General features: G+C 41.7%; 1 protein-coding gene across 2 annotated transcripts; it reads left to right on the plus strand.

Annotated features, from left to right (window-relative positions):
- The first annotated feature begins 23,318 nt into the window (after positions 1-23,318).
- On the plus strand, positions 23,319-119,289 carry daam2 (dishevelled associated activator of morphogenesis 2). 2 transcript variants are annotated; one of them, XM_062396660.1, is made up of 26 exons: positions 23,319-23,460; positions 59,241-59,526; positions 69,061-69,150; positions 79,555-79,629; positions 83,301-83,395; positions 91,245-91,578; positions 92,131-92,241; positions 92,653-92,756; positions 93,489-93,555; positions 93,715-93,832; positions 93,951-94,089; positions 96,994-97,052; positions 97,231-97,415; positions 97,983-98,282; positions 98,490-98,597; positions 100,631-100,660; positions 102,231-102,337; positions 103,791-103,875; positions 104,404-104,510; positions 105,629-105,717; positions 107,089-107,257; positions 107,567-107,674; positions 107,852-107,912; positions 108,180-108,311; positions 114,399-114,569; positions 114,685-119,289. In XM_062396660.1, exons 2-26 carry the CDS (start codon positions 59,359-59,361, stop codon positions 114,895-114,897), a joined length of 3,225 nt encoding a protein of 1,074 aa, XP_062252644.1. In that variant the 5' UTR covers positions 23,319-23,460; positions 59,241-59,358; the 3' UTR covers positions 114,898-119,289. The 2 variants fall into 2 exon arrangements, with proteins under 2 accessions (XP_062252644.1, XP_062252645.1); XM_062396661.1 differs by lacking the exon at positions 100,631-100,660.
- Positions 119,290-119,560: the final 271 nt, after the last annotated feature.

The raw sequence follows: 119,560 nt of genomic DNA on the forward strand, positions 1-119,560 counted from the left end.
CCCTGTGCAGCGAGCCACCAATCATTGGGTTCAAGACGCCGTCAGGCAGGTACGCATGGCTGAGCGTAAGCTGCAGAACCCCTGCAGGATTTAGAGAACTTCAAAGAGGAAGCGTTTTTTTTTCTTTTACGTAGGTTTCAGGTGGTGTAACCTGCTCTCCAGCAGCCATATTGGAGGGTCGCAGCTCGTGGGCATTAAAATGATATAAACTATAGGCTGTCTCAACAGAATTCAGGTCAGCTTTGTTGCAAAAAAAAAAGAAAAGCAGTTTTGTGCATCACCTTGAGCACCAGTTGTTACTATATGTTGCATGTTAAGACAAATACACTGTAGGTCATTTGACTCAATTAGTCCAGACAATAGAAGAAGAGCAGTTAAAGCTGTTCGGTCATGTTGCCTGTGACTTATCAAGCTGCAACTGGCAGCACTTGGAAGCCAAGAGCAAAGGTTGTACAGAAACCAACATCTTTCTGAGCTACATATTTAGAATGAGGAAATGCTTTTCAGTTGTATTTCCTACCTAGATCATACACACATTAGCCAGTCATGACCTGACATTTATCCAATATCTACTCCTCTTTTCTGTTAATGATATTTTGATTCTGTTATGGGTTTATTATTTCTAAATGCAAGAAAGTGCATAGCAACTAGAAATGCTATCATTATATACTGACCAGAGGGTTTATATAGTTCTGTGGTTTGTTTGGTTGTCTAGATCTAACAGTAAGAACACACGCACTCTATCGAGGACCCTGGAGCTGGCAACAGTATGACAAATGGAATATTTCACGTGGGTTTACAGTAACAGAAAACTATATTCATGATATCACATCCATTTCTTCTCTCAAAGGCAGGGACATTATCCAAATGTAATCTTTCTTTCTTTTTTTTTGTTTCATTTCATGGTATATGACACATAACATTCATTGAAACTGAAATCCTGTTTGCCACTTCTGTTTCCCCCTCTCAAACTTTACAATGGAAATGCAGAGGATCTTTTTCCCTTGAAGGCAATAACAACCATTAATCTGTGAGGCGGAAACACATGCTTTCTGAAGACTGCTGCATGTGGCAATCTTTCACATTGTGATCTATTAGGGAAGCTGCCACGTCTTCTTTCAAACAAAACAGTTATACGGTGCAGGTGAAACAGTTTCCTTGACAGAAAAGTATTTTCAGTAAACATAAACCAACGGATTGACTGCATGGGCTTGTTTGGGAGCTGTTAACTCTTTTTCTTTTTTGAAAGCACTGTTTTGGTCCATGTGTTGTCTTTAGCTCTAACTGACATAGCTGTGGTTTCAACCCGTAGGAAGCAAACGACTGTACTGCAGGAGTCCGACACATGGAAATGGACTTAAGATCTGCATGCAAGACATTTAAACTCTCAACAGTAAAGTCACAAACACTCTTTTTTTCCTTTTCTCTCTTTATTCAACAGTTTGCATTCATGCAAATCTCATCGCATTCCTCCTTTTTAGCAAAATGATGCTTTTAAAAGTGGTTCTTCAGGCTCCTGTCAATGAGTTTCCCACAATTCTGTCACCACTGTCCTCCTTCATCTTGGATGGGTTCATGAGATGAGGTATAAATGAAAATAAAAGTGTCACAGTGGAATTGTCATTTGCCATGGTTGATGATGACACTTGCTGACATGTGCGTGCAGGCGCACACTCACACACACACTCACACACACACACACACATGCTTCATCAACTCTGAAAGCAGTGAGGTACAGTAAAGTCCTGCTGTTTTGATACAGATCATTTTGCTGCAACCAAGCACATTTCAAAACATGTAGAGTCAAAAAGGCAAACACAGATAGTGCTCCAGCGGCAAAGTAAAGAAACCTGTTTTTTCGGTAGTCTTTGCCAGCATTTTACACCTTTGTCTCTAAGCGCCGGCCTGGCAGTTAATCAAAAAGGTGTGCTCTGTGTCAGAGGAGTTCAGCCTGGATGCGGGTGGGTGCAGCCTTCTCCCTTGCGAACCTTTTTGGCTGGTGTATTTAGTTTGAATGGTTGCAAGATGGACCCGTACCCACTTCAATGCATGTCTTATTAGGACAGAATAAACGTGGTGCAATGTCCCAAAGTGTGTCATGTAGCAAAACGGAAAAGTAAACAGAGGGAGAAGTTATTCCAGATAATGCTTAAGAAATTATAATGTAGCTTATGCATTGAAATAATAAATAAATATGCACCTCCTCAACGCGGATCACTGGTCCTGGACCAGGCTGACTAACTGCATTTCCTTTAATAAGATAATCTCCAACATGCAGCTTCTCACCTTGAAAAACCTGAACTACAGCACATTAAAACGTCATTAAGACATCATGATGTAAGAATATTATGATGATTTAAAGTTGTGTCTAGCGACAGAGTCCTTGTAAAGAAGTCCAGTCCTATCAGATGCATGTAGAGAGATGGATGAGGCATCAACAGTATTTACCATTGCAAAAGAAAGCCTGGCAATCAAGCTCAAGTAGAGCACAGTGTGTGGGCTTATATTTGCTTTCCTGCACCTCTGTGTGCCATCATTTATTTGTATGCATGGGTATGGACTGTGTATGTGAGCATTATTTGTGAGAGCACACCCCCAGCTCATGCACTGGGGCTGTGAACATTGTGCCCTCCACAGCTCCTGGCTAATCATTCCCATACGATGGCATCTTGGCATTCGTTTCAAACAGAGTGGTTTCGACTCTGCCAGTCCCTTATTACAGACTAGAGGGAAGATGATGCTTCACTTAAGTAGCTGCTACTCAGTGGGTTAGTGTTTGGGGGAAGATAGATTCCATAGGATGATGTGTTTTCCTGTGACCGTGTGCGTTTGTGTGTGTGTTTGTGGGTTGGCGGTAACAAGCCGAGATGCTCCTTAAACCGAAGCGACAATTAGAGACAAGCTGCAGCTGCTGTGGTGCCTTGCTTTAACGGTAGGTCGCTGAATATCATCCCACATACATGAAAGCAGAGCAAACATGTTTACATACACTGAGAACATGGTGATCATGTTTATTATGAGGAAAACTAACAAACACAAAGATGGCATCAAAAAGATCTATGCATAAGGCCATATTCAGAGTTATTACTTTGAAACGAAATCAAATAAGTAATAATTAATACAGTTATATTCAGGGCCTGAGTAACATCAGTATTTATTTGTGGTTTGGTGTCTGGAGTCTGATATATTCATTCTCACTGTCTCACTCTTCTTTTAGCTCTGATTTGGTCTCAACTCACTCCTGAGGGAAAGGTCTATCTCTTCTGCAGCCAGCTATACTCACCAGGTAGTTACTAACTGTGTCTGTTTGCTGTCTGTTGAAGGGCTGGCACTGCAAAGTGGGCACACTGGAAACAGCTGCCTGCTGCAGCTTGAAACTTTTATGGCACTAAGTGCAGCACCTACCCACGCCAAGGCCCAACAGTCCCCTTAAATTGAATCAAGCTGCACCCAAATTGTCCAAACTCATAGATATCCATCCCTTAAATATGCCTGATTCTTTATTTTTAAGATCCACGCAGTATCTCATGAGAATTTCACAAAAAATATCCAAACACACAATGTTACAGAAAGTGGTAAAAAAAGAAGTAATCCTGAATCTTTTGAATCTGCTTTTATTTTTGCAGGATCCTGCTAATAGAGACAAATAGTAATAGAAGCCGAGGTTGTGTTACCTTTTGTGTAGTAATGAGGTAGATGAGTGTGGTGGGAGTGGACCAAAGCAGGATAGCCACCAAACCAAAACAATACACAATGTACAGCAGTGTCAGGTGATCACACTGTCACTGTATGTGTCCTCTTCACATGGTACATGGTCATTTAATTCATTGTCTTTGCAAAAATATTGACCAGTGCAGCTTTAATCTAAAAAAATGTAGGCAAGTCTACTTTGAAATCATCCTACTACATAGAGACATCCCATAAAGAGACTGTGTGAGTGAGTTATGCTAAAAATAATAATACACATTCCAGAATCTTTCACATCTCTTTCATTATGAGGATGTTTTCTATATGTATATTTCAGTCTATGGTCAGGAGTAGCACAAAGGAGAGTGCTGAGTGTCAAACTAATTGTGTCACCAGCAGCGAAGCCATCCTATTTCAGTCTGGGCTTTCAGCAGCTCCCCTGTCTTCCCCTCCGCTGCACAGTTTTCTGGTCAGTAGCTTTGTCCAAGGGAATTCTTTAGGACTTTGGTTATGTGTTATTCTCTGAGGCTTTTGCCCTCTGTTATGCTTGCTAGGCCCAAGCATATCAGGCTTCAGTCTGCGTTCCTGAAATACTGTATACAGATCTCTAAGACTCAAAGACCAGCAATAGTGTTGGGGTGAATTTGGGGATGAGCAACAAGTCAGGGATAGGATGACATTTCGTTTTTTTATAGTTCCTCCAGCATGTTTGTTTCTCTGTCAGAATGAGGACCAGCCGAGCAAATATAACACAGAGGAGTATGTGCTTCTGATTGATTTGTTTAGGAATGTTTTGCTGAGTTCGGTTTCTCTGCAGGCAGAATATTGTGTACTTTTTCCATGAGGCAATCTGTATGTAGAAATGCAATCCAGAGTAGGGAGAGACAGGTTTATTTAATATTTGAGAACATCGCATGTCATTAAAATGCATCTGCCAAACTATTTTTTCGTCCTACTTTGGTTATTCAAAGAAATATGAAATATAAGTGCAGCTCTTAAAGAATTATATTTATTGGATATGTATATTTAAATCTCTCAATATGACCAAAATTCTATTAGAGGAGGTTTTAACATTGTATTCTGTTCAGTATTTGTGTCTTGCAATAGATGAGCCAGTCTGTTCTTCCCTCACAAGCATTTGCTCCCGTTCATAATATTTTGTTATCTCACAACTCACATGGCACTGTCACACATATTTGAAGCAGGAGAATGCCGTGGGTCAGAGTTGAACTCCAGAGAAAGCCACGCTGCAGATTAACTTCACCACAGGAAGCAAATGTTTCAATTGCTCGATTGGAAGTGGATGGGAGGCAAAGGCTCACCACTGATGTGTCACTGTGCCCTTTAAGTGTGTAAAAGAGATTTTTTCAATGCAAAGACATGAATAGACGCAAAATGTGTGTCACTCGGACCGGGTAATGCTAATGATGCACCATGATAGAGTAGAAGACCCAGAAATTCATGCCATTTGCTTCATCCGCTCGAGTTGAAATATTCCTACTCAAATAATCACACTAGCCACAGGTGAGCCTCAGGAGGTTAATTTGTTGCAATGGGTCATGTTGACTCATGATAAAGGCGAATAAAGGCACATTCATAAATTTGTTTCCTGTGGCAAAGCTAATCTCTGACATTGCTTCCCGAGGTCTTTGGGGGTCAAAGTTCTTGAAATCCTGTGGCAAGACCTTGGTGTGAATGCAGCATTATTGATGGCCTCCTGGTAAAAGCTTGATAAATACTCTTTGCAGCAGTTTTTGAACTAATCCTGGCATGTGTAATAAATTGTTTTTCCTGGCATTTCTGATGCATTCCCTTTATTTCTAGCCCTTGTTTGTAATATTGGACTTTGTGTCAAGAGCTTTCATTGATTGGGGCCCAAAAAAATCTCTCTCGTCTCTTACCCTAGAGCCTTTGAATCCGTCTGGAGCCATCTGTGTAAATAGCGACTGAACACTCGTTATTTTCTCAACTGCTCCGACATTTGTGTACATATTTCTAGAAATATCCCTCTGAGAGGATGTTTCTCAACTTAATCTCATGGAAAAGGCTGTGATTCACCCCCAGGTACACGCCAGGTTTTGCTGTTTGTCCTACAGTTTTTCATCAGTTCAAACAGTGCATGCTTGTCTGGTGACTCTCCCCTGCCCTCTCCTCCCTCCTTGCCCATTCATTCCGTCCGCTCCATCACTCCAGCCCAGCTGCATGTGGTCGGGAGTTTGGACAGTGGGCAGGGATGGGGCTGGGCGGTCGGTTGGTCGGTCGGTCGGTCGGTCGGTGCTGGCCTGGCGGTACTCGACGGTGGGGAATGAAGGTGGATTAGGCCCTCCCTCCTTCCAAGGCAGAGCTAACCGCCCGTAGCTGCACTGTATAAATAGAAACAACTTTGGTTTCCAGAGGGCCCACAGATTCACTTCTCAACTGTCGAGCTGATAGGAGAAGGCAAGAGCATGGAGAGGACAGGGAAGAAACAGGGACACTGTGTGTGTGTTTAACAAAGACGTAAAGGTACAGAGGAGTGGAATTTCCTCGTCAACTTCTGTAAGTAGCAGGAAAAAAAAGACGGAGAGTGCAGAAATGGAGAGAAAAATAAAAGGATATGAAACGGGAGACAGGGTTAAAAGAGTACGAGAGGAATATCTGTAGCTGGAATGACAAATGTATCTGCTAACAGAACTGTAAGGCATTGGAACTATTGGCTGAATTTCGACTGTAAATCAATTTTCTCCACCTTTTTTTTTTCCAAGCAAGGACCAGCCACAGCCAGAAACTTTCTGTCCAATTCCCCACTTCCAAACACCGGCCAAGTGCAGGTGATGGTTCAGCACACATACAGTGTTATGTAAGAATTGCGGGGACGCTTTCCGGCCAACTGTAATGAGCTGAGGGGGAATTCGGCGAGAGAGTCCCTGCAGGTTCGCCGGATTCCTGCTGCCACAGAGGATTCTAGCATCCAAATTCCTCCCCTCCGCAGTGTGGTAGAGTTACAATGAAATACCTTGCGGTGCTGAACTCAACTCTCTTTGAAGTCCTATTCACGGCTGCGCATCGGCGCTACCGCCATCGCATGCCATTCCTCACACAATAAGCCGTGTTATGTCACTGTTACCCCTGGCCAACCCCATGATGTGTCACACCAGACAAGGCCAATCCAGTTTAGAAAAAAGGAAAGTGCTGGAAAGTCAGATTGGATGCATGCGGCGAAAACCCACAAAGTGGTCATGAATGCTTTACCATGCAGATAATGTGTTTTGGTGGAAATATTATTGCAATGCATTATTGACCACTTGGTTACACAATGGTTTGTGACTCCAGCAGACATCATGTCTCACTGTGTCATTTAGAGTCAGTTGGGCAAATAGGAACAGCGACAGATATTGCTGTGGCAACAATGGGTTTGTGTATTGATTACTTGGAATGTGTTACAGTCTAGTAGGCCATGCCAGTGAGATCAGTGTACCCATTGTTTTATTTCTTCAGAACCTTTTCCAGCATCTAGACTGACCTTGTGAGGAACAGTTCACCTCCAGCCACCAAAGCCTGGTCCTAATGAAACAAAAGGTCATTTCTGAGCTGCTGGTTAAGGTTAGGGGTAAGATGTAAATAGTGGTTGGTTGAGGTTTGTGTTAGTCAATAATTGGTCATGGTTAAGGTTAGGGATAAGGTTTTGGTTAGGCTGTCCACAATTAATCGGGGTCAATGTTAAGTCCTAATAAGGATAGCTATGCAAATCTGTGTTTGTTATGTTGTATATTTCACCCAGAGGGCCTATTCAAATCCAATTATTTTCCGCTAGCTGTTAGGAATCAATATGTCTGCCAACATATAATGGCTTTGCTCACACACACAGACAAGTGCACACACACAAGCTTACGCACACACCTACACACACACACAAAGTCTATTGGACCGTAAATAGATCCGCTGCTGTGCCACAAAGAAAAATGTAAAGAGATGGCAGCAGGAAATGAAAGGGAACGTAACACCACGTGTGATAGAAATAGAACAGAATAGAACAGAGTGCTGTCTCATTGATCGTCAGATTTTGTACCATAGTCATCAGAATGCATAGAGGGCAGAGAGGAAGGGGCCAGAGGGCGAGGACGACCACATTCAAATGAGTTTGCATCCTTTCAATGTGAACGCTAATGTGCAAGTTTTTCTCTTTTAATGGGTATAACTGAGCTGCCCTTTCTCCTTCAGTGTTTCAGCCTCCATCTGAGTTACAGACAGACACTTCACTATGTGTATGGGTGTGTGTGTGTGTGTCAGTGGAAAGCACACAAAAAGAAGCAGAGCATGCAGTTTAGTGGACAATAGAGGGTGTTTGTGTTGTGTTTGACAGTACAACCAGGTCAACTGCTCTGAACAGGTCAGGTTAGGAGGAACAGGAAGCTTTCTCCACGTTAGGATCACAGTGAATTCCCGAATATTCAGTAATTGAGGTTGTTCTTCTGCATTTTCTGTACTCAATCATATCATATCACCAGCAGTACCTTGCAAAGGTCTGTCATTTTATATCTATATATGTATATTCTATGTAAAACAACTCTTTCCGGATAAGTTATAGTGTACTTCATTGATTATACGATATATCTGTTGATTGTTTGTTATTTAAACCAACTCCATATAAGGACATAGTGGATAGGGATGCTGCCATTATTACAAAATCAATATCAGTTATATATACACTTCTGAATCATGTAAAACCCCAGCCACTATCATACATTTCAGATTGAAAGAAGGGAATGTGAATTTGAATGCATTAAAGGAGAAAATGCAATGAGCGGGGCACTCAAAACCGGTCAATCTGAGGAGGGCTGTATAAATGATATTGGTATTTTGACCAAAATATGTTACAAACATTTCATTAAGACCCCAAGGAACCATATCAACTGTGGTAAAATGGGCATAATATGTCCCCTTTAAATTCTCTTTCAGTAATTTTCTACATTATATTAGAATATATTGAGTCCTTTATTCATCCAGGGAAGTTACAGCTAGAACCAATCAATAATCTGCTGGGACACCTTGCTCAATTGAAACAGCTGCAGCCATTCACTCCTGCCTGGTGCCTGGTACAATCCCAGTCTGATCGGTGGGCCACTGAGCAGCTACTCAGTTAGGGTTGCTTGCAGTTACATGCATCGGCAGTGGTAATTATAAGGGAGGGGCTGGGACTCTTTCACTTTCCCCTGCCTAAATTGGTGTCATTAAAAAGCCACCAATAAGTGGTGATCTTTAATGTGGATGTGGACAAACTACTTTGGAGTCGAGGGGTTGCATCTACACATGTAGTCTCAGCCACAGCAATACCACATGGGGGCCACAAGGACTATAACTGACAAGCATCTGTAAACGTGAAAACTCCAAAATCCAAGGGTAAAAGTGAACTACAGGTTTTGTTATTGGTTGTTTGTTGTTTGTCTGTTTGTTTTAGGATTTTAAAGAAATTAGTAGACATTCTTTAAATAATATGTTTTTTCCTCAATATTATATACACTTTGATGTTTGTTGCAGTTTAAGAAGCACCATGTAAAAAACTTTTTCCGCCGGAGCGACTTGAATTGCTTTTTGTTTTTGAAAACAACACAAACTAATCCGAACTGATGAGCATTCAGAAGTGACTCATTCCCTACAATACATACAGTAAAATAATTACAGTAAATGAAGGTTGTGACTGGCTCTTATATCTGTTGGCCAACATCATAACACAATTCATCCTTTGTTCTGAGGTGATCTACCGCATATCTCTTTGTCAAACAACTGTGATAAACACATTCTATGAAATCCTGCTCCATACACATATTTGTCATTTGGATTGCATGAAGTCAGATACTATCAACATCTGTACTATGTTGCAACTTTGATATTAAACTTAAATGGCTCTCAGGGAAGTTCATACCTCTGCCAAGGCTTAAGAGTCACCTTATGACTTAATTTATCGAGATGTGCACCAAGTTTCATAAATATCAGTCCTATGCCTATTTTTTGGGTCACAATCAACGAATAATTCTCCAAACTATAGCCACATGCCTTATCTCGCAATATTAAAGCATGTAAAAATAAGTCCTGGGTCTGCATCAACATTTTATGGATTCTAATCTGACACCTACTGTATTCATAAGAATATAAATCCTTTGGCGGAGATAAGCCTTTAAGTGAAATCTTAGATCGTGACCCTGTAGTTTACAAAAATAAGTGGTCCCATGTTTAGAAAAGTCTACTCCACCTTTCGAATATTGCACTTTAATTAGGTTAAGGCACTCGACAGTTAAAGTAAAAAATAAAAAGAAATAACAGTTTGGATTGAAACCGGCCTGAGATATTCTGATCACATATCCCTACACGTCACTGCTCCATGTGCATCTGTTCTGTGTGTATGTGCACACTAAGTGGACATGTGTGAATTCAGTTAGCACCACTTCTTTTCTCCCAGACACCCCTGAGATCCTGAGGTGTTGACTGGACCTTTTCACATCCGCAGCTCCGTCAAATCAAGCCTGTCTACCAACAACCCGGCTCCTGTGTGAGGCTGCGAGAGCCCTCCTGTAACCGGATCTGTTACTGTTGGCCCGGACTTGAGCCAGGATATAAAGGCAGGTATATGGTGTCAATTTATTTAAATGGTTTAAGGTGTGCTTGATTTGTCTGCCTGGACATGAGAGCAGCATGTCCCAGAAGCCTTTCCCTTTACAAGATCTCAAAATCCAAGAATTAAAATGAATTCCAAATAGTCTCTCTGAAGAACCGGAGCAACTAACTCTGAGCCATGGATAGACATCCGCACTCACTGGTTTCACTGGAAAAATACTTTGTGGTAGCATCAAACACTGTTCACTGTGACATGGTGTCCTAGATATGTGATGTTACTGTAGGATTTTGGACCCCAGCCAATATGTCTATTTGTCCCCCAACAACAGAAGGGTTAAGATAAGTGATCCAGGTAATACTCGTGTTATGAGGACTGAAATCTGTTTACACAGTCACTTTATGGGGACATGTCTTCCTCATGGGGACAAAAGCGAGTCCCTATAAAGGAAATCATTAAGGTTAAAGTTTACACGTTTTAAGGTAATATTAGGTTAAAGTTAAGGTTAGGGTTAGGGTTAGATTAGGTTGAGGTGTAGGTTAGTTTTAGATTAATTAAGTAGTAACTATTGTTAAGGCTAGAGCAAATGTTCAAGAAATTGTTGTAAATTGGAGTCATAGAAATCCAACTTGTGTGCGTGTGTATGTGTTTGTGTGTGTAACAGTGTGAGTGTGTGTGTGTTTGTCTATACGCTGACTGTGTGTTTTTGTGGTCAGGCTAAAAGTCTCAGGTTAAAGTTACTGACTGAGGATCATTATCTGACATATATCTACCTCCCCTATGATATAGTATCAGCTGTGGATTATAGATTTGACCTCCCGTCAGTTTTGCCAAATTGTGAAGATTAATAGAGGCCTGCATCTTGGTTTTCTCCCATGGGCTGAATCACTGGCTTCCACTGGATAATATCATCCCGGCTTTGACAGGGCGAGCCGCCATCAATCCCAACATCTCAACTCTGTCTGAACTGCTTTAATGTGTGCTCATGATGTGTAGCTTATATCTTAATGTGTGACCATGCTGTTTATTTTATATTTTAGTGATTAACTTGTATTTGCTTCCTGTTTTTTACACTATGCAAAGTGTCTTTAGGTATTGCTAGACACGCACACACACACACACACACACACACACACTAACAAACACACAATCTACTCCTGAAGAATCCTGAAATGACAACTAAGTCACAATACAATCGGTTTCAGATTATCCATGATGACTTGCAGGTCAATGGAATCCTCACCTCACTGTTCTGTATGACAGTGTTAAACGTGTCAGTTTAAAAACTGTGGAAATGCTGTTGGACCAACAGGTTAAAGGAATTTAAGGAATGTCAAACCCTGCAGGTACAGCAGCAATGTGTCTGCTTTTATTTTGTCACCCCATAAATGCAACATTGCTACAGGCTCTTGTTAACATCTAAAATCAGTGACCACACATTTGTATTCAATTAAAACTTTAATGACTATATTAACAAAAAGTCTACGATGTTTCATAATAAAAGATGTAAAAAAAGAGTGATGACCTCTCAGGGCGTTTTCTACCGTTATTCATGAAACAAGCTCCAAGAATTCTGGACCTTTCAGAGCCACAGATGTTATAAACTGTTTTCACAGGCTGTGTAGCGAAGGGAAGTGTGCTTGAATGGCTTCTGTTTCCAGTTTAGGCTGTTGTTGCTTGTTGTTAAAGTAAATTATGAAGTCATAATTTTCTTCTGTTGACAGGAAACATTGCTACGTTTATGCCTTGGTGGCCTGCCATGCTCTAAACATTATTATTTTGTGACGTTAACACGTTTAACGGGCAGACATCTGTCTTACAATCTGTGGCCCCATTCCATTGACGGCAAAAGTCTCCTGGGTGGGAATGATTCTGCACCTTCTCGGTTCGAGTAACAGATTGGGACAGGTTCAGTTCAGGCCATCAAATTCTCTCCTTCAACACTCAACGTCCTGTTTACTGACCTTCGGCAAAGCAATTTCTAGCTGAGGAATTATCTCGCACACTCATGCCCCACACATCACAGCAGGGCTTGTTTAACTCTCAAACACATGTGATTAGCATTGATGTCCGTGTTTGAGCCCAGGTCAAAGTGGATGCCCAGAATTCACAATTAATGAAGGATTATGGGCTGCGGAGAGATCAAAACACAGCCAGTCATACTGTTTCTTCATATTTCAGAGGATTAAATGCTAAGCAGCTGGGCCTTCCAGACCTTCACTTTATGTTTGAGAAAACTTTATTGGAACCTATTTCAGAGGCAAACATGAAACCGGCAGTTCATTTAACCTTTTAAAAACTAAATTAAACTAAAAGTAAACACTAAATACACCAACTCAATTTATGGCTGGATTTGTGGCCATTATTTGAGCTTTTATAGATAGATAGATAGATAGACAGACAGACAGACAGACAGACAGACAGACAGACAGACAGACAGACAGACAGACAGACAGACAGACAGACAGACAGACAGACAGACAGACAGACAGACAGACAGACAGACAGACAGACAGATAGATAGATAGATAGATAGATAGATAGATAGATAAATAGATAGATAGAAAGTTGGACATATGGACAGATAGACAGAGAGAGGGATAATCAATCAATCAAATTTTATTTTTATAGCCCATATTCACAAATAACAATTCTTCTCATTGGTCTTTAACAGGGTGTGACATCCTCTGTCCTTAACCCTCACCAAGAGTAAGGAAAAACTACTTAAAACCCTTTTAACAGGGTAAAACTATGTAGAAACCTAAGAGAGGGTGGACAGATGTGCAATAGATGCCACATGACGATAGTTGGAAAGATAGATCGATAGATAGATAGTTGGAAAGATAGATAGTTGGAAAGATAGATAGATAGTTGGAAAGACAGTTGGAAAGATAGATAGATATTTGGGAAGATAGTTGGAAAGATAGATAGATAGTTGGAAAGATAGTTGGAAAGAGAAAGATAGTTTGAAAGATAGATAGTTGGAAAGAGAGATAGATTGAAAGATAGTTGGAAAGATAGTTGGAAAGATAGTTGGAAAGATGGAAAGATAGATAGTTGGAAAGATGGAAACATAGATAGTTGGAAAGATTGAAAGATAGATAGTTGGAAAGACAGTTGGAAAGATGGAAAGATTGAAAGGTAGATAGTTGGAAAGATAGTTGGAAAGATAGATAGATAGTTGGAAAGACAGATAGTTGGAAAGATACATAGATAGAAAGATAGTTGGAAAGACAGTTGGAAAGATGGAGAGATAGATAGATGAAAAGAGAGATTGTTGAAAAGATCGAAAGATAGAAAGATAATTGGAAAGATAGATAGTTGGAAAGATAGATAGATGGAAAGATAGTTGGAAAGATGGAAAGTTAGATAGATGGAAAGATAGATAGATGGAAAGATAGTTGGAAAGATGGAAAGATAGATAGATGGAAAGATAGTTGGAAAAATGGAAAGAGAGTTGGAAAGAGAGTTGGAAAGATAGTTGGAAAGATAGTTGGAAAGATAGAGAGATGGAAAGATGGATAGATATAAAGATAGTTGGAAAGATAGACAGTTGGAAAGTTAGATAGATAGAAAGATAGTTGGAAAGAGAGATAGTTGGAAAGATAGATAGTTGGAAAGATGAAAAGTAAATAGATGGAAAGATAGTTAGAAAGATGGAAAGATAGATAGATGGAAAGATAGTTGGAAAGATCGAAAGATAGATAGTTGGAAAGATAGTTGGAAAGATAGAGAGTTGGAAAGATGGAAAGATAGATAGCTGGAAAGATAGTTGGAAAGATGGAGAGATAGATAGTTGGAAAGATGGAAAGATGGATAGTTGGAAAGATGGAAAGATCGAAAGATAGATAGTTGGAAAGATAGTTGGAAAGATAGATGGAAAGATTGAAAGATAGATAGATGGAAAGATAGTTGGAAAGATGGAAAGATAGATAGTTGGAAAGATGGAAAGATAGAAAGTTGGAAGGATAGATAGAAACATAGTCGGAAAGATAGATAGTTGGAAAGATAGATAGATAGAAAGATAAATAGTTGGAAAGATAGTTGAAAAGATAGTTGGAAAGATAGTTGGAAAGATAGATAGATAGATAGTTGGAAAGATACATAGATAGAAAGATGCTTGGAAAGACAGTTGGAAAGATGGAGAGATAGATAGATTGAAAGATAGATAGTTGAAAAGATCAATAGATAGAAAGATAGTTGGAAAGATAGATAGTTGGAAAGATAGATAGATGGAAAGATAGTTGGAAAGATGGAAGAATAGATAGATGGAAAGATAGTTGGAAAGATAGTTGGAAAGACAGTTGAAAAGATAGTTGGAAAGATAGTTGGAAAGATAGTTGGAACGATGGAAAGATACATAGTTGGAAAGATGGAAACATAGATAGTTGGAAAGATTGAAAGATAGATAGTTGGAAAGATAGTTGGAAAGATGAATAGATAGTTGGAAAGATAGATAGTTGGAAAGATACTTAGATAGAAAGATAGTTGGAAAGACAGTTGGAAAGATGGAGAGATAGATAGATGTATAGATAGATAGTTGAAAAGATCGATAGATAGAAAGATAGTTGGAAAGAGAGAAGTTGGAAAGAGAGATAGTTGGAAAGATGGAAAGTTAGATAGATGGAAAGATAGATAGATGGAAAGATAGTTGGAAAAATGGAAAGAGAGATAGTTGGAAAGATAGTTGGAAAGATGGAAAGATAGATAGTTAGAAGGATAGATAGAAAGAGAGTTAGAAAGATTGAGAGATGGAAAGACAGTTTGAAAGATAGTTGGAAAGATAGCTGGAAAGAAAGATGGAAAGATGGAAAGATAGATAGATGGAAAGATAGTTGGAAAGATAGTTGGAAAGATAGTTGGAAAGATAGAGAGATGGAAAGATGGATAGATATAAAGATAGTTGGAAAGATAGACAGTTGGAAAGTTAGATAGATAGATAGATAGTTGGAAAGATCAAAAGTAAATAGATGGAAAGATAGTTAGAAAGATGGAAAGATAGTTGAAAAGATAGATGGAAAGATAGTTGGAAAGATAGTTGGAAAGATGGAAAGATAGATAGATTGAAAGAGAGTTGGAAAGATGGAAAGATAGATAGCTGGAAAGATAGTTGGAAAGATGGAGAGATAGATAGTTGGAAAGATGGAAAGATGGATAGTTGGAAAGATAGGTGGAAAGATGGAAAGATAGAGAGTTGGAAAGATGGAAAGATGGAAAGATAGATAGTTGGAAAGATAGTTGGAAAGATAGATGGAAAGATGGAAAGATAGATAGATTGAAAGATAGTTGGAAAGATAGAAAAAAAGATAGATAGTTGGAAAGATGGAAAGATAGAAAGTTGGAAAGATGGAAAGATAGAAAGTTGGAAGGATAGATAGAAACATAATCGGAAAGATAGATAGTTGGAAAGATAGATAGATAGAAAGATAAATCGTTGGAAAGATAGTTGAAAAGATAGTTGGAAAGATAGATAGATAGATAGATAGTTGGAAAGATACATAGATAGAAAGATATTTGGAAAGACAGTTAGAAAGATAGAGAGATAGATAGATTGAAAGATAGATAGTTGAAAAGATCAATAGATAGAAAGATAGTTGGAAAGATAGCTGGAAAGAAAGATGGAAAGATGGAAAGATAGATAGATGGAAAGATAGTTGGAAAGATAGTTGGAAAGATAGTTGGAAAGATAGTTGGAAAGATAGTTGGAAAGATAGAGAGATGGAAAGATGGATAGATATAAAGATAGTTGGAAAGATAGACAGTTGGAAAGTTAGATAGATAGATAGATAGTTGGAAAGATCAAAAGTAAATAGATGGAAAGATAGTTAGAAAGATGGATAGATAGTTAGAAAGATGGAAAGATAGTTGGAAAGATAGTTGAAAAGATAGATGGAAAGATAGTTGGAAAGATAGTTGGAAAGATGGAAAGATAGATGGAAAGATAGATAGATTGAAAGAGAGTTGGAAAGATGGAAAGATAGATAGCTGGAAAGATAGTTGGAAAGATGGAAAGATAGATAGTTGGAAAGATGGAAACATAGATAGTTGGAAAGATTGAAAGATAGATAGTTGGAAAGATAGTTGGAAAGATAGATAGTTAGAAAGATACTTAGATAGAAAGATAGTTGGAAAGACAGTTGGAAAGATGGAGAGATAGATAGATGTATAGATAGATAGTTGAAAAGATCGATAGATAGAAAGATAATTGGAAAGATAGATAGATAGAAAGATAGTTGGAAAGAGAGATAGTTGGAAAGATGGAAAGTTAGATAGATGGAAAGATAGATAGATGGAAAGATAGTTGGAAAGATGGAAAGATAGATAGTTGGAAAGATGGAAACATAGATAGTTGGAAAGATTGAAAGATAGATAGTTGGAAAGATAGTTGGAAAGATAGATAGTTAGAAAGATACTTAGATAGAAAGATAGTTGGAAAGACAGTTGGAAAGATGGAGAGATAGATAGATGTATAGATAGATAGTTGAAAAGATCGATAGATAGAAAGATAATTGGAAAGATAGATAGATAGAAAGATAGTTGGAAAGAGAGATAGTTGGAAAGATGGAAAGTTAGATAGATGGAAAGATAGATAGATGGAAAGATAGTTGGAAAGATAGTTGGAAAGATAGTTGGAAAGATGGAAGGATAGATAGATGGAAAGATAGTTGGAAAGATAGTTGGAAAGACAGTTGAAAAGTTAGATAGATAGATAGATAGTTGGAAAGATCAAAAGTAAATAGATGGAAAGATAGTTAGAAAGATGGATAGATAGTTAGAAAGATGGAAAGATAGTTGGAAAGATAGTTGAAAAGATAGTTGGAAAGATAGTTGGAAAGATAGATAGATAGATAGTTGGAAAGATACATAGATAGAAAGATATTTGGAAAGACAGTTGGAAAGATGGAGAGATAGATAGATTGAAAGATAGATAGTTGAAAAGATCAATAGATAGAAAGAGAGTTGGAAAGATAGATAGTTGGAAAGATAGATAGATGGAAAGATAGTTGGAAAGATGGAAGGATAGATAGATGGAAAGATAGTTGGAAAGATAGTTGGAAAGACAGTTGAAAAGATAGTTGGAAAGATAGTTGGAAAGATAGTTGGAAAGATGGAAAGATAGATAGTTGGAAAGATGGAAACATAGATAGTTGGAAAGATTGAAAGATAGATAGTTGGAAAGATAGTTGGAAAGATAGATAGTTAGAAAGATACTTAGATAGAAAGATAGTTGGAAAGATAGTTGGAAAGATGGAGAGATAGATAGATGTATAGATAGATAGTTGAAAAGATCGATAGATAGAAAGATAATTGGAAAGATAGATAGATAGAAAGATAGTTGGAAAGAGAGATAGTTGGAAAGATGGAAAGTTAGATAGATGGAAAGATAGATAGATGGAAAGATAGTTGGAAAGATGGAAAGATAGATAGTTGGAAAGATGGAAACATAGATAGTTGGAAAGATTGAAAGATAGATAGTTGGAAAGATAGTTGGAAAGATAGATAGTTAGAAAGATACTTAGATAGAAAGATAGTTGGAAAGACAGTTGGAAAGATGGAGAGATAGATGGATGTATAGATAGATAGTTGAAAAGATCGATAGATAGAAAGATAATTGGAAAGATAGATAGATAGAAAGATAGTTGGAAAGAGAGATAGTTGGAAAGATGGAAAGTTAGATAGATGGAAAGATAGATAGATGGAAAGATAGTTGGAAAGATGGAAAGATAGATAGTTGGAAAGATGGAAACATAGATAGTTGGAAAGATTGAAAGATAGATAGTTGGAAAGATAGTTGGAAAGATAGATAGTTAGAAAGATACTTAGATAGAAAGATAGTTGGAAAGACAGTTGGAAAGATGGAGAGATAGATAGATGTATAGAGAGATAGTTGAAAAGATCGATAGATAGAAAGATAATTGGAAAGATAGATAGATAGAAAGATAGTTGGAAAGAGAGATAGTTGGAAAGATGGAAAGTTAGATAGATGGAAAGATAGATAGATGGAAAGATAGTTGGAAAGATGGAAAGATAGATAGTTGGAAAGATGGAAACATAGATAGTTGGAAAGATGGAAAGATAGATAGTTGTAAAGATAGTTGGAAAGACAGATAGTTGGAAAGATACATAGATAGAAAGATAGTTGGAAAGAAAGTTGGAAAGATGGAGAGATAGATAGATGGAAAGATGGATAGTTGAAAAGATCGATAGATAGAAAGATAGTTGGAAAGATAGATAGTTGGAAAGATCGTTATAAAGATAGATAGACGGAAAGATAGATAGATGGAAAGATAGTTGGAAAGATGGAAAGATAGATAGATGGAAGGATAGTTGGAAAGATGGAAAGATAGATAGATGGAAAGATAGTTGGAAAGATGGAAAGATAGATAGTTGGAAAGATAGTTGGAAAGATGGAAAGATAGACAGATGGAAAGATAGTTGGAAAGATGGAAAGATAGACAGTTGGAAAGATGGAAAGATAGATAGTTGGAAAGATGGAAAGATGGAAAGATATATAGTTGGAAAGATAGTTGGAAAGATAAATAGATGGAAAGATAGTTGGAAAGAGGGAAAGATAGATAATTGGAAAGATAGTTGGAAAGATGGAAAGATAGATTGTTGGAAAGATGGAAAGATTGAAAGATAGATAGTTGGAAGGCCAGATAGAAAGATAGTTGGAAAGATAGAGAGATAGAAAGATAGATAGTTGGAAAGATCGATAGATAGAAAGATAGTTGGAAAGATAGATAGTTGGAAAGATAGTTATAAAGATAGATAGACGGAAAGATAGATAGATGGAAAGATAGTTGGAAAGATGGAAAGATAGATAGATGGAAGGATAATTGGAAAGATGGAAAGATAGATAGATGGAAAGATAGTTGGAAATATGGAAAGATAGATAGTTGGAAAGATAGTTGGAAAGATGGAAAGATAGACAGATGGAAAGATAGTTGGAAAGATGGAAAGATAGACAGTTGGAAAGATGGAAAGATAGATAGTTGGAAAGATGGAAAGATGGAAAGATATATAGTTGGAAAGATAGTTGGAAAGATAAATAGATGGAAAGATAGTTGGAAAGAGGGAAAGATAGATAGTTGGAAAGATAGTTGGAAAGATGGAAAGATAGATTGTTGGAAAGATGGAAAGATTGAAAGATAGATAGTTGGAAGGCCAGATAGAAAGATAGTTGGAAAGATAGATAGATAGAAAGATAGATAGTTGGAAAGACAGATAGTTGGAAAGATACATAGATAGAAAGATAGTTGGAAAGAAAGTTGGAAAGATGGAGAGATAGATAGATGGAAAGATGGATAGTTGAAAAGATCGATAGATAGAAGGATAGTTGGAAAGATAGATAGTTGGAAAGATAGTTATAAAGATAGATAGACGGAAAGAGAGATAGATGGAAAGATAGTTGGAAAGATGGAAAGATAGATAGATGGAAGGATAGTTCGAAAGATGGAAAGATAGATAGATGGAAAGATAGTTGGAAAGATGGAAAGATAGATAGTTGGAAAGATAGTTGGAAAGATGGAAAGATAGACAGATGGAAAGATAGTTGGAAAGATGGAAAGATAGACAGTTGGAAAGATGGAAATATAGATAGTTGGAAAGATGGAAAGATGGAAAGATATATAGTTGGAAAGATAGTTGGAAAGATAAATAGATGGAAAGATAGTTGGAAAGAGGGAAAGATAGATAATTGGAAAGATAGTTAGAAAGATGGAAAGATTGAAAGATAGATAGTTGGAAGGCCAGATAGAAAGATAGTTGGAAAGATAGATAGATAGAAAGATAGATAGTTGGAAAGATAGATAGTTGGAAAGACAGATAGTTGGAAAGATAGATAGATAGAAAGAAAGATAGTTGGAAAGACAGATAGTTGGAAAGATAGATAGAGAGAAAGATTGTTGGAAAGATAGATAGTTGGAAGGATAGATAGAAAGAGAGTTGGAAAAATATATAGTTGGAAAGATAGATAGATGGAAAGATAGTTTAAAAGATAGTTGGAAAGACAGATAGTTGGAAAGATACATAGATAGAAAGATAGTTGGAAAGAAAGTTGGAAAGATGGAGAGATAGATAGATGGAAAGATGGATAGTTGAAAAGATCGATAGATAGAAAGATAGTTGGAAAGATAGATAGTTGGAAAGATAGTTATAAAGATAGATAGACGGAAAGATAGATAGATGGAAAGATAGTTGGAAAGATGGAAAGATAGATAGATGGAAGGATAGTTGGAAAGATGGAAAGATAGATAGATGGAAAGATAGTTGGAAATATGGAAAGATAGATAGTTGGAAATATAGTTGGAAAGATGGAAAGATAGACAGATGGAAAGATAGTTGGAAAGATGGAAAGATAGACAGTTGGAAAGATGGAAAGATAGATAGTTGGAAAGATATATAGTTGGAAAGATAGTTGGAAAGATAAATAGATGGAAAGATAGTTGGAAAGAGGGAAAGATAGATAATTGGAAAGATAGTTGGAAAGATGGAAAGATAGATTGTTGGAAAGATGGAAAGATTGAAAGATAGATAGTTGGAAGGCCAGATAGAAAGATAGTTGGAAAGATAGATAGATAGAAAGATAGATAGTTGGAAAGACAGATAGTTGGAAAGATCGATAGATAGAAAGATAGTTGGAAAGATAGATAGTTGGAAAGATAGTTATAAAGATAGATAGACGGAAAGATAGATAGATGGAAAGATAGTTGGAAAGATGGAAAGATAGATAGATGGAAGGATAGTTGGAAAGATGGAAAGATAGATAGATGGAAAGATAGTTGGAAATATGGAAAGATAGATAGTTGGAAAGATAGTTGGAAAGATGGAAAGATAGACAGATGGAAAGATAGTTGGAAAGATGGAAAGATAGACAGTTGGAAAGATGGAAAGATAGATAGTTGGAAAGATGGAAAGATGGAAAGATATATAGTTGGAAAGATAGTTGGAAAGATAAATAGATGGAAAGATAGTTGGAAAGAGGGAAAGATAGATAATTGGAAAGATAGTTGGAAAGATGGAAAGATAGATTGTTGGAAAGATGGAAAGATTGAAAGATAGATAGTTGGAAGGCCAGATAGAAAGATAGTTGGAAAGATAGATAGATAGAAAGATAGATAGTTGGAAAGACAGATAGTTGGAAAGATACATAGATAGAAATATAGTTGGAAAGAAAGTTGGAAAGATGGAGAGATAGATAGATGGAAAGATGGATAGTTGAAAAGATCGATAGATAGAAGGATAGTTGGAAAGATAGATAGTTGGAAAGATAGTTATAAAGATAGATAGACGGAAAGAGAGATAGATGGAAAGATAGTTGGAAAGATGGAAAGATAGATAGATGGAAGGATAGTTGGTAAGATGGAAAGATAGATAGATGGAAAGATAGTTGGAAAGATGGAAAGATAGATAGTTGGAAAGATAGTTGGAAAGATGGAAAGATAGACAGATGGAAAGATAGTTGGAAAGATGGAAAGATAGACAGTTGGAAAGATGGAAATATAGATAGTTGGAAAGATGGAAAGATGGAAATATATATAGTTGGAAAGATAGTTGGAAAGATAAATAGATGGAAAGATAGTTGGAAAGAGGGAAAGATAGATAATTGGAAAGATAGTTAGAAAGATGGAAAGATTGAAAGATAGATAGTTGGAAGGCCAGATAGAAAGATAGTTGGAAAGATAGATAGATAGAAAGATAGATAGTTGGAAAGATAGATAGTTGGAAAGACAGATAGTTGGAAAGATAGATAGATAGAAAGAAAGATAGTTGGAAAGACAGATAGTTGGAAAGATAGATAGAGAGAAAGATTGTTGGAAAGATAGATAGTTGGAAGGATAGATAGAAAGAGAGTTGGAAAAATATATAGTTGGAAAGATAGATAGATGGAAAGATAGTTTAAAAGATAGTTGGAAAGTTAGACAGTTGGAAAGATAGAAAGTTTGAAAGATAGAAAGATAAAAAGATAAAAAGATAGAAAGATAGAAAGATAGAAAGATAGAAAGATAGAAAGATAGATAAAAAGATAGATACAAATATAGTAGGAAATATAGTTGGAAATATAGATAGTTGGAAAAATAGATAGATGGAAAGATAGTTTGAAAGATAGTTGGAAAGATAGATGGAAAGGAAGTTGGAAAGATGGAAAGATAGATAGATGGAAAGATAGTTGGAAAGATGGAAAGATAGTTAAATGGAAAGATAGTTGGAAAGATGGAAAGATAGAGAGTTGGAAAGATAGTTGGAAAGATGGAAAGATAGAGTTAGAAAGATGGAAAAAAGGGAAGATAGATAGTTGGAAAGATAGTTGGAAAGATAGATAGATGGAAAGATAGTAAGAAAGATGGAAAGATAGATAGTTTGAATGATGGAAAGATGGAAAGATAGAAAGTTGGAAAGATAGAAAGTTGGAAAGATAGTTGGAAAGATAGATAGTTGGAAAGATAGAAAGATAGAAAGATAGTTGGAAAGATAGATAGTTGGATGGATAGATAGATAGATAGATAGATAGATAGATAGATAGATAGATAGATAGATAGATAGATAGATAGATAGATAGATAGATAGATAGATAGATAGATAGATAGATAGATAGTTGGATGGATAGATAGATAGATAGAAAGATAGAAAGATAGTTGCAAAGATAGATAGTTGGAAAGATAGATAGATAAAAAGCTGGAAAGATAGATAGTTGGAAAGCTAGATAGATGGAAAGATAGATAGATAGATAGATAGATAGATAGATAGATAGATAGATAGATAGATAGATAGATAGATAGATAGATAGATAGATAAATATACTTCACCAGGCAGGCAGACACACACACACATAAACACACACACACACACACACACACACACACACACACACACACACACACACACACACACACACACACACACACACACACACACACACACACACACACCTTGTAGGCGAGTGCGGCAGCTTTAAGAGGGGAGGCGTGGTGCTGCTGTTGTGACCGACTTGTCAGTTCCTCCTCTCTCCACCATCACTCAGCTGAATGAACAGCCTCGCACAGCCACCGAGGGCCATCGGCTCTGTTTATCCAGCGACTCCGTCAACGCTCGCCCGGTGACAGCGACAAGGGATTATTACTGTTATCACCGCAGCCGTCCCCGCCGCACGCCGAGCTGTTTCTCTGTGACGAAGCCGGGAGGTGAGTGCACCGTGTGTGTGTCCGCAGCAGATCCGATCAGCAGCGAGCGGTGGCGTGTGATGGTGCTCACTTTCTCCCTCAGCAGCCGTGGATGCGGAGGGAGACACCGACTGGATGTTATATCACTGAAATCAGTCGAAATTAATGTAAGGGCTGTTGGTGTCGGCTGCCTTTGATGATGGTCACTTTAAAGATAACACAGAACCTGTGATGAGTGTGGCTGCTGTTTTTTTTTTTACCTCTTAGCCAGCCAATTAACAGCGAGCACCTGAGATGAAGCCTGACAGTGCTTCGAACCTGTTCACATTAAAGGAGGAAATGACCAGGGACTCAGTATGATCCAATATGACGTATTATTCAGCGACATTTGATCCATATGACGTGATTTAAACGCGGCTTTGCTGTGTGCCTCCGTCTGTTCTGTGGATTCGACGCTTGATGACAAGAGAACTCTAGGTTTCTTCTAGCATTTTACTTTAACCCTAACCCGTATTTTTCGGATGTTGACGGACCGTGTTCAGCCTTCACATGGTGCGCAATGCATTTAACCTCGTTGTCGGGCTGAAGGAAAAGACAGTAGTTCCTGCAGTTGTCCAAAGAGGGCGCTGCGTCACTTCCGCAGCCCTGTCTTCATTGGCTGTTTCACGCACGCTGCAAAAAAACGAGAGAAGGAAAAAAAACTCTGTAGTCTTACAATTTAAGTATTTTTCAAATCAAGTCCAAGTTTTTTCAGTTGCATTGAGCTGCTGTATAAATAGTTTATCCTGTTTCCATGTTTTTTTTAGTTGAAGTTACAACAATAGATTTATTGCAGAATCAGGAGGAATTGGATATGTGAAATTGTATGATCTCTTTGTATATATGTTCATGTTTACACAATATTAAAATAAAAGGTACACATGTTCAGTTTATAAAGATTGGGCAGCTGTGGCTCAGGAGTTAGATTGGGTTGTCCAGAATCCATTAAGTTGGTGTGTTCTCAGTCCAATTTCACTTGCTGAAATGTCCTTGGGCCAAACCCCAAAGTGCCCCTGACGGCGGTGTGTGATAGAGAAAGTGCTGCGCATTGATGCCCTGTGTGATTGATTGAATGGCAAAAGCTGTGCTGTTAAGTGCTTGAAATGGTCATGAAGACTAGAAAAGCGCTATACAAACAGACTTTTTCCGTATTAGCACAATATGAGAATAAACTACTCATGATGGTTGATACTTCTTGCAGTGGGCAGATATTCCCATTCTCTTGTGCTAAATCTAGCTGCAAACAAATGTTCATGTCGTGCTTTACATCCAGCCATCAACGTGTCAAAAGTCTTTTCTCTGTGTAACAGGAGAGTACGTCTCTTCTCAACTCGGCTGTCTAAACACCAGAGAAAAATGTGGACAGTGCTGCCTGGTGAAGGCTGAGCTCTCGCGTCAGTTTCCCAGATTGTTCTGTTCCACATAAAACATGATATTCCGCATTTCTAATCAGGAGAATTGAGGTAAATGCTTGTAGTCTTCAGGGCATCCATAGCTCTTAAAACCCATGCTGCTGGGAAGGCATCAAGAGCTATTTAGCTCAACATCTGGCAGGGATGCGGTATTGGGTCCTCTTGGCCAGTTGTTGAGGCTTTACAAGCACAGCACCATGCTAAGCACAAAATCATCCCCGCCTCCTCACCCACACAGCTTTGCCCAAAGGAGGACTCTGCATCTGCTACATTCCTCCTACTGGATCAAGACTGTGCTGCTTTTGAGCATCAAGTAGTGCCACAGTGATCCTGGGCTATTTGGCCATGGTTCAGAGAAATAAGAAAAAATAAAAGCGACGATTATGGGTGAAAGGATTGGAATGGAATAGAAATTACACTTTAATCATGCTAATCCATTGGGAGTAAGTGGCTTGCAGGATTTGTCCATGTAAGGCCGCCAGGGGAATTTTGAACAATGTGTAATGCACATACTTTACATGCTGCCCACTGAACCCCAGACTGGTGTTAATGGATGTCAGCGTTGGATGGATTTATTGAAAAGCCCCCCCACTAGAGTCAGCTGTATGTCTCTAAGCAGAGCTGCACTCCCCTGAGCTTTTAATACGCTTTAAGCTCTTTCACAGACTCAGTTTCTAGCATGTAAAATCATAAATATAAAACAGTGTTATTTGTCTGTTGACTCTCAAGTCTGACCAGAGCAGCTGCTCCAGCAATTTGGCTGGAGTATTTTTAGGCCCCCTGTTTTGACTATAGTGCATAATCCTTGTCCGGCTACCTGTGTGTTTTCAGAGGGGAGGGGGGATAAAAAAAATAAGTCTGGTATCCAAGAGCAACAAGGCCAGTGGGTTGAGGTGTTCGGCTCCTGGCCGTGGCCCTGCTGACTGGGCGGAAGGTGAAGAACCGCTGGTTGTGTGCCCGTGGGCGGAAGGATGACTGGAAACCCTGCTCAGCTCAGTGTGGGTGTGTGTGTGAGACCAGGTAACTGAGTGGCCACACATGGTTTTGGTCTGTGCCCAGTCAAAGGTTTAAGAGGGGTTGCCAGCAGGGGGAAAGACAGGAGCCATTGTTCTTGACCAGTCACCGAGGTAGAGGTTTACTGACTTCCAGCAAGTTCAGATGTTTTGGTTGGCGAGGCCTCTGTCTGCTGGGGCCACAAGGTGAGAATGCTGTGGGCAGTACTGGGCAGGAACTGAGGCGGGCCGGAGGCATGTGTTTGTTGCAGGGACGACATGCTGCTCAGTTTTTTCTTTTTTGCAGCCTTTAATGTTAATGCATATCTGCAGCCAAGACACAGATTCTGTGCATGATTTGCCAGAGGCTCTTTGGACATTGTATGTGGTGTGCAGCACTTGCACCCTTGCAGTTCACCTAATAACGTTCCAAGTCAATGGCTTTGTCCCAGTCTCAACTAATAAAACGTTCTTAGTTTGCCAGTCGCTGGCTCTTCTGTTTCTTCTTCCTTCTTCTCTGAAGTCATCACTGACACGCAGAGTGGCCACAGCACAGGCACACCGCCTCCTGCCTGTCTCCGCTGCAGCCCACACTTCCCTTCGTGCGGTGGATAGGCAGGCAGCGTGCTGACTTACTGTATCTGTGCAGGCCTTCTGGCACAGAGCGAAGGGCGTCTGGGAGTAATTAGCTGTGTCAGGGTATAATCCTATACTAGACGCAGTGTTGCATCTGTTAAAAGTACCTCTCCTCCTCCTTGCATCCCCGTCCTCAGTCACAAGTGTTCACGCAGCACTTTAATAGCACTTTCATTTATGAGTACAGGATGTCAAAAGAAGTGAAACCAGTGTGTGGTGCATATTTGTTTTTGCAGCAGGAGGCAACTGTATATTTGAGCCATGAATTGCACTTATGCCGCGTGCATATGCAGAGCCATATCTCAGAAAAGAAAGGTTTAAAATGGAACATAAACAGTGTGTTTACTGCTGCCTGTCCATCTCTGGAACTATAAACTGTACATGTGCACAGAAGCACCCTTAAAACTGCAAAGATAGTTAGGGGGTCATCCAATGCCCGAAAAGAGTCACTGTGAAACAACTTAAACTTGATTTATATATTTGAATAACTGGCTTTTCTAGAAGAATGGAAAGGTTTTAAAGTTTGGACGCTAAAGTTGGAAAAAACACAAAGATCTCAATACTGCACCGCATGTTCTCCTCTGTAACATTCCTGGAGAGTATGATATGTTGTATGTATACTTTGAGTATAATGTCAACTGTTGCTTGGCCTGGGTCGACCCCTGGACAGATGAATAGAAGCATAAAATGTCATGGGACGAACGACCCCTAGTGGTAGCACGCTATTTTACTGTGGCGATTGTACAGTAAACTTTGCATTCATCCACCATCCCTCCTTCTTTCCCCTCTTCAATATGTCCCTGTTATCGAATTTCTTCTCACCACGCACGCACTATTTAAAAAAAAAAAAAAAAAAAAAAAAAAAAAAAAAAAAAAACAAACACACAGTCATTCAGTAAATTAACATCTCATCGACCTCAGATACTTAATCATAGAAAAGACACCTCAAGTTCAGTTCTGTACACTATATCATTGTTAAGTGGGCTTTGACAATGGCTCCATGCCATTGTAGAGTTTTTGGAAACAGTAGCTCAGTGCCTTCCTGATTAGGCTTGCGTGTTTCCACCACTGGTATGAATTAGAAAGTAATTTCACCATGAGTTGTTCTCATTCTACTGTATTAGGGAAGCTGGTGGTGTTGATAGACTGGTTGATAGGTTCTTCAGTCATATCAGGGAGAAACACGCAAAGAGCAGATGCATGATAACCTCTTTAATGTCTTGAGGAATTATTTCCCCATCACTGCAAGAGATTATTGCACAGGGGTGGTGAATGGAGGTAGAGAGTATCATAATGTGTCTTCATCTCCTGAGAGCTCGCTCCCCCGTACATCAGCCTGCTTTTCCCCCAATCTTGTCCCTTTTACCCTCATCCCTCCTCTAACCTCCAGACATCTAACTCAATGCAATGGTTGTTTAAGGGCCACGTTTCCATGAAGTCACAGGCAATTAGCTCCTGTCAAAATAGGCTGCAGGATGGAGGGTTGGGACTCGGGCATCCAAACCCCTTACTCTTGCCCCCTACACTTGGCCAGTATTACCCTGAGCTACAGAAAAAAGGCCAGATAGGTTTTTGTTAATAGATGGAAGGGAAAGGGAAAGAGGGGGTGCACTTGGGATTTGGGAGTGTGCTACCTTGCTGAGCACAAAGCGGCTCTATTACTTGGGATGTAGAGCGCATATGGAATCGTTTAGCAAATCTCCAGTGCGTCAGTCCCCTGTGTTCTCTCTGCTGCAGGTTTCCCCCTCACCTCCGCATCTCAGATTCACTTTGCGTCTAACTTAATGTTGGAAAGCTGAACCTGGAGATGTTCCTCCGTCAGTCCTCGCTCAAACCATAAATAAACCTTGAGGTCTACTCATTTAAGCACCCTTGAAAATGTCTGTCAATTTCTTAGATGTTATGTTTGGACCTTGTGGCCTGTCTACACCATTCCAGGGGACATGACTGACCACTGTGACTGAACCTCAACTTACCAGCTAGACACGTCTATGTAGGTAGCTCATTCCCTGGATATAACTGTAGTCACAGTGGGCCAGTTGAGTTTGCTATGGATTCACTGACACTCTCACCATGGGACAGTTGGCATTCATTGCATTTAGTGCTTTGAAGGTTATGTGACCTTTATTGAAAAGCTGTATTTACTAGAGTCTGCTTGCCATTCACTGAATGAATTACAGAAATTATAGGAAAAACTATTTTAACAGTAAAGCAATGCCAGCATGACATCATCTCCAAGGATTGGCCCCTGAACTGCACAGCTGGGTGCAGATAAAGGAGCAGCTCGGATGTTTATTTTTTTCCCCTTCTGCATTCCAGCTTCTTATTTATAATGGCTATGATATCCAGCTTAGAGGGGGTTACTTCTATAAAAGGAAGTTTGAAGACTTTTGCCGACCCACTCGAAATGAGGCTCGCATGCCACATTTTCTCAAGATATAACCTTTAGATTTCCAGTGGAGGGACATCAATCACACAGCAAAACACTGAGCAATTTTGGCTCGGGTTTAAGACAGTGAAATGTGTGATTGAACACTTGACTGCAGACATGGCACAATCCAAACGGGAAGCCATCAGATCCCTGTGCGGGATTCTGCTTTTGGATCAACCGGGTGTGTTAAAGATTTGAGGGTCCCAGTATATTACATTTTGGGTTTTGTGCTCTGAATTGCCAAAACTCCAACAACGAATTGTGAAAAGAAGCTGTGTAAAATGCAAAGCCATTTTCAAACATGAATCTGTGCGTAAAATCGAGTCCAGATATTGCCTTTCACTTATGGGGGGGGGGGGGGGGGGGCAGAGATTTACTTAGAAATTATGCTGCAGAAAGCTGTTAAGATTAGACTCCACATGTTGTTAACTGTGGTGACCGGTAACCTTTGACCTGCGACCATAATCAACTGCCCCACTGACCCTCACGGAAATAGATTTTGTTTACAGAGAGCTGGTCATTATGCTTTAGATTGAATTATCTTGACATGTTGGGTTGGGCAGCTAGTGGTTTTCAATAGCTATGTCTGGAGTCATGGGGCTTTGTTTTGACAAATTTCCCCCATCTTCTCTTTAACCGGAGAACCTCTCTTGCTTGCAAACTGAGTTGAATTTGTCCCCATTGCCAAAGTGACGACAAGTCTCTTGTATATTTTACTTGTAAGTCTTTATCTTGAATTTTTTGTCTCCAAAAGGATCAATTCCTCGGTAAATTATGCTAACCTCTTCAACACTAACTGTCCAAATGTCCTCAGCAGCCTGACACACTGTTTAACGCCTAGCAGATGATATTTGTTGTGGTGGATTGTGCTGAAAATAGATTACCTTAATGTGGTCATTTACCATTGAACTATGTTGGTCTGGTCAAATTATTTGGTGGAGCTCTACAACAGCCTCCTGGGTTCCTAACAATTTGCTTTGGGGTATTTAAAGGGTAAACAGGGAAGAATGTTGAGCCCCAACCGGCACCACTTTAAGGAGCAGTGTTTGTCAATAGAGTGCATTCACCATAAGGGGCATCCTCACTAGAGATATGGCAACATTTACTTCTTTGGCTGTGTTATTGTAACTATCAGATCTTCCTCCTCTTTCCCTCCCTCCCTCCCTCTGTCTCTGTGGTGGACAGGGGTCCCTTTTGCTGCCCTGTGTGACTCTGTTTGTGTGTTTAATTGTGGGAAAGTTTCTCGACTGTCCGTGAGAGTCCCCCGCTCTCTGGAATGGCTTTTCCCTGGGGGTCCTCCAGGCTCATGGAGGCTGAGCCCCACCACTGCACTGGACCCACCTCTCATGCCAGCAACCCCTAGTGGTAGCAGGATTTCCCTGCCGTGTCTTTGACTCCCAAAACAACTTGTCTACGCCATTTGTGTCCCTTCTTTTATAGTCTCAATAATGCAGTTGGCCTTTTCAGAGGAGATAGATCCTCAGGGTTTTCTGTACACCGATGATGTCACCTCAGACGGGATGAGATTGAGATCTTGATGTATTTTGAAATGGGGTGTGTGTTTACCTTAGCTACTGCAGAAAAATGTTTGATGCCAAAGCTGGATATTGAACCTACATACCTAAAGTTTATTGTTCTGCTAATGAGACTTGTTCTGGTTCAGTACTGTGTCCTTCCGCAGAGGAAATTACTTCATTACAATAAGCTTGTGGCTTTGTATATTAGTGGGTGGTTTCCAGTTTTACCTTTTTAATGCACTTAGGTGCCACTGCATTGATTTGTCACCATTTCCAGATTTGGATACCAGCAGATACTGTTTCACATTTGTTTCATGGAATTCCCCTGAAATACAGGTTTTGTGTCATTCCCACAGCACCGTCAACAGTTCAGTATGTGATCCACTTTGTTTTATAACTGTTCTTTTTGTAATCCTGTACTAAATATACAGTATGACAGATTTTCCGATAACTAAGCCTCCCAGCACCAAGCAACTGTAATTCATTTGAGTGGTATGACAAATGTGTGTGGTTTACTATTTTGGTGCACATTATTATGCTGTAAACTTAATTGACATTGATAATCTCTGATTTGCTGTGGCATTCCTCTTAGCTCTTGTAATTGCAGTCCATGTGTAAAAAATGTTATTTAATGGATGTCCTTTGAAAAGGTGAACCTCTGTGAGAAACATAGTTGCGAGGCAAAGATCAGGGTAAAGGTATAAAACCATTTCTAAATCTTTAAATTTTCTCTGGAGCACAGTGGCCTCAATCATTTTGTCATGGGAGAAGTTTGGAACAACCAGGTCCCTCTGTCTCACGGTCTGTTCCAACAGTCCTCTGCAGAAATGGGTAAACTTGCCAAAAGGACGACCATCTGAGCAGCACTGCATCAATCAGGCCTTTATGGTAGATTGACACTTTGAGTGAAAGACATATGACGGGTTGCTTGGTGGTTTCCAATTGGCATTTAAAGGAATCTTGAGATCATGAAGCGAAGAAGGATCCCCTGGTCGGATGACAAAAACTGAACTATTTTTAGGGAGCTTCTCATCAGAGTCTGATCCGAATTGACGGAAGGATGAGTGTACTCAAATACAGTGAGGTCCTTGAATAAAACCTGTTCCAGCTTGCATGCAACCTGAGACAGTATGACAGTGACTCAAAGGTCAGAGCCAAGACAACAGCAGACAGCAGTTCACAAACTCTTCCCATCCAATCTGATCACATTTAAGTAGATCTGCCAGGAAGAATGGAATAAAGTGCTCGAATCCAGGTGTGCTAAGCTTGCAGAGACTTTACCAGAGAAGAATCGCAGGTGTGCCAAAATATATATATTCTATTCTATAAACTTCCGTTTTTGACTTTCAATAAATTTGCAAACATTTCAGAAAATACATTTTCACATGTCGGTATTTACCATTTAGTGTTAATTGATAGTCAAAATGGCAATTTATCTATTTACCTGAATATTCTTAAATATGATTCACCTTGTGTTCACCAGTAATCCATCATTAAGTTATTCTATCCTCACCTGCAGGGTTTGGAAACCATTCGACCATAAATTGTTTGGCCTGAAGAATAAAAAATGTTTTAAAACACACAGGGTCGTACAAAACCTCCCTAGTGATCGTGCTTTGTTTAAAACCAATGGCCCTTACTAAACAGTAAAACATTCTGTAAGATAAACACCATCATAACTCTTGACCAGACATTGGGATTACAAAGTTTGGCATCTGTAGCTTCTCTCGCATTTCTTTGCAATCATGTCATGACATTATGGAGCTCATAAGTAGATCAGAAAGCTTTGACAGGCACTTTAACGGTACTCTGCAGGGCTCTAATGCATCTTCTGAGCTAACAGCCATCTCACTCTGTTTGAGCTCTGAGATGGATGAGTGAGCTGCAGTTAAGGATCCAGGAATGATGCTGAACAGTTTTGTCTCTTTGCTATACAGGTGGCTAAACAGACGAACACCATCCGTACAGTGGAGTCGAGCCATAATTCCTTCATCCCTTGCAACTTCTTTTCACAAACTCCCTTTTCACGGAGTGACAGACCGCATGTTGGCAACAACCAAAGCATTCAGTGGTCCCATGAATAGGGGTCTGTCCCTGGAGAGGCTTGTTGAAATGGGGCCTTTTGCTTTTATCCCTCCGGAGCGGCAGATTGATCTTGCGCAGGTTTGCACTGGCAGTGAACTTCAAATAGACTGTTGAAAGGCAAGGCGTTTATTTGTGCTACATTATAAACTGTGTCCTCTTTTCCAGATTTAGCCTCTGTTAATGCTCTCCATCATAAGCAAGCTTGAACCACCCCCCCCCTTCTCCTCTCTACGTCTGTTATTCTTACATTCAACTTCAATGGTAGCCCCAACTTTCCCTCTTGACCTGCTCTAAGGTGTTTTCCTGTGTGATCAATACTGATTTGAAACACAGGTACTCGTGTACAGTCAAGCTTTCCTTTGGAGAGGGGGTGGGGAGGAAGCCTGCTAAAATAGTCGTCATCCTCTTCCGACACGCGCTCCATCACTCCCTCGTGGCGTATATCACATGTGGACATCAGGTGACTCCCTTTGTGCTGTTCCCTTGGTTACCAAAATAAGGCCCGGATCCTCCTCCTCCTCTTCATCCTCCTTCGCATCGTACGGTAGCCTCTTGGAGCACTGTGCTGTTTTCCTTCTCCTTCAGCTTGTATAAACCAGAAGACTATCTGCCATCAGCATTCAGGAAGTGTGGGGGTAAAAAAAATTACAGTAGCCAGCAGGAGAAACTCAGATGACCCGAGCATTTCCTAGCAACCATGGAGAGAAGTTTATTTTTGGATAGTGTCTGTGTATGTCTGGATTGTGTTTATGAGGATTACTTATGTTTGTGTGTTAGAGAAGACCTGCTTGTGCAAAATGTGAGATTGCATTGTTTGGAAAAATCAAGCAAGGCCTCATCTTTCTTTTGATTTTAAACACCACATTATCACTAACTCGACTCCAATTGTGCTTTTGACTAGTCATTAAGATAGATGTAGCACCAATGTGCTGGGGTTTGTATGGTCCTGAAGTGGTTAGCAGTGTCTCCTCAAAGCAAGGTTTCTGGTTCAAAGCCCAGTTTGGCAAGTGTCTTTCCCTGTTTGCATGTTCTCCCAATGGAAATTTCTCTGGGACCTCCAGCTTCCTTGGGGTTACGTTAATTGACAATAAGTGTGAGCATGAATGGTTTTGTTTCTGTATTTTGGCCTCGACCAGGTGTATCCCGCCTCTTGCCTAATGTTAGCTGGAATATACTCCAGCTACCCTCTAAGGATTAGTGGTTTAGATAATTGAGAGATGAACTAATGGGCTTTTTGCACCGGTTTCTGTGACCTGAATTTACATTACTGTTGATCAGTAAAAAGTTAAGGGTGAATTTTCCTTTTTAAGACAGTTCTCAAGAGGAAATGCCAGAAATACAGAAACAAGAACCTCTGCACAATATCCGTTTGCACGTGTGTTGGTGGGTCCTCAGCTTGTCAGCACTGGAGTGATGGAGAGAGAAACTAAAGGCCATTGACCTGTGCACCAAATCATCTGACTCTTTCAGGCACACACTGAATGCAGGGAACTACATCCTCATTGTCTTCAAAAGCCCCTTTTCATGCCGTATCGGAGCCCTCAGGCAGTGATCCATCTCAGAAATGGCTTCTTAATGTCCCGTCTACCTCCATCAACACAGTTCAGCACCCTCTTTTTCTACCCCCTACTGTCCCATTGTTCAGCAGCCAGAGGAATTAGCTCTGCCATGCAGGAGACCGATCATCAGGGGAAGGGGAACAACAACACACTGGCAGAGTGTAAACATGCTCTTGACCACATCTACACAAGCAGCAGGGGGTGGATTAGAGGTATTAGACAGAGACTGGACCCTCGGTGCAGACATTAATGCTGCTATATCAACTGATGCACACTTCACCGTCCACCCACCCCCACACACAAAATCCCTGAAATGCACAATTAACTGCTTGAGTGATCCGGGCTATTACACTCGCATGAGATCAGCTTTATTATGGACAGTATGGATGTAATTTAATTATTTGTTTTTTTATAGTGGTTCTGGAATATCAGGAGGCAGAGGAAGTGACAGAAGTTAATTTGTTTATATCAACTTGAAGGCCTTGGTGAAATATTAGGGGAATAATGACTCAAATCCAATTAGTCAATGAGAATTAAATGAGATTTTCCATAAGACTCCTGTTAAGTCAATTAAAGGACAAGGCTTGGACTTAAGCAGCACAGTATCACCATGATTGAGAGCAAACACAGGGAAATAATGATGCAGCTCCAAATACAAAGATGAAAACATACACCATGTCTGTTTCTAAAACTGCCTCAGCTCCTCTCTCTGTCTCTCTCACTCTCTCTCTCTCTCTTGGATCTCCACCACTCTTGCACTGCGCCCGATTGCCAGGTTACCTTGGCGAAAGGCTGCAGTATATAAACCGGGCGATGCTCGGGGAGAGCTGTGCCGCGAGGCAGGAAATCTAGTGCATTCTTTATCTCTCACCCTTCGGATGGCGCTCCCGCAGTTCCTCAGTAGGGCACAGGAGCCACATAAGCAAGAGGGAGCCCAGTCCATTTTTCCACCTTTTGCTCCAGGGATAAACACAACCGTTGAGGTCTGTGAGCAACCCACACAAGTGCTTTGAATCGAAAAATGGAAAGAGGAAAGAAGTCAAATCTGGAATATGGAGCAGTAATGCTACGTAAACACTGAGATCCAATGAATTTCAAGGAATTTTCTCAACATTGGCTGAATCATCTGCAGGAATCAGACATCTTACCTTTTTCTAGGACAATAATTAATTGTTACATGAACACACGTCCTCCACTTCCTCGAGTCTGACAGTGGTTTCCCGCTGGTGTCAGACTTTTGAACCTCAGTATGAATGGATACACTCGTGTATAGAACACATGAATGAAAATGATCACACACACACACGTACACACACACACACACACTACCCGTCATTACCTTGCCTTCCTGACATTCCATCCAGGATCCTGAGGAAGAGGAAAATCGCTGTTCTGATCAGAGGCCCGGCCCGGGAAAGAACGGAGGAAGCAAAGGAACCCCCGCTGTGATTCATTTGTGTCTTGCATAGATTTGAACTCACACGTACATCGCAAACTCACTTGGAGCACAGTTGACAAAGTATTAAAACAGATGCCGGTCATAAATCTGTCTCGTGCTTTTGGCCACTGGTCAGCAATGTGCGGTACATTTCCCAGACTTATCTTCGCCCTCCTTTTTCTCATTAGATTTCACTTCTACTTAAAATCTTCAAAAGTAATGGCGTATCAACTGTCAGAGCTCCTACTGTAGTGTATTTTTAGCTGCAGTGTTTGGATGAACAGTTGCTGACACCTCTCCAGCTCGGCTTTGCTTTCCTTTTCTTCACAGTTGCCTCAGATGAAAGTAGAACGCTAGGCCGAGGCTGAGTAAGCCGGTTTGTCTCCCCTGAAGAACAGTGCCACTCAAAGGAGAGGCTGCTGACAGCAGAAGACCATTGAGTTGCTTTTGAGCCCTTTTTCCTGTTCTTCATCGATCCGCTCCCTCCTTCCTTCCAATCAATGTGCATTGCTATTGAAACGGCTGCTTTGAGCGATCTATAAAAGGAAGACATGGGGGTTATGAAGCGAGGTCAGTGAGTTCCAGACTTCATATCAACACCATACATCTTGGAGGGCGGGTGCGTTAACTGACTGCCTGCACCACAGTGACCATTGTGGTCATAATAATGCCAGCTCTCACTACAGCTCTTTCGGTCTCGGGAGGTAAAAAGAAAAAATGTCAGACTCATTGTTCTACGAAGGAAATTAAGATGCAGGGAGAGGAAAAGCAACAGAGGAGAAACAAATTTGCTGACCCACATTTTTGTTGCAGCATGCAATGGGACAACAATTTAGAGGCCCAACCTGACCATTTAACTTAAATAGCATGTAATCGAAACAATGTGCGTCGCCAGAGCAGATGTGATTAAGCCAGATTTGTACTACGGAGGTCAAGGCTTTCAATTTTTGTATTTTTCCGGGCAGGTTTTCATCCTGTTTAGGATTTACAAACAGGACAGCTGCTCATAGTGTGACAGCGTTTCTTCGCCCTTAACCTACACTCGTCTTTCTGCACCGCTCTGCATTTTTGAAGCATGGGTGAAGAAACATCTGCACTGCATTTAAATTAATACAGTATATAGTGACTACATGATGTCTATAGGATTGGCCTGGACGATGCTGGATGCTACACATGAATGCAGTTAAAACGTCCCTGAGGATACAGTGCTCACGGAGGTCAGCAGAGGTTGTACTACGAGTACTCCTGATCCAATACAAATATGTGTGTGTTTGTGTTGTAGTTGTGAAGACCAGATTAACGGAGAGCTAAAACCGAAGACGTGTTGTTACTCCTTAAGGGCCTTTTAGACTGGGGTATGTTGCGTAAAGTGTGGTCTGACCACGTCTGAAGGAAAAGTGTAAAGAGGCGTCCCGTCCTAATTCCCAACAGCACATATTTATGCATTTGGCAAGTCGCAAATTTGTTGATGCCAACTGCATCAGTGAAACGTTCAGAGTACTTACTTTCTGCCAAAATACCCGATCTTCGAATACATTATCCACATGTAGTTGCTGCCGCAGTATTTAAGTTTTTAATCTTCATGTTTAGGCTCTCACAGCACGTGGTTAATGTTTGGGAAAGGCTGTGGTCTGGTTTGATACAGAAAAAGTTCTTAATGTCTTCATGCTCATGTTTATTCACAATCCTTACATGACCTCGACCAGACTGCTTTTGTTCCCCTACAACCACAGAAGAACAGTAACGCAGCAAAGGTGGATGCCTTGTGTAATGTACTGGTACGACACGCATGAAAGTGTTGAATCATGATCCATAAAGTCCAGTCCCAGATTAATTTGATGAAAGGATTATCAGATGCCACAACACTGGGCAAGGTATTGCATCTCTCACTGAAAGGATTTTAATCACACGCTGAGCTACTGGTCTGTCTGAAAGCAGCTTTACTTTGTCAAGAGACAAAAGGATCGGCCTCTGGTTTACAGGAATAATATTAGTCAGTGGAAAGTATGTAGTGTAGCGAGTATGTGTTATGAGAGGTAAGAGTTTAGTGAATGAGCATTAGCAAAACCTCACTGAAGAGAGACGTGTTTGTGAGCCTGGCTCCACAAGCTTTATAGCTGTGTGTTTATCAGCAGAAAATGCTGAGAGAATGAATGCAGGAGCGGCCTGTCAGCGTGTGTCATCGAGAGGCCAGATGCATTTCAGCGGCATGTGTGCCTGCCGCTCCAGGAGCCTGCCCTGGGCTCAGCTGGATTTAATCAACACCATCATTTACCCCTCTTGTGGGTAATCAGCGCACAATGGCCGCCCTCAGCAGTGCTCCCCTCCACCTCTGCCAGCCCCGCACGCCTCCACGCAGCATGGAGCTACATGTATTCACACTGTCACTCAGAGCAGACACGGGTGATGATGATACATGTGTGCTCCCACAGTCACATCGTTCATTCGCTCACTCACTGACGCATAAACACAAACCTCACAGCATGTTGAAGTCCAACTGCAAATTACATGTTAATACAAAGTTTATTACAGCTCATGTTAATTTTCATAGTTTGCCTATTAACTATCGGTCATAATGACAATATCCTTGCAAAAATATTAGCTTAATCATTTGGAGGTAAAAGTAAAGGTGTATTTAAGGAAGGAGCAATAATTTTGGCAAGGATGATTAGAACTACCTAAATTGACAGAAACTATATTTGACAAAAAAACTATTTTGTGTGTTCTTTGACTTTTTGGTTTGGACCATATCTCATCCACTAACATGGAATCATCCACTTTTGTGGAGCAGTCATGTCGTCCATCTAATAGTAGTATCCAGTATCTAATAGTACTAGTTGTTCTTCTAATGTTTTATCTACCTACGGTTTAGACGGTTAAACAGTGCAGAACAGGAGCAGATGTGAAGGACAGGTTGTTCTACAGATGTGATATCTCTTTGTGCACTCTGAGATAGATGAGAAAGAATGAATGGAAAAATTAAGATCGGGTTCTTATCAATTACTGGGCATAATCTCCCCTCACAAAGTGTGTCTACATATGTTCTTACAGCTTCCTGCAAACAGAGCGGAGTGTTGCTTATCAGCATCTCAAGGACCCTTCAGTTCCTCTCAAGCTACTGAGGGGTCATGTTGACCCAGCGGACAGCGGCATGGTCCATGGAACTGTCTACTGTAGCATTACTTTTTAGGGAGCCCCCCCCCCCCCTTTTAGCTGGGGAACAGGATGTGGCCAAGAGCTACTTAACTTGGAGTGATGGTAAATCAGTGTAACAGCATGTCTGTATCTTCCCACCAAATAAGAGGCAGCTGGACACACAAACAAACTCGCTGTGTGGTTGGACGGGGCACGAGGCATGTGTGCTTAGCGAGGCTGTCGGGTCAAAGGTCGACTGTTACCTCGGTGTTGCTTAAATTAGCAGTATGTCCCTGTTGCTGTCAGAATTGGAGCATGCTCCTTACAACGTTTAAGTCTTGATAACCACTGGATTTCGTGCTTTGGAATGAGCAGCGGATCTGGACAGACTGTTCCGACCCACTGTTGAGATAAACAGGAAGCGTTTGTTATTATTTTGTCATCTCTGGAGAGCTCATAAGACAGTTTCGGTGCAGTTCAGTGCAACACCCAGCGAGGTCATCATTCCAAGCATTTCATGTACCAAGAAAGAGAAACAGAGGGATTAAGTTTGATATATATTTTCAGCAGCGGAGCTCGGAGTAAAGTGTGGCTTTAGCTGGGGCGGTTGCACCCATTATGGTCGAGCTGGAGCACAGCATCTGTGAGCAAAATTGGTGGTCTATTTTTAGAAAATCCACTTCATCTGGTTTGTGATAAAAATCTTTCGAAAGAGGACAGAATCGTTTTTTTTTTTGTTATCCTGGTTTCAAAGCTTAGCTTACCTTTTGCTGGCACTGCCTGATAAATAAATAATTACAACTCTGCTTTGTTTATTTCTGCACGTCAGGACATCAGCTAATCCTCGTAGCTCCACGGCCACGGCCTATCATTACCTGATTAAAAAATCAGAGCACATGTTTGTTTGAAGCTGTAATTAGGGACCAGCGAATACACCCCCAGATGACCGCCGCCACCAGTCTAAGGTTACATGACCTTGGTTGTTCAGACAGAACCGTCTGTGTCCAATGGAGCCACTGGGTTCAAAGAGTTCCCCAACCATAGCAAGAGGTCAAGGGTCACGTCAAAGGGCCATAGGGCCATGGATGCAGACACGCACCTGTTCAAAGGGGGGCCTCCTGTAGCACGACAGATTACTCCCAGATGTTTTCATAGAGACACCAAGACCGCCATGACCATGTGTCTGTGTGTGTGATACAAGTTGCAGGAGGTACAAGTTGTACCCCCTGCAACTGCACTGTTTAGAATGGGACTTAACCTTTCAATCACACTTCCCTGACACACTCCACCATACATGGGCATGTGCAATGCTTCCGAGGGACGTAAACATTTGATTTACATTGTTATGAATGGACTTTAAGAAGGTACATTCTTATACCTGGAGAAAGCTCAGCTGGAGAACTCGGCCTGGGGTCGAGTCTGTGTTCGCCAAAGACGGATCTCGCTGTGAAAAGTCAGTCCAGGTGCTTTTGAGCAGTTTCTTTTGAATGGCAGGATAGAAGTGGAGATAAATCTTACCGTCAGCTGTACAGCTGAAGTTGCACTCTGTGGAGAGCAGTCCCCATGTCGTCAGTGTAATAACAACTGGAATATATAGACCTCGCTTTTGAATGGGAGCGTTTGGCAAAAGAGCAATGCCCTTCCATTTCAGTTTTCTTTTTTTTCCCAGGAGTATTCTCTGTCAGTCTCTGTTCTCCCTTTTACAGTTTATACACCTGGACTCACTGTAGCCTAAAAACAGAGCTGAGAAATGACGTGTTGTACTGAAAGCATGGTTTTAATCTAGGCCCTTTTCTTTACTTTGGATTTCATATTTCCAAAAACTGAAGGTGTCTGTTCTCAGGGCAAAGCTGAGTTTTTAACAAATTTATTCTGGCATTATTCAAAGACCAAATAGTAACAGCGTTAATGCCCAAAGATCAAGACCATTGCATCATTGGTCAACATGATGAAGCTGTCGTGAGTCAGTCAGCAGAAAGTTGGACCATTGTCCAAGTATGACAGCATTTAGATGGCACATATCCAGGCAGACAGCAGAGGTACTGTGGGAGCAGGCTGGTAGGTGACCTCTGACCCTGCCCAGTCTGTCTTGAGGACAAAAGAACCATTGAGATACCCAGGACTTTTGCAGCACACCCCAAAAAACCTTCCCACTCAGCACAAATTACTGGTTGAAGCACTTGTTTCTGAAAACACTGTCGGGTTGATGCATATTTGTAATAGAAGAGAGGAAAGATGAATAGTTATTGAAGTAATAGTGGATCCTAGAAGTAGAAAGTTAAAATTATAAGGCAAGTGAGTAGATCGGACACTGGAAGGAATGTCCAGATAAGAACTAGATTTATGGTTCATTGCTTTACTGTCATTGGGTCATTTTTCTGCTGCACGCCTCTGAAAAATGGATGGTATACCCCACTATCATGCTATGTAGCTAACATACAATTAGAGCGTGTATAAAAAAGATTTGCCCCGTGTTTATGCTGTCAAGAGTTCAGGCTTTGTATGGTGGCGGTGTTTTTCTCAGTGGCAATTTATCTCTGTGCGGGCGTGAAAGCAATGCTTGTGTGCAAAGTGCTGTCACAAGGAATTCCTCGCGAAAACAAAACAAACTTAAATAAGAGCTGCCTGGTCAAAACAAACCCCTAAATAATACAGTATGGAACAACATGTCGTAAAACATGACTGTTTGCCATGTTAGCTCTGGCAGCTGCCGGTTCCGAGGAGGACTTCTCTTCAGTCACAACACTGGAAAGACAGATTCAGATGCCAATATCTGGAGTTCTAAACGCTTCTTTACGGCCTCTCCTCCAGCTGTTTGTCTGTCTGTTATCACCTCCGCTGTATATGAGAGGTCTGGAGGAGAAAGTGTTCTTCATGAACCTGAAGGAGACCACCTTGGGTGTCCCACTTCTTCTGGTCCAGTATTCCATTCACCTTTTGTCCAACTCCGCACCAAGTGCCAAGTTCCTTTCTGCTGCTCCCCCTTGACTAAACTTAGCCCTTGTTATCCACTAAGTTGTTGTTCCTGTACTTTTTCCTGTCGAGTTGAATTTTTTTGCGGTTTTGAATGATCACTGCAAGGAGATTCTTTAATCTGCTTCCTCTGTGGATAAAGGAGGGTTTTGGAGAGCAGCTCAGTGAGCTTCACCAAGCTGACTGACAAGTGTCTGGGAGGTAGTCTGAATCCTCATGTCTATCGTGCACAGCTCTGTGAGGAAATGGAATGCACACTAAGTGTCAACCTCACTTAACATACTCTGCAGCTGGTTTATCAGACATGACATCTGCCATCCAGTGTGATTCACTGTGGGTAAATACCAGCCTCACTGTTATAAAGGAATAACCCGAGGGCAGTGGGAGTTCACCGAAACAAGTCTGTGAAGGCCCTGACCCGTGGTCCTCTCCTTGGCATACTGAGTGATAATGTGGAGTTGCAAATGAGTGTCTAACCTCTTACTTGCTTTCTCTCGGTAAAAATGCATGTTGTCCAAGACAAGTGAAAACAAACATACCCTCTGAATCCCCCCCCCCCCTTTTTTGAAAAGGAGGCATGATGTTTATCCCAAGCACGCCTAGCCCACTCAATTTGCGTCAGTTAGCCGTAATTACCAGGCTGTGATGGAAGATACAGGGGTAGCTGAAGATCACTTTGCTCCACTGGAGCATGAGCTCAGTCTATTCCTCAGGAATCCTTCCTTTTGTTTTAGAGATGAAGACATCACACCAGAGAAGAAGAGAGAGGTAATGCAAAACTTTACTGTGATGCTGCACAGAAAGAGAAAGAAAAAGACTGTAAGGAGATAAGGTGGTTTCGGGCTAAATGTATTTGTCCCGAGGGCTCGCTCAGGAATGCACCGGGGAAATTACCGCCAGCGACTTGGTGTCATCTGTCTTCAGTCCCTAGAGAAAAATGACAAATGTTATTATGACTCCTCCTTTCTCCTCTCTTTGTCATGTCAGTGGCTGCAGTTCTTTGTGTGTGAGTTGAAATGCCTGAGAATGGATGATGGTTTGGGTCCTCGTTTATGGGCTATGTTTTTATGAATGTGTTATTTTTATGGACCTGAATCATACAACCATATATACAACCATTTTTTGAGTGTGTAAGGTAAAATCTCAGATGGTTGCATGCATGTGAGTGCGTTAAGATCATTATGTTGTTTTGATGCCCTTTTCGGTATGGTTACTTGGCTCCTCAATGTGGTTGACATTGCTCAGTCGGTCTCTCCACACTTGCACTTTTCTTGTGCACATGATGCTCATGAAACAATCTGTTTAGCTTCTACCATCTTCCAAAGCTGCCTTTACCCAATTATTTAAAAATAAATGGGGAGAAAGAACAGGATACTGGCGGAAGGGGAAAGCCACTGAGATCTCCATACTCGCATACAACTGATGACCTACTGACTTGAGTCGGTGGAGAAGGAACAATATCTTTTACTATTTGTTACCATTAGCTAACACAGCACCTGTAGTTGCAGTGCAAAGATGCAACACTACAGTTCCCAACTCTTTTCTGTGTTTAGATGAGAGTAATCGCTTAATGGAAGATAATACAAATATATGGGTTCAATAGGATTTCCACCTTTGCCAACGGAAGTTGCAGTTTAAGGGAGTGATATAAGGCCGCCTCCGGGTAAAGATTGGTGATAAAATTACCTTTGCCCACTACCAATTTTTTTTGATAGATGGTGCCACCAATGTATCCATCAACAAATGTGAGGTGGTCGATTCCTGGCCATAAACAAGTGCATGCAGAAGATAAGGTGTTTTCGTTTGATTGCTTTCTGTGTAATATAATGTGTTATTTCAGTTTTACAGCAGCTATATTATTACAAAAGTGTTGGTATAACAACAGAGGATGTTGCCCCAGCTCTGCCGGCGGAAAAGTGAGTCTGAGGCATTGGTTTGGTTGGAGTCTTTGGACATTATGCATTGTGGAAAGTATGCATTAAATATGCCTTATGACATAATTTTGAACCACCATCATTACATATTTATAAAAACACAACTTTTGTTGTTTGTCACAGAAATACTCAGTCATTAGTGAGAGGAAAAGTGAACCAAATACACGCACTGATTAATTGAGTGCTTTTTGTGAGTGATCATACTGATTTATTTTTCTCTCACAACCATCTGACAGTGTAACAGCATTTGGCTTTTTTCCAAAGTCTTTGTTTGAGTTGGTCGTCTGTCAACGCTCACTCTCCCGGTGGCTGAATCTCTGTACTGAGCCGATCAATCTGTCATTCACATTCCTAATTATTTTCCACGACAGTCAACAGTCTTGACACTTCAGTGTTTTTGAGCTCATTATCTGTGACGGTCATCATTCTTGGCTGTCTGACAAATTTCCTGTGAAGTGTCTGAATCATCGAGAGAAGCTAAATACTTGTTTTCACTCGTCATTCATTTATTTCCTCAGAAGCAGCACATACTGCAGAACTTCAGAAACTCCTGCAGGTTAAACTGGACTAACCAAACACTTTAAAGGCTGATTAAATTTGAAAGGCTCTCTTGAGACAGACTACTAAACACCTGCAAACATATTGAAAAAACAAAACAAAACACAACACACTTTCTTCTTGCAACCAGGGCTGTTGCCCTCTGCTGGTCATTTTTAGAGAATACAGGTTTCAGCCAATTCTGTATTGGCTTCACGTTCCGAACTTAATTATAAAAGCAATATCTGTCATAATCAATAAACATATTATTGTTTAATTCGGAAATACATGACCACCCCCAATTGTATTGTCTTATTCAAGAGTCCTATCTTAGCATAGTAAATGTCCATTAATTTTTGTTTTATGTGCTAATCAGAAATGTTTAGACACTGTGCCTACGTCTTATAATGATGAGGGGAACTCTGCAGACAACGGAGAGGTAATTATAACTTTATTGTGATACACTGATATTGTCCTTCAGGTTAAATTCCGTAGCTGAAATATGGTCTGGAGCTCCTTGCCTACAGCCAATGCACATTTTACAAGCAAAGCAGGAATCAATAGTTTAGCATGAGGTCACCACTAGATGAGCCGTCACCCTTGATCCCTCTTTGAAATCAATTCACATTTGACCCTTGTCTTCAAAGTGTTGGGCAGTAAAGGGAAAAGTAAAACGTCATGGAATTTGCATTGATTCATCAGGTTTGGGTCCAGAGTTTGCCGGTGATGTCTTAAGGTCCCTGTGTTTGACGTGTAGACTTTTATCCACACACAGTGATTTAAGTTAAAAAAGGTGCAGGTATTTAAATTCCTCAATAACCTTTGGGTAGTGCAGTGCTCGGAAATGTTGCACATCCGTTTTTCTTCACGTCGTCTTGTTTTTCATTTCACTGTGTTGATTTTCTCATCTTTTTGGAGCTGTGTGGGGTCAGAGGTCATATCTGTGTCCAGGTCAGTGCAGCAGCACTCTTGACATTTTGATGCTAATGTTTGCGCTTGAAGACCCCTCATTATTTCATGGTAACATACTTGAATTCCACTTCACAGATCCTGTGGTGTGGCCTTTTCAGCTGACCACCCCCCCACCCGCAACACACCCACACACCCACACAAACACACACAGCTCATGGTGTGAAGTTGACAAGGCCATCAGAACTTTATACAATCGAGTATCCCGTCTCAACCTCTTCTGAATGAAAACTGATTGGACTTCAGGGAAATCCTTTTCCTGTGTGGGTCACAGGGTAATTCCTAGCGCAGGAACCCATATTTGGTTTGTGTGTGCTTTCATGGGCGTGTGTGCTTTTATGGATGTTGGTGATGAAAAGGCATGACAGGAAAAGGGGTTTCCTTTTTGGGCGTTGTGTCTGATATCCACCTCATGAACAGTCTGCCCAGTGAGGGAATGCATTGGGTGGAGTATGGATTGCAGACAGGGGTGTGAGGCACAGGTTGCTGTGGGTCACTTCCTTTCATCTTGCCCTCTTCCGTGGCCCTGACGCAGCAGGCAGACACACATATGTACTGTACACATGCGTGTATTTCCACATAAAATCCATCGCTCTCTCTTTGTAATCCAGAACGGGAGGGTGGGCAGGCAAGTGATCTAAAGACAGAACATGAGAGAGGGAGAGTGAGCACGAGAGGGACGGGGTAAGAGAGAGCGGGGGAGAGCGAGAGAGAGAGCTGTGACAGTGTCAACAGCTCAGCTCAGAGCACAGTCAGCTGGAATCCTGAGCACAGCTCAGAAGCTCAGAGAGGGGAAGCAGAAAAAATGCAGCAGCTTTAGCCGGGAAACATCAGACTTGCGTTTTTTAAATGGCTAAATGAGAGGTTACATTTCGGAGGATGTAGGAACGCTTTAAAACCCTTTTTCTAAACCTGCTTTACTGAGAAAATCCTTATTTTTCCATCGCTGGTGACGTTTCTCGGGGACAATCCATTTCTCAGGGCAGCCCGTATGAAGTGGGTAAGTAGAGAGATATTTGATCTTGATACTGATACAGCACTGCACTGTTCACCTTGCAGGAGCTCACTCCACACGGCAGGCTACAGATGTTTATGTCTGAATGCAGTTTGCCTATGAGCCGCGTCCTCCTGCTCTGCTCAGCCAGGAAAACACAAACTACTGCAGCCAATAAAATAAACATTAGTCAGTAGACTCTGTAGAAAGCTGTGCAAGAGAGGAGCTGGTGGGCAACAGGGGAAACTAATCCCACTAAAATGATAAAGTTTCCACATTTTTCTGCGGTTGTAATTGGTGTGAACGTCTGTATTTTTTTGTCTGTTTTTTTTTTTTTACTACGGTGGCTTTATAGGTCATAAACAGAATGTGTGCAGTCTTTATATTTGGGCTGTTGCTCTGGCGGTACTGACAGCTTGCCTTGCTTTACCCCTGAGTGTGCTGGTGCATTATATGAGCAGAGCTTTTTTGCATATTGGTGCTAGTCTTGGATACGGTTTCAGTTGAGGCTGTTCAGAGGTTCATTTTCTTTGGAGGAGATTGGGATTTCATGATCCATCCATGAGTTCAAGGATGGATCAGGGTTTGGCACTGCCGGAGGAGGGAGTTAGAGGCGAGTGAAATCCACATTTGGCTTACCCCCGAAAAAACTTGTGATGTCTTGGACCAAACCTTGAGGAAATGCATGGCATGTTAGGAATTGAAGGCGTCAAGCCTATTTAGTTTCGTCGTCATGGGCCAATCATACATGTTCATCAATCACACAGAAGGCCCACTGGTCTAAGCTGTGGTCCGGCAGCCAGACATTCCATATATGCTGTACATTTCCTCCCAGCAAAAACTCAACCCTATAAGGAACTGGGGGAAGCAGACTTAAACTTACCCCTAAATACAGTCTGCTTCTGCTCGGGATGCTGGCAGCACTTTTTTTAAAATAGACCTTCCACATTTTCCTCATGGGAAGCCAATACTCAGCGGCAGCTCAGACCAACATAAACACCCTGCTCTTATCTCCTTGGCTTCCTCATTTGAAGAAATCATGAAGCCCTCCTTTCCTGTGTGGAAGCATTGCCTATATCCTGATTGAGAGTCTGTCATCCAAACTGTAAATCCTTTGCGTGTGTTGCAAAACACACGCAAAGCAACCATGGTGCAAAAAGTTCAAGCGCCACCCCTCCAAATTTCCACCTGTGAAATTGGTTTTGGGTGCCTCCTTAAAGGTTTGCCTGATGGTTTATGGGTGGAAAATGATCCAAAGGGATGCCTCATCTATTGTGAAAATGTTCCTACAGTCATGGTGCCGTGTAGTTTCTTTTGATCTCTTTTTGTGATGTGAATAAGATAGTATCCTTTTCCGCCACATTAAAGGCTTACCCTCCGGTCTGCTGGAAATCCTCAAACATTCACGTGCACTAGGGGTCAAGCAGAGTGACATTGCAACAATATTTGGTGTGCTGAGAAAGGCATTAACAAAAGTTGTGGACTCACACACACAAACTGTGTGTGAGTCCGCTCCCACCCATCCTCTGCTGCCGTCAGCGCTCTCAGGGCTTTTCATATTTTATCAACCATTACGGATGCATGAACTGCTCTCTCAGGATTAGAGGGAGTGTTGGTGAGCGACGGTCGGCCTTTTATCGCTTCAGCCCTGCTGCTGACTGGCAGCTCAAATGCTTCCTCATTAGAATAGGGACAGAGAGGGGGAAGAAGGAGATGAGGTCTGTAAAGCTGCTTAAATTCAACTATCTGACCATTTTGATGGGATTATCATCATGTAGTATTTTGCAGTAGAATAATTACAGTGTCTGACAGACACAAGTCGGGGAGACTGTGGGAGAGAAGCTGCTGTTCCTCCCCTTTACTTGAAGTCCACACACTGAGCGTGTGTCAAATGGCACCATTGTACTTGTGCCAGTGACACACTTTCTGGTATGATGTGTAAGAATCTTTTTTTTTTTTTTTTTACAGTGCCTCAGTTCAATGCTGTATTACTGGAGGCTATTTAGAAAAAATGTTGGTCACGTCACAGGGCTGTCCCTATCTGAGTTGCTATAACTGTCCCAGAGTAGCATTCCAGACATTACCCAGAAGCCCTCTGTCCTCTCTGCTGCAGCTGTTGACCTCTCACCCAGGCAAGATTAATAGCTTAACAATGCACAATATGGAGCACCCCGGTCGGCTTGCTGACATTGATGGACATATTCAATCCTTGGTGCAAAGCATGAGAAGCCACACAATAGCGAGCTGACAAACACATCTCCTGCTGAACTGCTGAGCTAACCAGTGAGTTTTGTTGTGAGCACCAGTGCGTATGGAAGTGGAGCTGTGAGTCAGTGTTTTTGTTTTTAATGTGCAGAAGTTGCCACTTTCACCACTCAGAAAAGCTAGATTATCCAGCATCACTGTTAGTGTACTGCACTAATGGAGACGGTCTTTCCCCCCCATAGGACATCTTTCAAAGGTGTTATAAAGAATGTGGAGTCTCTGGGAAGTCCAGCATCCCTTCCCTCTCGAGAGTCTTTATATTAAACTCTGAGGTTGTACTTGTGCCAAATGTTTTTTTTCCACACATATAATAACATGTCTTTCGTTAGACTAAGAGCTTGCGACTCTGGCACGACCCTCCCATATGAAATGAGAACAAGATTTGACACGGCAGGGTAGCGTTTTGGGGTTTGAGCAAAAGGGATGCCAAGTATTGGATTTCGTTCCGAAGCCTCGTTAATATGTGGGAATTTTGGGGCCTGTGGAATGTGGCATGGCCGACTTTCTTCTTATTCCCAGTATTAATAGCGTAGTTATCCCAGTGATCCGGTCTGTTTGATGAGCCTAGATGTGACTCGCGGAGATGCGCCTCTTGGCCAGTGGGAAAGTGGGTCAGCAGTGGGTCTGTGCTTCTGATGTTATGGTCTCTCTACTTGATACAACCTTCTTTCCTGAGCCAACATTAACGTCTTATTGTTCAGGTCCCGCACAGCAGCATGTGGGTGACCTATACTGAGTACTACTGAAAAAAAAGAAATGAAATGCACTCTCTCAAAAACAACACAGAAGAGTCTCACAAACAGCTTTTTACCGCACCAAGCCTCCCAAATGGTTCCCGGCAAACTTTTGCTAATCCCTCCACCCAAGTCGTCTGCTTCTGCTCAGGTTCTTATTTCAACCATTGTTCATGCAACTCGTGTCTGTGGTCCGTGGCTTGTATGAAGGGGTTTAACATGTTTATAATAGTTTGCTTCAAACTGCAGCTGTGCATGGATGGCTACTTGGGGCTTTCGCTGCAGTAGGGAACTGCTGCATCTGTTTGATCACGGCAAAACAACACTCAGTCTAAAAGTAGAGTTGTAACAACCCCTGGGTTCCTCATATGGACTGTGCCATTATGAATGTTCCTCGCATCAGGAAGTGGCTTATTGTAATGAATCAAACTAAATGAAATGGCTATTAATGACATCCCCAGAGGATTGGATACACCACCCCCCCTCCTCTTTTTCCAGTGGTTTAGTCGAGGCATTCCCCCCTTTATGGATGAGGTGGGTTTCTATGCCTCATGGTCCCATTAAAACCAATAGTGCTTATATGTTTGCTTTGAATGAAGCTATAAGCCTATACGATTTCTGAGATTTCTCAAATGTTGGCTTTGAGAGAGTTGACAGTTTAAAAGGTTTTAATGTGATATTGAGAGACTGACATTTATAGCTGGTAGAGAACTGGCTGCTCTGTGTTATTTAAACAAAAATTGATTTGTAAGAAAATACACAATGTGGACATCTTAGACAGTTTGAAGGATTGTCTAGAATTACCGATGTATAGCAAGTGAGTCCCCAGTGGTGGAATAACAACAGACGCTAGACGGATATGAACAACCTGAGCCCTTTTTGTTCTGAAGAGAATATCTGTGTTCTTGCTGTGCCAGATCATTAACCATGGTGCAAACCCCAGGCGACGTGATCGTCTTTGCATTTACTTATCTATTTGTAAACAAAAGAAAATGAAAAATACTTCTTTGTCCAAATGTGATTGCTTTTGCCTCGGTGACAGTCTGGAAATATTTAAGCAAGAGTATTAACCATGACCTATTAAAGTAATTAATTGTAATTATTGCTGTGGTCATTTTAATTGAGGTAGTCTTGATTTACTCATTTCTTTCTTATGATATGCACAGTGCTGGATCTCTATTATATGGTAACCAAAGGGAACCAACTCAGCAACACATCTTTCACATTGTTTAGTTAAAGATTGTTATAAACAGCGACAAGAAATGTGAGTTTATTTTTTAAACATTTACTTAAAAGTAATTCTCATGTTTTAAAAGTATAATTTCCCTTATTTCCTATCTTATATTTCACCGACTTAGCAAGAGTCTGAGTGTACATATAGATTGTCTGTCCCATAGCAACCTTGGTTAATATGTGGAAGTAGACCTTTGTCATCATTAGGGGTCTCCCCTGTTATTCGAAATGTTATCATTCCAAAGTGTATGTTGGTGTAATGACTTGTTTGAATTCAAATTATACAGTCTACAAGCATATCCGACTGTCTGAAGTAGTTTGCAGTTTAATCCAGCAGAGGATGCTTATTATGAGTTTGACCGATTGCATACCCTCTTGACCTATCAGTAAAGACATTCTGTAACGTGTCATTGTCTTGCTCCAAAAAGGTGGCTGTCAAATATATTCAAACTAAGTCAGTGTCAAATTCATTCAAACTAGATTTTTTTTTTAAAGGGAAGAAGCCCTGGTTTTTATGATAACAATGGTTAACCAATTGTTAGGCTTGGAACAAGGAACTGAAGACGCCTCTTGGATGAGGTGCAACGTCTTGTTTCTACAACCAAGTCCAGTTGCCTGTGATTCAGCTTGAGCAGGATGCCTGAGAATCTTCACAGACAGTAAAACAAGTTATTCCTAATGGTTAGAGGACCAGGTTGGCATGGTTACAGTTATTAACACACACTTAAGGTTATGGAGCAGTCAAAGAAACTGTTGGCTTCAGACAGGAAACAGTGTGGTCTCTCTTGTGATCGTCTTGTGCTTTATGGAACCATCCTTCCACCTCCTCTGAATGAGGACTTTGATGCTTGCTATACTATGCCACTTTATTTCTTTCTTTGATAACATCAAAATGATTAGAGCCTCTAGAAGTCACCTAAAAGTAAATGTAGATATGGTCGTAATGAGCTGTTTGACAGTCTTGCTTCTGAGTACACCAACTGAAGGCATGCTCTTGGAGTACCAGTTGAAATCTTTTTGGCTGTTTCCTCTTCATAGCTTCCCCTATCTGATTTCAGGACAGCAAGAAAGGGATCAAGGGTTAACACAAGCAAAGGAATGAGGGAGGACTGGCTGAAGGGAAGGGTGGGTTTCCGATGTTCTGATTTTGGGCTCTTTTGATTCATTTCCTGGATGATGCATGTAGGCATACGAGCACAGACGACTTCTTTATCTTTGTTACTCACCCATCACTTGTGAGTCGAATATCGATATTGTAGAAATGGCACACAACGAAAATAATTCTTTCTTTGTCTCTGAAATAATTATATTTCTGCTCCTGTGACAATCAAATAAGCCATGAATATTTTGAAGTGACCATGCTGTCATAGCTATAAATAACTGTCCTCTTGAAGATCAGATGCACATGGGGTCCAGTGCTGGGGGATGGGCTAAAGCATTGCTGAGACTGAAAGGACTATCCTAGCCTGCATTGGCCAACCCTCTCAGGCCATAGCAGAATTGTCCAAGCCAAATCCTCTGGCCCATTGTCCAGGTCTGCACAGGAAAGCCAGTAGGCCATGTTGGGAAGACAGACAGACAGATTCTCATGAAATCTCCCGACCGGAGTGTGTGTGCTTTAGAAGGAGAGCAGGAATGCATCACATGCAAATGTGGCGTGAAATTATATCAGCCCTGTTCATTTGTCAGTTAAGGTTGTAACTCACTGTTAACCACGGAGAAATGTGCTGGAATAGATGGGTGATGTCATCGGTTAGGATTCCATGTGAGTGTGTGTGGTGCACTCTACCGTGTGTTTGTATTGCACAGTGCGTTTATCGTGTTTATATCAATATGATTGTGGATGTAATTTGTTATGTCTGTTGTTACACACCAATCATATATTGTTATTTATTTACCTCAATCTCGTAACATGACCGCCCATGGTGCTAGCCCTGGTGACTGAGGAAGTAATGCATGAATACAATCATCTAATTAGTGTGAGACAAACAATTATGTGTGTGTTTGTACCACTGTGTGTGTGTCGGAGTAACTGATTAGCTCTCCAGTGTGGCCTCTGACCCTAACAGGGTATGATGTATGATGTGTACATGCCCTCCCCAAGGAAGAAGCATTATTGTGGGTGGGCCAAGGATCGTATGGGATGCATGAGAGAATGATTTTTTTTTTCAGGTTCCCAGGTGATTGGCCCAAAGCCAGTGGTTTTGCAGGGAGGAAAAAGAATTGAAGAGAAGGTCCATTATTCATTGGACTGACAGGCAGTCAGTAGAAAGGGAGGGCATGTTGGAGAGGGCATGTCTGGGGCAACACTATTCAAAGGCTGGCATGTCTCCAGTGTGTCCAATGGCTGGGTTGAATAGCAACTTTATGTCAAATTAATGAGTTCGAGTAGTTCACTTCCCAGTCAAAGGACACATGAGAACTTTACATTCCAGTAGACAACCATGGCTACCTAAAATATGGGCCAAAACAAGACAGTTGAGATCTTTTTCGCGCAAGTTTATCATGAATGTTGGCATCTCCAGAGGACTTTTGTCTTCAGTTCCCAGAAATCCTGTACAGGGACTCATGTTCGCCAGTAAAGGAGGTTTTTGGTCCAAAAGACAGTCAGGGTATTACTATTATATTGAGTTTTTCATCCAGTGTTACCTGTTCTGATTTGAAGAAATGCGGATTGAGGATCCTACTCACGACTGGCCTTAATGGAGAGTTTATTGGAGGATGCACACAATAAACAGAATTGCAATTTGCTCTTCGTTCTTACAGATAAGCTCCTTATGCAGTGTTTTCTAATTCCCCTCAATGACACTGGTAACGCTATAATTAAAACGCACCTGCTGTTGCAATGTATTCATAGGAGTTACCATATCAACAAAGCCTGATATCTTAAGGATTTTTGTGGTCTGGTACTTGTTTTGACATTCGACACTGGTATTGGCTCAACCAGTTGTGAGCCCACCCTCACCATTCGCATACCAAGATGTCATTACAATGTCAATCCCCAAATCTCAGTCTGGCACTGGCTCTGGTCAGTGTAGCACTGCTGCCCCATCTCCGTTGCCGGGTGGTTATGTTGGCCTGCCTGTGCCCTCCTCCATGATCCAGCTGTATTGAGGAATGGTTCCCACTTATGAGACCCTGAAACAAGAAATAATTGTCCTGAAGGATCAAATTTTTTATCCGGTGCCTCTTGTCTGTGTTTTCTACTTTTTTTAGAATTGCTTCCTATTTTTCTTGACTTCCCTTCTTTCCGTGTCTGAATCCAGCTGGCAGCATTTGGTCAAAAAAGAGCCAGGATGCATCCATCCATCCGTGTATTATTTAAAGATGAGAAAAATAGTTTTAATGGTGGAGGTAAAGTAGGGAGGAGGGATTGAAAGGTGAGCTAGAGTAGAAAGGAAGCGAGCTGTAGTTTGAGGAGAAACAAAGAGGATAGTGCGCTGGATAGAAAAGTAGTGGAGAGATGGTGAATGGATGATGTCGGGTTTATCTCTATCCCACGTGTGTCTACTGTGTTTTAAGTGTAGTGCATGTATTCAGGAGGGATTGGGGAAACACAGGCGCTCAATTTCTATCAGATTCTGTATTTGGTTCTGAAAGCATTGCGTTCTTTTGGCAGATGTTTGGGAGAGTATTAGATTAACACAGGCACATATGTTTCAGAGACTGATCTGCACATTGCTGTATTATTCCTTTATTCTATTCTGGTGTCTTTTTGCCTGTAAAAACTCACATACACACATCAGCAGCAGCAGCAGCCTTTCCCTCCTCACTGCCGCCCCCACCTCCTCCTCCTCCTCCTCCTCCTCCTCCAATGACCTACTTCCCGGCGCTGGGGATGAGGCGATGAGGTAGTGGGCTGAATGAGAAGTGGCAGCAGTATCTCCTTTTATCCCTGCCTCCCTCCCCTGCCTCCTTCTCATTTCCCTGTCTCTCTTTCTGTGCTCGGCTGCTATGCACACCCTTTAAACACAGAGCAGTCAGCAGGCTCCTCTCACTGCTTCAGGGCTCTTGAGTAAGTGTGAGTCTGACAACACTAGTGTGTGCAAGTGCTCACATCTGACTGTGGGTGTGTCAGAATCTTGAAACCTGTGAGCATGCGACTGTGTGGCTATGCGCACACAATACAGTGTGTTTGTGGCATTTAAGCAGGGACTAATCTGAACGTGTGCGTTCAGAGTGATTCTCGAAGCTAGAAGCAGTTAGCAGTGACAAATGTCTGCCCACTTCCTCCTGCATCTCCCAGTGTGATACACACAAGGATGGTTTTAATAAGCGTTAGCCTATAGAAGTCTGTTGAATTCTCACTCCTCCAGTGTTGGTCCCTTTTCCTGCGGCTGATAACGACATCATAAGTACATCTGTTACCCAGTGATGAGCAGGGGATAATAAGTCTGTGTGTGTCTGTGAGTGCACATGTGTTCAGCAAATCATGTGTGTTGACTAAAAACATGCTTAACCAGAACCTTTTGATGCAGTCCTCTTTACAGAATGTATCGTAATTGATAGCCCAAGTATGGCCGTGCAATTACGTCTAGAATGCCATGACGTCGGATGTTTTACGATACAATTTTTTCCTTCTAATATTGCAAAAGCTACAACTCCTTTTGAATTTTCCATCCTGTTTCCACCCATGTGTCACCGCATTTATCCAAATAGGGCACAAGATAATTTACATGTCTTAATGGCGTATTCCTAGTATTACCTGGTTTAAATGAAGGAAATCTGAAAATACTGTTTACCTGGCAGTATCTTATTCAAACCATGCCTCAATTGGGTAAATATCCCAGTATTGCACTCCATGTAACCATAGTCATTGTATGGGGAGGCTATATGTTGTAGCAGTTTCTTGACCTTATTCATTCTCCCAGTATTTAAGTGTAAAGTAATGCTACTTTAGTGATAGGGCTGTTGTGGACAGGTTTTGGGTTTGTTCTCTTTTATTGCAAGATTGCTCTTAACATGGCACCGACTGTGATGAGAAGAAGTAGGCTGTGCTGAGTCACTAGGCCAGGCCATTGCCAGCTAAGAAATGGTTTGCCATCCTATTTATTACATTATATTTGTGTTTATTTAAAGTTAAGTTTAGATTTAATTTTTTTAATCACTTCTTTCCATTAATGAATATGACAGAATGGAAGTACAATATCTTGACCAGGAAAACCATGAGTGCCCTTAGGGAAGGGAGAGAAGAATTAGAAAATTGGGAATGAAGACGATGGGGGGATGTGGTAAGGAGAATGACAGATGTTACCATCAGAGGGGGGTTGATGGAGAAAAGAAAGAGGAATAATGAGGGATGACAGTTAATCGGAGAGAGAGGGGGATGACAGGAAGACAGATAAGAGCGGCCACATATTGCAGGGGACATGGTAATTTGGGGTTGTGTTTGGGTAGTGACCCCACCACAAAGAGAATGATAAAGGTTACACACGCACAAACTTAATTTACACTGTATTACTACATTTCAGTGTTTATACTTCTCAGTTCATTGGCCTACTTTCCATTGGCATTGACTGGACGCAGGCCACCAGAGGTTGTGTTGAGTGAGGACTGGCCGCATGTGGGGCTCTGTGGGAGAGTGAAGACAGAAGCTCACACACACACACACACTCAGGCGTATATACACACACTGAACAGGAGGTTTAGGTTGTATATTCTGCTGAATAGCTTTAAAACCCCTGCAGAGCGGCCTTTTTTTCCATTAGGCTGCACCAGCTGTCCACAAAGAAATCACCAGCATAAAGATTTGGCACCAGCTCATACTTTATCTTACAGCAATACAGATGATGAAACACTGCCACTGTTAATGGCACGAGTACAGAACTTTTTTCAAGTGTTAATGTATGGGCGGGGGACATATCCATAATTTACCTCCCTATGGAGTAAGCTTCATCTATTCTGTCATCTCGTTGTTTTACAGTGCTTTACTGTTTCTTCTCTCCCACTGACCCACCACAGTCAGTTCTCATCCGTGCCAGGCTCGGGTACATCTGGTTTTATATATAAGTTAATGCAGAATCTCTACAACTTGTTGACACAACACCCCATATACACCCCAGGAGAGCCATATTTCATTGTTAGCACTATATGCCTTTGTAAGGGAACAAACTGGATAGGCTACTGAAAATCTGAATATTGTTGCCAAATCTTAAGACTGTGACTTTGCTTCAATTTCAATATTGCTGTAGGAAAAGATGAGAGGATAAGGACACTGTCGGTGGTTGATTGCCTTTTGATTAATTCAGATTTAGATAAGATTGATGGATTTATCCATTTCAGTACCTTTTGCAATTATTTATTTAAAAGTGACCAGCTCCTACATATTTCTTTTGGTACTCCACTAGAGAAGCTCTGGATGATTCACAGCCCACAATATTACCTGTTCTTTGACTGAACATTTGGGAGTCTGCCATGTGCACCCTGCACCTTGACCAGAATCTGGATCCAGAAGCAAACTGTAAATCTGGGAAGAAGGTAACTGTATTATTTATAAATCCATGACAAGGAATTTTGGAATCTTAGGTCTTGCTTGGACTATTTACTACATTCGTTCAACCTTTTAATATAAATATCTGATTGTGGCACATATATATGACAGAAAATATAGAAAGCATGATATAGGTCTTCATGCATGGCAGACGTCCTTCCTGTGGAAACAGTGTTACAGCCATGCACTGGTGACTGATATGAAATAAAGAAATGAAACAATTTCGCAATTTGGAAGAATGACATTATCCACAGTATTCATTGAAAGAGTGTTCAAAGCTGACTGTTGTCCAACCACGTAACACTAGGTGAAACATAATTGTACCACAAACAAGTCAATGAGAAACAAGTGCAAACTTGTTGGGTAAGATAACCGCACAACCAATATAACGCACCACATTTCTGCAGACTAGTCTTAAATCCCCCCTTACACATGTTCATATAACAGCAGATAGTGTACTAGATTTACAATCCTCATTTTTAACAAAAATACATTCCTATGTTCTCTCAAAACTTGTATGAGGTCCATTGCAGCCAATTGGAGACCCAGACTTTTCACTTGAAATGAGAGCGCACAGCTCTTTTTTTCATCCCGGGGGGGTTGGCTTCATTCAGGGATTGTCACCTCGGCTATTGAGAAACACGCTGGTGCAGTATTGAATAACCGCCACACACATATACAAGATACCTCACAAGCTATTAGTGACATTCAGCACACTGACGCAACGCCTATGAAACAGTCCCCATGTTTAAAGTTGATTATACAGAATAATTTAAATTAGAATACAAAATAAGTTCACTGGTAGTTGCACAAGAATTTCCCTTATTCCCAAAAAAACCCAAAGAAAACTGTGGTTGCTTTTCATTTAACATAGCCTCCAGTTGGTTTGTAGCTGTGCAACGCTCTGAGTCTATACCGCCTTAAGTGGGATGGCAGATTCAAGGAAGCGGAAAAAAGCAAATGAGCAAGAGAAGAGAGGGCAAAATGGAAATGTGGTGTTTTCTCTCTTCACCCCCCCACCTTCCCCCTTTAAGCTGCTGCTGAGGGCCCGGCTCGTTCATAAAGAATTTAACATCCCCCTATTTTTAGACGGCGTAGTGAGAACTCCTACGCTGAACAAGCGTGTGACAGAGCGATGGCGGAGTGCGCAGTCAAGATGTAGTAGATTGTGGCTTCATGTGGAAACTGAAGTCGTGAACCTTTGCAGTCTCATTAAGCTGACGAGTGCAAAGTTCCAGCCATTACTTAATGCTAGTTTGATTATGTCCACATATCAAAGGAGGCATAATATTTTGCATTTGCTGTTTTCAAAATCTATATGTTTTTTTATTCTATGATTGTATCAAACATAAATGGATCAAAAAATCATTTCTTGGTGAAATATTGCTGCTTGATGTTCCACGTCCATGGAATTAGCATAACAGGCTTGAAGTCCATTCATTCACAAATGCGGAAATCTGTTGCATAAAGAAGAGCTTTGGCATCTGTGCCAGCCATTGTGGGTGTACGGTCTCATTCTGTAAGTGGGTGTATGCCTGATAGGATGTAATCTAGTGTAGAGTATTGTTCATACAGTGAAGACCACCCATATCCCTTCGGTAGCACCGAGGAAATCCTCCTGGGTGTCTTGGCCCATTCAGCTGTTGCAGTGGGTGTCATTCATTACACAAACACATATACAGCTTCTGCACCATTGAAGGAGTGAGGACACTGCTGGGGCAGCTCTCACAACGTTTCTGCATAAACAACACACACAGACACACACACTGCAGGGGCACCATTGTACCTCACGGACAAGAGGTTTCTTTGTCGAGGCACAAGAGCGACCGACGTCAAGACAAGGATATGATGCCAGCCCCTGCCGCCTCTGTGCTCTCTGGCCTCACAGCAAGAACCTCTCTACACTGGCACATAAATATGGACACAATATAAGGGGACAAAGGACCAGAAACGACCAGGTGTTGACAGTCTTGCACTTGTGACTTCCTTCCTGTAGAGTTTAGTGTCTTCTGTATTGGTAGGCCCTCAGGTCAAAGGATATTTGCTGTGCACTTTCCATTTCCAGTGCTGTAACGTCTTGCTGCTTGTTATTTTCTGTTGATGAAGATTCTTGAGGGAGCAGTTTTCCTTTGTTTGGCCTTGTTGGCTGTTGCTGCTCATGTTCCTGTATTTCTTCCAAACAAACTCTGGGTGCTGGAAACATAAATTGCTTTGCTTCCTGTGCACTACAAATAATTCATTCCAAGGAATCATCAACCTGACTTTGAATCTCTGTTGTGCTGCACATGGAAGTGTACTGCATTCTGACATTAAACATTCATGTCTAAATCATTGCAAGTAATTCTTAATAATACTCGGCAAATCAATCATAGGTCCGATTGCATTTCCTCTGTGTAACATGTTTCGCTCTTTCTCCTCTCTCTTCCAGATCATGCCCTCTAGATAGCAGCCTCGTCCTCCTCTCCACTCCCCATCCCTGCCCTTGGCCCCTTCCTTTACCATCCTGGTCCAGCGCCACCACTGCCACGTGTGTCACCACAGCCATCATGCCCCCCAGGAAGAGGACGCGGCCGGGCCTGGGCTTCCTGTGCTGCTTCGCCAGCAGCGAGCCCCCAGAGATCAACTTGAAGGACACTGTTCCCTTGCAGCTTCTGGAGTTCAGCGCCCCCATGCCACTCGCTGAGGAGCTGCATGCACGTTTCTCGGAATTGGTGGTGAGTAGACACGACATATTCTAAATGCATAGCTTAATCCGCTAGGCCTGGACTTCAATCATCTTTAAAGGGATAGTTCACCCAGAAATTAAATTTCCATCCTTATCTACTCACCCTTGTGCCAATGCAGGGGCAGGTTAAGTGTTTTTTTCAACAAAACTTGTCATTTTTTTACAACTGAAGATGGTTTACTTATCTCTTCAATTGAATTGGATTTGGATGTAGCACTGTTAACCCCTGAATCTCCAGCAGTGTTTTGTGCACTCAATCACTGACCCAATCGGCATAGGGGTGAGAAGATAAAGAGTGAATTTTCCTCTCTGAGTTAACTATCCCTTTAAAACAAACACATTCTGGGATTTGATTTGTAATGACGCAGTGTCTTATTGGTTTAAATCTTTGGATCCATAAACCCTTCAGTTATTTCAGTAATGGATCAGAATCAAATCAAACCAACGCATCACTTTTCAAATAACTAGGCACCCTCTTCATGTATTGGAAACCAGAGAGCGATTCACTCTGCCAAAGCTAACACCCTATCTCGCAATCCACATCAAAAGTTAATGGGTTCTTCCTTGGCCTATAATCGACCCTTCACCAAGTTTGAAGAAGATAGGTTCAATGATTTCTGCATAATCGTGCAAACAGTCTAACTTCAATGTAAACGGATAACCAGATAAAGTTCTTTGTTTGTATTATGTCTAGATATACTGCACCTGTCGCCATCGACATTTAAATTAACCTGTTATTTAACAATCTAATTTAGGTGACTCATTTCATAAAAAGGGAAAACAAGAGGAAAAATATATGAAGTTTTTCTACACTAATGCAGAGTAGCCCAACTATTTTCCTTTGCGTGTCACTCATTGTCCCGACGAAACAGGATTAGCGACAGGAATTGGAAGGGATTGGGTAAGACGGCGTCTTGATGGTTGGGTGAGGCCAAACCCGACCACTAACACTCTATAAACTAATTCAGGAGATCATCTATCGCCCTACAAGCAGCTCACCCTTTTCATACGGTTCCCATCTCGTGCACAGAACACACTTGTTAGGAAAGGTTGTTGGTCTGTTGCGGTGCCAAACTGGCTTGTCTGTGTTGGCATGTGTCCATGGTGTGCTGAGGGATCAGGGCACAGCTGTCAGAACGGAGAAGTCCTCTGTGAGTTTCAGCTGCCATGCAAGCTGGTTGTGGGTTTGCGTGAGGAACAGGGCTTTGCTGTTTCTGTCTCTGTTTTTTCAGTGTCTGTCTCTTGGTGTTTTTCAGACCTGTCCGTCGGTATCACAGTGTTCCTGTTGGTCTCCCTCAATCTCAGCTTTCCGGCTTCTTTCTGTCTCCGTCTCTCTCAACATTATTTTCAGCAGCACTCTAACAGGACAGCCTCTGACGCAATTGAGTTTAAGTCTCTGTGGATGTTGAACCTCACTGCCTGCAGGATACATCACTCTTAAAACTGTCAAAATCAACTCAAGAGATTAAGTGAAATTCTATTTATAATAAGAAATTATTTATTCTTATCAATGCAGATTTTTCCCTGATGAGCATTTCCCCCTTTTCCATCTAAATAACCCAATTTAACCCTAAATTAGCTGTTTGCATTTATTTTATACTCACTGCTAACACACAAGCCATTAAGCATAGGAAGTTCCAGCATATTTATAGGCTTGATTAGAGAACATTAAATGGTAGTATTGTAGCAATCAAACATTGATTGCCTTAATCAGTACCCTTCGACTGGAATGACATAATGCTCATACAGCTGTTCGAAAGCGTAGTTCTGAAGGACCTGCAGGTTGCTTTTTGACCTACTTGATGCCCTTATGTGTCTGTGCAGAGATGAACCTACGTGAATTGGGTTTTGGCATGGAGAGAACTTTCAGAAAGCTCACAGAGTCAGTGTATTGTTGAAATAAACAGAAACATGTTTTTCATATGGAAGCGCTTACACAAATTACGGCAGTCCTCACGGTTGAGAGGACCAAATGACCCAAAGTTTATTCTGAGGTAAATATCGGAGCATGCGATGGAGTTTACACAGATGCATGAGCTAAGGAAGAACCAGAGCAGAAAGGATTCGTCCCTGATTTCAAAACGTCTTGACTTGCAGCTTTTCGGCCCTGGAGAGAAAGAGGATTTGGCATTTTCCTGCTGGATCTGGGCCCTTGCACATGTTGTGAATAGATTATTCTGAAGATGGCTGTTGGACGACTGCATCTGACAGCGTCGCTCTCAAGCTTAGAGAGTTTGTCTTTGGAGCAATGTCGTGGTTGGGCTCTGCTTCATCTTGTGTTTGCTCAACTGTGTAATTTTCTGCATTAAAAAACTTAAATTTTAAAGTTAAAATCAGAGCCTGACCATTGTACTGTTGGCCAGTGTTATTGGCAGATAGTTGTCGATCATTGAATCGTTGTATATGATATATTTTTAGAGAACACAATGCAGAAAAAGATTCATCCATCCATTATCTATAATAGGCTGGGGTCCCTTTTGAAATGGTTAAAAAGTCATTACATCAAATCCTATTCTCTTCCACTTCAAATGGACCAACAACCTATATAGAAGAATAAATTAGACTTTTATTAAGACCTTAAATCAGTTTCACCATCGGCCCCAAAAATCCAGTATTGGTCAGGCTCTAGTTAAAATCTCCTGCTAGAAAGTTGGAAAAATAAATTGTGATGTTCCAGTGAGATGATCACTCAACCTGTGACAGTTTGATTCATGCTGCTTTGATTGGACGACCGAACAACTTCTACCTAACGATGGTCATCTGGCCAAGCCATTGGTTCTCCACATCTGTTTTATTGATCCTGCGGCCGACATGCTGACATATTTGACCATGTGTCCAAGTATCTGTTCATGCAGACCTCGCGCAGTCACTCAGTCTGGACATACTGCTTGTAATGCAAGCAGAGTCGATGAAGGGAGGCAAGGACCTGCACCACAGGGGAGGAAATTAAGAAAAAAATAGGAAACAACATAACATGGTGTGTTTCCATGGCAATGTCGGATGGGGATTATTGTTATGAAAGCCTTTCCTGAGGAGGAGAATGAGACTCAATGGAGCCTCTGTTGTGGGAGCGACAGATCTGGGCCAGACGGAGTAGTAAACCACCTCCACGTGTCTTCAGGTCCATAATGGGGTCTTCCACTGTGTCTAGAGACTCCACGGAGCGCACTCATCTTACACTGTTTGTGGAGGAAAAGACTTGTCTCAGGAATATTATATGTAAAATTGTGAGCCAGAAAATCCTTAGCTGTAACTTGCCTCCCTGCTCTTTGCTGTTGCTTGGAATAGTAAATGGAACATGTGATTTGATGCGTCTCTCCCTTGCGCTTGTTTGGTGGATAACCTACTTTGGATAAAATAGAGGTGAACATAACACAGGCATATTGCCATGGCAATGAATATATAAGCATTATATAACGAATGTAATAATGCAAAAGAGATTGCTTGTTGTCCTTGGTCTTTAACTTGCATATATAACCTAATATTCCAGAATAAGCCTCTCATCCTAGAGAACGTATGAGGAATAAACACGCTTCCAAGTCTGTCATAAACCATATGAAAGCCTTCTGCCTGGTAATGAACTCCACAAACTCATGGAAATGAACCTGGAAGCAATCGCCCCTGATTTGGACACAATGAAGAATCACCACATCAGAGGGGCTAATGGATCGTATCAATTAAACTAAACATTTGCTATCAGGAAATTCTGCAGTCAGATGCAAATGTGCCGCAGTTCGGGAGTCTGTTCCTTAGATCTGGGTGCTGCAGTTTCTTTCCACCCGTGTTTCAAGGCTTGCACGCACAGACGATATTTATATATACACCATGTGTGAAGTTTGGCCGTGCTTCAAGAATAATGACAGCTTTATCTTGTTAGTCGATGCAATTCCCTGCTAATAACATTTCATCATCAGATGTGGACTCTCTCTCATATGTTGGTAATTAAAAAATGGGTTCTGCTCAGTTACTTGGCAACGTTTTGCACTGGTGGCAGCTTGGTAAACCAAATGCAGTATTTGTTTCTCAAAGAGAAACCAAAGATTGAGGTTGTTTGCGGACAACTAGATGAGCATTTACTAGTTTCAACTCATGGCAATAAACAAGCTTCCATGGAAAGATCGACATACCGTCGAATACACAAATATCTGTGCCAACCACTGTATGTAAACGACAAGCTCCCCAAAAGTGAAAACAAAGCGTCCTTTTGGTTTGCTGCGGGTGAGGTCATAAACCCAATTTCCACCTTGTCTGCAGATGGGACATGGACCAAACTAAAGAGAGAAAGCACAAGTCAAATGTTATTGTTTGTGTGTGATTATTTCTATAAGTTTATTTATTTGATGCTTAGTAAAGAGTGAAGGATGTAATGATTGACAGCTGAGACTCATGATTGGTCAGCACTTTCAAACCACTGATCCCTCCCCTGATCACTACTCCACAGACTCTGGCTCCAAATGCGCAGGATGGCGGCTTTCGTATCCAGGACATTTGGCTTATTTTCTGGAAGTAGAGAGGCATTGTTCATCTTTATGTACAGTCTGTGTTGTCAACACATTTGACACAGGGTTCTGAACTCAACTAAACAGTGCTGCTGAAGAAAAGTAAATGCATAAAAAGACAAAATGCAACAGATAAAGAAGCTTAGTTGCTCAGTTTAGATTGTAGTTGTAAATGGAAATATGCTGAGCCTGACTCAGCATCTGAATGGCATTATTTGTTTGAATGCAGTAAAATGCAACAAATGCATCTATGTGTTTCACTTATTAGTAAAAGGGAAGACCCGATCTTTTACCCTCTGCACCAAGTTGAAAGGAGAGAAGTTATAATGTACAGCATATGAAGCCAAATTGGCAAAACTGAGTCCGGTCTACTGTGCCAACATTAGGCAAGTAAAGTACTGGCAGATATCATATATATGTGTATTGCTCTGCCCTCTTTTTCTATCTGCTTTATCTATTTCTCTATGTGGGACCCTCGTTCTTCTTTTTCTCTGTCTCGTTATTTGGGACAGTTTTAATCCAACCACTCTGGGCCGTGGTCCAGCTGTCCAGTGTCAGGCACTGCATCTGTGCGCCACAACCTCTCATAGCTTCCACTCCATATAACTCCCCGTCGCTGTTTTTAGAAGCATGTAAATTACGATCTCAAAGCTGCGAAGGTAAAATTATCCTTTCTCATTTGAAACCTCCCTTTGTGTTTCCAGGAAAACTGGACTCTTTAAAACATAAATCTCATACTAATGTTCCCTTCAGTGTGACTCTCAAGCCGGACGCAAATCAATGTGTTGCATAAGGAGAGGGAATGGAAATGTTCTCCACCCTCTGCCTCATTGGGAGTGGGTTTCCTCCAGTGTACACCCTGGGGTGCACCCTCTCTTTTTTGTTCCCAACTCCCTCTTTTCCATTTGTAATATTCTTGTCTGAACTATGTGTAGACGCCAGCTCTCACTGTCCTCAATGAAACTTAAAGTGAAACCTTATTTGAAGGGACGAAGAGGCATTAGGTTAGCAGCGGCTAATGGCTGACTCATCAAAGAGAGGATACTCTGACTCATCCGAACGCTACAAAGTGGTTTGAGAGCAGCCACCGTGCGTTTGTTTGTGATTTGTCGGGTGATGTTAAGTAGCTAAATATGTTCTCACCATATTGTCAGAATATATATATATAGTGTGTATATATATATATATATGTGTGTGTGTGTGTATATGTATGTATGTATATATATATATATATAGTATGTGCCACACTGACCCTCTCAGCTAGGGCTGTGACACTTCTCGAGATTCATATCCTGTGTGGAAACGCCACATCATAGTTGCACATGAATGCTAAAGGCTGTCATTCATGGACCACACACTTCACATTCAGTGATGGTGATGCTCAGCAATAACACCTTTAGTCTTTCGGTGACACCCCGTTTATCTAGTGCATATTTTTGTCAGCCTCCAAAGTAAAATTGTCCTTCCTGAAAAAATGACCCCATAGGTTTGAATGTAAGCATCTGGTTACGCCCAATAGTGGTTAAAACACACGACTTTCATATGATCAGGATTTGTTTTACCCATGACTGGTCCACAACCTTAACTGCGTGTTATTCGTGTAACCATGACAACAAAGGTCCTTTAAACTTGAAGTACCATCCACCCAAACAGATCTGGAGTAGATCTATAGTCTGAACAGCAGGGACAGGTATTGCACTCCCATGGTTCATTGCAACTCAACACTTTTTACCATAACAATCTCTGCATATGGTGTAGATTCACATGTTTAATTCACCCACTGAGATGTTTTAGTCATCGACTCCTGTTATGTCAAGTGAAACTATTTAGCCATATGATTCATAGCATAATCTGATAGGGGTGATACACTTCATTATGTTCATGCATTTTTTGAATATGCTAACTTTCACCTGTGAGATCTCAGGTCAAAGATAAATGTTGGCATGTGGAGGTTTAAAATATCACTTTCACCAATACACATATTTTCGGTGATTCCAAGAGCAACTAAAGAAGATGGATCAGTCTCTTCTTTGTGCATGAATTACAGATGTAGTGTAGTGTTTTCAGGAATTCATATGGAAAGAACTCAAGTGGGCCCAAATTCAGAATGTGGGCTTTGCTTGGAATCTAGGAATCTATTTAATAAACAGAGATGACGCCAAAGAGGAGAGACTGGGGGAAATGAATGATTGGTTAAGTTGTTTTTTCGATTATTCAGTTACAGTTCATGCATGAGCAGTTAAAGTGCCATATTAATGCTAAGTACACAAATATTCCAGTGAGCAAGAGGTAAATGGGAATAAATATATAAAAAATTACAATTTCTAATAAACACAGTTACAATATGTACCAATCAATGGAGAGAATGACAATAAATTACAATTCAGTGTCTTTTACATTGTGTTTATTCATTAAATCTTCTCACACAAAATTAAACTAGAGACTAAATCTATATATATTGCTTTCCGAGCTCCATCTCTCTCGACCACATCTTTTCTATTATCCCAGCTCAGCTGATGTTGCCTGCCCGTCTTCAGAAACAGGAAATGGAGTGACAGAGAAGATCAGTCAGTCTGGAGCGGACGTGACAGTCAAAGACTCACAGCCACGACACCCTTTTTAATTTGTAATATAATTCAATAGGCAGTGCTTTACGAAATATGAAAGAAAGGGTTCAGGAGCCTCTGTGTTTTTTCCCCCTCTAGAGCAGCAGGTGTAACAATATTAGCTTTGGTTTATGTGAATTCCCAACTGGAGCGTGCTGCTGCAGGACAACGGGGGCACATCAAGGGAAGGATTTTACGCATCAAAGTGGTTATGTTTTGTTTTGGAAAACGGAGAGGGAGCGGGTGTTTTTTAGTAGTCATGAGGACAGGCCATGTGACGCGGATGTGGTATTGGAGCAAGGTTTCAATGGCGGGGGGGGGGCAGGGATAGAAGGTGGAAGATGTTGCATAACTGCAAAAGTGAAAAGTCCTCTGGCTGGCATGACAGGAACGTTCCTCCACCCAACCAATGTCCTCATCCCGACTTCATTCGGCCATAGTCCACCCTAGCACTCCTTTCCTTTTTTCTCCTCTTTGCTCTTGTTCTTGATTGTGACAACATTCTATTAATACAACTTATGTAATTATTTATCCATTTCTTAATGGAATTCCTTCATAAAAAACATCCTAAATCCTCATTTCATTGCTGACGTATATAGCCTCCTAACAGAACTCCCCCACCATATAAGACCTTAAATTGAAAGGCTTGAGGGGTTGTTGGGGGGGGGGGGGGGGGGTTGGACAGAGAGAACGTGAAGCGTGGAGATCAGCTACCGGGCTCAGCTCCCATCTGGTTCAAATCCAGAGGGTCTCAATCTCACTGATTTCCCCACCAGCTCTCAGTATCAGCTCCTCCAAACAGCAGCAGCTTATATGGGAGGATTTTGACCCAGCGAGCAGGCCACAGGCCAGAGACGAGCTCGCTTCGAGTCCACTGTTTTCAAGCTGGAGGATGTGGAGAAAGGATTGAGATCCAAGCCAAAGCTGAAATCTGTAATGATAGTAGTGCAGAGAGTGATGATGTTCAGTTGGCACATGGCGACTGGTTTCCTTCTTGACAGTCAAGAACATATATAGACTGTTTATATAAAGATGGATGACGTTTCTCCCCTGCCTCCCAGTATCCAGAAATGAAGACAAAATATCCCCCAACGAATGTGGCCGTCTTTCTCATTTGGAGCCAGACTTTGCAGTAGCAATTGGGGGATAGAGTAGAGAGTGCCCGCCCGTACACACACACATAACCAATCATGTGTCAGTCTTAGCTGTCTATCATGAGGTTTCATCTCATTTTTACTGCATCCAATAGTTAACACCAAACTTCCAGAAAAAACATTGTGATAAAAGCCTAAAAATCTAAAACATACACTAGACACCATCTGTGAGAACAATTCATTTTATTTGTGCTTTTGGTCCTTGTTGAATCCACTAGCATGTAAAAGGTGGTATTCTTAAGCTATTCTGCAGACAGCCCCTAGAGGGTGGCCAAGACACCTTGGCTTCACTTTGGGAGGGTAGACATGTCCATCTTTATGTGCAGTCAATGCTCAAGACCATTCGGTGTCACATACACAGCAGCCATTATGGTAAATTAACGTAGACTCCGGAGGATCGGTTCGTGAGTCACAGACAATCAGTGAAAAGAGAGTTAAGATGAAAAGTTTTTAAATCAAAGAGTTCAAAGCTTTATTGTGGTTTATGTCCGCATTAGCCTCCATGAAGTTCACACCCTTGGAATTTTTGCCTTTTTTTCCAAACCACAGTAAAGCTGCTGCTGGCCGTCCAATTGAAAGGACTGGGTGAGAGATGATGTCATTCTTCACAGTGTAGTGTCAGACACTTGGAATGTGGGCCACCTCAGCCCACCCTGTCCAGCTGAATGGCTGAAAACAAATCCTGTGAATCTACTGGCCGGCTTTGAGGGGCCCCAGCTCTGGCACCGGTAGCCATCTTCACTCTGGGGGGCCCTGGGGGCCCAGCACTTCTGGCTGACGTCATGGTAGCAAAACCATTATGATGAGATTAGTGTGAGCTTGTACACAATGCTCGGGTGCTCTAGTTTTTGTGCATATCCATTTCCAGAACTTCATAGCTTCTTTTCTCTCCTTTATTCAACACCTTCCTCTTATTCTATCAATGCATCTCTTTTTTTCTACCCTGGTTTATCCATTTCTCTCTCCCAAGAATACGCTTTTCCTTTCTGGCACACATAGACTCATTTCCTGGGTTCATATGCATTTCAAAAGGTGCAGGAGGCTCCTTGTACCAAGTTGAAGAATTGAGACGAGCAGCAGGGTGAATATCAAAACACCTCCTCTGTAGTCTGTGGAGACCAAAGGCAATGGGAATGTTGGACAATCAAATGACAATAGCAATTACTTAAAATGGTGCTTGACTATTTTGTTTGTTTGTTGATTTGTTTTTAATTAAATGTATGATTTTACTGTGTCGATAAAACAACCTCCCTTGTTTTTGTAGGATGAGCTGGACCTGACGGATAAGAACAGGGAGGCCATGTTCGCTCTGCCTGATGAGAAGAAATGGCAAATCTACTGCAGCAAGAAGAAGGTGAGCCTTCCTCTGCTGTAATTTACCATACATCAGCTCCAAGCTCTGGCTGGCCCTCTGTTGACTGGCTGCCTCAACCCACAGTTCATAGCTTAACTGTCAGCGGTGAATGTTATTGAAGGGCAGTCTCTTTCCGGAACCCATTTGCAAGGCTCTAATATGTGGGATACTCTAAATGCATGTACACTACACATATACAAACAACTCTGTGTATAGAAGGCACTCCCATAGCTCCCGTTTCTTTCTGCAAGCCCCCAATTATCAAATCTCCTCCTCACGTCAGAGAAAGCAATTTCCTCACGCTGCTTAAGGAATTGACAACATACCATGGGAGGACTAGAACATTCTGGTAAGCCCTCTCTTTCACCCCTCTGCACTCGCCAAAATGTCTCTCTCTGTCTTCGTACCCTTTGGCGTGTAGCTCCACAACAACTCTGGTCTCTGGTCTTTGTGGTCGAATATCCACCAGGAAATGACATTGTACTTGAAGAAAAGGGGATTTCCCCCCCACCTTTTCTCTCCTCCTGCTGTGTCTTTCCTTCTCTCTTTCTCTCTCTCTCTCTCTCTCTCTTGTTCTATATAAAATTGAACAGATAGTCATAAACCCAACCTGGTGTCTCTTTGCTAATTTGGTAATTTGGCTTAGGTTTTGTTTTGGAAGTAGGACGAGTATCAAACCCTAACCCTCCTTCCACTGTCTTAGGCATGCAGGCCCGGCTTAGCGTGCGTGTGTGTGTGTGTGTGTGTGTGTGTGTGTGTGTGTGTGTGTGTGTGTGTGTGTGTGTGTGTGTGTGTGTGTGTGTGTGTGTGTGTGTGTGTGTGTGTGTGTGTGTGTGTGTGTGTGTGTGTGTGTGTGTGTGTGTGTGTGTGTGTGTGTGTGTGTGTGTGTGTGTGTGTGTGTGTGTGTGTGTGTGTGTGTGTGTGTGTGTGTGTGTGTGTGTGCACCTGCATGTGTAAAAGTTTGTACTTGTACTCAGGCCACTATTGTGTTACTGAGCATTCCTGTTGTTTAGAGGGATGTCAAGGCGAGGATGGAAGCTGGAGCACAACAACAGTTTGCAATGAAATGGAATACGGGTAAAATATAATAGAAGAGGGACATATAGTCTTTCTTTTAACACACTATGATAACCATTGGCCTTGCAATGTGCTATTGCCCTTGAATACATTACTTTGTATCATAGGGGACTGAATTGTTGGCAGAATCCTTATTTGCACATGTGAACCCACACGAGAGCCTCTAGTTCAATAATACTCAAATATCACTTATTGAATAACTCACTTAAGCAACCACAGGCATTGTTATGAGGAATCTTCGTGCTGTCGTGAAAGGAAGCGGAAAAACAGAGTTTTGACTGTGGCTTGGGCAAATGGGATCCAAACTGGGTTGCAGTGTGCACATAAGCCAGGTTCAAAGGTAGGATAGAAATGTGTTGTTCCCCCCCATCTCTTAGTCAGAAGTAATTTCCTGTAAGACTATGGTGAAAAAAACAGACGTGTGCCCATCCAAGGAAATGTAGAGCAAAACTGGGGTAAATGTGCACAGCGGAAAGTCGAAGGAAAAAAAAAAAAAACTCTTTATTCATGGATACATGTCACAGAGAATGAGGGAAATGACAACTGGTGTGCAATATCGGATAATAATCAGCATTTTTGTGTGTGAATATGGAGATAAAAAGGCCTGAATAATGTCCTCACATGCAAATACCCACACAGACATGACATGATAGACTTAGGAAAGACCTGCAGGTTATTCAGACAAATCAACAGTACTTGCACTGTGTTCCCTAGAATTACAGCATGAGAGTGATTGGAATGGAGAGCCGAGGACAGCAGAATTTCCCTTTAGCCGTTCCTGTCGGCAACAAACACTGGTCCCCTTGTTTCCTCCAGCCAAGCGACTGCTCCAGTTGTTAGGGTTAGATAACACTTGGAGGGTGACACAGAACGCACGACAAAGAGACAAACTAAGTTTCTGTTCACCTACAAAACACATTTACCGCTAAATTGTTGCCAATGGCCAATCTGTTTCCGTCCAGTGAAAACTGCATATTATAAATACAATTTTTTACGTGTTCACCTCAAGTGAAGACTAAATGCTTCTTTCTAGCCAGAGAAAGTTCTCTTACTTCTTGGGCTAATAAAAAAACTTAAACCGCACTACTTTTTGGCATTTCATACACAGTTTTTGGACATGCAACCAAAAATGGGTTATATGAGTCTAGAAACCAATTTAACCATTAAACTTAGAAACACACACACACACACACACACACACACACACACACACACACACACACACAAACACAACGTTGTATTCTTAGTTTTTGTGGCTAACATAGCAATCACATGCTACATACAGAGAGACAGAGAAGCCTTTTTATTGAATTGGAGTTGGGGTTTTGGCCATCTAATGAATAAAACATCATCTAAACTAAGTTTTTACAAGTGGTTTGATCTTTTTAAAGTTCTGAGATGAACATCTCCGGGGTCTTTAGACTTTCATCTCTAGCAACTTGCTAATTTTGTCGCTTCTGGACACAGGCATTTATACAGGCTTCTGGACACAGGCATTTTAACAGGCCTTGTTTGCTGAAAAACTTGTCCTGCTGCTACTTGGAACAAGGTTGATGAGATGTCACACAGAATCACACATTAAGTAACATTAGTGTTTCACAGGGACCAAAACAATAAGCTGCAATACGCCTAAAAGCCCCATAGACTAGCTAACTGCTTATTCAAAAACTCTTAATAAATGTATAACTTCAAGATACATTTTCGACATAACATGGAATCCTATAAATCATTAGGCCTCTTACAAACCTATTCATTCTACGATTCATTCGATATATGTAGCACTTAAAGAACAATTTTTGGCAATATCACCAAATGTCTTATACTCCGAATTTTCTTGCAGGTATACACATAAGACTCATGAATCCTGAAAAATTATTTACTGCCCTTCCTAGTGAAATTGTCAATGCAATGCAATTAAGACAAAACTATATCATCACCTATGGCTCGCCAAGTTTGAGCCTTGTTATTGGCACATTTCTTCCGAGCAGCATCTGAATTTCAGCTGTTCTCTCACTCTGACAGCAGCTTCAGGGACTTTAACAGAGATTAAGATTAAGATGCATTTATTAGTCCCAAACACATGCACAGACTTGCAAAGGCACACTCATGCAGGTAGGGAAATTTTATCTCAGCTTTTGACCCATCTGTTGCAGGACAAACAGAGCAGTGAGCGACCATGTACGGTGTTCGGGGAGCAGATGTTGGGGGAGTAAGGTGCCTTGCTCAGGGGCACTAGACAGGGTAGGGAGACTCTTGGATTTTTGGACAAATCAATCCAGGTTTGTCTTTTTGTTGTCTCTCCGTGGAGTCGAAACCAGAGACGAACCAGAGACCTTCTCTGCCCATAGTCCAAGTTTCTGCCACTAGACCACCGCCTGTCACTGTCATTGTCCAGAGTCATCCTCTGTTATAACATCTGACAGTGTCAACATCCCCTAAGGTCTGCTGTAATTTGCTACTGTCTTATATCTCACTGCCTGTCCTCTTGACCACTTCACGCACGTGTGAACTTTACTTTGAAAAAGTCTTTACTGTCGAACATACTATCATGTGGGTTCAACCATTCTCTCTTTAGAACAGAGAATTGGCCTGCCCTAACTACATACCCTTGACAGATGTACTGTTAACATTTCCTAGTTGTTTTTTTCTGACAATGCTGACGTTTTTTTCTGATTTCTGAGAGCAGGAGTGAAGGTCCATAGAGGGAAATTTTTGTTGCTCTTCAATTCAAAATCGCAGCCTCACATGGATATTTTAGACATGTTGATTATTAACATTTTCAAGTTTCACATTTCTTAACCTCCTCATGACCAGGTGATATTTTCCAGTAAGTGATTTCAGCTTGGTTTGACCTTCAATGTCTTTAGAACATTTACGTTTTACATCCCTTATGAGTTTGCGCTCCGACATCAACTTGTGTTTTTGTTTAAATAAAGCTGTTTGTTTAGTTTATTGGACACTTTTAGGGTGTTCGGCCAATATCAGTCAGCAGAGCTGTAAAATGATTCGAGTTAGTCATGGTACACAGAGGCCATATTCACTCTTAACATCTTGTGGAGGCCTTCAGACTAAACATAACCCAACTGATCTCAGCCACCCAGTCAGAATGTGTGTGTTAGTTTGCGTGTGTGTGTGCATGTGTGTTTGTGAAGGAGAGAGTGTGGTCTGCATTTATGACAAGGGTGAGATGGTTATATACAGTATATGTGCAGCATACAACTTCAACAGAGATGGATGACTTAAATGTTTTACTCACATTCCTACCTGCAAGTGTGTTTGTGTGTGTGTGTGGTGTGTGTTTTTGTGTGTGTGTGTGTGTCTACTTGTTTTTGCTAGCGTGACTCTTATCCAGCAGCCTCCAGGTAGAGAACACGATGTAACATCTAATAACTTCTGATAATCGTTCAGTGCCGGGAGCCAAACAGGGTCTCCTGACTCATATTTGTAGCGCTCCACTGACCACAGGCACACACAAAGAGAGAGAGACACACACACATACACTGTTTTCAGCCCCTGATCACAAAACACGATTCTTCACCAGCATCTAATCACTGAAAAAAATAGCACAGATCTGTTTTCTACTGTACTAAATGTAGCTTAAATAGGATTATACTATTTAGTGCAGTATTTGTTGTTTGGCTGTCCAAAATCATTCAATGTTATTCTCATATGCTTCAATGGGAATGCCATCGCTTAACACAAGCTAGCTGAAGTCGTTCTCCCCTCCCAAAGAAGCCAAAGCACATTTCTTCAATTATCAGCCACATGTGCTTTATCCCCATCACCTAAACTAATGTGACCCAGAGCAAAGATTTCAGCTTGAGCGCGTGCTATAACTTGTGTAATGTTAGCTACATGTCAGAGATGGCGAGCGTTACATAATCTTCCAGAATTCAATATCCTGTCCATTTCCTGCCTCTCTAGGTGAGACTCTATATCCCGGCTTCCGTAGATAAATATTCCCTGCAGAGGGATTGGCCCTTTGGAATGTTGGACAATCCCCCTCGTTGCACAGACGGGAATATTTGTGGTGACAGCTGGAGCAGAGAATATGAGGAAAATATTGACTTAAATGACAGTTAATGCATCCCAATGGCTTGCTGTAACAAAGTCCTGCAGCAGTTTCTAGATGGCCCGTGTACGTTGTCTTAGAAAGGAGCTACCATATGAATAATTTGTACATGGCATATTTAACATAATTTACTTTTGTTATAAATAAATATTTGTTTCACTGGAGAATCCAATGGGTTCCATTTCTGCCTCAATATTTGACTCTGGTACATTCGATATTGCCAAAGAGATGATTGCATTTTAAACTAGTATTATTCTCAGTCTCTGTGTTAGCATATTTAGTTCTGCAGTACTCCAAGTTCTCCAAGATGCCTGGAACAAAAGTTAAGTGATTAATAACAAAAATCCATGGCATTATTTTTTAAAGCAACCTAACTTTACTTTTAGTGCCTTAAACTCTTTGCGTATAAAGGCATCCCTCTGGAATAGTTAGCAGAATTAGGGCTGCATATAATGGTTTATACCACTTCTCCTTTGAGGTTTGCAGGGGTATCTAGAGCCAATCCCAGCTGACATTGGGAGAGAGGCAGGTGGACCCTGGACAGATTGCAAGCATATAGCAGGGCCAACATAAAGAGACAAACAACGTTTTTCACAGTCAGACAATTCAGTGTCTCCTATTAACCTTCCTTGCATGTTTTTTGGACTGTGGGAGTAGGCAGGAGAACCTGAAAAACCTATGTATGTTTTTGTTTTGGTCTACAAATTAATATCTGTGTTGTATTTTAGAAGTGACTACACAACATTCAGGTCTTTTTTGTAGTTTCTTGCCAAGGACAAATTATTTTTGCAGGGCTTTTTTCCCCCTTTAAATGCAGGCTTTTGCAGTTCTCTCTTTTTGTCCATGAAGTGCTCTTTGAATATAGGGTATTTCACTCTGTATTGTGCTGCTTGCCTTTACTTTCATGATTTTGGACGGCTCATGAAAGTCCCCACATTGCAGCCAGGGTCCCCCCGGGCCTCTCTGAGCACATGGGAACAGAGTGTTTGAAGCCTGATGAGAACTCCCATTGCCAGAGAAACTGGAGACCTTGTGGAAACATTTCGCTGATCGCCAATGTATAGATCAGAAGCCTGTCTGGGACCCAGAGTGGTTGAAAAGCTTTCGGAGGATGGATGAGAACAAGTTTGGCTGCCAAAGTACAGAGACTGGAAGACGTGAAGGTGAAAATGTGCTGATGTGCAGAAGATGTAGCCTGACGTTGTCAGACTCACAATTCTAGTCAGAATGTGAGTCTGAGACCACTCCATTGGGCTCTCATTATGGGGCGTGTTTCAACTGACCAGGAAGTAAAATTCCTCTTCGCTCAATTGGATAGACCTACAACCAATCAGAGCAACGTAGTATGTGACGTATGCTAAGCAACGCATTGTGAGTTATTTACTTACCCGGGTTCACACCGGACGCTTCAGCGCAGCGCCAAGCCTTAAATAACAGCTGGCTCCCATCCACTCCCATGTTAAAACTTTGTGCCGGTCACACCGGAGGCTGAAGCACCGCAAGGCAGCCTTGGCGCAGCGCGGTGCTTCAGCCTCCGGTGTGACCGGCACAAAGCCGTGCAGCGATCTACTGGATCAACGGGTGATATTATTAGCGCTGCCCGGAGGTTCAGCGTCGCTTCAGTGTCCGTTGTGAACAGCCAAGTGCCGGGGCGATAGGGATTAGTGTGTTGCTTTGGCGTCGCCTCCACGTTCTCTGTTCCTCTTTCAAAATGAATGCGCTGTCAATGTCTTCTAAAACAGACTCAATGGCAGCATCTACACATCTCAGCTCGCCAGCGGCAGGCATGTGTGTTGAAAACGAATTCAACCCAAGGGCACTTTGATGACGTGGTTGATTACGTTACCGTTGATCATCTGTCAATCATCGTATAAAGCCTGTCCTGACAATCTGATTGGCCCGGTCGGGGCATCATTTTTTCCCAATGGAGCGGATCCAGGCTGAACTGCCCGACCAAAAATGTTGTGGGCGGGGCTAAGTTCGTCTGGCATCCAGGCTACAGAAGATGCTTACATGGATGTAAATGGGGGTTACAACAAAGCCCATGATGGTGTTAGAAGGAGTGTGGAGTCGTCAGCCAGTGAAATACCATAATTTTTTGGACTATTTCATATACTCCTACACATCATCCATCCATCCTCTATACCCCTTATCCCTTTGAGGGTGTCTAGGAAAGCTGGAGCCAATCCCTGCTGACATCAAGTGGGTGTTTGGTTAATTGGAGGATGCCGGAGTACCCGGAGAAAACCTATGGGGAGAACATGAATGAGAACAAGGAGAAGCTTGAGGCAAAATTCAAAACCAGGAACCTTCTTGCTGTGACATTGCTACCCAATGCACCACAATGCAGACATGTTGCTCATTATTAAGAGTGTAAGTGAGTTTTAGAGTTAAACAAGTGAAAACGTCAGGCACTTCCAAATATCTAACATGCAACTACTGGAGGATTTCGTGTTTCTTTCCCCTGTTGTTCCTAAAGTGATGACTTAAAATGTATTCTCTGTGTGTAGGACTCCTAAAGTGTCTGACCTCAGTTATCGTCTCAGTGCAAACATTTGAGGAAGTTTAAAATATTTTAGGCGGCTTGTTACAAGACAACAGAGGTGCGGAAATATGTAATTCCATCTGCTCTTTCAACAGGTGCCCCCGCCAAATCTAAGCGTCTGCCAAATACACAGGGACGTATTCTTGAAGTGTGTATTTTCGTCCGGTATTTGAGTCTTCACAGAAACAATATATATCCCTCAACAGATGCTTGTAACAAGAGGAGCACCTTAAGCAAATATAGCTGATACACTCTTGGGGATTCCTGTCCTCCTGTAAATCATATTTAATGTCACCAGACACAATGAATGTACGGTGTAGTGAAAGTGTGTAATTGCTGTAATAGAGTGATGGGCTTGACCTTAAACTGTCGCGGTGGAGCACGCGACGGGGATGTTTTCACCCAGAAAACCAAAAGCAGAAGATCTCTCTGAACATGAGTGTTCAGCACTTTCATTCAAATGTGTGCACAACAGCACAAACTCCACATCCAACGTTGTCTGGTGTTTGCACTTTTGTTTTAATCCAGGTTCCACTCTATGGAAACTGGCGTCTTATCATAAGATTTTAATACCAGTCATCAAATGTGATTAACTCCCAGAAGGGTCTGATCATGCAAGCAGTGCACAAGAACAAACTTAGCATCACTGCAGCTCCTGGAATTTCCATTTAAAGGGTAAATATGCAGGAAATGTGCCTAGGACCCCCAAAACAAACCTTACATTGTCGGGATTTTTTCATTTGCCCCAAAACGAGACGATAATTACAGTAGTTTGCTTTTTTTGGGTGCTCGTGAAACTGCCAGAGTAAATGTTGCATTGGACTCGACATGTTTTTGAGGGTGTGTCGGCAGCTGTAATTTGGCTGAAGGGCCGGAGAGCGAGTTAAGTTGTTAATCTCAGCGTCAGGATCTGTCTGGCATTGTGTCCTGAGTGTGTCAGCAGCATGGTGGAAAACACAAGCTGAGTGGTACAGTGAGCCCTATTGTTTTTGTTTCAGTTGAGCGATTTAGCTTTCAGCTCAAATTCTGGCACAGAATGCTGCGGATCAGAAACGCTGGTCAAGAGCCGCAATCCACATACACCAACCCAGCCATATACATTAATGCGTTGCTGTTTCTGCTGCTCAGTTTAGCTCTTGAAGTTTATTTTGGTTACCGGAGCAAATATAAGGATTTTATGTCCTGGCACAATAAAAAAGTTCACCTGTTTGAATCAACGCAAAATGTTATTTGCTTTTGTCTGTCATGCCAAAATGCAAATATTTAATTATCGTTTTAGACATGTAGGCGTTTGTTGGCACAAAGTATAGATTTCCATATAAAGAGGGTACACAAAAGGACATGATGGGCTCTTGCTGCAACATGGATGCCCTTTAAGCCCCCTGCCTACTGTAGTTTACTGACAAACTCAAGAATAATCTATTGGTGGAACGGCATAATAAGTAACTTATACACTCTTACGATTTTTGAAAAGGGATCTGAACGTATGTAATATGGCTTTCACACTCAATACATGACAGAGCAGAAGAAAACAAAGTCTTTTCAACCCTGAATACAGCCAAGATCCTGAATTCCCACTGAGTGTATTGAAGAAAAGGCCTTTTAAGAAAAATACACTTAAATCATTGGTATAGGATTACTCTTGTATATTACAAAACCAGTTTAACACGAATGTGGCATATTCATTCATTTCAAACACTTGCTGACACACACACAGAGCAACCAGTACGCTCCACCAGCACTCCAAGCTAAACAAGACCAGATGTCAACGAGGAACGTGGTCTCAATATTCCCCTGTGCCTTGGTTTGCTCATGGCATCACGCTTCCTTGGATTCTTCTGGACGAACTATATCTCTGACGGGCTATTTGAAAATGATTGTTGAGTGCACTTTGTTCCTCAAGGCAGATCTTCCCTTTCCATCTTTTTCTATCTTTGTGCAATACAAGACAAGTGAGCAGTGTTACGGGCTGCACTGGCCGATCCATTTAGGCTTCATGTGGATATTGAGGTATGGAGTTAGAGTAGAAAGCAGAAAGTAAAATAGTATGAAATTAAAGTAGCTCCCTTGCAGAAGTGCCACTGCAACCCAAAGAGGCTGCATGGTTCATCACAGTCATCCCGTATGTTGGATGTAATGAACACAATGGTGTTCAGAATGGAAAGTGTTGGCCACCTGAACAGCACACGTCTAGTTTGCCCATGTTCCTGGTGCACAAGAAGTAGTTTGGGGCTGATGTTGCATCTTATAGAAAAGTAACTGGGTTACATGAATATGAAACATGAATATCTCATCAAATTCCATTTAAATCCATCATTCTGTCCTTTTACATACATTTTCATGGAATAAAATCCCAGTAAGGTTCTACAGGAAAGGTCAGGGCATCATCATAATCATTAGGAATAGACTGATTCCTGACCTCTAACACACTGTCTGTCAAAAGCATTCAAAAACGGACTTATTCAGAATATGGTCAGAGGTCAGAACATTGGTGTCCATTTAATGTATCCAATGACAGCTTCTTTTCCCTGTGAGAAAAAGGATCAGTCAAAGTTTTGATGGTGGGATTGGAAAGGAATCCTTCATACTTGGGTATCAATCTAAGTTCTATTCAAAGGGCAACAGAGAAATGTTGACCAGTGTGGATGCGTGTAAAAGCTGATTTAATGTTGCTGGGTTTGATTCAGTCTGTCTTTGTGTCCACTCACAGGAGCAAGAGGACCCCAACAAGCTGGCGACCAGCTGGCCCGACTACTACATTGATCGCATCAACTCCATGGCTGCTGTAAGTCTAACTCACTGTCTGAATGTCTGTCTCCCTCTGTTTGAAGAGAGCGTGTTTAACTTTACTTCAGGCTTCTGACTTGCACTTCTGAGAGGTCAATGTTCACTCAGCCATTCTTTCTCAGATTTCTCTCTTGGCTCGCTTTTTATCATCTCCCCACTGACTCCTGGTCATAAGTGCATGACCACATTCCTTTGCTGTGACCCCAGCATTCACACATACTGTGATGACAAACAGGCTATTTAGACACTCAGCAGTCGAGTCAGTGGGAATGACTGTCAAAGACACGGAGCGGAGCAAGGATGACCAGATTCAATATTTCTGGCCTTCGTTGCTGCCAATATACACAACACGATACCACTTAAAAAACTGTCGTCTTCCATGATCTCAGTTATACTGTATATAGTTACTGCTGTTGTGTAAGATTATCTTATTTGGCCATTGACTGATCCGTGCATATGGCCTCTGACCCTGATATATAGACCACCTTAAACTTAGGGCCAAAATGTAATTGCAACTAATATCTGTTTATTGCTATTTTGTTTGCTGTTCTGGCAAACATGCCTTGACCAACAACCTACAGTGAAAATTGCTATTTTAACAGCTGTTTTGGTTCATGGGACAAGAAGGAGTTACCTCTGAACAGAGCACCGCTACCGGAGCTCTGTAGAAAGTATTTTTCTGCCATTTTCTTAAAGCCTAGACTGCATATACACACAAACGCAGACTCACAAAGACATAAACTTTTTTTTGAGTGAACTAAAAGGAAAGCACTGATTTGTAAGTTGCCACGAACTTAAAATCCACAGGGACTGTAGCGGTGCCTCTGTGCTATTAGATGTCAGACACACTGTCAGAGTTATGTTTGAGCATTTCTTTTTCTTTATTTTTGCCATACTACTGTAAAGCAGGTCTTTGCACTGTGCAAATCATCTGTTTATAGTCTGCTATATGGTATTTGTAGAGTTTTTAAATGTTGGCATTGCTTTAAAGCTAGTGTAAAATGTTGCCGGTATAAGATATTTCAATTTTAATCATCTGGTTTAAAACATTGTCAGTATAAGTAATTGCACTAATACTGTAGAGGAGGTAGGGGAACCTTGTTTGAAGAAAAGAAAGTAAAACAAGTTGATTTACACTGGAAACACCTGAAATTAAATCCTTGAAAGAATTGGTTTTTCTTTCAAAAAGACAATTCCGATTTTACGACTGTAACAGATGAAAGAACTTGTTGAAAATATTTTTTGCGGTCCCTATTCCCTTTTGTTGCACAAGTAGGCTCTTGTTCAAGCCCCACTTCAGCAACGTCTCCTTTATTCACCATAACTCCAACCAATTTCCTTGTCTTCCTGGGTCACTTTTTCACCCCCACTTACAGCCCTCCATTTGCTCCACCACTGTGCTCCAGACAGAATCTTGACAAGAGAGCATTTTTCAAATTTGGAGGTGCTCCACTTGTTCATGACTTCATAGCTTGGCTCACAGATACAAGCTCACTCACCAGGGACAGCCCTTCCACAGTAGCCGAGGTTACTGGATGAGCTCATTTTCGCTTTGCCGCCCAGAGAGATTAGTGTACAACCAGCATCTTGGATGTTCATTCATAAAAGCATGTCAGAGCCCTGAGGCTTCTTGTTGGCCACTGAGTGATGAGTGAAATGTCCTTGTGACTCTGACAAGAGTTTCTACAGCCCTGCTGTGTCTAGCTCGTGTGCGGGGCCTCACAACGCCCACCTGGATGGGCTTTTCTTTAGATGGACAGAAAAAGAGATCCAAAACAGTGGCAAGGAGAAAGGCCTGTGATTTATCATTGATGTGAAGAAATGCACAGAAATCAAAATCTCACCTCACAACCCCCAAAATAGGGATTCAAGCTAGCATTTCAAAATGCTAAAACAACCTTGGGGCCATTGATCAGTCAGTTAGGTAGTGGAGAAAACCTGCCTTCGTGTTATTGACACAAGTCAATTTTATGTTCTACATTAAAATAACACTTGCTTTTTTCAACTCATTAGCACCTTGTCAAACTATTTCTTTCACTTGAAAAGCTTTTGAAAACTGAACAGAATGTTCAGTTTTCAAAAGCTATCGCGCAAAAACAGCTCAGGAGGAGAAAAGATATTGGTAATTTTTACCACATTATGATTAAATGTCTTTCAACAGGACAGTTTAATCCACTTGTTTCCAGTCACATCATTACACTCAATTTCAGTTGTTAGTTTTTAGCCACAGGGGAACGACAGGATATTAGTTCGGTTACAGCCAGTACTTTGTTAGCTTAATTAGGTTTTGTGCCTATGTCTGACTTTGCAGGGCAATTTCAGTGAATAAACAATGTTGTTTTGCCTTCATTTATTTTAAACAAATGCTTTTTATACTGGAAGCCTTGGTAACGCACATGGATGAAATTAAGGTTTTGATGAGCTGCACTCATCACTCACTCAGTTAACGACGCACTGACGACTAGCTCGAAGGTGCAGTTCTGGCTCTAGGGGGCTCTTCCCATAATAAGGATTTAGGGAAGTGCCTTCTGCTGGTTTACCAACCAGCTATAATAATATCCTTATGTGCATGTTGGCCACAGGTTAGATTGAGCTTACAAATAACAGATGTAGGAAGGAGTCATTTGGCCAGACTCATTGACATGGTGAACTGGCTCGCAGCACGACCAAATCATTCACTCGCTCCAACACTTGTTGTATCCAACTTCCCATTGACTACAAGCATATTCGTTGAGAGAAACTGGAGCCAGAGCTTTTACTTCTTGGCACAAGGTCCCTGAACCATCTGGAGTTGAGGCTAAGTTGACACGATGGGTGTTTTGACAGCGCTGTTTCTAGATTAAACACTCTCGCTCACTGGACAGACCAGAGCTGCTGTTAGGTAGTCAAACATGGGGTGGCTCCAGTTTGCCATGTGGGTGCAGTATGTCCAAAGCAGTCATACTGAGACTATTTCCACCCTGTTTTTGACCCGTATATCTTCTTTTTTTCAAGGGTTTAAAGGCTGGAAAACAGGGTGACATTTAAGCAAATCAATGGGCTGCCACTGTGACTAGATCTCTCCACTAGTGAACCACTCATTGTTTGAACCTTAGCCCTTGGCAGTGAGCTGACATGGAAAAAAGCCTGGAGAGGCTAAACAGAAGCCCTATGGCCCTGACTAATGGGAGCACAGTAGCTCTTTAATGTTGTTGAGGGAAGCCTTTGAGTGATGTAGAAATGCATTAACACTACACCCCTGGTCTATGTGTATTTTTATTAATCACCCTTTTTGTTGAAAGCGTGATTGGAGCTAATTGTCTTCATGGCTTGTTTTGGCTTGTGTCTATAACTTCAAACAGTTCTTTCAAAGACGTATAAAAGTACAGAGGGAATTCACTTAAATAGTAGATTTGTGGTGCCTGAAACATCAGCCTACGAATGAGGCTCTGATTGTGTGCTGCTAGGTCTAATTGAAAGAAGCACATGTACTTCTAAAGAAGAGGTAGCGTGGTAATGGTGCTGTCATACTGCTGCCAAGCTATGATTAAGGTTGACCTAGTAGAAACAACAAAAAGCTCTGTTAAAAGTGAAAAATACAGAATGCATGCCAATAAGTAATGCATCCAGTAGGGGCTATGGTAAAGCTAAAAGTCAGGAATATGAGTCTATTTTTAAATTTTTTTGCAGATGCAGACCCTGTTTGCTTTCGATGAGGAGGAAATGGAAATGAGGAACAAGGTGGTGGAAGATCTGAAGACAGCCCTTCGGACTCAGCCAATGAGGTGAGTGAATCTACTATTTGACATGTTGAGGAAATTTCACACATATGAAATCCAGCTAATTTTGTAACATGCTACAGGAAAGATATCACTGTCTGTTGTCAGGGAAAAGGTTCCTACATACTTACAACTGAAATACCAGCAATTAAATATATTTTTAGATTATATATTTATATATATCTAGACTCAAGTTTGTCTACCCCTACACAGCAGCTGTTAGGCTCACTCATCACCAATAAGACACATTCAAGGACGTTGGACAGTCCGCTAATACAAACTGCCTCTGTCTCTCCACGTCACGTCAGCAGCTGCTTTGGAGCTGTCAATCCTGCCAGTTGTGTGATGCAGTTGTCTGGACCAAACTAGGGTTGTTGAGTTTTCTCAAGGGGAGCTATTAAGTGACAGGGCTAATATGCAGAAGGACAAAAAAACTCAGGACAGTTTAATTGTCTGGGTCATGTCTGGGTTGTGTATGTTTTAAAACACGCCTGTAACCATAATTGTGTTTGTATCTGTGTACGTATGGGTTATCAAACCACTCATCCTGGAAACAAGGTTGGCCAGAGGCTGCATCTAGAGTTAGCATGGAAGTCATTATAAAAGATGCTTCTTCTGTTCCTTCACAGTTTACCATTTATTATGATAATTGTATATAAAGCTGATCTTTGAATGTATTCTATACAGTGGAGAGTAATCACCTCTTGATGATGTTGCATATGCTTTCATCATGGATGGAAGTGTTATTTAAAATCCAAACGGTTAAATATGGGTATGGAAAAGCTCACACTAATTGCTTTAGCTATATTTAATATTTTATCACTATGCACAAAGCTATGTTATAACAACCCCCTTCACAAACGAGAAATACTGCACTGTGGTTGTATGTCTCTGCCAACTAGTGCAGTTTCAGTCTACATAAATATATTTTCCAGACTCGTATAAGGTTACTGTGACCTGTACCTGAGACCAATGAGATCCTGTTGGGTAATCTTTGAGTCCTAGAAAAATTCCCTACACATGTTGATGTGTAGGGAATTCAGATATTGTGTTACCAAGAATGGGATGGATGGATAACCTGAAAACATGATGCCTCTAAAACAGCTAAAACATGACCAAGTATTAGCCCAATATTGGAATAAGTGTTTATAATCAACCTCAGAGGATACATGTCATATTTACTTAAAGTAATGTACAACACATAAAGTGCAGTCTGAAAGGTAAAGGTTTAACGTTAAGAAGGGGGGGGGGGGGGGGGTTGTGAACACGTACTTGTTATGCATATCGAGGTGTGATGGACACAGTAAAAAAAACTGTTTGCTGAGTTATGGCAGAGTGTCAGAAAGGAGAATAAATACCCAAACCTTGTTTCCAGGTTTTACTTTTCTCTCATGTATTCACTTTCACTCCCTCTATTAACTATACTCAATTTACCTCATCAAAGGGGGCTGAAGTGACTCGGTCAACACAGTAATGCATTTGCAGCCGTTCTGATAGTTATAGCTCATTAGCCCGCAGATGTTTTTAAGTACTTTAGCAGTGATGGGGGTAGCAGGTGTGTCCCACAGAATATGGGTGTTCAGGGAAGCCTGGGCAGTGTGTTCATGTCCCGCCAAGTCTCAGCTTTGTGACAAATTGGTGAAAAGATGTCTGGCTGACATCTGAGCACCTCACTTAAGCAGGCTCTTTATGTATCCCACACAAAGTGACACAGTGTGTCCCTTTTGTGGGAAAGGGACACTTCTGTATCCCCTTTGTGTATGCATATTGTCTTTATGGCGGCATTTTGTGAAACATGGTGGTGTCCAGCCGTATTGAGCCTTGATTCATGCCTGCCTTTGGATGACCGCCTGAAACAGCCCCCACCCTCCTCCCTTCTGGCATCTCACAGAGGCAGCTGGGTCTGGTTGTGAAGAGGTGTCCTTGTGCCCTAAGCCCGCTCTGCAGGGCTACAGGACCCAAGAACATTGTTGGCGTGCAGGGTTCCAGGCGGAGGGCACAAAGGCAGCACATTGTCAAAAAGCCACCCACTGATGTCACTTTCACTCACAGGCAGATTATAAGCCATTGAAATGACAAGGTGACAAGGTTTTGCTCATTTGGACTCTTGCAAGTTACCGTATATGGAATGTGATGTGAATAAATACCACAAAGTTATTTAAAAGGTTGCATGTTCATTTCCAACACCCAAACCTCATTAGATCCCCTTAATGTTAAAATGTGTGTTTTGTGTATACTAATTCAAACTGATGTGGTACTGCATCTTTTTGATTTGTGATGCTGTAACTTCATGGCTGACTTGTGATCCTCATCACATGTTACTCTGTGGCTGTAGTGTTCTAGATCTAAATCCTTTCTGTCTTTTTCTCAGGTTGTTTAATTATAAAGGTCAATTGAGGCTTTAAGAGGTGACCAGTAAATCATTAAGTATTAGGCAAGCAGGAATAAAACATGTTATACATCTGCTTAGGGGAGAGCTTTCTTCACTTGTATCAGTCCTTTTGTGTTTTAACATGTCAGAAGCACAGCAACTAATGCAGGAACCGAACTGATGAGGGCAGGATAACTTGGTACAACACAAATGAAAACGCATCACTATTTCAGAGAACCCTGACTGTTTGTAAGCAGGCAGATCTTATTCCTAAATCGAGTGATGCCTTACTTTCCCATTTACCAGGATTTAGCTTTTGAAAGCTATAATTGTTCATCTAATTTAATGGCCCAGATGTGATAAACAGCCAGAAAAAATGAGACACTCGGAAAACTGGCTGAATTATTCTTCCACTTGAATTTACAGCCGAAAATGTTCCCCTGCCAGCAGTTATTGCTTTGTTTATCAGCTGTCAAATGGAGCTTGAACGCTCACAACTGGAATGTATGTTTACTCACAGAAGACTGAGTGTGCATGTGAGGGCCAGTATCTGAAGACAAACTGCCACAGCCAGCTGTGTAGTCGAATCACATCTGCATGCCCTGGTGTACATTGCACTTTCGCTTCCAGATATTGAAATACATAGGAGCTCAGTGGGTTTTAACTACGCTGTTAAGTGCACTTACACGCGCACTGTTGACCTACTGAGTCATCTGCACGTCTGCTCTATGTCTGCGTTGATGAGCGTGCTGTGTGGTCATTCTTCTATCCAAAACATCGTGCCCCTCAATCACTGTCACGTCGTTGGTGGAATAACTCCACAAGGACTGGGACGATTTTCACAGAGGTCACGGAGGCTGCGCTGGCCCAGGATGCACTGCAGTCCTGGGCTCATGTCAGCGGAGCGTTGCGATGCTTCCCAGAACGGCTCTCATGCACATTGTGTCCGCAGATCTCTTCCAGCAAGAATATTGACTTGAGTCGACTGCAGCCGTTCCCCTCGCTCCTGTGTCAATAACCTTTTGGACGATTCGTGACCACCACATGCAAATATTATCCCTCAAAACATTTTGCCGCCGGATCTCTCAAAGGCTCTGTTAGAAGAGGGTGAACTTTATATCTGTTTATACATATTACTAGTTATATTAGCGGGGGGAGTGGAGTATCACACCTTGAAGGGGTCTTGGATGGAACCATGTTTTTGCTTCTCTCAGAGCGCAGATTTCTCACTCTTTGCTCCTTAGGGGGGAAGTGGAGAGAAGAGAGAGCTGGGTGGGTAGATACAGGCAGGTTTAAAGAGATTGATCCAGCCACTGAAGCAGGTTTGTGTCTACAGATGGAGGGTGGGGGAAAATAATGGCGTGAGGCAAAGGGGTTATAATCTGCCTTTACTGTAATCCCCATTACATTTGGCTTTTCATCTAACTACATATGTCCTCTTTGCCCTTGTTAAGAGCCACTTGCATAGAGTCAAAGCACTAGAGTAAAAGGGAGGTAAACTGTTCATCTACTTTCTCAGCTAATGTTTGATGAAGTGAAAATCCTCAGAAGTTTACAGGTGTCGGTGAGTTGTACTGCAGTTTGGCACCAAGGCTCTGACTTCATCACCCCTTCAGATTTGATTTCAGTGATGTAATACAAAGTGATGAGTGTATATTTTTAACCCTATTGGAGCCTACATGTGAAGGCTGGGGTGGTGAAGGGTCTGAATGGACAGGCATTTTAAAGCAAAGGGAGAGATGGGGAAAACTTTGCAGCTTAAATATAGCGCCTCAAGTGATGTCTCTTATATAAATGGAAGGTTTTATTAGAAAAAAATAATGTGGTACAAAAAGTTGATTTCTTTAGTTTTGATCCTTTTTTACTGTCCATCTAGAGTCCAGCAGCCTTATGCTATTGTTATAAGAGTGCAATAGTAAATCAGTGGTGTATTTAAGTGTTTGATTAACGGCTCTGTATGTGTGCTCTTGTCTTCGTTAAGTAACAGAAGCCATAGCTTGTGTCCTACACATATACAGTATAAACATATATAAACTGCTCCTTGTGGATTCAGTGATAAACCCAGTGCATTAAAACATCTTGTCCATGCCATTCAACTTTACCTCACGTTACAGATGTCCATGGTGTCCAGGGCTTTTACTGTTAGCACCACATATGCGTCCATGTGTGACAGTTTCTGTTTATTAGTCTATGTTCGGCCCTTTATTTTATCACAGTTACACACTGGGCTTCACATCAAGTAACATTTATTTGAGTGAGAGTGGTGGTGATATTGTGTGTCTCAATCATCTAGTTTTTACCGCAACCTCTGTAGAATTTCCTGGGCTCTTGTCCACATTCTGACCCTTTGTAGTAGAACAGAAGTGTTAGTGTGTGTGTGTGTGTGTGTGTGTTCCTGCTCTTTGGTTTAGGTAAGTGGATGTTTGAAGGAGATGTAAAGTGTCTGTGTGTGTGAATGTGGTGATTTCATGCAGGACCGAGGAGAGGCATGAGAGCATATGGTCACTTGAGTTTGTGCATGTGTGTTTGGAGGTGTGTGGTCAGGCTTTGACGGCGCAGGGAGAACTCTTGACCGACTGTCTGCCACACAGGGGTCATCCTTAGTTTGAAGAGCCGGACTGTTTTGTCTGTGTAGCTCAAACCCCAAACATACCATTTTGTTGGAATGAATTTCTGAACTTACTTCTGAGCATCTGGATTGGTTTCTAACATTGTCCTGCTCATTTTGATTATCGTCTGCCTCTGGTTGAGGGGGTTTTACGCTTTACTGATGAACAGAGATTAATGGTCTCTATAAAGATGGATCACATGCAACATTTAATGATATAATAAAAAGTAAAAATCTCTGGGTTCCATCAGAATTTTGATCTGCAGCTAACCTAACATTACCTGCGACCAGCCTTGGCCCTGACTCAACCTGATTGCTGTCATTTTTTGTTCACTTGTGTTTAATCTTGTCTCATTCCAAGTGTTAGTCCTCACGTCTTTCTTTTGTCTGTCTGGAGATCTTTGAGTGTGTTTATGCGTGTGGCTGGCTCGGCCTGCGTATTGTTCAGCTTAGCCTAAGCTCATATTGTATGCATCAGTTGTCTTGAACGCAACCCCAGTGGGTTTTCAAGAATGCAGTGGTTGTTCCAAAAACAAAAAAAAAGAGAGAGGGAGAAAAGAAAAGGGAAAAAAAAAAGGAGGCCTGCACGCCAGTCGACTGAGCGTGAATGTCAGCGGATCGGAGGAGACAAGAGGAGACTCCAAAGTCGGAGGAGATGGGATCCATTGATTGAAGTGCTCACTGGAGGGAGAATGAAAGACAAGGAGGAGGGAGAGTGGCTGGATTTCAGCTTCCTGGGTTTAGTTAACAGTGCACATTATTAGTCACTGTTGAAAATCATTGGATTTTCACATGTATGTTTGCATGGATGCATCTGCCCTTCCACTTCCACTGAATATGCACATGCATTGGCTGATGATGCTCGTGTGTGTGTTTTTCTGGCGAGCTCCTTGCAAACCAACGAAGCTTTGAATCGCGACCACCCCTTTGAATCTAGGCTCCAAGAACAGCACCTCTCACCCTCTGCTTTCAATACATTAATCACAAGGATGTTCGGCCTAATTTCTCCTGCACTCGGGAGACTCTGAGGTGGCCCTGTAACGCATGGACAGGCGTGTTACTATCCCCTGACTCGTCTGACAGGCCAAATACTTGTCACTGCTCCGAGATGAGAATCTTTTAACAGCTGGATCGGTCTCACCTTGCCTTGATTCCAATGTCTGGTTTACATCTGAATAAAGCCATATCTAATATTTTGGAAATGTATTTTTCGTCCCCTTGGTGTCGAGTGAAGTCCAAGACATCATCTAAAACAAGAAGCCCAGTGTCTGCTGAAAGCCTGTGTGTGTTCTCTATGATTTGGGTTCTCTGTCAAAGACGGCTGTCTGTATGCATGCATGCATGTAGTATGATCTTCTTGATCTCATCCATGCGCCTCCGGGAATGAGTGGATTATCTCGGAGAGATTTACTGGCCATGCCAGGTAACGTCTCTGTGTGTGTTTGTGTGTGTGTGTGTGAGTGCTTACGTGAGTACTGGAAATCTGGGATTGATCATGTGTGGTTGGGAGTATAGGAAAATAATTGGATGATTTACATTTTTGTTCATGTTTTTTTATGCATGCTTGCCTGAGCAAAGACTGCAGTGTGAGGCGATGAAGCTTTTGACATCGAAAACAACATATCCGTTACCATGAATGGCGATAAATCTCCACTCTCAGACCATCTCCGTCCTTCTTTTCTCTTCCTCTGTTTGTCCTTGTCTCCTCTTTCTCATATTGTCTTACATGCCCTCATTTGTTTGAAATAATTTATGAGGCCTATCTGGAATCTCAGCAAATGGGAAGGTCAGCCCACAGTGTACTCAGTAGATGTGACATCCCTCAATGTTTACGTGTCCCGTCTGTCATTCAGCAGATCTTCGTCTTTCCCAGAGAGGCCCTGGACCTTTAATTGGTTCAGCTATTAAGGGCTTTCAGCAGGAATTTAGATAACATTTGTGGGTCAAATCTTTAAAGTTGAAATAGACAAAATGTAACTAATCTTTATTAAAATGTTACCAAAGGCAACAGGCCATTTCATTTTGGTGGCCTTTTAATTACGTAATATCTGCTTTATCTGTGGCTTTTTCCATCTCTGCTGTGACATCTTGGGCAAACAACATATGACAATGGAATATCACACTGCCATCCAGTTAGCCAGACCTCTGTTTTTATCTTCTATTATTTGGAATAATACATTATCTATTATCCACATTATTGATGAATACATTACCTCATCCATAAAAAGGTTTCATCTCAGTTTTGCTAGGCTGCTTTGTCTCTGAAAGGGGAACTCACCAATCTGACACAGTTAGGTCACTTTCCTGTGAATTATCTATTCAACAAGGATGAATTTCAGATTTGAGAAAATGAACCCCTGTGATCTCATTAGTGATGTTATCACCATCATTGCTGCCTCAGTTTGACGGGGGGAGTAAAAGCCATTATGTAGGAATCAGGATTTTTTTAGGCACTAAAAATCAGAGTATATCACAGTCTGCTACTTAAATGTTGGCCCTTGTTGAATTGTACAAATCATCAAATGTAAGTCTTAACTTTAACAATCAATTAGGACCACTGATTTCGGAATTATTTATGAAACTTTGATTTACTGATTCCCTTAAAATCTCATGCTTTAATCTATTCATGTTAGATACAGATTATTGTAAAGTTAATGCCTTTTAGTTTTTGACTGTTGGTCAGAAAAAGCAGTAAATTCGATACCTAGAGCTCTGTGATATTTTGATCTGTGTTTTTCTATTTTGTTTATTATACTGCTACTGTGGATGGTACTGCCAAGCTGTGGAAAAATAATTAACTCGCCATTCCTTAGACTTGTGCCTTTCAACTAATATACTTGTCTAAATATACTCTTTGTTCTCCATGTCTCCATCAGGTTCGTCACACGCTTCATCGAGCTGGATGGCCTCACCTGCCTCCTCAACTTCCTGCGCAGCATGGACTACGAGACGTCAGAGAGCCGCGTCCACACCTCGGTCATTGGGTGCATCAAGGCCCTGATGAACAACTCGCAGGGCCGAGCTCACGTCCTGGCCCACCCGCAGAGCATCAACACCATCTCACAGAGCCTGCGGACGGAGAACATCAAGACCAAAGTGGCGGTGCTGGAGATCCTCGGGGCGGTGTGCCTGGTGCCTGATGGACACAAGAAGGTGCTGCAGGCCATGGCACACTACCAGAAATACGCTGCTGAGAGGACTCGGTTCCAGGTGAGAGGAGCTGAGGCAATCTTTATCGAAAGAGGAGAAAACAGCTCTAACATTCCACGCATACTCGGGAAGAGACATGGGGCAGACTATGTGACTATGAGAAAGGGCAGACAAAATATTTGAGTGCAACGCTCCAATGAATCAAGCTGTGGTCATTTTGATTAGTTGGAGACTCGTGCTCTAGCGCCTCAGACTGTTAGCCTTAGGTTAAGTCAACACACAGGCCCTATTTAAGCCAGGTGAGGACATCCAGAGTTATGGAGGTCAGGGAATGTGTGATGCTTTAGTGACTAGCAGGACTGAGTCAACAAACCACATCTAACACATCCCCAGGGCTTTGTGGTAAATCACACCACCTCGTGCTAAGCTAACACCAGGGGCTGAGTGATCCCACACCTAAGAGGCTTTTTAATTGTGATTTGAGTTATGATTAAGCTGCTGAAGTATGCTGGGCACAGAGCGAGCTAAGGGTGTGAGAGGCTACCAGCTTTTCAAGCATGTTGTGTCACAGCAGTTCATGGACTAATATTCCCGTCAATCTTCATCATTTAGACTCTACTGAATGAACTGGACAAGAGCACAGGCCGGTACAGAGACGAGGTCAACCTGAAGACGGCCATCATGTCCTTCATCAATGCTGTGCTGAACGCTGGAGCTGGGGAGGTCAGTGTAAACGTCTTATCTTCAAAGCACTGTCAGTCTATTGAGAAAAACGCAATAGTTTTTAGCAGTAAAATAAGTCATGGAAATTATCAGATCAGATTTTCTGCAAAGGTTATATTCAACTGTTTTGTTTGTACAGTAAAGATGAAGCAACAGCTAGCAGCCCAGCTGCCTGTTAGTTTGAATTCATTAGGGGTTGTTCGTTGATTGTAATATTTTATATCTGCATAAATCATTTTAATCCTATTGATCTTATTGATAAAAGTTGCAACTGCCTGTTTTCCACTGCCATTGACGTCCTCTATAGATTTGTCATCCTTCTAAACAGACTGTATCACCTGTAAAACTTTCCTCAGTATTTTGCAGATAAGATTCATAACAATCTCCTGTCTTGTTGTTAACTCTTTCCAGGACAACCTGGAGTTTCGCCTCCACCTAAGGTACGAGTTCCTGATGTTGGGCATCCAGCCGGTCATCGACAAGCTCAGAGAACATGAAAACGCCACCCTTGATAGGTGAGACTGAGCCTAATGAGCAGCGACCAATGAAGTATCAACAGCGCTTACTCCTCGACCAGATAAAAAAAATGTCACCCCTGTGTTTCCCATACACCTCACTGATTTGTGTTTAAAAAATGTATGGTGCAATGGTTAGTTCTGTTTCCTCACAGTAGGAAAGGTTCTGGGTTCAAACCTCTTGGTCAGCTAGAGGCTTTCTCTGCCTTGTAAAAGGTTGTAGAAAAGTACTTGAAGTGGTAACCCTTACCTTTGACTCATGCGTATGATGAAGGTGAAGGAATAAGTAACCATAATAGCATTGTTATTGCACAACAAATGTTCTGGCACCACATGAACTTATGTACTTTATGTATTAATTATTTTTTGATTTGCATACAGAAATGCAAATTATCCTTTGTTAAAGATGGCACATATATCTGAGAGGTCAAACTAAGTCTATTTTTAGTGTATTTGAACTTCATTGACAGATGTCCTTTGGAGGGACCGCTCTGTTTAAGAAGTTCTGTCAATCATCATTTTATTTAACAAAGCTTTATATATGGACTTTCTGAGACTCCAAGCATTAGTTGGAAAGAGTTGAGGGGTAACCAGTATTAAGATGATAAAGTTAAGTGCAGGCTTGGACTGTCAAAGACTGCTTCAGGTCTCTTGGCCTTCAAATGCAGCATTAGGGTTAAACGAAGGCGTAGAAAATTATTTAATCACCGGCTGTTACTTCTCTCTCCTCAGGCATTTGGACTTCTTTGAGATGGTACGGAATGAGGATGACTCAGAGCTGGCCAAACGATTTGATATGGTGAGTAATCTACAATTACCCTTAGACAACAGTCTATTTTGTTGTCAGGTTATCCTGTTCGACATGACGCTGTTTTGTCTGTGTGACTCAAATTTGCCAAAATAGATATCAGATTTAAAAATCCATTAACAAGTGGTTATCTTCTTATTCCTTTAACAGAGCCATGTAGATACCAAGAGTGCCGGTGCCATGTTTGAGCTGATCAAGAAGAAGCTGAGCCACTCAGACTCCTACCCTCACCTCATCTCCATCCTACAACACTGCCTGCAGATGCCATGTGAGTAGCTGCATATATTCTTGTATCTGAGGTGTGAAAAACATGCTCATCAGATCAACTTTTGATAATGACTTAATTGGCCTTACCTCACTGGTTCTGCCTGTGACCTCACATCCAGATAAGCGCGGTGGTGGCAGCCTGCAGCACTGGCAGCTTTTAGACAGGATCCTCCAACAGATTGTTCTACAGGACGAGAAGGGAGAGGATCCAGACATCTCTCCTCTGGACAACTTCAGTGTTAAGAACATCATTCGCCTGTAAGTGGAATCTTGTAATCCGCAACCAAAGGACATACAAAAACCGACAGTGTAAAGTATACAGCATCAAAGTGACTGTCCACTGTTAGAACAGCTTAGCTCAGTTGTAACTAGAACAATGAGAAGAAACCACTCAATCATAAACCATTGGGAATAATCCCTTTCTGAATGTCCCTTGTTGTGACTTGTCTAAAAAAAAAACACCACAGCATTTTAGAAAGGGAAATCACTGTTGCTCTGTGGTAAACATAATGAATCACTGAACTAATTGTATGGGACATACTTTTTGTGTTTGTGGCAAACATTTCCATTTTTCACAATCTCGTAGCTTGTGGCGAGTCTACCTTGGAGGGTTAAAATATTATGGCCGATTCCCTGTTCAGAGAATGTATGAGATTTTCCCTTCTGGAACCACACAGTTGAATTCCATAGAGCAGTGAACAAAATGACCGCATAGCTTGATTGATGAAGGCGGTCACACACTATATTCTGACAAATTTAAATGTCAACTGTTAGTAATCGTTATCATGTGTTTACTCAGCATTTTAAGACACTACTACTGTTATCCACTGAAGTTACAGTGCTCCCCTCCAATTCGATTTTAAAGTCTCGAATTATCCTTTTGAAGCTGTAAACACACTCTCATTTATGGAAAGTTCCTGTGGTTAATGCATCCAATCAGCATAAGTTCTAACTTGGATCAAACACAAGCCTGATAGCAGCATTATGCACTTATATGTCAGAATGATTGAGGCTCTGCTCGAGGGCAAAGAGGCCGTGGAATAAATGAGTGATGCATCAGAGCTACGTTGTCAGGAAACATTTACAGTAAAACAGTAATGATGTGTAGATTTACCACTCTCAGTCTGTAGTTTTTTAATTTCAAGCTGTTTTACCTATGACAGAGGTGGAGGTTGAGTGAAGGTGGCTACAAGGAATCGTGCGCAGAATCTGAGTAAGCAATGCTGCAACGTGAAGTTGGAGGACTGTACACTGTTCACAGCCCAAGTCAAACGTTTCTCCACATTAAACAAAAGTTAAACTTTTTGTATTTGTTTTGGTGTCCAGACACAGTTGGAAAATCTCTATTAACAGTTATCTGTATGTTAATGCAGATAAAAGAAAAAAGTCAGATAGCAGATGCATTTAATATCTTTCAATATATTTCACCTCTTTTGGTCCCCACCACAAAGACTGCTCAAACGTGATTGGTCAAACTAGATACACAAACCAGAAGGCTTCTGCATTTGATTTTATACATATATATACACACATGTCTGAATATTTTAAGAGATAAGGTATTTTTAAAGGATGATATTCAGAGCTTTGTCCATAAAAACACGTTTAGTTAGTGTTTCTTCTACCAGTGAACCTTTGTCAACATGCTGTCATTCTTCATTTTTCACCATCTTCTTTCACCTCCACTCTGCTCCTTCTTGTTATTTCTGTTCAACTTCTCAGCTCAGTGATGAATGTGTCTAGTCTCAGTGGTGAAATCACCATAAAATATGTAGCCTTTTCAAACTTGGCCCAAGCAAACTCCTACTTTGTTCGCTAATTCATTCCTCTATTGTTTGTACAATCAGCACACTCCAGTGTAATTCTTTCCACAGCGTGCAGAAGGCAAACCTGCATCTACACCCGCCTGGACGTCCATTAGTGTCCATCGCAAATCCATCACAGCGGTCAAAACCTAGCCTTCGCTTTACATTACTGCCAAGCAATGGCTGTGTTTCCATAAACTCCCCTTGACTATATTGTGCCTGGAAAAATAGTGCATAAACTGAGATTTCCTCATTGTGTTGGCTCTGTGCCTGAGGCCCAGACTGTTAACGGGGGTGAATACGTACAGTCTCGTGCCGCAGCTCGTAGCGAGAGTTGAATGTAGGTGGGTGGGTGGCTGGGTGGGTGGAGGGCCCTAAAACAACTGTTAAAACAACTGGGAGACAAAGTCATTCATCATCTGCGGTTACCATGACGACGACTCTGACTAATCACACGTGTGCGTGACCCAAAATTAACACTCTCGCACAAATCGTATTTTTTACACACTATGTGAAGGCATTTATTTGACTATTCAACAATAAAGTCATTGTGTCTTTTAGTTTTATTGAGCTGGATCCATTGATCGTTGCTGGAGCTGTAAGTAAAACAGTTCTATGTAATCAAGTTCAAACTGTCCTGTTCACGTACAACCGACAACTGATTAATGACCAATTTACCTTTAAATGGCCTTGTGGATTTCCACGTGTAACTTGATCCTCATTGGCATCCTACTCAGCTTTGTTCGTTCTAAGTAGTTCTGACTCTCAATCCCTTTCTTATTCTTTGTTTACACTCTCTGCTTAGTGACACTGAAACATGTCTATTCTCTCCACTCCAGCTATGGCAACGGCCGAGGCTCAAGGTTTTCACTTTCCACTATATTCATCTAAATTAATTTCTCCCATTTTTCACTTTTCAGCTTTTATATGGCCTTCATGGTTTTCCCTTTCTGATTACTTCATTATCAAACACACCCATTTGTCACTACTACATTTCAGCAATAACACAACGGCAGCGTAACCCTGTTTAACTTCAAGCCTCTGGCAGAACTAAATGCCAGACTTCATAACTGAATTGATTCCAGCCACACAGGATTTATGTTATCACTAATGTTACACTGTGCAGCTTAAAAGAGCAATCTGTACCAACCCAGTCAATGCTGCAAATGAATCTGACCCTCTCTTACCAAAATAAAGTCCAGTTACTGTCAGGGACCAATTTATTCTCAAATCCAATGATGCAATTTCCTTTTAAAGAGTGGAAGCTTGACTTGGTTGGACTGCAGTTGCGAGCATTTTGTGAAAGGCTGCGCTTAGTTTATCTGTTCCTGCTTCTTATTTGTGTCTGCCTGCCCCACAGGTTGGTCAATGAGAATGAGGTGAAACAGTGGCGAGACCAGGCAGAAAAGTTCAGGAGAGGTAAACTGTCTTTGATACACTGCACTCTGCAGGTTAACAGAGATAATGCATTGTGCATTTTATATCCACTAGTCAAGTTTTTCAAATATATTTTGCCTCTAAATCATTACCTGCCTATCTGTCTGTACTGTACCTATATGAATCTGCATCACATGTCGGTGCCATTACTTCCTTTCAGATCATGTAGAGCTGATGGCTAAACTAGAGAAGAAGGAGCGGGAGTGTGATACCAAGACCCAAGAAAAGGATGATATGATGAAGACGTTGAACAAGATGAAGGACAAGCTACTGCGTGAGGGTGTGGAGCTGCGCTCAGCCAAGGAACAAGTCCTGGATCTATCGTCACGCATCCATGACATAGCTGTGAGCAGTTCTGCTTTTTACAATATTGTCTTTCAATATGACACACAAAACAATGTACAAGCCACTAATATATTGCTCTGTAATCACATATATGCTTTTTTTTAAGTGTCCATTTTATTAATAACCATTGATAATTAATTTAATTGATTAAATATATCATATATTATTATAATTATATTTAGAACTTTTCCACTTCTCTAATGTTTACCCAAGATAATCCATCTTCTTACCTAATTTCTACTCTAACTTGCTTTGAGCTGTTTATTTACATAACATTACTTTACATTTCATTTAGCTGAGACTTATATCCAAGGCGATATAAGTGCATTCTACCATGCAGGTACAAACCCAGAACAACAAGAATCAAGAAAGTACAATTTTCTTCAAGAAAGAATATTCAGAGGGGATACTCTTAGATTTGATGCAATCTTCCTTTTTTCCCAAAATGCACTTGTTGAACGGTGTAATATACATAAGTGTCTCTGCAAATAAATGTCCAGATATGTTTTTAAAATATAAATTTGTAATAACTAAAAGATTTATTTTTGTCCGTTTCCCATGCTATAGGGTGGCAGCGTGTCTTTCCCGCCTCTTCCTCCTCCTGGCGGGCCGGCCCCACCCCCTCCACCGCCCATGGCCGGTGGCTTCCCTCCGCCGCCTCCTCCTCTACCGTTCAGCTGCCCGCCTCCTCCACCGCCTCCACCGCCGCCCGGTGGCCCACCTCCTCCACCGGGAGCCCCTCCTATGTTCGGAGCCCCGCCTCCTCCTCTTCTTTCCTCCTTCAACTCAGCGTCCACACTGCACTCCAAGTCCATCCCTCAGCCTTCTCACCCGCTGAAGTCCTTCAACTGGTCCAAACTGGGAGAGGTTAGATGGAACATCTATATTACGAAGGAAAACATTTCATTTTGCAGCCAACTGTATTAAAGACTTGACTGTTCAAAACACAAGATCATTTCAAATCAACTTAACATAAAGGGTCATTTGAGTTTCACAAAAAATATAGAAACTGAGATGTTTTTTCTTCAGTGTGAATCAGTGTTTGAATGTTAATCTCTTCTGTCCCTTTTCTAGAACCTGATCAATGGCACCATCTGGAATGACATTGATGACTTGAGAGCTTACAAGATTCTCGACCTCAAGGACATAGAGAAGATGTTTTCAGCCTATCAGAGACAGCAGGTTCGGATTTGTTACTCTATTGTGGAATTTAGTTTCGTGACTTGAGGCTGTTTTGGCGAGAATTAACAGAAGAGGAACAGAAATCCATTATAATGGCTGTTGGTTTGTAGATTTTAATGTGTATGTGTATAAGTGACTGGGTTTACAAGTGCACTAGTATCCTGTTTAATATCCTGGTTTTTTAACTAACCCGTTTTTAAGTTTAAGCACGTAATGTCATATCCCCATTTCAGTATCCCAGTTAAGCCCTTATCTCAGTTACAAGTAATTTTAAGGCTCTGTAAGTAATTGGGGTTCTGCAGGATGTACACATCTTATCCTGATTTCTGACCACTGCCGACTATCAGCGCAGACGTGACTTCATCCATGTCCCCCCACTGCGGTAATGGACCTGATGCTCATACTGTTGTTTTCCTTCAGGCTCATGAACGGGTCAACTGTGACACACAGCTGGTTAAAGGATGCGCTACTCACGCGGACATTTTGTCACCATTTGTTGTCACTGAACACTGAACTGAACCCAATTAACCCAACCCGCATGTCTGCACATGGTGGGAGGGAGCTAGGGTATCCAGAGAAAACCCAAGCAGACACAGGGAGAACATGGAGAACAGGAACCTTCTTGTTTTAACGCTAACCACTGTGCCACCGTGTTTACATTGACGGTAACATTAAACGTCATAGGCGCCTGCTCAAACAGCAGACAGTAATAAGTAACCAGGATATGTATAACCATAACACCATATCCTGAATATGGTCAAAACCGGGATAAGCCTCATAACCAGGATAGTAGTGCTCATGTAAACACAGTGAGTGAGCAAGTGTGTGTGTGTGTATGTGTGGGCAGATGGGATGGGAGGTGGAGGGCCAGGGGGTCCAGCTCTCGGCTAACACGAGCAGCTGTTCACTGCTAAGTGCTTCACTGTAGAGATGCCACAGAGCTCAAGCTTTGCCCTCGTATCTGCACAGCTTTGTGTGTGAGAACTGGTGAACTGCCCGGGTCTTCATGGGGCTCATGAGTCAAAGCAGCAACACAGCTGAAAGTCCCGAGTAGAGTCGATACAGGAAACCTCGTCCTGAAGCGAGTGCATTAATAGGATAATTATGGTATGAGTGCCTTTGGGGTAACACCATTCAGCACGTAGCAATTACTTCTCTCTGTGCTACAAACTAATTACACACCACTTGTCATATGATTATCTTGGGTGCGATTGCACGAATTGATGTATTTTACAAGTGGGCTTAATTGGAATCTTAATGCACCCAAATGTATTCCTAGTAACCTCAGATTGATGAGCAATACATAATAATAATCCCTGTAATAGTATTGAACCTGTTGAATTAATGTATAAAGTATTTACTGCCTTGCTTGAAAGTCCCCTGACAGCTGAAAGAACAACTGTATTTTACAGGCTTTTATTTAAGAGTAATGGCTCATTTGAGGCAGTTGCTGACAGTGATATACTGCAGCTATTTATTTATACGGGGCAGGTTTTTATTGGCACTGGTCGAGCGGTTAAATGCAGATCTTTTGTGGATGTCGCCACATAAAAGCCCAAGATCTTCCTGGCTTTGACATGTCAGTTGCATTTGGCAAGAGCGACGTTCAGTTGAACAGGACATTATTGCAGTGTTTATACATGTCATGGCCGCCCTCGTCATTTTTTTAAAGCCCATCGTTGTTTTTTCTTACAAAAACTAGGCTTTTGTTTACATTTGGCCTCTGCAGGATTAGTTACATCGCTCATTTTTCATGCTCTTGTTTTTGCATGTCAAGACAGTATGTAGATGCAATCAGAAGAATAAATCATAACACAGAGATATTTGAGTGCAAGTTTCATGAGCTCCTGATGACTTGGACGGCACATGATTATTGGTTTTCTCACAGAGGGCTTCCCAGCCTCAGCTTGTAGTGTGCAGAATTATTCTTCTTTGCTCTATAGCCACCACTTTTTTTCTGCTTGAAGTGCTAATCTTTGCATGTGTTTTCAATTTTTTTTGTGTCTCTGCGCTCGCTCCGACTGCCCTGGTAGGACCTGCTCACTAACCAATCCTTCAAACAGGTAAGTCAAAGGTCTTCTGGCAACGTTTCTCATGGTCTATTTTCTTCTCCTCTGCAATGTCAGCCAGCAATTCAGTTATTTTGTTCTTTATCTACAGAGCTTCTCAGCATCTTTCAGCTGAAAATGTCCTGGTTTTACATCTAAAGCAGTTTTGGTTCAGTCTCACTGCTTCCAGCACAGTCATGTATTTTGACATCACACTTAGCATGTGCATTGTAAAGGGCCCAAGGAAGTGTAGTGTCCAATTTGGACATGCAAATCGCTCAGTATTATTAAACTCAGGTGATCACTGCGGCGATGTACTGAGTAAAGCTCCGCTGAACTTTAAATCAACGGCTGACCAACTCTTTGTGCAGCTTCAGGGTTGTGTCATGCAGCCGTTGCTCAACTGCTGCAGGAGAATAAAGCAAATGAATGAAGGCTTACAGCTTGTTGGCCGCTAGACTTAGACACTTTGCCTTTGTTTAGGTTCTGACCATCCAAATGTAAATGGAGCATTAATAATTAATTAATTCTTTACCATCTCCATTTCCAAGTTATGGAGTTAATCACCATCATTACATCATCATCTTTCACGGCTTTAAATTTCAATCTTGTCGTCTTGCGTAAGAGAAAAAAAATCAGTTGACCACGGTGTGATCACTTAATAACTGTCAAAGGATGAAAGTGCTAGTCTTGGATTTTATTGGATTAAGTTAACATGCGAAACGCAAGTTGGCAAAGTTGCCTTTAGTGCGTTGGCAGAGTTGGCTTTGGCTGGCACAGTGAACAGGAGTCTCCCCCACCCCCCCAACCAGTGCCAACCCCCCCAACGGAAAAACAACACTTTCTTTACAAGCCGCATCTGTTTTACATACGTCATACCCAGCAACCTCAAAATGGACATTTTCTGGCAGGCAGCAGCTCGCACCATAAATAGAATGTGTTTAACTTGCAGCTCCAGACATTTTTTTTTGTCAGACGTGTATACTTTCCCCTTGTGGATTTGTAATTTACTACATTTATGTGCAGCTTGCCTTTCTGCCTGCTTTGTTTTTGCTGAGGTGAATCACTCAAAAAAACCTCCTCTCCGAAGAACTGCTTTAGATCTTCTTCTTGTACTGGTTTTTTTTCTAATTTCCACGAATTTTTAAAATGTGTTTTCCTATAAACCCAGTCCAGGGTTTATAACTTTTAATGAGACGTGCATTGTGGCCTCTGAGAATTGATGCCTAACACTTGACAGTCGCATTCAGTGCAAAACCAGGTCAGGGAACTTGACCTGAGGCCAAGTGAAGTCTTTGGCTGCATCGTAGGCTTTTTGACTGCACTTTATATCGACTGTGCGGCAGTGATCAAACTGTAACTACTGGCCATGGTTCTGTTTGAGTTTGTTTTTTATTTATCTGCTCCAAATTAACACGATGTTAAATGCTTAGAAGGAGGTCATGTCAGCCCTCATCGAGGTAAAGATGCCAAACAGATGTGGGGGGGAAGGCTCTTGCTGTGCTGGCTTTGCATTTTATAAGAGCACATAAATGCAGCTGTTTCGCAAAGTGAATGTGTCTCTTTCTTTTTTATTTTCCTGCAGAAGGAGACGGGCTCTATGGACGACTTATACGTCAGCACGCGCAAGGTCAAGGAGCTGTCAGTCATCGACGGGAGACGTGCACAGAATTGTGTCATCCTGCTTTCAAAGTAAGGCTCCCAGTCAGGAGGATTGACGATGCTGTACCGTACGCACAGTGGACAGCTGGAGGGATGCTAGTAGGCTGTTTATCTACCTTCTAATTCCACAAACGTTCCAACACATCCTGCAAACCGTTGATCTTATTTGGTTCACACTGGCATGTGGGAGGTGCAGTGCTGAATTTGATGCATTAGTGCACATGAATAAACAGGCCACCAGCGCTCTGTGGCAGTTATTGGGGGCGGAGCAGCGTGCCTTCAGTCTGTGGACCGTGTTGAACATGTCTTCTTCTATGTCCTCGGATAAACTACAGCATTTTTCTGCAACTTGTTCAAACCACAGATCACAATAGCCGTCACATTCTTTTTATTTCACCATATCAGACTGACGCAGATATTCAAGGGTGGATGGTGATGATATCCATCATGGCAGCAACATTCCTGGAATCCCTTTGTCTCTAGCAAGTTGTATTCCGAGTAAAACCATAATGTTGATTTTGTTACTGCAATGTTTTCTATTGAGCTTAATTACAGAGCTTTTATTTTAAAAAACTGTGAACTTGGGTCCGAAGATTGTGACACTTGCTAAACAGACATCAGAAATGGCTGACATGTGATGTATGAATAAATAACAGCAGTGCAGCAAATCATTCAAACTTATTTAGGAAACATGTGGCACTGCAGTGTTTGGGTCACGAGGCTGAGTGGTAGCTGGATGTGGAGCTGGATGTGGAGCTGCTTGAGGCAGGTGTTCAGTGCGTCTGGTACAAGGAAATGTTTTTTTAATAGACCCACTAGGACATCTGTCAGTGTAAGTGAATTACCATCCTGTCTCTGTCTTATAGCAGACACAAAACATGGCCCAGGAGAGAGGCTGCATCTCAGGAAGTTCAGTGCTCAGATTTCCAACAGGCTTTTGTCTGTTTTCGAAGTTTCCCATTTTCAACATGAAGCCATGTGAAATCAATTAAGACGCATAAAATGTACCCCTTTCTAGAGGGACATAGAGTTCCACTATATCTCAAGTGGAATCAATTTTCCCCATTTACTCGACAACGTACCATGTCCGACCAGCTGACGGTCCAAAGAGGCCGCCCCCCATCACAGATCAATAAACAGGCGTTCTGAGACCTCTCTGATACGTGGTCCCTCAACTCACTTTCCAATCAATAGAAAATGACCCAGGGGTGCACACCAGACCCTAATGGGGTCAGTGGTATGTCAATAGGACTCCAATGTTGTTATTGATCACAACCCAGCACACTTAACACTGAACAGATGCATTGATAACAGCTGGCAGGGCTCCCGGGGCTTGACAATGGGCCAGAGCAGCTGATCAGAGTATTAGAATCCTGCTCATCGTGTTCAATGAATCAGAATCTGTTGTGTGGTAATGATTCACATTTAAAAGAACGATTGTAATTGAAACAACTTTTAATAAAAAGTTTTTTCTCCTTTTCAGGTTAAAAATGAGCAATGAAGAGATTAAGAGGGCGATCCTGGAGATGGATGAGAGAGAGGAGCTGGCCAAAGATATGCTGGAGCAGGTACGGTTCGGTGTTTGATGGATGATAGGGGACATATGGGAGGTAGCAATGTAGCAGCAGGCAGGAACAGGTATATTATTACAGTGCGTATGGATTTAATTAAATACATTTTTAGTGTTCATAAAGAGGCTGCAGGAGGGCTCAAGCGTCCATATATCGGGCATCCGCTCTACCAGGTGAGCTAGCGGGCATCCCATATGTCCTCTCCACTCTCCCTCCCCACTTCAGACTCATGCTGTCCAATCAAGAAGGGGTAAAATACCCCTTCAATGGGTTTTGATGCAATAACAGCAAGTCCAATTAAAGTGACAGTTTAGGTGCCATTATTCCTGGCAAGGAAACAGAGAAATGTGAATGTATTTCTGTGTTTAATTTTGTATAATGTATTTAGATTTCAACTATTACTCACACTCAAAGTAAAACAGCTAATCAAATACAGTTCAAACTCATTCAGAATGTCCTGGGAAGAAAACCGTTTGGCAATCAGCCACTTACATTTGTATTAACGGTATCTTTGCGTATTTGCAGCTGCTGAAGTTTATCCCTGAGAAAAGCGACATCGACCTGCTGGAGGAGCACAAACATGAGTTGGAGCGCATGGCCCGGGCTGATCGCTTCCTCTTTGAAATGAGCAGGTACGCAGGACTATATTACTTTGGGATGATGCAGAGTTTCCCGCAGGATTGATTTGTAAGATTCTTTTGTAAGATTACTCCATTGATGCCACTTGCAGGTTTGTACACAGCTGAAGCTGAAACTATGAGGTCTGACTGTCTGCGTGGACGGTAAAAACTTGAGCGTGAGGGAGCTAGCTTGCAGAAAGCTCTATAAGGAATCAACAGAGAAAAACAATTCGTCAAAGTTGTTATTATGAGAGGTGTACTTTCCTTTTTTTGTTTGTGAAACATTATGAAACTGTGGCAGGACAAATTAGAATATGGCAGGACACAACAGTCCAGCTAATAAATTGGAAGCACTGATGGTCAATGAAGCTGCACAGAAACTCTTATGGTTTTGGATTTGTAAGAACGGGAGACATGGTGATGATGAAAGTGATGAATCGGCTACATAAAGTCAGTATCTGCATCAGTGTCCAACAGTCTTATGGCGTGTAGTTAAATGAACCAGTCCAACACTGAGAATTTTGATGGTCCTCCCAAATCAGGACATCAAGCAGTCGAGCAAAAATAGATCCTGAAATGTTGAAGAGTGTGACGTCTGTTCGATAAGGTTGAGCTTTTGAAGCAATGAGAGGAGTTTGGACCCGAGAACAAGCCTTGAACTTCAGGGTGATTCATCATTAAGCTGAGAAAAGAAGTTGTGGCTGCAGTCACATCAGAGAGCAGAGGCATTTTAACTCAAACCATCTCTGAATCTGCTGTATCAGAGATAATTAAACCTTTTCATTTCCTTTTCTGACCTTGTCCCCTTCCTTTCCTTTTGACCACATCTCCTTTGGTCTGAGGGAATGCATCTGGGAATTAGTTATTTCCTTCTTTTTTTGAACACCATTTAATATCCCTGGTCCCTCTTTGAAATTCCCACTTCCTCTTTGGTGAACTTTTGAACAAGTTTAACAAACCCATTTGTCAACTTTCCATCTTGATGGCAGCCTAATGGACGATAAAAGCCCTGTGAAAACAGAGAGAGGGAATTTTTTACGCCTGATTGACTTCGGGCTTTGAATCGACACTCCCCTGGAGACGTATGTAACTCACCTCCCTCTATGTTTCCCCCTTTTCTCCTTCCCCAGAATTGACCACTACCAGCAGAGACTGCAGGCTCTGTTCTTTAAGAAGAAGTTCGCCGAGCGTCTGGGTGAAACCAAGCCTAAAGTTGAAGGTAAGGACAAAGACTTTAGACGCCACTGAAAAAGACAGAGGAAGCAGAGGTGAACTCTCTGTGATTTTAATGTCAACAAATCCAAGAAAAGACCAAAACAAAAAGCTAATTGATCATAATAACAAGTATTTTATGCCAAAGCCTGATATAGCTTACATCCCTGTGACATGGAAACAAAGATAACATACAAACAAAAAGACGAGGTCTCAAACACTAAAAATGTCATCACCTTCGAACACTCTGACCGATGCTTTTCCCAGTGCCTCGTGAAAAACCTTCTGTGTGTGAAGTGTGTAAGTGTGTGTGCACGTGCACGGAGAGAGCTGCAGTGGCCAACTGTATATTGGGCTTCTGCAGTTTTTCCCTCGCCAGAGCAGCTTCCAGGTTACCAGGGAGGCTGTTTTGGAAAGCTGGCCCATGTTGAGAGGGGGAGAGCCTCTCTCGTAAACACTGCTGCTCACTTCAAAGTCTGAGGGGAAAATGCTTCCAGTGAGACATGTGTGCATTACACTTGTGTTCCCCCGAGCTGTCGAAGTGTCTCTCTGAGCCACAGCTACTTGAAAGTCACGTCTCTGGTGGGGTTAATGTCTTTCTGGGCACTGATGAGCACAACACATGTTGTCTTGTGCCAGTGTAATCCAGTGAGTATTGATTCCAGAAAACGTGTAGTTGGATTCAAAATGTTCCCAGACTCCTCATCAGTGCCCCTAATACAGAAGAGTTCTCGTCTTCATCTATTATTCATCTTACTTTGAAATACACTCAGGATATTTCTCCGGACCACCCAACATGTTCAAAAAGACGTATTTCAGTAGAGGGTCCGGCCAAGCCTGTCCACATCCAACAGAATATGGCTGGCAGAGCCAGGAGACTAGTTCCCATGTTTTATTACAGCAGAAAGGACTGTAAAAATAACAATATGGATTCTGTTAATGATTTTCACATTCACGCCGCGATTTCCTCCGCGGAGAGCGGGAAGCACCTGCGATCTGCCAGACGAGCGCTTTCTCAGGGGGTGAAGGAGTGGACAGCAGGGGATTGCTTTTGGAATACTGCCCTCCCCCTGCTGTTTAATGGGTGGATGGAAGAACTTGATGGGTTTCCCCACTGAGCTGCCCAGTCGTTGTGGGGAATATTGATCAATCATTACAGGGGTGTTTTAAAATTGAAGGATGGGATGAGATATTTAAGGCCACAGAGCCTTAAGTTTCATGAGTCAGTGATGGGTTGAAACCATGACAGGGAATGGAGAAAGGCCAGTTTGTTATGCAAGATGAAAGTTTAATTGACGGGCTACTCAAAATGCATGCATATTCTACGCTAACCACATGATCTTTCAAGCTGTTTCACACTCTCCATTGTTTTTTGCAGCCATCCTGAACGCATCCAAGGAGGTGGTTCAGAGCAAGCGACTGACTCAGATCCTGGAGGTGGTGCTGGCCTTCGGCAACTTCATGAACAAGGGCCAGAGAGGCAATGCCTTCGGCTTCAAGGTCTCCAGCCTTAACAAGATCGCAGACACAAAGTCCAGCATAGACAGGTGGGTCACAGGGGGACTTCACACTTCAGCACCTCATCAATCATTTTTATAAATTCAATAAATGAGTGGTTACATCACTTTTATTTCTGCTCAAATCTATTATCAATTCACTGCTGAGACATGTAGTGTCTCTGTCATAAGCCCATAAATAAAGAGACGGACAACAACTACAAATCAAAACCAGCAGATTTAAATTAAGAATAATATACTGTTTCTTTGCAGCTCTTCATGAAAATAATGTTACCAAGATAAATCTCTAGGTAGAGTTTGCTTGACTCTGCGTTGACGTCTTTACTTGTGATTGACCAGGAACATCACCATGTTGCACTACCTGATCATGATCTTTGAGAAGAACTACCCGGACACGCTGCAAATCCAGCAGGACCTCTGCAGCTTATCAGAGGCGGCCAAAGTCAAGTGAGTGCAGTGCATAGCATTCCACTGTAGGGATGAGGGAACAATGAACTTTGAATAAACCTGTGTGTATCTCTCAGTGCAACTTTTGCTGTAGTTTATACATGATTAGAGTGCATTAGAATATAATATAGTTCAGTAAATATTGTCTCAACATCTTTTTTTCTGTCTTTCTCGTAGTTTGTCTGAGTTGGAAAAAGAAGTGCACAATATTAGAAGTGGACTAAAGGCTCTGGAAGCGGTGAGTTGTTGTGTGTTTGTGTCATGTTCCCTCCCTGTGGGTCTTCTCTCGTCTGTTATTATGTTTTGGAGCTGGGCAGAGGCAGACGGCAGGGTGAGGTGTTTTAAACGCTGGTATCGTTCCACGCACCGTGACATGGAACAGCAAATGTCACATTGGCATTGCCGCCACACACAGAACCGAATGTGCACAGATTGCATTTCAAGGAAAACTGAGATGAATAACATGCTCAAATGTTTTTTTCGTTGTTTGTTTGTCCACCTCCAGGAGCTGCTCTACCAGCAGAGCAGGACAAGGGAACGTGGGGATAAGTTTGTGGCTGTGATCGGTGACTTCATCACGGTGGCGGGCTTCAGTTTCTCTGAACTGGAGGACCAGCTGAGTGAAGCTAAGGACAAGGTAGGTGCCAGTGTAACCAGTCAAGTGGGAAATACGAGGCTGCATCCATACCCCTACGTGTTTGTTTGAAAAACACATTCAATCGGCTACGGCTTGTGTCCCCACTACTCTTGAGTTTTAGGGCCGCTTTGAAAATTCTGGCACACCAATTAAATCTGGAAGGGTAGAAACGGAGACGTTTGAAAACGTTGATGCAGACACAACAACTTGCTTATTGGGTCGTTTCCGTCATGATGTAGACTTCACTGAATTGTCAGGGTCCTATCACATGACCTCCCATCAGCCTGGGCTTCCAGTGGAGAACCAGACATGGATAATCAATTACAAGTGTAGCTGACCCTGTTGTCCTTGCTAACAGCTGTTTACAATGATACAACTGTTTACATGTGTAGGAGAAGAGCTGTTATTCGAGCAATCCGCGACAATTGTGTTGAAAAGGGACGTGCAAACCTGCCTGTTCACAACAGCACGTGCATGCCCAGTGTCCGTGAAATAATGTGATGTGCCTTTTCAGGCGAGTTTTTGCTGACATGAATTAAAACAGATATCGAGCCAAAATGCAGTGTTCAAATGAGAGGTATGGATTTAGCCTGACAGAAAATAATATGTCCATGTGGGTGGCTTTAATGCATCGCCCCTACCTTCATGTGGGACTGACACAGAGGAGGGATAAATTACTGAAGGGGAAACCTCTGTACGTTCTTCTTCGTATGTTGTGATGAGTTCAGCAGCGCTGGTGAAACCCAGCACTGACAGATGACCCTGGATTTCCGCCCACATTTTCTCTTTGTGTAGTAAAATTTACCGTTTTAAATCTGCGCTCTTCTTTTTTGCCCAACTGGGACGAAACTTTGAACCCTGCTGGCTCATGTGCTGATGTATTATAGGAAGCATGTCAGCTGAAGACATCATTGGGACTGTGGGAATCCCAAAGTAAGACAGCGATGAAAAGATTTATGCAGACACGTTATTGAACATCCAAGTCTTCGGTGCTCTGTTGTACATTCAGCATTGCGATGCTGACTCAGTGAAAGCTTTTGGAATCCTGCAGGCTGAGTTCAATAGTTGCACTTCTGCAGTAATAAATGCTTTATTATGAGGCATGTCCTGTTTCTGAAATAATTGACATAATGATGCTGCATGCCCCAAACTGCTCTAAAGGATCAACAGGCTGTGAGAGAGAGACGGGAGGACAGGGCCATTGGTTTTCTGTGCAGAGCCTCCCCACTTCTTAATTATTTGTTCAAGGAGGAGGTTGGTGAAAATATGGAGGGAAAACAGGTCAGTCGGGACGTCACGGGAGAAAGAGCTGGAGGAGCGGGCCACCGGTTGCTGCTGTAAAACAAAAGAACCTGTGTTCTCCGGCCCAGACTCCCAACACGCACTTTTCTTTAGCACAACTGTGTGTGTGTGTGTGAGTGTGAGTGTGTGGTTGGTAAATGGGCAGCGTGACGCATTAACTCAGTGCTTGTCGAGGCTGTTTGACGCTCTCTGTCAGGTTTCCAGTGGAATACAAATATGGAAGTGTGGGTGTGCACCAGGCGTTCAGATGGGAGGAGGAGGGTGACTAAACAGAGCAGGCAGTCTGCTGAGGCTCATGAAGCTCCATGGCAACAAATCTGTGTGCGTGTGCATTAGTGTGTGTGTAAGAAAGACACACACATACACAAACACACCCTCGCCAGACACTACTACATACATTACAATGGGTTACAGTTGTCCACGGCCATGTGGGTTATTGGGACAGAGATTTCCAGAGGCGTGAGGGGATTTTTTTCTTCTTTCATCCAAAGAGATTTGTTGGATTAACTCTTGACAGCACATTCACACACATTCATCACATCGGCACGTTCAGAGACAACACAAGATCTTTATTATTCTCCATCCATGAGCAACACAGCTGAGCTCCAAACAGAACAGGGAGAGCTTCACGATCCCACATGTGCCGATCAAGGAGAAATATGAAGATGAGAGGGAGAGTTATGAGCAGCAATGGTGAATGGTGGATTAGAAAAAAATCATTCATTTATATATAAAACACCTTCAAGAAGTGCATCATCAATCTGCCTGTGCGATTATATCACTCAGACAAATGTCCCGTCATGTTTTAGCCCATTTTGCTGTTAACATCACATCACTGAGGTGTTGTTTGTGTTTTTCCTCCTTACAGGCACATTATTTTACTTTAATTATGATCACAATATTTATGTTTCACAGGCCCCTGTTCGATAATGACTAATGCCTAAAATGAATATCACTGTAAGAATGAGGCTTTTATTGGTTTAGATAAATATGGTTTATACAGGTGTGTAGCAGAGTTACCCATATATGATATGTGAGTTACAGATACCGTTCGGCCCATGGTACCAGAGTTTATATGCTACAGGTTTCATTGTCATTCAAGTAATGTTATCATTGCAGGATCATAAAGTTTTAAATGCAGCTTGATTCGAGTTTTGTTTAGACAGTTTGCGCGTCAAGAACTCTGAACCATTTACCACCGTGGCTTTTGGTATTGTGCCAGTTGGTCACTACAGTATCTTTTAAGGGATAGTCATTATTTACTCACCACTGTGCCGAAGGAGGTGTGGGTAAAGTGCTTCAAATGTAAAAAAAACAAACATTGAATGTCTCCATACTTTTCCTGTGGGGTTATCCAAGTGTCCGTTAGCCGAGACATTCAAATTAGACTCGTAAAGGCCTTTTTTACAGCATGTTTTTAGCCTAAATGTCCACTGTGATCCACATGATACGTGGCTCCGGAGAAGGATATCAGAGGACAAGATTTCTACACCTCTAAATATTGTACTTCGCTAGATTTATCTCCAGCCTCCCTTCTTGAGTGCTGGTAAAAATCAACACTGCTGTGGTTTTGCCTTGGCAAATCCGTTATGGAACTTGTCATAAAGCGAATGGGCAGTGTGCAGAATCTTCATTTCACCTTAATGGAAAATCAGATTTTTAACATTTAATCAGCATGTGGAGTCTAGTCTTTTGTTTGATAAAAGGATCTGAGCTATGAAATACATTTAAAAGATGTATTGCATCCTTTTCTACATCAGCATCCGAGCAAATCTGCACAGAAACTGACTCCACTGCTTTTTTTTTGTCCCCAAATATGAAATGTTCATGTGTGTATTTGTAGCTCAGCAGCAATTTCCAAGGGTTATTTCCCACTTGCCCACTATCATTGAACCTTTCACCTCACAGGTGTGGCGTAAGAAGAGCTTTATTTGTTTTGGCTGCTCTTCACTGGATTAGTGTCTATGGATGATGAGGGATCACATTTAATGAAAAAACACAGTGATTGTCTGAGGACAGCTGGTCTTTGTACTGGATTTATAAAAAGAACGAACTCCAGGTTTATAAAAAGATGCACAATTTTGTTTAATAATTATTTATTTTTTTAAATCTGCATAGTAATTAATGTGATTTAAATTACACAGTTGTATTCTTCTTCAGGTTTTCTCTTCTCTAGTGTTAGTTTTTGAAATAGTTTGAAAAGTCCTACAAATTCAAAACCCAACATGGGATGAAGGCAGCTCCTGTTCTCCACAGAAAACCTGAAACGCCTCAATACTCCGGCCTGTACCTTTGTGATGTCACATGCCTGACATTTGCATAATGCCTGCCTAGCAGCCAGTTTGGTGCATCCCAGCTAAAACCAGATAAAGTGATTTCCTACACAAGCTGGCAGCAGTTGACCAATAACAACACAGTAAACAAGCTTGCCAATCAGAGCAGGCCTGGCTTTATCAGAAGGGGGCCCTTAAAGGGACAGGAGCTTAAACCAAGTGTTTCAGTCAGAGGCTGAAAAGAGGAGCTGCTGCAGTGGACGTTGACTGAAACAGTTTTCAGATCAAAAAATTCTATAGATTTCAGCTAACTTTAAATCTTAAGTGTCTGAAAATGTTTTGCGTCAACTTTAATAGTTAAAAAATATGAGAACTGTTTAACTCAAACTGTCAGAGCCCAAGAAACTCTCCACGGAGTTAAAGAAAAGGTAATTAGCCTCTCAGAGAGCGCTGCAGTGTGTGTGTGTGTCTGCCTGTGTGAGGTGAGCGTGTGTGACATGTGTGTGACATCTTATTTCCCATTCCACTTTGTGTGTATGTTTGCGTGTGTGTCTGTGTGTGTTTTTTACTCATTTAGCACAAACCCCGAGGGGACAAGAGGAAACAGATTTGACCAGACACATAATTACAGGAGAGAGAGAGAGATGATGATGGTGGAGGTTGCCGGGGTGACCAGCCCATAATAACAGGATGGTTTTGATTCCTCAGAAAAGAGCGAGCCCCAACTCCTTCATATGACAACATGAGGACCACATACAGTTTACTCTCCTCAAATAAACTGGAGTGATGTGATGTTTTCTGTCACTTTAATCCCACATACGATGAGAATCAAACAGAGCTTTCTCACTGGGAGACTTGTTTTCATATCAACGGTAATCCTTGGATTACAGGGCACATTAATGGACACGTGAAGGGTTGTCACATTTCATTCTTATTCACCGCGTGATTCACTTGTGATATTTTCAGCGTCACTGAAAGTTCCTGTGCGTCTCTGTCTCTCACGACCTTATAAAAAGCAGCATCCAAAGATTTATAGATCATATTTTTTTCAACTTACTAAAAAGTGCTTTTAGGAATATCAATATTTAACAATATTTTCATAGCAGTTTATAGAGACCCAGTGGCAGATCTAGGATTTTTCTATAAGAGATGTGATAGAGGTGCCCACAATTCACACAGAGGGACCAATTATATGTCCAACCTCCAAGCACTTTTCCTGATTTAGTAAGGCTCATATTTAAGTCGTTCCTTGTTTACGGCTAGCTCTATAACTTTGAGCAAAGACATGCATCATGTTTTTGAGCGTACTGACAGGACAGGGACACTTCAGGGACCAATCAGCTTTCAGCTAGGGGACAATGCCCCCCTGCCCCTGCCCCTGGATCACCAGAGTTAGTTGGTTCTACTACTTCACAGCTGCCATCAGCTCTGGTGAACCCACTGTTTGTTACCTGCACAGCACTGAACAGTTGACCAATGTTATGAAGTATCTGTTGAACTTATAGTCTGTAGTGGAGACCAAGACAGAGCTAAAGTAAAACCGGTTTTAGATCCATCACATGAAAGCTAATGTTATTGTGGGTCTGCTGGATTGTTTACCACCATATCAACTTTATTGATGATAATATCACGGTGTTGTTCCCTTAGATTGTTTCTCTGTCGCACCCACATGGCCAAAATATATGCAACATATACATGTTGCTGATAATACCATCACCTACCCTCATATTTATTTTTTTTTTCTACCAACCTCATCTGTTAATTTAGAAAATAAGAGTTGCAATAGGTAGAAAACTAATGAAGGTGCTGCTTCTAATAGAAATAATGATTGAAGCACATTTTTCCTGAACCCAGTATTATGAGCATCAATAATCATCTTTAATACTCAGCAGAATTGTTCAGCCACTTGTATCGAATTGCAAATCTGTCCTCATGTCCTGCAGGTGTCTTTAAATAAGTCAGTGAAACTAACTTGGACCTTTGAATTTAAGTCACAATATTATACTTGTTGTGTTATATTGTTTGATATTATATAAGGATATTGACGGGGTCCATCTGTGTGTTGTGCTGAACACTGCAGTACAAAGCTTGGCGTGTTGGAATGTAGAGGAGGTTTGGCTGCAGGCGTCGTCCTGGCACAGAACACTGAACAGCTTGAAGAGAAGAGGGTGGCCATACGGTGGTCAAATCATGCAGTCAGTTTCTCACCTTGTGCATGTGTGTGTGCGTGTGCGTGTGTGCGCGTGTGTGTGTGTGTGCGTGTGCGCGTGTGTGTGTGCATGCGTGTGTCTCTACTGCTTTTTCGGGAGAACATCAAGTATGCATGCCAGCATATGAGTTTGCGCAAAGACACACTTATGCAGTGCAGAATTCAAAAGAGATCTGGTAAAGCACAGAGTCAAATACAACAAAAGCGGTTGTGTATGTCCCCTATGTTCCTCTGCCGATAGGTGTGCACAGGTCACTTTAAAATATAATAATATAATATATGTCGTTTATTTTTTCTGCGTAGTTCTCCAAATCTCTGAAGCACTTTGGGGAGGACGAAGGGAGGATGCAGCCTGATGAGTTCTTCGGGATCTTCGACACTTTCCTACAGTCGTTCAGCGAAGCACGGCAAGACCTGGAGAACATGCAGCGGCGCAAGGACGAGGAGGAGCGGCGGGCCCGGATGGAGGCCATGGTGAGATACGCATACACATGCTAGACCTGAGGCATTCTTCCGATGTACGTTGTTGTTACATTTTCATGATAGCTTTCGGTGCTGAAACGTGTGACATGCGTTTTATCTTTTCCAGCTCAAAGAACAGAGGGAGCGGGAGCGACGGGCCAAGAAGACCGGCACCTCAGACGAGGTCGGCGGCGAGTTCGACGACCTGGTGTCGGCCCTGCGTTCAGGCGAGGTCTTCGACAAGGACCTGAACAAGTTCAAGCGCAACCGCAAGCGCTCCGTCAACCAGCTGGTGGAGGGAGGTGGCCGTGAGCGAGCCGTCACCCAGGTCAACTACTAGGCTGGGAAAAAGAAGGGGACAAAAAAAAACACTAGACACCTAAATTCTGCCGTGGCGTAGATCTGTTAGCACCTTTTAGTCCAGGTCCTCTGAACAGTGACGCTGGAGAGGATGTAAATAATGGCTGGACTGGACGTGTATGGACGGCCACGCCATTGATTGAAGGATCTCCTCTGATTGGTTAGGCCTGGAAGTTGTGTGATCTCCTGAGCTGGACGAAGGACAAGGGACATGGATGGAATTGACGGACAGACCACTGTGACACATTATCCCCTGTCTTATGACCATATCCTTTAACACTGTGTCCTTCACTCCACTTTGCTTTTCCCTTTGCTTTTCCCTGCAGCGTTCCTCAGTAAGATCTTTGGAGCTGGACCTGCCCTGTCTTTTTGCTACCTGTCTCTTAAACATTGGGATCCGCTAGTCACACTGTACATAGACACGAGACAAAGAGAAAAGGACTCGGAGGAAACTCGAGTCAGAAAGAAAGAGAGAACAAGAAGGTGGAAGAAAGGGGGAATAAATCTCCACAGTCATGGCTGCTTCAAGTGTCCCCTGGAAAAGAGAGTTTTTGCCACAGAATGGATTTTCATGGACTTCATTTTCTACAAAGAAGGACATGGAGGTCTCCAAAGAGGCCAGAATGCTTGGTAGGCTTCTAAAAGAGTGGAGAATGGACACAAGTTGTTGGGGTGATGGCTCTAAAACAGAGGATTCGACCCAGCACTAAGCATTCCCAGGCAGGATGTGCTGCACAAATCATCCCCAGGTTGCCACTTCAGAGGAGGCGACGCTTTGTCGCTTGATCCACCCGAAGAAAAATAAAAATCATGACTGTGCCACGAGGGTCGAGTCTTGCCCAACACTCTTCAGTGATTCAACGTTTGTTCTGGCATGATGCAGTGCCAAAGCAAAGAGAAAACACACGTGTAAATGTATTAATACGAAAAAACATACTGCAATTAGACCTTGATATATATATTTATATTTAGATGTAGACAAGCTAATTGCAAAGATGTAGAGGTTTTTTATGTTTTTCATGGCATTTTCTGGGGTTTTGTACACACGATGCATTATTTGTTGGTGTTGCAAGTTCACATTGCTGTTGAAGTGGATTTCTATACATTTTTGCTCTTTAGGTAAAAAAACAGAAAGATAATCGCTCGTCCTTTTCACACACGTACGTCTTGTTTGCACTGTAGCTTTTTCCACACCGCGTCCCCTCTGTACTTAAATTAACTTTATCCACAACAAGGTTTATGAAGGAACGCCATCATTTCGTCTCACGGGATCAGCCTGCAGTGACATCACAATGCTCTCTGCCTGCTGCGCTGTCTCATTCACATCGGACTGTGTGTACACAGCCGTTCTCATATACGGTGTGTGGGATCTGTTTCACTGGTGCTAAAACATGTGGTCTCTGCACAGAGCCACGAGTCCAGGTCAGGATTATCACCCTCACTTTTAAGGAGTGCATGATCGCTCAGTCATCCTCACACAGTATCTGAGTTTGTATTTGAGTTGACGTTGTGATATGGGACCGCCCCGCGTATTCAGTCTGTTACTGCGAAGTCAGGGATCAACGAAAGCACTTGCAGCCTGTTGACATTCTTCCTTGAGGCTTGTTGCCGTGTTCAGGGTTCTTCGGCCTCAGAGAACATCACAGGAAACATCTGTCCTTCCAGCTCCTCTCACATGTTTGTTTACATCGGGAGAGACGCTCTTTCAAGGATGTGTTCATTTCTACAACAACTGAGGAAAAGCCTCACATGCTACTTCCAGCTTTATATGGCAAAATATGCCTATTTACAGCAGTAAGACTTTAGCAGTAGGCATGAAGGAGGCTGGAATGTATGCGGTCACCTCGGTAAAGTATTGAAATGGACATAAGAGTATCATGCTGCAGAGAAGGGCTGGAAGCTTCCGCACAGAGCGGCGTCTGAACCGTGGGGCGAGCCCACTGCTGTGGCTCGGACGTCTTCCTGCTCCCAGTACTTAGGAGGATAAGTAAGCTGATGGGCTCAGACTGCATTAAGGGACATGGAATGAAAGCAAGGATCAGTTTAAAACCAGAAACATACACCACGTCTGAGCCTACATCTACATGTAAGCCGTTAGAGGGTTTGAGTTCAAATGAAAGATAGTGATTGTCACCTTTAGATTTTGTATGTTTAATGTAGTCCAGTATAGGGCTAGATACGAGATGTTAGAGTCTCCTCTAGTGTCCCTGTCATACGTGTGTTATAATAATCTATAACGCGTGTAAATCCTAATGTTTCTTTATGTTTTGGCTTGTCACCGTTTGTCATATAGATTCATCTAAAATGACTAGGATTTGCAGAACAATCCCTGGTTTGGTTTATTTGAATAATAAAAATTGATTTTAATCCCATAGGTTTGAAAGATTACAGTAAAAACAGTCAAACCCACTCACCACCATCTCAAAGTAGACATTGTTCCCACTGCACTTCATTCAACAATCACATTTTGCATTTTCAGAAGTGTTACAAGACACAAGAACAAGAGATTTCCAAAGAAATGCAGTTGTTTTTTTCCTTTGTAGTATTTCTGAATGAACTGACGGGCATCATCCTTATCACCCATTTTCCTTATGTATTTATATGTATCTCTCATAATGACTTTCCCATTTATTTACTGTTCTTTGTCATTTGTTTCACCTTTAAGTGCCTCTGACGCTGTTTTCACATGTTCCATTCCCGCTCTTGTTTATTAAGTGCTAGTCGCTTTACAATACACATTCATGAATTGGCGCCATCTTGTGGCTTCCACAGAGTGTGACACTTGACCCTGGCTCTAGGAAACTAAAACTCCCAAATAACCCATGTGGTGTTCTTCAGTGCGGCTGCCCTTTCCTCCATTACCTGTTCAGAGAAAACCCAACTCACTGCACTTAAGCTTTAACTGGGTCCTGTCCCAGAGATCAGGAGTTAACTCCCATCACAAGTTTATTCCTCAAATATTTGTCAAACTGCAGCAGAGAGAAGCTGACGTGAGGCTGTCAAGACGATGTGAGACACTGCGAAGAGGATCTTTGAGCTGCCGTGTCCCCCACACACTTCAGAGATTAACCAGGAAACCAAAAAAGACTGAAACTCTCCGACACTTTAAAAAGAAATCCGAAAAGCCCCTGTAGGGTCCGAATGGGGGAAATGTGGTATGAAGGCTTATTCTTTAACCAGCATCTCATGTATATTCAAGCTCTTCTATTTTCTAACCTCTTCTCCTATGTCTTTTTCTGAGTTAATCAGAGTTTGTATACCAGGCCCTTTAAACTCCCTAATCCAGAGCTTTAACCCGTATCCTAGTGCAGACTATTTACTGAGGGGTATCGCCAACATTGTCAGTATTATTTCATGTTTGTGTTGTTACATGTTTGGATGTTTTATTTGGCCATTGACTGGCTGATTATTGTTTTGTTTTTTTGGAGTGTAAAGATGGAAATCAGAGGAATGAAATTAGTAGCTTGTTCAATGCACTTTTTTATTATGGGACATTTCCATTTGCGGCACCTAGTTGAGGGCTGAGACTCCTCGGAAAGAATGAAGGGTGCAACTGAAGAGCGGGGCTAGGAAAAACGGAAAAGGGCTTGTGAGGTGTTGGGGACCCCGGCTGGGCCGCTGGAAACACATCAGTAATCTGTCAGATGGCAGAGATGGGATTTGTGGGAAGAGGTGACACTCCTACATTAAGTTTAAAATCCTCCCCTGTCTGTCACCCACTTTGTAGAAAAAAAAAAAAATGGCGGGGTGGGCATCGGTCTCTGTCCCCTCCACATCTCTGTCCACTCCGACACACTTGGCATTGACCCGCATGCCTGTGAAAACGTGATTGTGACGTGTGGACTCTGGTCGAGGATTGCCTACGACATGGAACGCACCAGTTACACAATCAGTTCTGCCTGAGAAAAAAGTTGCACCCACTTTTCAGAGGTTGTATAATTGTGAGGAGTCAGTATTTTTATGGTTGGGAAAAAAATGATCCTCCACAGAAAATGTACAGTTGGAAAAAAAAACATTTTGTACACCATGCTTGATGTTTGAGATACGATTGATTAAAAAAAAAATACAAAAAAAGATATTAAAATGTTGAGGAATGTTCCATTTTCCTGTATATTGTACCTCTATTTATTTGCCTTATTTAGTTTGCTATATTTTGTATGTACACACAGCATTACAGCAAAATGTTATATTAAAAATATGAAATATGAATAATTAAACTGTGGTCCGTGTATGATGGATAGTTTTGAGACTTGTATAAGAATGAGAATCTTTTTTTTTTCTTTTTCGTTTCCATAATTTTATTTTGTTTTGTATTTTTTTCTCACCCTGTGTCTTTTTGTAGGGTTACAATAAAGTTTTGTCCCTTACAAGTGATTGTTTATTGTTTTCGGTCAGTATCACCAGAACTCAATGTGAGAATAATGCTTACATACTTTAAGGAAACTCAAGTCAGAAAGATAGAGAGAACAAGAAGGTGGAAGAAAGGGGAATAAACCTCCACAGTCATGGCTGCTTCAAGTGTCCCCCGGAAAAGAGAGTTTTTGCCACAGAATGGATTTTCATGGACTTCATTTTCTACAAAGAAGGACATGGAGGTCTCCAAAGAGGCCAGAATGCTTGGTAGGCTTCTAAAAGAGTGGAGA

The sequence above is a fragment of the Platichthys flesus genome, chromosome 10 (genome assembly GCF_949316205.1).
Source record: "Platichthys flesus chromosome 10, fPlaFle2.1, whole genome shotgun sequence".
Taxonomy (NCBI): Eukaryota; Metazoa; Chordata; class Actinopteri; order Pleuronectiformes; family Pleuronectidae; genus Platichthys; species Platichthys flesus.

Coding starts and splice junctions, on each gene's coding strand:
- daam2 (XM_062396660.1), top strand. CDS start 59,359: ATGCCCCCCAGGAAGAGGACGCGGCCGGGCCTGGGCTTCCTGTGCTGC. Junction 94,090..96,993: donor GTTAAGAACATCATTCGCCT/GTAAGTGGAATC, acceptor CCTGCCCCACAG/GTTGGTCAATGAGAATGAGG. Junction 103,876..104,403: donor CCAAAGATATGCTGGAGCAG/GTACGGTTCGGT, acceptor GCGTATTTGCAG/CTGCTGAAGTTTATCCCTGA.